This window comes from Rhopalosiphum maidis, chromosome 1 (assembly GCF_003676215.2).
Source record: "Rhopalosiphum maidis isolate BTI-1 chromosome 1, ASM367621v3, whole genome shotgun sequence".
Lineage (NCBI taxonomy): Eukaryota > Metazoa > Arthropoda > Insecta > Hemiptera > Aphididae > Rhopalosiphum > Rhopalosiphum maidis.
Genome location: NC_040877.1, coordinates 88,903,329 through 89,025,224, shown reverse-complemented (window position 1 = coordinate 89,025,224; position 121,896 = coordinate 88,903,329). Strand labels below are relative to the sequence as shown.

General features: G+C 28.6%; 1 protein-coding gene across 2 annotated transcripts; it reads left to right on the top strand.

Moving 5' to 3' along the window:
* The first annotated feature begins 4,317 nt into the window (after positions 1-4,317).
* LOC113556923 (histone acetyltransferase KAT7) lies at positions 4,318-94,995 on the top strand. 2 transcript variants are annotated; one of them, XM_026962155.2, is made up of 12 exons: positions 4,318-4,501; positions 5,569-6,277; positions 8,748-9,080; positions 9,149-9,387; positions 9,456-9,728; positions 11,840-12,066; positions 12,261-12,447; positions 39,340-39,433; positions 61,654-61,800; positions 67,841-67,947; positions 80,553-80,695; positions 93,660-94,995. In XM_026962155.2, exons 1-11 carry the CDS (start codon positions 4,484-4,486, stop codon positions 80,673-80,675), a joined length of 2,457 nt encoding a protein of 818 aa, XP_026817956.1. In that variant the 5' UTR covers positions 4,318-4,483; the 3' UTR covers positions 80,676-80,695; positions 93,660-94,995. The 2 variants fall into 2 exon arrangements, with proteins under 2 accessions (XP_026817956.1, XP_026817955.1); XM_026962154.2 differs by having other exon boundaries at positions 80,553-80,691; positions 93,660-94,994.
* The last annotated feature ends 26,901 nt before the right edge of the window (positions 94,996-121,896 follow it).

Below are 121,896 nucleotides of genomic sequence, written 5' to 3'. Positions count from 1 at the left end.
TTATAATATGCGCACAGATAGAAAACAAAAAGTGAACAAACATAGATTAAGTTTAAACCATTTCTTTGTTTTTAGTTATATTTACATAAAAATGATAAGCTTTATTATTGTTCATCTAAAATTGTGAATGTGAAAATATAGTGAATTTTGTTTAAAAAAATGTAAATATTTTTTTACTATTTAATTATTTTATAAGTATATAATTTAAGGCATAACAACTATAATAAGAGCATCATCAATAAATCATTTTCATAAATGTTCTTGATCATCATACATTTAAGCAAATTAAAAAAAAAACACATTTTTAATTTTTTATTTAAATTGTGGCCCGGGTATATCTTATATATACGTAAAATATATTATTAATAATACGTAATAATTGCTGCCTGGGTATAATATTATAGATAGGTATACCTACCTTAATATTTTTTATTAATACGTAACAATGGATGATATTTTGAATCAGTTATTACGGTTAAAAAAGTGTAAATAGAAGTTACTAAAATTATTATATTAATATACATATATATTTTTTTTTTATTAAAATTAAAATGTTTCAGCATATTACATGATATTATTATATAGATTACCTACTAATTAGAAGTTATTAGTTACAATTTTTAATTATAGTTAGTTATTGATTTTCGACTTCGTTTGATTCAGAAACAATGAGATCTGTCTATGTAATATATTTTAACAACCCTTAGATTTAAAGAAAAAACATAGCACATAAAATTTATATAGTCGAATGTATTACGAATATTATTATCTAGAGTATTATTATTAGACTTCAATTTTTATTTAAATGTTTATACGAATCATGGCCATTATAAAATGTAATATTTCACATATGGTAATAGACCTAAAAAAATAAAATTGGTTTTACTGAACGCAAATTTTCTATGTTGTACGTTTGTAAGACTTGGACAAGACATACACATTAATTCCTTAAAATTAAATTTAAATGATTTAATAACATCTGCAAACCTACGGATACAAAAAAAAAATACTTAAAATTTCATAATAATTCATAAAATTCTAGTATGATTGTTAAAAAATTCAATAATTTTAATCGAAAATTTGACTGGTTGCCATTTAGTCAATTTTGATTTTAGAGCTATGGTAAAAAGGATCAAATCGACTTAAAAAAATTGGTCTATCCGAATTTGGTATTCAAAACACCTGTTGCCATTTAAAAAAAATAGTTGTATTGCGCATGCGCACACGTAAAGATCTAAAAATGTAAAAATTATCAAGAAATGTGTATTTATGTATTCCCTATCCCCTCCCGAAAACCACATATTAATCCGAAATTATTTAGTGTTACCTTTAAAAGGAATCACACTGTATATATATATATAAAAAGTGAACCAAATATCACTAGCATAATAATCAATAATTGTTTACATCGAGGTTGTTTGTGAGACGAATAAAATCAAACTACGTTTCGTTCGTGACGCGTTTGTGATTTTAAACATTTATGTAACATCACAGTATAACGTCATACTATGCGACTAGACACTAAAAAAATAAACTTGTAAATTCAGTTGGTGTCGATTGGAAGCTCAATACAAGCGGGCAAAGCTGACATAAGCGATTACGTCAGAGGTACGTGAGATCGGTAGGTTGGATATACGTATATAGTAAAGTTTATTATAAGGGTATTATATAATTTTAATCTATTACGATTCAAACTGTCTTTCTTAACTTTGTCATTATAATCACAGTGCCAGTGATCATTTTTATTCGTTAAATAAACATGATTATGAATAATTATTGCATTTTGATAATGTTTTCTACTATATCGTTTTTTGTTTATGAAGTTAACTATAATTCTTGATTCTTCTGACCTTTTGCAAATTCTGGTCCACCCGTCTCATTCTACTGCTGCTACATTCTTTAGTACCTACATATATATAGTTGTATATTTTTCTAGTCGGATTCAAACAGACTTCGTGGTGTATTCTTACAAGTAGTGTTATTTTCGATAGTCGATACTACTAACTATTGAACTTATTTCACCGCCTCTTCTCTTGCAATAAACTTTGAAAATATTTTAACAATTTTATAAGTCGTTAATTTGTAATAATTGATTTACCTATATAATCAGAAAAAAAACAGTAATTCATTGTGTAAATACGATTTTTAATTTATTTATATCAAATCAAGGTACATATATTGATATAAATAATTTATCAATTATCTTCTAACAAAAAAGCTTGTCTAAAAGACTAATAACGAAAAATTCGCCATATAGGCTAACAATAGATATAATACATTGATAAATAAAACAGTGTACAAAATGGAATAAAAAAATTTGATAGGTAGCACAATGAAATAATGATATGAAAAATTAATCAGGAAAAAAATTTGCCATATGTGCTAAACAGTCGTCTCAACGCACGCAGCAACACAAACGTAAAACGGAGCGTTTAATCCGCTTCCACGTAGATGCGGCGAAACGCCTTCTACGGGACAGCGGATTGACGCTTACATTTGCAACCTCTACGTGCTGATCAGCCAAACTTGCCAGATCACCAACCTCCACATCCAACTCCTCTATCACCACCGGGCACTGGACCATCAGTCCACGTCATCACTTAGAACGACGTCTTCAACAAGGTTCTCCACTCGTTGTACCATTATTTTATGAGCCATATTTATATCAAGTAATAAATGAAGAGATATATAGAGTGGCCGTTCGACATTTCCTTCGTTGAAAAACTGCGCTGTCTCCATGTCCGGTGTTGTATTAACGACTTCTGGCACACTTATACCAAGTTGAAAATGTTATCAATCATATTCACGGATGACGTGTGTGCGTCTGGTCCACTGTCGTCGTTCTCCACACGTAGAATCATTCCGTGAATCAAATCTGTAGCTGGTGCTATGGTATTTGCTAAAACAAATTTCTATGTAAAATCGTATTTTGTAATAATATGTGACGACTTTGTGTATATGTAGTAAGGATGTTGAACGGTCGGACTGTTGGTATGAAAATGGACCTCGTCGCTGAGAATTTTGAACATATTCCATACGACGGTTATTGCGATGTTTTTATTACTAGCCAGCGAGTACCAATCTGATCGGCTAGTATAGGTATAATATTTTAGAACGACGATTTCGATTTGTACTGTACTTTTAGGTGATTTATCACCTATTTATAATCTAAAAACTCATATAACAAATAATTGATTTACAATAATAGTTGATAGGTACATCTAAAATAGGTATTTTATGAAATAAAATAATTCACCGAGATAATCGTTGAAAAAAGCAAAAAAAGCACTTACATTTCAACGTTTTCTAACATGACATACTCTTCCATAGTACTCTGCTATATTTTAATTTTAAAGTCAATCTATAAAAAATAAAAATAAGCAAATGCTTTGGGGATATCCTGAGTATCCTGATATCCCGTTTTTAATTTTTACCTTTTTTATAGCCCGAGTGCGTCCATAGTCTAGTCGAAAAATTATATTAAATCACCCAAGTGCGTTCTCAGTTCACATGTAATATTTTTTATTTAATAATAAAGAAAACGAATCATATGCAAAATGATTTTATACATTAAAAACTGAATGTTTTAAATTAAATTTATGTTGTTCTCCCGAATCTATATTTGCCGATTTTGAATTATCTATTCATCTTGGTGCATTAAAAGTTTGGCCAACTATAACTATTAAAGGATGTCGTTTTCATTTGGGGCAATCACGGTGGCGTCAAATTCAAAATTTGGGGTTGAGTAAGGTTTATCAAAATCAAACAGAGATAGGTTAATTTTTGAAAAATGTATTTGGATTACCTTTATTAAACAAAGAAGACGTGGAGAAATGTTTTGTTGAAGATTTTATGTCTACACTGCCGGAACACCAAAAACTTAATGAATTTATGGATTATATAATAGAAAATTATATAGATTCTTATAGATAAAATTTTCTATATCTAAGTGGGCTGAAATGAGTAGTAGTTCAGAAGGGACAACAACTGAGTAACTCTAAATGAACTGGGATGCACCAAGACTATGTCAAAAATATGAGTAGTATGACCATTTTTTTGGGGGACGCACTCGGGTGTTATTTTATTTTGAACGCACTAGAGGAACATAAAAAAAGGTAATTTTGGGACGCACTCGGGAAACTCCGAATGCTTTAGGTCCCGAGTCCTGATCATAGGTGCATGATAGACATAATAGAAATGTCTATAATTGTAACCCCATACATGGACGTATTGGTGGGACTTTTTGGTTTCAATGTTGGCACTATTGACTACCGAAAATCGAATTGCTGTTATCACGTTTCTAGATAATCTGATCTAGTCCCCCTCTTCATTTGCGATTCCCGGTCCTAAACTGTTTACAAACAGATAAGAACCGAGTTCGGTTGTAATTTTGTTGTTTTCTTCTTTTACGTTGAGTTTTTGTATTTTCCTTAAAAAATTGTTATATTGTAAATTGTGCATAATTTTTAATTAATCCTTCAAAATGACTGTGAAGAAAAAGGTTAGTATATCGTTAGTCTAGTCAACAATAACTAACTTACTTATTGACAATATAATTTGTTATTCATTATTATTTATGTTTCTAAAGCAATAATTTTTTCCCTACATTGTTTTCATAGTAAATGAATCGTATTAGTGAAATCATAAATGTTTATCCTAATCCTTTCTTACTAAAAATGTTTTATGTGTATTTGACTATAATTCAGGTATAAATAGAAATTTTATACTAATTCTTTTAAAAGTAATTTTACAAATTGTTTACGCAATGACACCAAATTATCAAAATTATTTAAATTGTGTGTAGATTATATGTAGATATAAAATCTATTGACAATATAAATTTGCTATAATATGTAGTTATTGAATAATGTATTAAAATAAGCAGGGTTCACTACTCGCAATTTTAGTATGAATTAACAATGTCTTAACTATATAATATATTATTTCATTGTATTAATTATAAAGTACATACCTACATATTGCTGCAAATTCATTATATCTCGATAAAATTAAAATAAAGATAATTTGTTTTTCTTAATGTTGTTTATTTATTAATACTATACTTATATGCTTAATTTACTTGCTAGCCTCTAGAAGAATAATTAAAACTTTGATTCTTGTTGTCGTACATTTTTCAAACTCAATGTTCTGCAGGTTTTTTGTTAGATACAAATTATATTATAGATTGACTATAGAGAAATTAAAATCCAATAATAAACTAAAACAAAGAAATACCTATAGAACTCGCTATAGAATAAACAAAATTTTCTTTTATTAATATATTTTGTGATTAACTTTATTAATTTATTATGTTTAAATGCAATAGTTTACTGAGTAAATACATATTTATATACTTTGTTTGCTAAATGCATGTGTTCGTAAAAACTTAAATGTGCCATACATTGTCGCAAAAACCTACTTCCTACTCACTCACAGTTGTCTGCGCTAAGTAACCATATTTTTCGGCAAACAAAATTATGAATACTAATTTCTCTATAAGTACCTCTATTTTATAGATTTAATATTTTAGATTTTAATTTCATTCCTTGTTTTTGTTATATATTTTAGGAATCTGGCTCTTCAGTAAATAAGTCATCAACACCACCTAAATCTACTACACGTAAAGATTTAGCGTCCAGTACAGATTCTAGTACAAATAGTTCTAGTAGTTCATCATCATCAACATCAGGATCTGATTCCTCAAGTTCATCTGATACGGAAAACTCATCCACTACTGATAATAATTCTTCTGAATCTGAAAAACACAAGAAGTCACCAAAGAAAAAAGCATCCACTTCTTCAGAGCCAAAAGTCTCTGAACTATCTAAAAAACAATCTTCACCTGAAAAATTTAAAAATAAACCAACTACAGCTCCTAAATTAACAGCTGCTATCTATACTGATTCAGATACAGATGCAGAGACAAAAACTAAAAGAAAATTTCCACCAGTAAAACCTAAAGCTACTGCAACAGTTGCTGCAGTTTTAAAATCACAGGACAAAAATAAAAAATCTGATGTTAAACGTAGTCAAGGACCGAGATCTAAAGCTACAGCTATCTCTGATGGAGTTAAAAAACCTGACTCAAAGTCAAAAAGTATTTTCAGCCCAGATAAGATAAACAGTAGTGACAGTGATCCTCCACCTCCAAAACTAACGCCAATGAAAACTGCTACTACACAAAAAACATTAGTTAAACCTAGACCAAAAGCAATGGCAAAATTAAAAAAACATTCACCAACAACTAAAACATCCACGTTAACATCGGCAAGTTCTGGTTAGTATAATCTACTAGATATTATAAAAAAAAGTATTCAGTGGTTGAAGTGGCTCAAAATAAGTAGAGGGATGCTAACACTTTTATACTATTGTTACATTACGCCTATATTATACCTATATCTTATTTTTATAATACAATTTTATATATTCTATATATTTTTGTTTTTAGTTTGGTGTTTTATTTGTTGATATATTTAATTTGTATAAACATATAATTATATTTTTTATTTAAAACGTAAAACATATTTACATAAATATATAATTTATGCACTTACAGTTTATCAAGTAGGTATAAAAACAAATACCAAAACTTAAATATTTATATATACTACTATAGTTTAAGGAACATAAAAAAATGATTTAACTATAACTTGAATATATTATTTAAATTTTTGTATATACTAATAAAGGGGATGTAATATTTTGGACAAAATAAGTGGAAAGATGAAAAATTTAGATTATAATAAGTGGTGGGATGCCATCCCCCCGTATCCCTTCCCACTTCGACCACTGAAAGTATATAAAAAAAGTTTTAAAATTTGTAATAAATGTTCTTGGATACCGATAACTAATAAGCAATCTGACTTAGGTCTATTTTTTAATTATTTATCTTTAAATTCTATTGATTGTAATTTTTAAAAAGTATTTCTGAAAAGTTTGGGTACTATATTTGTTATTTAATGTTTAGTTGTTTTATTTAAACTATTATTTTGAGTTGGTAACTGTTTAAGTCGAAACAGATAATATTAGGCAGTCAGTCCGGTCACAAAATACTTTAAGTCACTTCACTTCTTACCAACTGACTTTTACACACACACACACACACACATACACATATATATTATTATTAATTATGTGAAGCAATAGTCTAAGCAATATTCCTGAGTACATGTTTGCTGAGCAAGACTAGTGAGTTGTTGTGCCGTGAGGTATGTAGTATATGAATACTTGTGTGTTTGTAGATTTCAAGCTAATGACAAAAAGTAAACAATAAATTAGTTACTTAATGCAGTATTATTGGTTAAGGATTGAATTCTCAATATAAAATATACATAATATATAATGTAGCTCCTTTTTGGCCCAATAATGTATAAAAATATATGATAACAAAAAATAATACAATTACAGTAGAATCTCAGTGATCCGGCCGTTCGATAATCCGATAGGTCCAGTAATCCGGCTATATTAACCTATACGTACCAATATGTATTTGTATATAAAGTTACTATCGTAAACAATAAAATGTTAAATAAAACTAAGTAATAACAGATTAAATCCGAATAAACGTGTGAGATATTTTATTTTTATTCAGTTAACATTGAGGTACAATAAGGTTATTCTTTTTTTAATAATTAATAAATAATTTTTTAATTATTCATTAAGTACAAATGCGTTTTTATGTGAACCCTCATTAATGCGCTGTTTTTGTTAATCCAGCAGTAGCATGGTCTGATATTTATCAGATTATCAAGAATCTACTGTATTTAAAATTATGTCAGTGAGCAGATTGGCCAGTCGTTTCAACTATATCTAAATAATATACAAATTCATACAGACAACATTAACTGAAAATTTATATTTTTATAAAATAGAATTGTCATTTAATGTCATAAGGAAAATATAATGCTTAAGACAATGTACAATTATAGATAATAATAACATTACTGAGGCGATTAGCACACAATAGAATAATAATAAAAAATGTGGTGATTCACTCACTCAAGATGTAGGTCGAAGAAATGTAGGGATATTCGTAATAAAAACTAAAAAAAAAGCAATCAGTAAACATGATTATTTTTAGTTTTTTGGTGATTAGTACACACAAAATAATAAAAATTATACAATCAATAATAATGAAATACTAAATACTACTACAAAAAATAATAATTTATAAATTTGAATTTAAGGAAAATTAGAAATGTATGTACTTGTGTGTTAATTATCAAAACAATACTAATTAAATATTCTATTACACAAAACACCAATATTCATTTATATACATATTAATATGCACATTATATTATGTGTATGTATCTGTGTGTGTTGATTGACAATAGTGTGCACTAGTAAGTCAATTAAGATAGTAATTATAATATATGCTGTTCAAATACTAATCATTATGGACTATAGCAGCAGTTTCTAACCAATGGGCCGCAGAAGCTGGTCTATGATCTAAGCCAAGGGTTCGAAAATTTGAATTAACTGTTTTTTTTTTATCTGTTAATTAAATAAGTGGGCCTCAAAATGTTTTCTACAAAATTGGTAGTCTGCAAAACTAGAAAGGTTGGAAACTGCTGGGCTATAGTAACTAAAATTCCTTTATCCCCTTTTAAGATTTTGATTTCTTCTTGTACTTATATTATTACTAGTACTAAACGTAACATTTTCATTTTTATTTTATCCATCATTCTATAGGTAATTATATGTTACAATAAAAACCTATTAATATTTATTTTTTATTTATTTAGAATCTTCAGATACAGATTCATCATTAGATAAAAAGATTAAAAAAACAACTCAAGAACAGCACAAAAAGAAACTTTTAAATAAAACACCACAGCCTACTACAAAAGTTACAAGTGCTAACGAATCTTCATCTAGTGGTAAAGTTTCTAGAGGACGTGGACGGCCTAGAAAATATCCAGTTCCAGAACCAACTAAAAATGGTTCAAATACTAATTCCAATTCAAAAACTGGTCAAGACCAAAAACTTGTTACAACTAGAGGATCTACTAGAGTTAGTCGTATATTGGCTGCTAGCCATAGAACTACAACAGCAACAGATTCTGATTCAGATACTGGTATTCATATACTTATTTTTTTATTTACTAATACTTAGACATTAGAATAATATAATTTGTTATTTTAGGAAGTAAATCAACAAGTACCAGTTGCAAATCGCCTACTAAAAAAGCTCGTGATAAAACTCGTAAGCCACTTAATTGTATTGATAAGAGATTGAATACTGGAGGGCTTGTTGAATTAGAAGAAAGACTTTGTCCAGTTAATGGTTGTGATTCATTAGGTCATTTGAACGGTCTATATGAGCGTCATTTCACTTCAGAAGCCTGTCCAATGTATCACAGATTAACTATTAAACAATGCCAAGTAATATAAATGATGATGTATTATATTTTTATTATAAACCACATATATTTATAACATATTGTTTATAGGATAATTTATCTGAACGACTTAAGAAAAATGAAGAACGTTTAAAAGGTGCATTAAAACCCAATGCAACTGAACAAAAGATGTATCGAGATAAAGTGAAAGAAATGAGATTGATCAAAATTGAGGATAAGAAAAAAAATGAAAGTAGTGATACTTCTCAAAGTGACCAATATGCTGGTAAAGATTTAGAGCCTGATATACTCAACTGCTCTAATATACCAACCTATGATCTTAAGTTATTTCAAGAAGCACAAGCAGTAGCCAGTGAGAAAATTGTTAGTACCTTTCTAAGTATCAATACAAATTACTAATTTATTAGATAATTTAAAAAATTACAAACAAGTAATTTTTTTTCTATAGTTAAAAAAGATAATGCATATTAATAAAAAAAGAGTTTTAATCATATTATTACTTTAAAATAATTAATGTTTTCTGTGAACAGAATTATACTGATTACTTTGACATTGTTTTTATCAGGCTTGGAACTTATAGCAAAATTTGATCAAAAAATAAAAATCTTTTTTTTACATGATTAAGTAGGTACTAGACCTAACTTGTAATTATGCTAAAAATAATATAATTCAAGACTACATTAAATATTGAAACAAAATGATTAGGAAAAGTTTCTAATTAAAAAATCAAAAAAAAATAAATAAATCTTTATATTATAAAAAAATTAAACTTCATTTTCAAGATATTTTGCCTTATTGCTTTTAGATTTTCCAAGGGATTTTCTGAAAAAACTATAAAAAGTAGAAAAACTGTTTAAAAAAGCAAAAATAATCAGAAAAACTGGAAATAAGCATCTATTTCAAAATTGTTGAAAAAAGTAAAAAAAAGCACTTTCAAATTTCATAATTGAACGTGTTGTAACATTACATACATTTTCATAGAACTCTGTTACATTTTAAGTCAATCCATAAAAATAAGCAAATTCTTTAAGTCTCGATCCCTGGTCTTTATAAATGATTAAATATTAAAACAGTACATTAGCATATTCTCTTATGATTATAATTTAAAATCTTTGTTGAATGTAAATTAACTTATGGGGGTGCAAGCAAAATAATATTTCTGTTATGTCTAATAGATAGATTGACAATTTCTTTTCTTACTGAAGAGAAAGATTAATAAACTAGCCTTTGTCTACACTTGTGAAATATAGTAAAAATTTTTCTCAGTACTTCAATAATTATGACTTCTGATTTAAACTAATGAATCATAAAAAAAATAACCTATAAACGTTCTTAAAAATTTTAATATTAAAAAAAGCTTTCAGTTAAACATAGATAATAATTTTCTTAATATTTTTTATGATGGGTTGAGTTATTTACATTTTATAATTTGTCCTCAATTTTTATAAGTACCAAATGAATTTAACTATAATTAATTTGAATCAGACATAGTTTTGCTTTTGGGCCATTTTGAGCTTGTCTATTTAATTATAAAATATAAATTATTTTTTTGAAACACTTATCTCTTGTTATTTATGGTACCAAGTTTTTTGAAATTTAATTTTTTGTTAATAAATGTATTATATTCTAATATTTTTTCAACTGCTATTTGATTATTTTTTGATATTTATAATTATGTGTAAAGTGCTAAGCTATTTATTTTGTATTTTTTAAAACAAATGACAGAATATATTTGTGTATTAGAAATTTCTTTCTTTATACTCTTATTGTTACATTATTTCTTGACAAAAATGACACATTTAAATGTCTTTAGGTGTTATGTACTAATTTTTGTATTTATATTATATATCTATTAATTTTGTTTAACTATTTAATGTCATTGCAAAACATTAAAAAAAAAATATTTAAAATTTTAAAATTTTCACTGTATTAAATATATATTTAATTTCATATTCTGAAGCAGAATATATTTTTAAAGTTTTAAGATACATAAAAATCAAATTTTGAATGATAAATTGATAAGTTATAAGTGTTATAATTTATAAGTATTTAAGGTTTTGATAAGCTGAATAGAATGAAACAAATCATGCTACAAAATAATAGTCCATTAATTTTTCTAATTTAAACCTTTAATACTTATAACTTATTAAATATTTACTATACATTCAAAATTCAATTTTTATTTAAACTTGCCACATGCTAAGAGTATAACTGGTCAGCAGCCAATTTTGCATCTGTTCTACATAATCAAGTTTTGATTGGTTTTCTAAACTCTCATCCACCACTTACTATGGTGAGTGATAGAGGAAGGTTGTTTAGGATGTGCTGCTAGCTGTGCTCTTAATGTGTGGCAAGTATCTCTAAGTAGCTAATCTAAAATTATTATGGTTTGGAATATTATACTGTATATATATATATATATTTATGCGTAGGGATTGTAAATTTTAATATATTTTTCTTTTTATTATATATAGGAAGAAGATTTAAAACAATTACCAAATTTTAAAGGCACAAAGTATTTAGAAATGGGAAAATATGAGATGGAAGTTTGGTATCAAAGTCCATATCCAGAAGAATATACCCAAGTACCAAAATTGTACTTATGTGAATTTTGTTTACACTATATTAAAAGTAAAACAGTACTATTTAGACACAAACTCAAATGTGTTTGGAAACATCCACCTGGTGATGAAGTTTATCGGTAAGCATGAAATTATTTAATAAGTCACACAATTTATTTGTAAGTTTTTAAAACTAGATTACCTGTCCAGTTATTTATTATCAAGTTTGATTTTCTTTATTTTACAATAATTTTTTTTTTTAGTTGTTTTTGTTAATTTTTTTTTATACTTTAACTCATATAATTTTTTTAATTTATGTACTTATATGTTTTAGGAAAGACCGTATTTCTGTTTGGGAAGTAGATGGAAAACGATTCAAAATATTTTGTCAAAATTTGTGTTTACTTGCCAAGTTCTTTCTAGATCATAAAACACTTTATTATGATGTAGAACCATTTTTGTTTTATATAATGACTACTCAGGACGAAGATGGATGTCATATTGTTGGTTATTTCAGTAAGGTAAGTCAATCTCTACACTATTGGATATAATTAATGATAATTAGGTAGTAACAACAATGAATAATCATATTTTATAGCATGTTTTCACTTTTTATCAATTTATATTTTAAAATAGATCTATGTTGATCTCATCATTAAATTAAAACAAAGTAATTTTAGTTTATAAGTTTATTAATAATTGGACTTTAAAACTGCTAATTTAGTTAAAATTAAATTTATACTAATTACTTAATTTATCTTATATTTATACAGGTTTATCTTGTTTATATTACTTAAAAATAATAAAATTAAAAACGTTTGACATTAAGTCCACCATTATTTTATTAGAATTATTATAGAAGTCAAACTTTCAACATATAGCTCAACTTTTCTATCAAAAATTGAATTTAAATGGTTATACTGATTGTTATTTTATAAGAAGAAAAATGAATAACATTTATTATAATGAATTATTTTAATCTAATGCAAACTAACCTAAATAGTGTGCTGTTTTGAAAATAAATCATCTAGGCATGAGTACATGTTATGTTATAGGTTTAGTAGTAGTAGTAGTAGTAGTTGTACTATCAATTGTCGTAGTTTTAACAATTTAAATTATTGTTTTGTAACATGGTCGAGTTGTATTTAAAATTTTGAGCCTTGGAACAACAAAACATTAAACATTTAGAAGTGTACTATTAGCAACTCTATCATTCACCTTTGACTCTAAATATAGGTATAATATATAGATGTATTACTTTATTTATCTTAAAATAAAATTCATAGCACCTTATGTTGGTTTAGGGACTTATACTAGAATTATGTATAATTATCATACATTTTAATTTAATTGTGTATTTTGTATATTAAGTTTTCATTTTGTTTTTATATTTATACACTTATTTTACGTGAAAATTATAACACATAATATATTATTTTGTACTGTAGGTTTTTTTATTGCATTACAATTTTGATTCCTTCTTAAATTAATTTTGGTGTTTGGTTTTATTTTGCTTTGATAATTATTTACATATAAAATATAATACTCGAATATTATAATTTTTTCATTTAATTCTAAGTGTATAACATGATTAAATTTATTGTGATGAATGATCTGTTCAGTCTGTCGAAGTTTTTAAAATTTGTCGTGGGATTTAAAAACTGTGGCCTATTGAGCGTAAAAAAATATTCAATTTGGTGGGGAGGCGGTTTAAAAATAAACATAATATACTCATAATAAAATTATGATGTTTATATAATGTCCCCTACCGGCCACATTTTTCAAAAGAGAGGTCGGGCCATGATCCGACCTCAACATGGATTTCGGCGCCATAGGATCTCTTTAATTATCTAGCTGTTGTGCAATTAGTATGCGCAAAATTGATTCTGTCAACTTTTAAATTGGTTAGTTATTAGAATTTTAATATGATTATAGATATCAAAAGCTATTTGTACAGCTATACTTTACTATGTTTTAAAAAGTTATTGTACAATGGTGGTAATTTTTACCAATAAAGAAATTAGGTTTTTTGCATATTTTTGATACTTAGGTGATGAATTTTCATATTATATTTTTAAAAAAAGGAACAATTTCAATTTTATCAATTTATCATTGTTTAACTGACAAAAAAATTATTTTAGTGTTGAGTAAGACGATGAATGTATTTTTTTACAATGATATGTGTTTTTTATGTGTACACGATAAGTAATCTAATGTTTCGATTTTCCACATTGAAAATATTTTTAATAGGAAATTGGACCAAGTTTGTACTTAAGAAAAGTTAAAACTAATAATTTCTAATATTTTTCAAAGTAATCGGGGAAAAAAATATAAAAATGGACATTTTTATGCAAAACCAGTTTTCGATAAAATAGATTTTTTTTTTTTAATTAAAAAACCAATATTCGTAGATACTTGAAATTTTCACGAAAATGTATATTATTATTTTTTATACATATAATGTTTTTAAGTTATTTTGGCTCTATTTGAAAAATAATTCGCCGCATCGAAATTCTGGAAAATTGAATATGGAATCAACATGAGTTCTTATATTTAAATAAAAATTATAAAAGTACATAGTCATATTTTATTTTCATATGCATTTTAAGTTCAAAATTCTTCAAAAATCCTCAACTTTTTAAGCTAAGATAGTAAGATGTGAAAAATTAATGCTATATTCTTCATAAGTAGTTCTAGGGGACATAAAATCTAAAAAATGTACAAAAAATTATTTATTTTTTTTTATTTTTTTGATATTTATACAAAATAATGTGTTTTAACGACGTTAATTATTTTGTTATAATTCAAAAATATTATTCATGGGGATATGAAACTTTTATGTATATTATTATGAATTTAATTATATACGCAATGAAGTTTTCTAAGTATGTATATTAATTTTAAGATATTATCTATTTACATAATATAAATACTATGACCCATTTATGTTTAATAAATGACGTTAATAGATGTATCAAAAAACATGAAATATATTTAGTAATATACCATCTTTAAATCGTTTTTCGTATGTAATGATATATCATTGAATTACAATTTAACACACCCATTAGAGTGACCTATACTCGACAACTATTATAATGTACAGAAAAACAGTACTCACTTGTCCACCTACTATTTTTAATTTAAAAAATTTAAGTCTTTTTTATGCAATGATTTGAGTTTTTTAAAACTATGTTATAGGTGATATCTTTTTTTGAATTTGATTTAAACAGCGTGTAATCTTATATTATTAGAGTGAATAAAATTAAAAATATACTCTGGAGTTCATAATACGCTTGAAACAATAAACTTAAACTAGAAATAGTAACTATAGCTTTTTATTTAGTTAACTAATCCTCCCAAATTTATAATAATACAATTTTTACAGGGATTTATTACGAATCTGCTACTTCTAAAGTTTATGTATCAGATATGTAACGCATATTGTGTATATATTTAGAAATATCATTAGATTATACATTATACGTAGTTTAATACATCGATAATTTTTAATGACAACCAGCTAGTTGGATTTTCATATATTTAAATCAGGATGATTCAGTATAACTTAATATATTTATGTATTATGAGTATTTCTGGTAAAATGTTTAGTGTTTTTTATGTAAATAAAACCCAAAACTCGTTTAATAATAAATAATAAAGGAAATACATTTTTTTAGAAAACTGAATTTTCAATGGAATTTTCTGATTTTTTCTCTCAACATTTTCAAAGACTATTGTATTTCACCTTATCATAAATTGGTATTTTACTCTTCTACCCCAGTCCCCAGGAAATATTATTCGATAATATGGTGAGTTTTAAATAGTCTGGAAAATACTGAAATGACGGCATTGAATTGAATATGTTGTCAAAAACTGACGATATACAGGGCGTGTTCGATACGTACATTACGGTTACCACCAATCACAAGACGTAATATCGGCACACCCTCATTAAAACTAAAAACTTAACAGTATATTATATATGTATATTGTATGTATAATATAATGTGTACTGCCTGTATTTAGCGAGATATTCCAACCCCTCAGTCCTCAACACCATAGAGTTAAAATTATAATATATAATACATAAAGTGGCCCAGATGAGTAGACGCTCGCAAGTATAGTAAAGGGTTTTCCCTAACCCCTTACACCTACGTCGATCTGCTTGACCCGATAGTGGAGTACGTGTGTCTAGCCATTTTAATGTGCGAATCCCCACTGCCACCAGTCGAAGCGGCGGTTGCGTGTCTGCCCCTCACCCCCATCGATGAGCACTGAACCGCTACCTCACCGCATCAACTACCGCAGAAAATGGGGTTGTCCCAGGTCATGGACCCGTACTGGGTTGCGTTTTTCCGAACGCTAATGAATTTGGGGCATAGTTGCTCAAAATCAGCGGGTCTCCTAAACTCGTTTAATTGTACGTTTCCTATACCATTATGAGTAATATTTATAAATTATATATTATATTTCTACAGTTGCTACCCTCGTAAACGCATAGTAATTAAAGTTTTTTCTTATAATTAATAAATTCACCTTAAGATATGTTCCTATAAATCACTACATTATATTATTTATATTACTTCACACAATTATACGCTAAAGTACAATATTATATGGAAATCAAAACACCGGTAGAACACATACTGTATAGAAATAGAAATATATGATGGTATACATTTTTAGTTTTTTTTTCATACATAGTAGAAATAAGTAATCAATTATAGCTAGGTTTCTATTTACTTAATGTTCGCAAGCGTAACTTAAAACATTAATAATTATAAATAATAGTACTTATACCTACAAAAATATTTCAAGGTACCTAATACTTATGTATATTAAAATATTAATATTTTATTATCAAATATAAAAATAGCTACATAGAAATTATTGCATTATATGTTTTGTAAATTGCACATCAAAATCAAACCTATTTATATTTAAATAATAATAAAAAATGTATTTAAAATGTTATTTCATAAATACTGTCCATATAATAGTTTAGGGATCGTAAAACTACACGATTTACGGAATCTTATCGATTTTAAGTGACTATGCACACAATTAGTTAGCCTTATGAAATACACTGTCAGGTTCGTTCAGTAGTCCCAGACGGCTCTTGTAACTAATTATTATTATTATTCATATATATACTTTGTATTTTTTTGAAATTCGCATAGTACATATATAGTGTTTTATAATGTGTCGTATTATATGATGATCACGTCCGACGACGGACCCAGTGACGTATATTTATGAGGGCAGACGAGAATGGGGTCAGGTTAGGGTCCCTACGACATTTTTGGTTATTATTATTTTCGTGTTTATCAGTAAATTACACAGATGTAGCTCTAGTCCTTAACACACACTAACATGCACACATTCATATTATTATTATATACCTAATTCAGTTTTTGATACTTTTAAAATTTATGTAAACAGTATGGATGTTTGTAATATGATTTTTTAAAGTTACATTTATAAAAAATGTCATCAATCAAAGTATAATTGATGAGAGTATTCCATGTTAAGAATGCTTTAAATAAAAATGTTAACATTAATATTCGGTCTAGAATTGAATTAAATTATTAGGCCTATTTATCTAGCGATACATTTTTAGCCGTATTTATAGTGAACAATTTAAAATTTTAAATGTCTATAAAAAGTTCTAAAATAATTAAAATGTTTTGAAAATACTATGAATAGGAAATGATAATATAAAATTGCTTGGTCAAAAACCAAAATTAAAAACAAGGTTCTCAAAAAATTGTTGTTAATAGAATTTAAAAAAAAAATTAAACGAAGTTGGAAGTTTATGAAATTATTGAAAATTTTTAATAGTTTGCAAATTATTTTGTAATTAAAAATGTATAACATTCATACTTAAAATTTGAAAATTTAATGCAAAGTTTCTTAGTAGTTGTTATCGTTGGAATGAAAAAATAGCAAGTATATGTCATTCTACAAATATTTATTATAAGTGTCCGAAGTTAAAATTTTACGAAATTCACGTGTAAAATAACAATTTATCGTCTAACGATTTTTTTATTTTATTGAAATTTAAAAAAATATATCTGTATCCTATACTTTAAATTTTTACCAAATGTTTTTATTATAATTTTCTATACATATAAAGTATATTATTTTCAATATATTTATTGACGTTTTCGATTTTTGATTTTCTTTTATGCCACAGTGATATTTTCAAAATATTTAGATTATTTGCTGTTATATACAATAATCATAAACCGACTTTTATTATTCTATTGTAAGTTGGTATTGAATCATAAGTAAGGACAATAATATATGATAAACGATATAGGTACAATTATAATAATTAAATATTAATAGGTAATTTAATAAAATCGACAGTTAAAGATTAATTATTTTACCGTATTACTAATAGTAAAATAACTATAACTATTATGGTAATACAAAAATATCATAAGCTTTATCTACATAGTAATATAGACTGATAGATAGTCTTTGCTCAGAATCATTTTTTGTAGATATGTAATGATTTATCATTGAATTTAAATTTAACACATACATTACATCGATACTTACTTGATGTCATAACTAGTAACATTATTCAATTCATATTATAACATTAAAATACATGTTTTATTTTTAAAGTTGTGTGAGTATTATGCAAATATCTATATTAACATTTTAAATAAATAAATGCTAAATACTTATGTGAAATTATATATTCAATTTGTATGATAAGCTGAAGTTTTAATTATATAATTAAATTAATATTTAATATTATTTTTAAGTTTTCTATTAGGTTAGGTTAGGTTAAAATTAAAATGTTAATAATCGAATTACTTAAAATCATTAATATCATATGTATAAAGTCGTTGCTGATTAAAGAATTCATCGTTATAAATGTTCACGCACAAAATGTATATACTTACGGATCGGTATCGAATGAAATATTTTATCATCATTATTTATTGTTTTAACGGTTGTAGATTGTCAATAATGCTTTTTACATACGTGATAAGTACAATATATAATACTTTGTGTTATAAAATTCAAATAAATAATAAATGAAGTTAAAGCAAAATATGAGTTATTAGAAAGAAAAGGTAAAAGTTAATCCGGGTACTTCAGGGTATACTGAATATATAGATGTACTTTGATAAAGTTAGTATATAGGTATCTTATTATTTGAAATGGTACTGTATTATAGCTATTCTCATGCTCGATTAAATCAGAATTTATAAGAAGATAGGACAATTAAACGCATAAGTAGTAACTTTAAGATAGTTCAAAACTAAATAAATTACTATAGATGTTATTAAAAAAATATTTAAATAATAAAATAATAATAAGTATTATTGATGTTAATGCCGATGATATATGAATTTAAGTATGTATATCAATAAATGAAAAATTTAATAAATATTTTTTGAGATTATTATTTTTTTTTATATAGATACAGTCAGTAATTGTTTCTTTAGTTAAGAAGTTCATTATAAATTTCATTCTTTGTTCAATATTGTTTATATCTTATTACTTAGTTTTCTAGAACATAAACAATCACTATAAAAAAAACTTCGCTTTTACAAAATTATATAATATAGTTTTATTTTGATAAATTTTTCATTGTTATTATTATTATTATATAATTAATAATTACGTACAAATTGATAGAAATTTACCTTTTTCCTTTTGAAATAGCGGTAGTCAAAATGTTACATACGAGTACCTGTATTTGCTCTAAATTTATTGTGACCATGTGTGTAGTTTATTTAATGTTTTCTTTTCTTTGTTTTAATGAACGATTAATTATTTTAATGGGAATTCCAGGACGAAACTGCTCTTTTTTGTACTGTGCATTCGGATAAATAATGGTTCTTAAAACATTGTTTTTAAAATTACAAAATATCTCAGTTTTTCACGATTTATAATTTTAAGGAAATACTTTATACAAACAAATACTTTTTATTTATTATAGTTTTGGTAATTTAAGTATATTTTATTAACTCTTCTTTAATTGTTTTTATTTTTAATTTTAATTTCACAGTTTATTTTATTATTATTGATATTATCTGTATTATCTGTATTATCTGTATTATCTGTATTCAACAGTTAATTTTTATAATTATTTTCCTATAGTAATATAATACTCAATAAATTAATAAATTACTTAAATTTTATATGGTATGACATATTATAAACTTAAAAGATTAAAGATTATTTTTACAAAATTGCTAATAAAATAATTTACTGGAAGGTATAGTCATTTTTTTTTATTAATTTACAATTGTGTTAATATAGATAAATGTTCTCGGAAAATTCTGGAGGGAAATCATGATTTTCATCTACATCTATTAATTAAAAAGTGTTAAATTATTAATGCTCCTACGTTTTATTTTCTGTTTGTTGTCCAAGCACAACCAGAAAGTGGTAAAAATTATCTGCAGTAATGTATCAATAATGGGTTCACATAAACTACCTATATTTAGTTACTTTTAGGTTAGGTTAGGTACATGCAATTATTATATTATATTAGTGTTTTTCATATAAAATGATTTTAAGTCCGGCCAGTAATAATGTTGCAATTAAAAAAAATGCATTGTTAATGGCGTATAAGGGGTATGGGTTTTTGTGTAATCGGATGTAAAAAGGGTTCTTAAGCAGCTATGTATGATGCATTAGTTTATAATATGTATTATATGGTTTTGTTTGTAAATTTCAAATTATCATATAGAATTGAAAATAATATTTATGCACTATCGAACATATACAAATAGGAAATTATTAATTACATCAAAAACTAATAATTTAGTGATACCTATAGTAGAATATATTATTTCAAGTATCTTTTATCATGAATAGTTTTACCTACCAAGTAAAAAATTGATATAAATTAAAATCAAGTATATTGATTTCTTACATATATACTATTGATATTTTTATGGAATTATGATTTCAAAAATCTGATGAAATATTTGTTTGATTATTTATACTAAAACCAAATCCTACATTTTCTTCTTCTATAATAATAAATATAATTTGGGTGATGATGTGTTCAAAATGTCAAAGTTGGGTGTACGTAACGCATTTAAAATTCAGTAAGATTAATTATTATTTTTGGTACTCATGCAAGTTTATTTAAACTGTATGAATACAATATGAAAATGTTTATGAAAAATTGCGTGTTTTTGTTGTTATTTTACTTTTGAAATATTTTGGATACTTTGTACGCAAATGAATGTGATGATGGAAAATGGTTTATGTATGGTACCTACGCAACGTGCAATACGTAATTCCCATCTTTCTGCTTTAAAATTCGTATTTATGTTAGATGAAAGCCCCAACGGCTGTGCTTATGTCTGGAAAAGCCCCAGGAGTTATTGCCCGGTCGATACGACCGTCGAGACGTCTGCCTCTTTCCATTGTCGCTTTATATACTGCCGTCGCCCCTTTCGCCCCGTCTTGGCCGTCTGTGATATTATATATTATACCTGAGTCGGTTTCCACCCCACAAATTTATACTGCACCTATATATATATGTGTGTGTGTGTGTGTGTGTGTGTGTGTATTGTATGCCATTATGCCAATATCACTAAATTCAACCATCTAACTTAAATATTCTGTCCTGTAGGCCGTAGCTAAAATAACTTAATAATTTATTCTGCTAATTAATCATAACAACGGTAATAATAATAATATAGATTTTAATCATAGTTAGAACTTTTTAAGGAATACAATCACATTTTTTCATCATAAAAATAAATAATAACCAATGCTTATTGTATCGCTAAAAAAATTCAACCTTTAGAGTTTTAAAATATTATAAATTATGTTCTTTTGTCAATACTAATTTTAATTATTGCGCACTTGCAAACTCTATTCAAATACATGTTTACGTTTTTGTTTACATTTTGTGAATAATTTATGTTTATTGATGAATCAGTGACAATAACAAACTGTTAGTAAGTTAAAGTTATTTAATAAACATTTCCCTCACATTTGTGACTTTAAATATGTTAATTAGAAAGCTAAATTAATTTCGATGATTTCATTTTTTTTTTTTGTTAATGACTTCACTAAATGCTAATTGAATAATGTCGTTTCGGAATTTTTACCTTTAATACGCGTAATCTATACAAATTTTTTATTTATGGAACAATAAGTTATTATACTTCTACCTTTAACATGGGTAAAATACATTAGAAAAAAAAATGTATTTTATATGTTATGAAGTTATTAATTATACTAATGTTTTTATAAGATTAAAATCATTATACATTTTAATTAGGAATCTAAATTTTATATAAAATTACATACTATAATTTGAATAATATTTAATTGTTTACAAATCAATATTTGAGTTAAATAATAGTACTACTATTTTTGTAATTAGTTTATTACATCATGTATACTTATAAAAATATAATATATCTTTTAACTAAAATTATGAAAATACTACTAAGAAATAACAATAATTTATTTATTTTTTAAAATCGGTTGTATATATTATTCATAACTTATAAAGAAGTTACTTAAGTCAAATTAAACACGTAAAATTAAAAAAATTTAAGATATTATTATTTTTTAATTTTCAATACACAATGAAAATTTAAAAATATGTAGACAAATTATATGCTTTTTTTTACCCTTTTACTGTACATTGGTATTGATTTAGTAGTTAATAACAAATAATATTTGTCATAATATTATAAAATTTATGTTTTTGGCAAAATTCATCGTCTACTTTCGATAAATACTGTGACCAACTTAATGATGAGGTATCCTTTAAATTCGTTTTATAGCAGGTGCTTTGTCCGTTTTTTTTTTAAAATTATAATTTTGTAATTTTTTAATAACGAGTTGTATAGGTTAGGTTAGGTTTTTAATTTTTTTATTTAGTTATATATATATTGTATTTAACTACAACTAGATGTAAAAAAAAAATAGTGATTGTCCGACGTATCAGTATTTCTTTCACAAACATTTGGATCGGCAACCCTCCTTCTCCAATTACTGATTGTTAAGTTAAATAAATAAATAAATTCAAACCACGAATTCAGACGGGGGAGAGTTAGACATCTATAATTATTTTCATTGAGGAAACATAATGATAGTTTTTAATTGGATTGACTGGGCATTGTAATGTCATTGAACGAAATGAAGAGTGAAGAGTTTTGTAAATTAGTCACTATAATTGGTCACCATCGGATTCCTAATTCCTATATAACATTATTTCACCTCTTGAATTATACATTTTAACTATGAATCATAGTCTATGATCAGACTTAAAGAATAAAAAACTTTTCTATTTTATATGATGCTATACCGGTTTTTAGCTATAGCCACTTAAGTTTTTTTTTATTATTGAAATGAGGTATAAAATTAAATTAATTGGTTGTTTTAATTAATATTTTCCACTGTATTTATAACAACGCACCAGTCTATTTTAATTATATCAATTCAGATAAACTCACTCAGTATATTGTTCAAAACAATTTAAACAGACGAATTTTTGTGTCTAAATTAATTATATTATAGGATGGTGCAGTATGTAGATTCAAATTATGTCAAATGTCGATTTCTTGAGTTTTTCATTATCTTAAACTATGTTGAAATCTGCCTATTATAATAACCATTACAATAAAATTCGATATCTTAAAGGTTTATATTTCAAAATTCGTATGCTTAAATCAAGATTAGACTTAATAAGAAATTCTTTTTAAAAATCTTAAAAACCTATACAAAAAAAAATCAAATTACAAACAATTTAATTTAACTTACCCAACTTCTTTTTAAATATGATTTTCATACTTTTTTCTTTATTACAGAATCTTGTTTAATTTTTAAGTTATTAATAGTTATTATTAAGATTCGTATTTATTTACAATTTACATTAAATTTTGAGAAGACATGTTAAATTATAATAAAATTTCTTTTTATGTCTAACTTTCAAATAGGTAAAGTATTTTTAATTTTTTTTTTCAAAGATAAAATCACTGAATAAATGAAATTAAAATTAGAAACGTAACTCAGCTTTTGTTTAAATAGATTTCAAAGTATGAATTTTTATATGCAAAATGAAAACCATTTTTTTTATCAATATCAGGTGATTTGTGGACATAACTAACCATGTTTTTAAAAAGTTGCTGAAAAAATAGAATGCATATAGACCATATAGTAAACATATACGATGTATAAGTATATTAAGTATATATTATATTCAATGTTAATAATACATTTATACATTTTTGACATAGTTATTAATTATTAGTAATATTAACTTATTACTTACTTTATGCTTCAAACATAACCATTATCTATTTTTTTCTTAATGTATTTTCTATCTTTTTTTTTATCTTTTTTCCTTATTTTACTGCATTTAAGATGACTTGACAACTATGAACCATAACTCCCTATAATTCTATAATTTATGTTTATACATTTCTAATTTGTCTAGCTGATTAAATTTAGGGCTTATGGTCAAATGCAGATAAAAGATGTATTAAAGACATTATTTATGTATGTTTTATTATTAAATACATAAAATAATGGGTATGCTTTTTAGAGAGTTTAAGAAGATCAGTTTCGAAGATAAAATTAACCATATAAATAAATTGTATCTCACTATAGAAACTTTATGAAGTATGGTTAGACCGTTGTTTTTGACAAGATTTTAATGACAAATATGCGTAAATGTAACTAGAAATTTCAAAAGTGATTTCTTTATGGTTATATCAAATCGTATATACACAGGAGGTGTTTCAGACAGATTTACTAATACAATGAGATGGAGTAATGGAATTTGAAACATAATATAATTATATTAAACATGTGCGTATAACTTAATTTTGTTTGATTATTGTTGGTAATTATCAATATAATGAAAAAAATGTAACTTAAAGTTTATTTGCAATGCTAAAAATGTTGGATAATAGGATTATAAATTTAAAGTTAACAAAAGTTATTTATTGTACATATATACATATATGTATTATATATGTTGTATATTAATTTGGTTTAAAAAAAAATTTGATTACATTTTAATTTGTGTTTTTTACCACATGGCTCACACAAAGCTATTGTGTAACTTTAAAATTTATTTTATAATAATAATTACCTACTAATTAGTATAGTTTTGTTAAACATTTATCCGACATCAATCGCTGACCGTTGTACACGCATTAATGCATGCCATATAGTATCGTTATTGCTATAACCATAGTTAGTCAATTCCATCATTTTTTTTTATTAAACTGTTAAATTCAAAAATATGTATTGGTTTATTTTAATATTTAATCATTGGGAACATATTATTATGCCGTGACTAAGCTTATCGTCGTTGTATGATGTGTTAATTTAATTTTAGGGACATACTACGTATTATCACTATTTTATGAGTAATGACTACCTTTGCACACACACTCACGATATTCAATGATAATATATTGAAATAATATTGTGTGTATATACGCGTTCGTCGTGATGTAATTATGTCGCATAACGCGCCGCTGGCACCATTCTACAATGTGCGGCTGCTGCGAGGACGGGCGTTGCGGGTCAACCGTCTGCAGCGCGATGTAGACGGTGGTTGCAAAAAAAGAAAAAATTTAAAAAAAAAAAATGAAAATAAAAATAAATATAAAAATCGCGTTCCCGTCGGGAGGTGAAAAACACACGTCGGTGTGACGGCGGCGGCAACTACATCGTCGGCGGCGGGTAGTCGGGCTGCGCGGCTGGAGGGGTTGGTGTCGAGACCGGTAATTCTTTTTCCACGTATAGCCCTACCCCACCACCCCGTCCCGTCCACCACTACCGTCTTATTGGTCTTCCACCTAGACATTCTCCTCCGCCTCCTCACCGTCGTCGTCCTCGTCCTCGGCCTTATCCTCCTCTTTCACCGCCGCCGCCGCAGCCGCTGTTCGCCTCGTCGAGTCTCTGATTACAACAGACGTCTAGACTTCAGATTACACACGACGACGACAGTCTACGCGAAGTGGTGCACGGTGGTGATGTGCGTGCGTGCGTCTGTGCGTGCGCGCGAGTCCGGACCTGCCACCGGCACGGCAGTATCGCCGAGCACCTCCCCGACCCTTCCCGTTATCCCGTCCTCTGAAACTCACCCGTTGCGTCGTTGTTGTAATGTATATATATATATATGTATTATAATATATGATATTATATCGTTTTTATTATTACGGACCTAAGGTCTCAGACGATTCGTCCTCGTAGTTGTCTGCAGCACCGTTCCGGGTAAGATGGAAAAAAATGAAAATAATAAAAATAAAAGAAATTTACCTACGTTAGAGAGTATTTTCACGCGCGCGTCAGTGCAGCGTTTAATTCGATACCCGTAGCACTACAACAGTAGGTACGTTTTCATCCGGTCGTTAGTGATGAACGTATATAATATTTTATCATAGATGGGTGGTTATTTGCGGAAGGGGTGAAACAAAATTTGAAGAAAAAATATATTATTATGATAATAATATATGAAGATAAATAAAACGAAGCCCTCCGCGCTCGCTTAGGGTTCGTTCTCTCGAGACGAATACTTATCGATTCTACGCGCGCACACACGCACATACTGCACACACACATACACACACACACACACGCACACATATGATGTATACGGCATACGCACACGCAAATCTACGCTGTCGTCGTCGCTCTGCGCACCCTCTCCGACAACTCGTGCGGCATGCCCCTTTCCTCACCCGCCACCACAGATGCCAACGGCTGTATTTTTTTTCCAACCCGTGTGACGTATATAATATATTCCACTGGATGCGCTGTACATTATACTTGTATTATTATTATTATTATTATAAACGTCGTCTTCTTTTTCATGTTCGCGTATAGGTCAAAACCCTCCACAGTTCCATGCGACACGTATATCATAATACCTATACAATAATATAGTATAAATTATTTGTTGTGTTTACGGTGTACGTTTTGTAGTGCGCCACTGCACCCTCCAGCATATCATACGGAAACAATTTACGATTTTGATTGATACATTTCCCGATATTTTTATTATAGGTTCTTGTTTGTTTTATATCGTACGCGGACTTACACTATGCATTTACGCTTTATGGCAAGAACATAATATTCAACGATAATTTAGCGAGAAATCATTTTTCGCGGGACAATGTAATATTATACAGTAAACGCTAACTCGTATTATTTCACGCAAAATCTTATTTTCCCGATCAATCTTTTGTTGTTATAAGTATAAATATTATTGTGTATAGAATAATAACTACTCCCCTCTCAGCACGGTGGTCACTGCGAACACTGTTATCTGCACCTATTGCTCGATACTTGGATAAAATAGGTACTATATATGTATATGCACACTTACGTCCATCATCGTGATTTGAAATTTTCACTCGACATCCGTATAATAATATACAGAGAGACCAAAGCAGTAAAATAATATAATTATGCCGACGTAGGTCAATTCGCCATGCTATATTGCCATACCATCCAATATTTGTGTTTAGGGTCGATTGCTGTATGTTTACGAAATGCTTGGAATCCTCTCTAATTCGCTCAAATTGCTTTTATCGTACGATATTTTGAATTATACAAACCAGCATAACTAGATAAACATATTCAAACTTGTTTCAACATTAAAGTATTAAAAAAAAATCTACGAAGGGTCTTAAATAATATTCTTATCTTTAAATAGGTCAATTCACTATGCTATTGAAATAAATATTATTCTGAACATAAAATTTGCAACGTTATGTATTACTGTATAATGGCGGCTAGTATGTACTATGTATTATACAATGTACGGGTACAACGTCCTCTTAAAGTACAATTATACAAATACATGTATATTCTATAGTAAATTAATAACTAATAAGTAATTTACAACTATACGCAAATACTGAGTTTAAGCTTTATAAAATTTAAACCCCTCCCCCTCTGTAAATAATTTTAGATTCAGCCCTGATTATCATTAAAATTCACTGTATTTGAATTATAATATTAGGTATCGACATTAGTATCACAATAATATTAAATTGATTGATAATTTCTACTTATGTCTTCTTTTTAATATTATTTTTCCTAAATGTTAATATATATAACCTAACCTGGTACATACTATTATATTATAATAGTAGTATTAAATGCTGTTATCAAATCTACATTTGGTTACTTTCGTTTGGTAGTTTATATTTTAAAGGGGTTTTTGAGGAAAAAAACAGCGACGCAGAGAATAGTTTCACACATTATAACAAAGATAAAATTATCGTATAATTGAATAGTGGTACACGACACCGCTCGGATGAACAAATAACGTCAAATTCTATTTGGGGCAAAACACTTTTATCTTTTGAATATCTATTATAATGTGGACGAGGTTAATAACCTTCAGAAAACCCTTTAAGTATTGTTCAACGTCTTATGATATACTTGCATTTTATGTGCTATGACATTTTATAAATTTATTACTCACTGATTATTAAATTTAGTCACTAAGTATAAATAGATTTTAATACAAAGTCGTGAATATTATATATTTAATAGTAGTTGTTATGAATCATAACTGATTATCATTAATATAGTTTTTTTTTTATTTATTTAAATTGTAAATATGACATATTATCTCCATATATTTTCTTATATAATTGTTTTAATTAAATAATTTAACATCATAAAATTAACATATTGAAAACTTTAAAATGTATTATAATTTTTAAGTTTAGATATAATTGATCAGATTAAAATTTTTTATTATTTTCAAATTAAAGAGCAAAAGTAAAAAAATATATAATATATTATGTTAACTTTTAGGTAAATTCAAAAATAATTATTTAATTTATCATTAAATTAAATACAAATATATAAATAAAACATCGCTAAGAAAAGTTTATTTATCATTAGTCAGTAAAATGTGTTTTTATTCAAAAACAAATATTTGTGTTCATTTATATGTATAGAATTGTAACAATAGTTGCTGCATGTCGAAACTTTTGAATTTATGAGGTTACAATGTATATTAAAAAGTTAAAAGTTGTTTTTAAGGATAATTTAATATAAAGAAGGTTAAAGAAAATTCTTTTTAATCAAATCTTCTATTTTGTTGATATAACTTCAATATAATAATATAATATAATAGTAACTTCCATATCTGATATTTTTACCTAATATTGTGTGATATAATTTGTGTAATATTTGAGTTAGACATCGATTTAAAATTTTTATTTTTTGTTTTAAATTCAGTTATAGATTTTAACCTGATAATAATGGGATTTTTATTTGCAAAAACTTTTTTGTGACACTTGTGTGAAAGTTTCAAATAGCACCTCTCTATATATTAGGAATTCCAAATAGATATTACTTTAATGATTTAGGTTTTCTATAAGATAAACGTATGAAGGTTATAGTTTGTTTTTTATATATAATTTCACTCCTCGGTTTATCATTATCGGGATTATAACATAATTATTATTATTATTATATTATATTTGTATACAAGTTAAAATACTTGAATTTACGTATGTGTATATTATAAAGCTATTATATACTGCTGGCTACATCACGTACTGGACATTTTATAAAAACATTATTGCACTTGTTTAATTACTCAATTTTATATTTACTTTATTAATTTATAATCATAAATATAGATAATTCATTACCTTTTTGTTTTATTTCATCATCTGAATTGTACTATTTTTATAAAAGACAATTTAAATTTTTTAGGTGGTACTCATTGCTCACATGTGACTTCTATTTTTAAATAATTTTCAAACGGATAATATAATAGGTTTTAAGTCGATAACTGTTCTAATTATCCATAACAATTTTCAGAAAAAGTATATAAAAAACCTAACGTAACTAAAAGATTCGACTTTATAAAAAATTATCATAATATGAGTATTTGGAATTGTATATTATGTATATATATATATATATATATATAAAAACATAAAAATCGACCGATGTAACGAGTCAACTATACACAGTCTTGCATTTAAAATAATCACCTTTTATGCAACATCACTAATGTACAGACATATATATATCTATATATATGCATACGCGATATTATAGTAATTTTTTCTAGACACAGACGCAAACGGGGGCGGTAGTGGAAGGGTGTGGCGTGTAATGAATGGGAGGGTGGGCGGGGGTATCGTGTCGCACTGTCGGTCAGTGACCCTGTCGGTGGCGGTGGTGGTGGCGACGGCCTCCAGTCAAAATTGCCAAGGGAACGGCTGCTGTGCGATGGTGGCGGGGTCGGGGCCGGGCCGGAGCCAGACGCAAGGCCATACGTATGAACCGTGCAGATTCCTCTTCACTCCCACCCTCTTCCCACCCCATGGTTCACTCTCGACGATCTCGTTTTAACGCGTTCACACTGGTCATGGTAACGCGTGTGTGTGTGTGTGTGCAATATAATTATAATAATATTGCGAATATGATAATAATGGGTATCTATACATATATTTGTGCAAAAAGAATATCTGTATTGGTGTATTTAATAATAATATATAATATGCTGCATACATGTACATTATATAAAATAATATCAATAATATCTACTTATGTGTATTTGTATACATATACTTTCGGTTTCGGGATCGTCGTTGTAGTTATATAAACCGTAAATATTATAGAAAAGTGAATTGAAAGTGAGACCTGAAAACATAGATCGACTACAGTCTAAAGACATCGGTATTATATAAATATTTAGTAAGAAAAATATGTGAATATATATAAAATAATATACCTATCTGATAGTAGTTAAAATGCGTTTAAAATAGGTTTAAAAAACTTCAAATTTCGATGGCTATATGACATTGCATAATATTGTGTATTATTATAAACATATCACATTTATAATATACAATTAAGTATTTTTTCCTTCAATTATTAAGGTACTTTTTGCGTTATAGGTCATATATTACAAACTGTTTTCTTCAAGGTCAACAACTCCAGACCCCAGACAGTTTAGTGATTATTTTCGCAGTAAATCCACCAACAAAAAAAAATTAACATTTATGATTTAATATTATTTAAATACGGGTTTACTTATTAACTGATAAGTTTAAAGTCCTTCCACCCCCTCTCCCCGCATACATCTACGACGTCAATTGACGACATACACACCACGGCCAATTTTTTTTTTCTGTGAGCCTAACCTAACTTAACATTTTATTATTTATCCAATTATTATATTTTGTATACACAAGGGTTGTAGATATACATTACGTTTAAAACCATCACTGATAATTGATTTGTTTTATTTTCGATTTTTATTTAGGGATCTAAAAATGTATAGGTACATGTTGGTAAATATTTTTTTTAAATTGTTACTTTTAAATTATTTAAAAAATTTACGTGATCAATTTTGTTATATTTTCAATAAGTGCTGTAATTAATGTTATATGTGCCAAATAATTTTAAGTAGTTTTTAAAATATATAAATATATTTCAAGATTGTAAAAGCCAAATGTTTTTCTTTAAGGTCTTATATATATATATAGATATTAGCTCACTTTAATAACATACCAATGTGTTAACGTATTATATAATGCTAAATTAAAACAAATTTATGCATTTGAAAAATATTCAGAAAAGTTGGCACATTATAGCGCAGTAGGTATTTCATCTTACCTATTTATATCAGTCAAATTCGTAAATAACAATTAACTCAATGATAAGACAAAGTTCCTAAAATTAACTTTTATATTTTCATAGAAGAGCTAAAAAAACCTCCAATACAGTCAATCTATGATACTTTTTTATATCAAAATTTATAATTTTCACTAAAACTGATTTTTTTCCAAACATCTTCCTGAACACATAGATAGAATCTGTTATTAGTTTTTCATTTATTTAAATAATAACTAAGTAGGTACTCATCATTATGTTAATCGACGTGTATTAAGAACTAAATTTTTTTACATTAAAATCATATTTTAGTGTAGAAATAGATTGTCTAATTTTTGTTGCCGAAAAACTACAGTTTTAAAAAATTCAGGATAGATTTAAAATACGCAAAGTCGTTATATGTTTAGTATGACATACGCGTCATATAGACATTCCGTAACATTCCGTGCAGATGAGTATGCTTCCTAGTTGTGTCGGAACTCGGATGCCGGGACTACCACGAGACAGGCACATACCATGTCTAATATTTCCGCTTCGGGAGCTGCTGTACTGTCTAGCGAGTTTCAATCGACGTATCTCACACAATTTTAAAATCAAATATCATTTAATTGTTATAGTAATTATATTATGTGTTGTCTGGGACTATATTATAAATAATTATTAATAATAATGAAAATTTATCACAGGATTAGTATTATCACACGTGAAGTATATTAATAGGTATTAATTAATATACAAGTAAATATAGTTTAATAAGTATTAATTGATTATAGTTCTTTATAAACTTTATAGATAATTGAAAATGACCGAACTTACAAATAATTAATTTGAGTCAACTTGGGTAAAAAATTTTGAATTTTATTTAACTTCACGAACAATTTGTTTATTGATTTGAGATACTATTTTGATGTCTAAAACATAAAAAGCAGGCTTGCAGACTGAATTAAACGATTAAACGATTTAATTATTCTATTCAGTGAGAGTGCAAAATGTACAATTAGCACATAATTGCCAATGTACATAACGTAACACGATGTGTTATTAACATAATGTTTAATATTTTATGTTTGTTTTGGTGTATTGAACAAATAAGTATTATATTTATTTTTTGCGCAATGTTAAAAAAAAAAAATGATTATTACAATTGTTTAATAAAATTGACAATCACGATAGTTTAAAACGTATAGGTTGTGATTGAAAATATTTGTCGTCAGAAGTTATTAATACCAATATTTAGATTGTAAAAGTTTTCTCTAATAAATACACATATGGCACACGTGCTAAAATGTTTAAACTTTCAGTCAAAAGATTCCTGCAATATTGGTACACCAATAAGAAATAATAATAAAAAGAAGAATGGGTCTACAATTTTAAAACTATTTTAACTTTGCTGAAAATTACTTTTATGGATTAACTACTTACGTTCTTGTTTATTTATTTTTAAATGGACTTTGTTATTTTATTTCGTCTACTTATCACTTATTTTGGAATATAATTTACCATACAATTCTTATATTATAGAAATATAATTTTTTATTGTGTATTTTCAATTTTAAAAATACATAATTAGTTTAAACATTTTTGGATAATCAATACCTAGTTTTTATTAATTTATAGTTTTCTATTTATCAAAGTTTATTTAATATTAATAATTATGTTATATTATATTATGCAATTTGTGCAGTTACACTGAAATATTCAACTTCTACTCTCACTTTATTTTGGAGATCTACTTTTTGTTCACTGGTGATTTAGTATAGTTGATAGGATATCGCATACCTAACTCGCATTGTTAGTATTCGCATTTTAAAATCCCTTTAAGCCCGTCTCATTATCGTCCCCTTTTTTGTATTATGTTTCGTACTACGTCATTATATGACCATACAAATTATTTCCATGGGCTATTGTTATGTCTTTATACGTTTTAGCTACCATGAGGTCTTTCGTAATAGCTTGAATAATAGTTCCTATAATATTATATATATATTAGTTATTATTATTCCATTTTTATTCAAATTTCTGTTTATTTGTATTCATCTGATGATCAAATTATTCAGTTATATTAAATTAATCAAAGAATATCAGCATAGTATATATTGTATAGTATATTATTAGCTTATAAGTAATTATTATAATATTTGTTACGTATTAAAATAAATATATTCAATTTAACGGGATGTTTTGGAATTTTTGTATTTTTAATATTATAATGTTGTGTTAAAGTTGGTTCATTATGTGTACCTATATAATATAATAGATTTTTATGATTATATGTCATAACTCATAATAATGCTGTATAATTCATTTTTATCACTGTTAATAATAACTGGACAAATTGTTTTCAATCGCCTTATTATTATATTAATGGAGTAATAACATATTATAGTATTAATAACATACTATTCTAATTTATTATATAATATGTGGTCTTAAAATGTCGGAAAATATACTTAAAATGTTTACCTAACTTACTACTTCGGGGCTTAGTTTTAATAAAATAACTGAAGATTCTTCAGTTCCCAATTTTTTTTCAATTTCCTAGTCTAATGATCATTCATTAGTGACTTACACTCTTTTTACATCACCTCACCATTTAATTATGGCTTTAAAATTGTTTCCTTACATATAATATTATTATTATAAGCAGTTATTAACCATAACCATAAATTTCATAGATTATGATACTATTTTCAAATCTATTAGTGCTAAGCACTCCCAAGTCTCCTATTCAAATTAAGACCGATATTTGCAAACATTACAATACAATTTATTGTGTCTTCAATAGTATAGCAAAAATTTTTATTTGACAAAATAAAAAGTACCTAACATAATGATTTGACCATGAAACTCTTTTGTATTGATAGTTATAGATACTATATTATAATAGTGTGCTTTGTGTATAAATCACTTTCTAATTTTTTTATGTTCATAAATTGGTCATTGTCCATATCTTCATGTAATAGATCATCGATGGTATTAAAAGAAAAAAATTGTCTATTTTATAAGTATGTTAGTATTATTATTATTAAAAAAAAAAAAATTATAAAAGTACTCTTAAAATATGTAAGTATGTGCCAATATAATTTAATTAAAAAGTCTGCCAATGTTAATAAAATTGTTATGATTCAACTAGGGTTTTATGTAAATATTTTTAACGTTTCTGTACAGAAATACGTAAATAATGTATTTTATTCTGACGGAGTAATTTTGACTAGTGTTGACTGATATTTAAATCAATATAGTATATTGTATAAAATGTATAAAATATTTGTTTCTATCTTTTAAAAATAAATATATTTAATATTTGCATGTTTATCATTATAAGAACTTTGGCAATAATAAGGGTTTTTTACATTTTGTAGTATTAACTAGTTATATCAAAACGTAATTCAAGCATTTTAAACATGCACAATGCCACAATGCACCTATATAATATTTTATGTTTATTCTGCGATATATTTTTACAGATATTATTTGTTCAAGTAGATTTTAGATTTTCTATGGTTTCTTTTTAAATTTCATAAAAATGAAAGTCGAATAGAAAATAATAATATGATGATTGATTTAAATACTAAATTTTAGTTATGGATAGCATATATATTTATATATTACCATTATTAAGTTTGTAAACATTTATGTTGTTTTGGTTAAACTTTTAATTTTGTTCAATACTTTTCGTTATTTATACTATTTAGTGGTAGGTATGCTTTTTGTGTCAACCATTGAGATCTTCATTAAAATATGTTACTATAATAATTTCGTATAAAAATCTTGACTTACATACACTTCATTCTTTATATTTGTGTCAATATTTATGCAATTTAATTTGTTATCCAATAATAATGTACAAATTTTAAAATTCCTTATGCATATTTATTTAATTCATTTTTTTTTAAATGTTGATATTCGTTTTCATAAATACTACCTTGTTGATAGTAATATTTTTTTTATATCACTTATTTTATTATTATGCGATATTGGTTTGTTGGTATGTATAAAGTATTACTAAAGTGCGTGCATTAATAATTTACTTAAAGTCTTACTAAAAATGTAAGCAACTTATATTGTGTAATTATTTTAACAACATTACCCGATTTCAGTAACCAATATTATCTATTCAAAGTAAAATATTCTAGTGAAATTATCATAATTACATTTTGTTTTGAATGTATTTTTTTTTTATTCACTTATTTTTGAAATAGTTATAGTTTTTAATATAACTATAACATTGTATATATACGCGTCTATACTCTTATAAACCTAAAATAATGATACGCCTTATATAGTAAATTGATAATACAATCAACAAATGTAATATTTAATAGAATATTATATTTAAAAATGCTAAGTAGTTATTATAAACTATGGAAAATATGGTTTTTTTATAAGTACGAATATACTATATAACTATATAAGTACTAGATAAATAAAATAAATGTGCAAATGTTATAATTTGTATTTAGTGTATTCGCAATGTATTCTATTGAACTTTGGTATATATTCTATATTATACTATAAATAGTATAAATACTGTTTATAGATTGTAGGATTATATCTTATTTAAGTAGTATACATATGTGGCTATGTACATATAATAATAATAATACATTTTTTGCTTTAGTGTTAAATAATAAATAAAAATTTTATTTTAAAAATTATATTATTATTATAGTCAACAAGTCTACATCTAACTATACTATTTTATCTATCTCAGATAATATATTATTGTTAAGAATATAATATTTATTGACTAGTTATTTAGTCATAATAGATATTTAATAAGAGTAAAATTTTTGAATTGCGTACGAATTTATTTTCATTTATCATAATTCAGTATTGAGTAATATTTAAGCAACAATTTTAGTCGAACTTAAAATTAGATGAAATAAATTAAGTTTCTAAAATTAACATTCATTTGGCATTCGTTTGCATAAACAAATAACTTTTCTTGAGTTGTATTTGTTTATGAGTCTACATTAACGGAGTATTGAAATGTATAAAAACTTCACGTGTTTTTATATTATTACTATTCCAATAAACGAATTAGGTATTAAAATATATAAAAGGTAATATTTCTATAAAGACAAATAATTATTAATATTTTATATACAATTTTAAAATCAATTTTAAAATTGGTATCTGCTCTAGATATATTTTATTATACTTTTATAATTATTTATTTATAATTTATACAATCACATCAAATAAAATTTCCTCTAAATATATACCACTGACTTTTGAAGCTCGTAGGTATATATGAATTGTCAAGTTCTATTTAATGAGTGAGTGCGAAGGCGTGGATAATGATAATATTGCGTCTGCGAAATGTTGAGTGGTATCCGATGGTATAATAATGGTAGCTATAGTGTTTTTGTTAAATGTAGAGTCCTTTAAAATCTTTTTGGGTTATTACGTATAAAATATAATTTACAAAAATCACTAAAGAATGATCAGGTTCAAAAGAAATAATTATATGTTTATATATACTACAAAAATAAATCTAAATGTTTTAATTTTTAAAACTATCATTGTACATAACAATTTTATATCTATAAAAAAAAAAATAGTTTATTAATATTATTAATTTATTCAATTTATAGTGTTTTTTATTAATTAAAAAAATTATCATTTTTATTTCTTATTAAATATTTAATATAATTATGTGTCTATTTTAATTAAACGTGCAACTTAATATTATATAGGTACTCTTACATTATCATATAGGTACTTATATGAAGAATTTAATTAGACAATTTATAAAACCAAAGTAACTACGAGATATATAAGTATTTTAACAATAAAAAATATTTTAAATTTTTTTAGTATAGTAGTTTTGTATTGGTGTTTTAGGTAAAAGTTATCTTTAATGATGAGTTATCTTTATTTGTTTACTCCACTATTGGATTTCAAATCCCAACTTGTATAGCCTCTTAATCGTATGAGTATAAAGTACGTGTTTTAAGTATTAAGTAAGTTTAGTATTAGCCTTTTTCCGTCAAAAAATCAAAATTTTCGTAGTTGTGTACCTATTTGCGGTTGGTAGGTATTTGGTAACTTATGGTTTTTGTTAAACCAAGTGAAAATTATAATGATAAAACCACAAAGAAATCGTACTATAATTAATTATTTTTAACTATTATAAACCAATAAATATATTTGTTTGTAATAATTTAGAATATTTTCTATTGAATATTTCAAATTCTATAATTATTATTGTGTTACCATAAATGGGTATTGAGGTTATTATGACATATTTACGATGTTCGCGAATTGTACTATTTCGCAACAATCTACAAATTCTATTTCGTTATCATAAATCCACAATCGTTTGGGCTCAATGATCTTTAAAATTATAATTTCTCCTATTTCCTTTTGTTCGGTTCTTAGAAAATTTTAAAATAAAAATAGAATTCGGTTCATTGTAACATTAAAAAATTGAATATATTTTTTTAGAAATCGCGTACAGATTATTATTTATTTTAAGCCATAAAACGGCGTGTATCACCTTATGTCCTACATGCATTAAAATATCGTTCATGTATTATAATGTTACGGTGATTTAGATCATTGATTGTATTTTGCGAACAGCATCCGATCAGGTCGTTTAAGGATTAAATCCTATTTGGATATATATTATATTACCATATATTATGTAAATAATGTAGTAATATATTATATTAAATGATTCCTACAGTGGTTGATAATAATTGTTTATTTGCTGAGAGATCGATTATTAATTTCTATCCCTCGTACCGTTTTTGATCCTGGTCAGAAATTATCAACTCAAAGCGTAAATAAATACATTTATTTTATTCAATATATTATTTTTTTATTATCAGTTAAGACTTCTGCACTATTTTAGTTATTACCCTATTTTTAAATTAAATAAATATTATAAGTGAAACAAAATAATATTATTTACTATTGTTATATTGAGTTTATACTATGAAAAAATAAATTTATTGCTTTCATTATAAGTGTATATTGGAGTAACGCTGGGTTAATAAAGATTTTTCGTGTATTTTGAGAATTTGATCATAATGTGATTGATCATAAAGTTTTCCTTGTATGTGTCGTTTATTAGGACCAATTCTTTGGTGATGAGAATGGATTTAGTTAAATGTGTATGTACTATTTCTACCTAGATGATTTTTACATCTTTTCATTTTAAAATAAAGAAAAAATTTTATTTTGTATATAATACAAGGTCTTAAATTACTTATTTTTTTTTAATTTAGTAAGTACTTAATTTCAAACTGGCTGCCATACTTCTTTGGGTTTGAAGGAGATAATATTATTTGGAAATATGAAAGTAAAACCACATGAATGTATAATTCGTTTATTAGTAGTTCATATCAGATTTTGGATGTGTTGTATTAGTTCATTTTTTGGGTAGGCATTTGTGATCCTTTTATAATCCTCTAAATGTCATTATTGACAATAGAATAATCGGGGTTCGAAAATGATGCAATTTTTAAAGCTTATACATTTATTATAATCGGTATTGTATAAGTATTTATAATAAAGGTATTAATTTATGCGCAGCGTAGATTTTATTCTTGTAGAAACAAATTGTATTAATATTAATATTAGGTAAAATACTTTGGTTATTATTATTTTACGTCGCAAATAACTTTAAGTTGTTAGTAAATATATTGATTATTTCTGTTCCTTACCCAAATGTGCTTCAATAACATACCTATGAATGTATTTAGACACGTAGTATAATAGTATTAAATAGTGTGAATAACAATATTTAAAAAGTGGAACTTATTTTTTCTTTACAGGAAAAGAATTCGTTTTTGAATTTCAACGTGAGCTGTATATTAACGTTACCCCCGTACCAAAGGCAAGGATACGGCAGACTTCTCATCGATTTCAGTAAGTGGAATATTTATTTATTTTTTTTATTTTTTTCCTGACAAAATATTTTCGTCATTTGTATTCACTACGCAAAAATAAGTCCCGTGTTTTTTCCGTATTTTACGCGCTACCTATATGTATATATAAGTACACACATACACATCCACACACCGTCGTCAACAGGGATGTAATACTGTCATTTCTTCACTGCCAACAATTTGAACATAACCAATATCTTATTACGTATATGCGCTTCGAATTGATGTCACGTCCCGCAACAGATATAAACGAATAGATAAATAGTACGAACGCGAATACTAGTTTCGAATTGATTTTATTCCTTGAAATATGAAACGCACCCTACCGATCGGAAATGTAAGTAAATCGTGTTGTTTCGAATTTTAGTGGTTTCGTAAACATTTCGTGCATTTATTATTTCCAACATTGACGTGTAACGTATATTGGATTGATCGTGCATCATCATGTTGTATATTATAATGTAAATCCCTATCTTTTTGATTTCTTTCGATCTACGCACACACACACACACACACACACACACACATTTATTTATATATATATAATAGTTTAATACATATTATATTCGCAGTACGTTGGCGCAGCGTTATTTGCACATATTTTGCTGAGTATTCGTCAGTTTTATTATGACTGTTTTCTATTTTCAAAAACGGTTTAATGAATACTTGTATTTTATTTGAACTAAATGATTCGTTAACGATTTTAGATTTGTTTGGGATTTGAAATAAAAAAAAATGTATTTATAATATATAATATAGTAATTAATTTTAATAACTACCTATGTATTTAATTATGATATTTGTGTAGATAAGTATAAAATATTTTTTAAATTCGATTTTCTTATTCAATTGACCAGGAGGTGTACAGTATACCTTATAGTTATTATATTATATAGTTTCCGATTACTGATATTACATAGAATTTATGTTTCATTTGCAATCGCTTTTATCTATCAGGGGTTATCAATAATATAGAAAGTGTTTGAGTTATGATTGACTTTTGAACTAACGTTTCATCTAAAGGTTTTAAATTTTAATCTATAATATGTAATGTATTCCTTGTGTTATATAGATAAAATATAATAATTCTTGAAGATGTGTAAATTACTTGAATATCACTTAGTAATTATATATAATAATAAACATAAATCTTCAATTGTTCCTCCACTCATATATTTCTTTGTTTATTCTATCGAAGTGTATTATTTTAGTTTTTATACATAAGACGTGTCAAAATATTTTTGGTTTAGTTTAATGAAATTTATTTGTAGAAATAATGTAAAATATATGTTAAACAGGACTATAACATTCTGTATTGTAACCTCTAAGGTTCTAACGATTTCACCCTTCGTTCTTCTATTGCCATCATGCGCATTATGTAATACATTTTCTATTCGACCCAAGTATTATTCTTAATGTAAGGGAACCCAAAACAATAAGAAAAGGTAAAAGCACGTCCGATGAGGTTTAATTCATATACAGTCAATGGAATTGTTTTATTAAATATTATCTTTGGGACTAAGCCAACCGCTTTAAAATGATAGTATGTATAGGAAGGGATGAAAATCCCATAGTAACTGAAATCGGATAAGTTATACGCATAAGAATAATTTGAATGAATTTTAATGTACTAATAACATTTTCATTGTGTAGCTCTATTTTAAATTATTATTACAATATTACTTTTGAATGAATAGGATATCGTTTTGAAGTTCGGCTTAGGATCAATGAAATATAAAATATACGATTATGTCATTTAATGTGGACAAACATTTTTGATTTGTGTGTGTGTGTGTGTGATAGTGTTTATACATGCTCTGGTATATGAGATCTATATTATAATATACTAGCTTTATAAAAATTAACATAATTGATACATTATAGTCGTTTAAAACGTATTCTGTATAATGCATTCGGATTTAGTAATATAATATGTGTGTTTCAGTGTTTCACACAGTTGTAGTATTTATATTTTACTGTTATAATATACATAATACCTAACGCGCCTGTCATCTTAAATTTGTTCTAAATTATCACGAAGTTCTACTAAATATTAGGTTTAACGATTTTTGATTACTGGCCGCCTGCATATATATAGGTACGTTTGCCAAATTAGTTTCTTTTCAGCAGTTGCTTAATGTATACCAGGTCATTAATAAATTAAAATGTATTATATTATCATTTTATTTAAATATATGTTAAATTGTACTCAGTTTAACTATAGGTTTCTTGTCTAGGATTATTTACATTAAGTCCTTTCAAGTCCTCAATTTTATATTAATCTATAATTGATACACTGCACTAGAGATGGACAACGTTTAAATAGTTACGATACCACGTAACATTAATGTATACATTAACTTTTAATCTTTTAATAATATTCTAGTACACGATTATTATTTTATATTATTAAATACATTTAAAATATATAATGTATTTTTTAGGGTAAGAAAATTTAAGAATATTTATTTGATACTGTAATTTATACAAAATACAAATAATACTTATTTTTGAAGTTAATATCACTCTATTTTCTGATTTGAATTTATTGATTTTTATTGAATAATAAATATTTTTTTAATTTTATAACGATATGAAAATTATTAACTATCATTATTTTTGAAAATATTCTGTGCATTTGTTAATTTATATATGGCTATGGAATTTGAGATTGGATAATTTGAAGTATTTAGTGCTGAGTTAGGAATTGTTTGCATTTTGAAACCATAGTATAGGATGTGATTACTTACTTACTTACAGAGGAAATTTAGTGGTGGGTAATCGCTTGGACTAAAATATTTAACAGTGTGGAAATATTGTAGTATTACTGTCTAGAAGTTCCTGAAAGTTAGACACCGTGTGTCATGGTTGATGTAATTAATTATTTATACAAAAGTATTATATTTATCTACAACAGTTATTTCCGATAGTAGTATTTTACGAAGTTTATGAAGATTTAGATGAAATATTTATAAATTAAGTTTAAGTTATTTCATAGCATTTTGATTAGTTTTGATAAGCATCTCCATGCTATTAAGAGTAAAGTCGTTAGTTATTGGAGATCTGCTATCTGCAATCATTCGTGTTTGTTGATAAGCTAAATATGATGTACCATTTGTGTAGATATAAATGAATTTAATTGTTTTGAAATGGTTTAATACAAGTCTGATGGACTCAATAAAACATCGAAGGATCTTCATAAATGTCCATGTAGAACGCCTGTGTATATAATATATATATTGGGTCTGGGCAATAATAAGAATATGTCCTCATTGCGCACATGTTTCTATTTATTGAAGTGTTGAATGGTCTTCTGATAATATCAAACAGAAAAGCTGAGATTTACAATGGAATGCAATACAAAAAAAAGTGGTTTTGGTAGTAATTTTAGCTTATATAATTTAGAGTAACCCAACATAAGCGAAATTTTCTGATTGCAGTCAGTGTTTATTTTGATGTTTTATAAATATATAATGTACACTTTATAAGTGTATCAATTTTCATTTTGCCCAGTACTTAAAAATCTAAGTTTTTACATTAATATAATCATAGTGTGGAGGAGGATTAAGAATCAGCATATTTCTGTATTTATGGTTATATATTATACGTATAGAATGATAGAATATAAAATATACATTGTTCAATTTTATTTGTATTTAATTGTTTAATTTTAGTAATTTGTAGAAATAAACGTGTTTGTTGTTAAATTATCTAAAATGTAAGTTAAATATTTAATTATAATGTTCAATTCGATAACAATTTTTTTTTAAATTACCTTAAACATCAACATTAATGCGTTTTACGTACATATGTACCATAGTACATAGTAGTTTTATAATATCACATGTCACCATATCTAATAAAAGTTATTAGTATGATTTATTTTAATGATAGGTATAAAACTCTATAGTTATGTTTTAATTCTTACAATTTTGAAATAATTATTTATTCAATTTAATCATATTTTAATTTGATAAAAATATAAATGCATCTTATTAAAATTCGTATTATTTTCGGGAATTTGATATTCACGACGCAGAATTTCTGATTTATTTTTATTCATATATACCATTAGAAATATTATACTTGAAAAGTTATTATTATGAACTTTACTTTTATATATATTTTGCGCGTACTTTGAAACCAAGACCCATTAAATGGAATCCGGTAAGATGTCGGACAAATTAATTCACTTAGAATATGTAAATCAATTAGCAAAAATAAATTGACTCGTAAAAAATTGTTATGTAAAAAGAAAAACTAATTAAGTAAATGAAAACGGTGCTAATAGAAAAAAATCAAGGGCGGTTAGGGGTTTGGCGAAGATATTTAAAAAAAAAAATAATAATAATAAAACATTATTAAATAATAATAACAGGGCAAAATTGTTGGCTTCTAAAAATAAAAATAATGGTATTGATATATAGTGGGGAACGTGAGGATGATATCCCCTAGCCGCGGCGGCGGTGTCGATCGTGTCCCGGACAATGCGTGCGTGGGTGGGTGCGTAGTACGTATGTCTGCGCGAGACTGATCCGACGTTCCGCGAAAGGGTTGTTGAAGAGTAGTAGCATCGGCGCGGGGGGATGGTGCGGTGTATAGGCCTCTGCGCGTACATATAACGGTGGTCGGGGACGCCACCCGCGGCCGGTAGGCACGAGTGTGTATAGACGCGGTGGTATTACATAGCCGTCCGTCTGATATATAACGTCACCCGGCCTCACCGCGACGACCGAGCGGCCACCCCGGAAATGAACGGCGCGACGCGAACGCGCAATGCAGCAAAGCCACCGCCGTCGTACGCATACACACGCACCGTAAATACGGCCTACGCGGTCGATACGGCTAGACGGATATATCCACACGCCGCTGCCGCCGCGACACCACTCTACACTTCCTTCCGATGCCACAAACACCGCTCGCCCCCGCCCCCCTCCTCGTCCCCCCTAACACTCTCTCTCTCTCTCCCACCCTCTCTCACTCACTCACACACGCACACACAGCTTTTCACTTCCTCTATTGCAACCACCACCACGCTACTCTCTTCCCGGCGCCATCATTGGTTCACCAAACACCACTCCGCCCGGCGCCTATCGCCGTTCACCCCTCTCGCGATAAGTTTATATATGCGCGTATGTATTGGTATATAATATATATCATATTGAATATTGCATCGCCCGCTGCATCGCCTCCGCCGAGTGCAACGGTGAAGTGGGCAGCCGCCGTGCAGACCGATGAAACGCGGTATGGTGGAACATGATGGTGAAGTGCAGGGCGTCATCGACTGCAGTGGCGGCGGTTGCAGGGTGCATGGCATATAGTGCATCAGCGCCAAGCGACGGCGGCGAACTCTGTTAGGCGTGCAATCCTTGTTGTGGATGGGGGGGATGGCTGACGGAAGGGTGGGAGTTTAAAACGCACAGATATTCTGCAGTGTGCGTGCGTGAGCGCTTGCAACTCCCGCGGCCCGCGCCAGTCTAGCCGGACACTCACTGCTTCTGCCACTGACGGGCCGTACGGCCGATGCTTTGCCTGCAGTAGGGGTAGGACGTATATGTATATAGTAGTAAAAAAAAAATGTGAAAAAAATATTCATCCGATTCAAACGAACGCTCACCCCCCACCCCTGGCCATTATACCCGCAACGGCGGCGGCCCGTCTGGTCCCGTCGCCGCTGTCGTGTCTGTCCGCACGACGACGACCTCTCCTGGCCCACGTTTGTTTAATTAACCCAAACGCCGCGGCGTTTGCTGGCGAGTCGGTTTCCCCGTTGGTGGAATATTCGCTTTTTGACACCATCCGTAGGTCCACGGAGCGGACGTCATCCCGCTGCAGCACTGGTTGCCGCAGTGAAATGCAATTATTCTGTCTGTACATATAGTATATTATATTATGCATAACGCATGTAGTCGACATAGTATGTCCCGAATTTTAGTGCACCGAAAACGTTCGAAAAACACGTATTTAATACATTCATTTTTTTTCAACAAGTTATGTTGCATATAAAGTTTTCTATTGTCGAAGTAATATGTCAAGAATAATAAATTAGACACTATTATCATCGTCATGAAGCCAACTGGAAAAAACATATAATGTCAATTATTTGTTATGTATCCTTGCTGCAACAATAACATAATTATACGATTTTAATCATAAATAAATAAATTAAATATTTATTAATAACTTGTTTAAAAAATCAGATTTAAAACTACGTAAATTTACCAAAAATAAATTTGTGTAAATATTCTTTAAAAGCAATCATACAAATTCTCATTCATCGAATAACATCGTGTAGTGTTCTGTGTTTTATATAGATAGTTTCAATCATTGTAGTTCGACAAAGGTGTGAACTTTATTCATCACAATTCGTCCTTTATAGTAATTATTACCACTAAACATGTACCTGATACCTGATATACACACGTCGAAAAAGTTTTCCGATAGTGTTTTCAAACTCGCTGCACCCCACCCCCACTTCGTTATTATCACAGTCCCTCTTCACAATGGTTGGCGGTGTACATATATTGTATATCATATTATTTGTACACACCAACCGCTCATTTTCTCATTTGTTTGCAGACCGCGTACACACTCGAATAACGATTTTATATTTTTGACACTAATACACACACCGTATTATTATGCTACATGTATAATAGTGTTTGTTATAATATAATATAATATTATTTATATTTTATGTATAATTATATATATATGCTTACTTAATCTTTTGAAACTTTAAATATATCGTGTCAAAACATTTCTTGATAAACATTTTAAATCAAATATCTTTTTGTTTCTAACTTAATGAATTCGTTGACTTTTTCGACTTGAGTTCAACTTAATATAATACGACTTAAATGCGTATTCTTATTCTCTTTTCTAATAATACTGATAACACAATTTATGTTTGTTGAAATTGGCATAAGTTTTATTGGAAAAATATTAAGTTATATTTAATCTAAAGAAATAATATTATATTTTTATCATAAATTTGAAATTTTACCAATATAATGCAGTATATAAAAAAATACCATTTTAGTATTTGTATTTTAACATAATAAAAGAGAAATAATATGATTATTAACTACAATTAGCAATGTTCTAAGAAAATGTTCTTCTTTGAACTTAAAATCAAAATATCAAATTAAATAATAAAAATTACGAGTTTTATTTGAATAAATTGGTTTTTTTTTGGATATTTACTCGTATTCTTGTTCATTTACTGCCTCTGTAAAAATCATAATAAAGTAATTATATAGTTTTATGACTTATTAAATCCCTGGAAAAAATAAAATCTGTATTTAATTTAAGAAACAATTATTTTGTATTATTACTAAATTCTAATTATGTAATATTTATTTAATGAATCTTTGTTACATAATTTGTTTAAAAAAATGTTATTTTTTAAACATAATAAGAGAATACTTTATACTTGTATCATATAATGTATGCATAATACTTGAATGTGTGAAGTTCCGAACTTTATGTTCTTAAGTATAGTTTTTTTCGTATATTAATGGTAACATGTACGATTATAATTTATATATATTTGTATTATTTCGAAATATACAAATTATTAATTTGTCTACCTACAAGACCTGCTAATTACAATTGAGTAATTTTTTCCAACACATATTTACTTTCAGTAAAATTCAAATTAATCTTTATTTGTTATAAGTTAGATAATATATTCATATATATTATATATTTATATGTTTATAGGTATGTTGTCTGTATATTCAAATTGGATATAACAATAGTAAATGCATGATTAATTTCTACCAAGTTCGTATATATACTTTTAATACTTTATTTTTCTATCATAATTTTCAAATTGACTTAAATCACATCTTTTAGGAAAAATAAAATTTAATTTACCGATAAAATATGTTTACAGTACTGTCTACAATTTTTAAATCAACGACTTCTCGTCGTTGATCACATAATATAATGTATAATCCATTTAAAACAAATCGCGGACTACTGAAAACATTACTCGTTCATTTTACTTTTAATGCCTACAGGATACTTTGTTAGAATAATTTAATGTACATTTCTTTCATTCTTTTCAATAATGTAATTTGATGGTTGTTGGTATTTCCTGCAGTTCTATTCAATCTGAACAATAATCTACGTAATCCACTATATAGCTTGAAACTTTTTATACATTTAAGGAGGAAATTGTAGGTGTCTTTGCAGTTTGCTCATATCCTTCTTACCGTTTTCTCGCCAAAACAAGTCTACATATCGTATGAGAACTTTTCATTTTTTTTACTTTCCTGCACTCAAGAGTAGTGTATATGCACTTTCAATAATTATTTTATCCTTTAGTATATAGAAACGCGGTGAGTATAATTATAACTTTACAAATTTTACTTTGTAACATTTTATTTTCTTCTTATTTCCATTTAATAAATATCTTATACAACCATTACGCTCATTTGTTTACTCCGAGTACCTACCTATATAATATCTTAAGCCGCTCATCAATTTGTATACGTTTCTCCTTTCAATCTTATTTCACTTGTATATACGCATCAAATATTATCATTCTTGTATACATCTTTCAATGTTTTAGGCTTACCTGTCGAAATGCTTGTAGTTTGTATATATTCATTTTGAAAAAAAGATTTTGCTCTCATTTTCCACACCTATTATAGTTATTACTTACTCAGAATCCAGAAAAGGGTTAATATGTATACACCTTAAAGACTCTAGTCTGTAGTATACTATTATACGCAATAGTATATGATAATATTATTTTATTATTAGATACATAATCAATTAAATACTCATTCCTATTCGTCCGAAATTTTTTTTAGTATATATTATAAAGACTGTCAACCTAATACAATAATACTATACTATCTATAAAAAAAAAAAATAGTCGCATTTTATGACAAAAAAGGTACTGTCGACCTGGTACTCTAACACTATCTATCCCCACAACGCCAGGTGCTTCTTTATTCGAGCTATGAAATAAATGTAAATTGTGAATGTAAAACTTTTAAATTGTTTCTGGAATTCAGTAAAATGACATTTTTAAAGCAATGCGACAAACTAAAGTTTTCAAAGTGATAAAGTGGCATTACAACGTACTCGGTTTAAATGATTGAACGTATATTATATGCTTCTTTAATATACGAGTATATACAGTATACCGTTATCATGAAGTATGTGTAAACTGTTGTAGTTAGTTATTTAGTATCTATTTACGCGTTATTTTTTAAAATTAAGTTTCATTAGTTTTACAAAATTATATTTATTTAAAGTGGTGTTTTCGAATAAAATCAAGTTCTATGACCTGATAGATTTTTTATAATTAAAACATCATTTATTTATTTTTGTAATAAAATCAAGAGATATATAATCATGAATATTATTTTTATGTTTAATTTGTATTTAATTATAAATTAAATATAATAATAACATTATATTTTGGTGTTATAATTATTGGTTTTTCTGTAATTAGTTGAGTTTTGATCTTGCCGATTGCAAAGTAATCAGTGATTAACACTACTACAGGTACTATTAAAGAACCTATAACATACATTTAACGTAGAAGTATAAGTATAATTAATAACACAAGGAATATGAGGTATATGAGATTCGTAATTAAATTAAATTATACTAACCAATTTTTTAACTAATCTACAACTTTTTGTATTATTACGAGTATAAGTTAAGAACAGATTACTTGTTCATAATAAGTAATACATTTTTTTTATTCGTTTGATACACAGATACCTTTTTGTATAATTTAAAAAAAATATTTTGAAAAAAAAACGTGATGTATCAACATTAAAACAAATATACGAGTAAGTACCTAAACTTACAGTATGATATATTAAAATATAGGCAATTATAATTAATATAAAATTACGAATGTAAATACAATTTGATTAATATGGCAGTGCGTAATGTGATTAGCAAGTAATTAAATTGAACTGAATTTCGTATCCAGGCTCTTAAGAGTAATTCAATAGTTGTCCAATTTTTTCGTTGAATACAGCTGCATTGCGTCAAACGTTCGTTATTCTAAGGTTATTTGTAGTTTTTTATTAAAACTTTCTGTTTTATTATTTGTACGATAAATATAGGAATAGTATAGTTTTTTAAACGGTTTAAACATTTCTTAAAATTATTTTTATTAACAAATAGCTTCATAATTTCTTTTCGTAATACTTTTTTTTTCAAATCATACCTAACTCGAATTTCGAAAATTTTGAGTTTAAAATACATGTTGATAGATTGAATTACTTGAAAAAAATCGATTAATTTGAAAATTATATTCAAAATAGGGTTTATCATTACAAAAGAAGTTATGTTCCACAATGCACATTTGTAAACATGAGTTAAAAAAGTTAAGTCATAGAAATGTATGATCCATTAGTCTATAGTTTAACGTCCCGTAACAAACAGAATTGAAAAATATTTACAGGGTAGTGATAAAGTGTACCCTGTTTTCACGGACACACGGTATATATATATATATATTTATATGTCTGTATGTTCTTCTATATAGAAACCAGATATGCATACCAATCACGTGATGTACGATATATTTTTATCAAAATAATCATCATAATCGTATGCTATATTCTTCTGCCGTAAGATTGAAATATTTTCCATGTGTATTTTGTCAACGGTTTTGAAACGATGCAAATTTATGATGATTCAAAATTTGTCGTTTACTATACACGAATATATTATGTAGGCATAATATGCATATTGGTATCAATCAATACACACCGTGATACTTTTTCATAACTAGATGTGAGTGATGCAGTTGCATATACTTTTCGCGCATATACTTTTAAACAAGTGTTTAATCCTATACGTGTGCTATAATCCGGATTCGTTCAAGTGATATACATGATCATTTAAGGGGTCTTATTTTGAATTGTGTGAATTTTAAATTAAAGATTTTAAGTACGCGTAGAAATTTAGTAGAAAACTATAGTTTTATTTTCACTGGTCACATCCGTTTCGGTAGATATATACATTAATGTAACATACGCGCGTTTTTATAATTATTATTATTTATTGTATCCATTTCAGGTGAAAATCGTGCAAGACGATTTTATTTTGTTTTTTTTTATAAGCAATGTGAAACAGTTTTGATTGTATTCAATAATGAATTAAACATTGCACATATAGTATGCGGTATCCAACAAAGATTTACTATGTTTTTATAGTAGCAGAGGAATTGAAAGCTTTTGGATTATACCGCCAAAAGTTGCCTAATCAAATCTATTCACTCTGATTCATTTAGTTGTAGCTTCTGTTTACTTTAAACATGAAAGTTTTTTCGTTTTTATTTACAAGTATTTTAACTCAATGTTGATTTTTACGTATATAAGATTTATTAGTTAATTATATAATTTTTAACTTTACAGTATATATACTTAGATACACAAGTGTTTAATATAAAATGTAAGATGAATTTAATAATATATTATTTTATGTCTCCTTGCGTAATTTGTGATTCATGTATACAAATGTATTATCAGTTTTTGTTATTATAAATTTCAGTTACTTAATTCTTTATCAGACATTTGCAGAGTGTGTTTCTAGTATAACTCGAAAGTACTTAATAGCAAATAATTTTATATGAATTTTTTTTTATTTATTTAATATGTCTATAATCTTTAAATAAATAGTAGATAAAACCTATACAGGTCAAGAAACTGTAAAACAAAGGAATTGATATTGATTATACCATGACTTATTTTTCCGATTTCGCTATAAGGTAATTGCTAAACACGTTTTGTTCTTAAAATATTCCATTTAATATATTATTTCAGTATGTTCACATGCACACTTATAAAATGTAAATTAAAGTGCTCATAAGTCGTGCGATATCGGAGCGTTACACTGATTTTTATAAACAATACTAGCTTGCGATATTGATACGAATAGAAACAATTTTATTGCTTTTATAATAAACTAAATTACTACTTGTACACGTTAAATTTCGTGTTTATTAGAATATCTGTATCCATGCGTTTTTTTTTTTCATGGTTACTGACTATTATTATTTTATTATCTACTTATAATACATTATAGGTAGTTATCTAAAGTTTATCGTAAATCATAGTTGTATGCTATCAAACTGAAAATTATTTTATCGTCCTTATGTGTTCTTGTTATCGTTGCAGTTACGTAAGCAAATATAACACATACCAATCATTAATCTGATCATTACAATTAAAAATATACTATTCTTGGCTATAAATTACGGGTTATATATCGTTAGTATATTTATTCCGTTTTTCTAGTAGATAACTGAAGCTTATACCGAGTTAATAATTGTGTACTGTGTTCGAATTTTAAATTAAAAATAAAAATATTTATGGATTGTTATAAATTATCAATTAATGTAAAAAAAATCGTATGATATATTTTTCACCAAAAAGTGTTTTAGATAATATTTCAGTGCTAACATAAATCTATAGTTTTTATACATAAATATATTTATCAGAAACTGAGTGAAATGCAAATTGTACGAGTTACTTTATCGGAACGGTTAACTAAAAATAATTCCAATAAATTAAACGACCTTCGTTGTACAATTTGTTATAGTGTATAAATTAATTATTGTTGTACTAGTTTTATGTTTATTGTGGGAAAATAAATATTTACTCTTAAGACTTTACCAATAGAAACCAAAATATAAATATTATGTTTAAAATTTATTATAAATTACCATCAAAATAATATAAGTACAAAAAATTAGAACCATAGAGTATTTTTCTTCATAAGATTGTTAACATTTTCAAACAAATAACTAAGTTAATTGTATGTATACTATTTATATATGTCATATCATAATTAAATGTGCATAATGTATTACGAATGGAGGTTAGACATATTTAAATACAATTTTACTGTAAAATTTTCAAAAAATTTTATTACTTTATTCAGTCATTCCTTATTTCTATTTACATTACTTATTCTATGAAATAATAATTAAACTATATTTATAGTTTAATTTAATTAATTAATAACTAGACGAAACAACAACGATGCTAATAACTTCAAATACTTTAGTTTAATGTCGAAGTATAAAATCTGCTAATCTAAGCAATATTATCCGGCCTGCAATATGCATATAAATGCATAGTAACAAAATACCATATATTTTTAAAAGTATGCTTCATATAATCTCGAGTAATTACAAATTTAAAAAGAATAAAACCTACATTATTTTTAATCAATGTTCAAAATTTTTCAAATTTGTTTATATAATAATATTATTAAACTTCATTTAAAATACCTTTTTTATAACATATTGGTAACTTTTACCTCTACCGGTAACATCTAGGCAGATTTCAAAAACCTATAAACCTATACATTTCATAAAGTGTCTACTAAACTTTAAACAATTTTACCTTGCCACATTAGGTTTTGAATGGAACGAAAGAAATTCAATGGTTTTCCAATACTGTTTTTTTGTGTTTTTATTCGAATACTTCTTATAAATGAGGGATAGTGCTAAAAAATTCAGGGGACTTTTTATATCGATCGAAAATCAAGTCTACTTGGTACTTTGAAGTGTTTGTTTCCTGATTTTTTTGGTATTTTATGTAAGAGCAAGGAAAAGCAACTGACAAGTGTCATAAAATGTTAGACAGGTATGACAGTGGTGTAAACCAACCACTTATTCATTTCGTCTTTTAAATGCGATACTTCATTGTTTCTATAATACATAAAATACATTTAATTCTTCCTAATAAAACTCGTCATTGGATCAATCGTTGCTGATCACATCATGTCTATGACTATTTTTCGCAAAGAACAACTGAACGAGATTAATATCGAATATCTACTCAGTCGCTTTATCTCTTATTCGGATCTTTGGTCTTGGTGTTATAATTACAAGCACAACATATGTATACATATTTAATAACTCAAAGACTGTATAATTCACAGTCGTTTTACATTTTAAAACACTAAATGGTATTTCTAAATTGTACATACAGAAAAAACAACATGTATGTTATTGTATTGTACTCGCTTACTTACGGACATGTATACTACTAGTTGCTTAATTTTTTTAGTTACGTTTTTGTAGGATTGTACTGATTGTAGTAGTTTTTAAATTTTAAAAATAGTTTTTTGGATGATGTTAAGACAGTGGTAATTATGATAAATCTTTTGATGTGAACTTTTTATTAAAAACCATTGAATGATGATACTTTGTATGTCTGAATATATAAATTAATTTTGTAGCTTACATAATATAATAAACTTCTGTAATAAATTAAAATATTTCAGAATATAAAATTATGATAATTTTTTTTTCTTGCACACAATTATTACAGGTGGAATTTAAAATATATTTCGATTTAAGTATACGCATTAAAGTAAATTATTAATTCAGACATTCAGTATTATAAAAGTCAATAAAGACAAGGAAATATTAGTTAAAAAAAAAATTTACTGTCTGTAAAATATACTAATAATTATAATAATTAGTATTATATTATTTCTTATTAAATAATACAAAAAATTGATTAATGACCTACTACTGAAATGAATAATAATTATCTATACGTATTACATTTTTATTTTAAATTCTTAAATGTTTAAACGTATTTGAAATGTTTACACATAAAGTTTTAAATAATTCCATTGTTATGATAATGGACTGTCCATCGTTTTAATAATACGTTGATAAATATGACAATATTTGGTATTCTTAATTTTATTATTTTATTAAAAGAAAGAAAGAAATTTTTTCTAGATAAAAAATGTATTCGTTTTAATATTTATCAAATATTTTAACAATAATAAAATAATTTCTGACAACAACTTAAAAATAGTTTGTGTTATTTTTTTGTTTTTAGACATATGGATTTATAGCTTAATAAATATTTATAAAAATATAAACACTATTAAATTTATTTACATCTATTATAATCGATATAGTATTGGGTATTGCGTATTGATTTTGTGTTACTGAATTTATCTTATCGCATACCCATCTCGTACAAGATGAGCTGCCTAGTATTATCATTTTCCTGTCATGGTTTGGTTTACGTTAAAGTGGGAATACACGTGGTTTTCCACACTTATATCAATTATATTAATGTATGAATAACGATTGTGGTAAAGTAATATAACGTGATAATAATATAAATGCAGATTTCTGCGATTCATGTCCTTTAACCTCATCCTCCTATGGCAAAGAAATCATGTAGGCATAAAACGCACTAGTCTTGCGACTACCGGATGGCGGAAAACCGATCTGTTTCATACCTATAACCCTACCCGCAGGTCGTGTATCTGTATATACGTAACCAAAACTGTTTATTTTGACCCACTGCGCAACAGCACAGCAGTGCTCAATCAGAAAGCACTTTTTTTTTAAATTTAATAAACATAATGTAAGATGCACGCGAGTATAATCTTATATGAATTACAATGTTGTACATAGTGTCATATACCCGCTTTTTATTGTTATTTTTTTTTTATCGACGTTCGTCATATTTATTATATTATATTTCAGTCATCCGCGAATGTATAAAGAACACACACACGCACAAACACCCTCCCATGACTCGTGTGCAGCGTGTGTTTGCTATAGAGTTTTTGGTTGTATTATTATACAAACTATGCGAATTTTCTGCAGCCCAGGTGTGCATTGTCTGTGTAAATAGACTCTTCTAGGATCTGATAATATCCGTGCGATATTATTGCACGTATCTCGGATGACGAACGCCCGCATGTACGTACGCGGATATTATTATATTGCATATAATGGTGCACATTGCGACGACTACGGCGTCTTCGCACATTATGATAAATATATAAGACGTAATATAGCTGCTTGTGACACATAGTTATGTGACTAGACATACTCTTTTTCATAGGAGATTACTTATTTTTATGCATTTTTCTAGTATCCTTAACAATGGCGTTAATTACGCGAAATTGCACTTATTTTGTGAAAATATTGTATATTTTAATACATGTTAATGCTTTTTTATAATTTAATCGCTTATATTTTATGGTTCGACCTAATGCATATTAATACAAAAATACATGTATATAAGGTTATTAAAGTTAAATAATATGTAGGGAAAATATTAAAAAATGTTCTTATTTAAAGTTTTATTTTTTCAATAAACATACATTAGGATAATTATTACATTTTCAATGTGTTAATATAGTTTTAAACATAGTTTCAAAGTATTTTAATCAAAAAGAAACACACATAAAAGTTGACGTAATAATAAAATTATAATTTCAAATATTTAGTTTTCATAATCATAATAGGAGAAGTTGAAATTTAATCAGATAAAAAAAAAGTTTATATAGGTAGACGGAGATAATCTGTGGGCAAAATTTATAGAATAATAGAATCACATTGGCCAATTATCTCAGGAGAGGGTTTTTTTTATGATAGAGTTACAAAGTTTTAAAATGTTCTTTTCAGACTTAATATCTAATCATCATATACATAGTCCATACGATTCGAAATCCGTAATGTTGTTTTATATTAAACTCCATGATTGCGTTTCCGCGTGCGTAGACACTAGACGCGTACCTATATACATATAGTGTATCATGTAGTATTGTATTATTATCTAGCATCTAGATACAAAAAGTACACACTATAATATGTTACCTATGCGTTTCGTATCGATTTGATTTATTTTTTGTTTGATATTCGTCTAGAGAGAAGGAATAATACAATAAAAATATAAAAAACGCAAATTCCTGTTCCCGGCTGGGGTGGAGGTATTCAAGATGTTTTCGGATTCAAAGGATTAGATTATTTATGTCTTCTGTTTTATTGGTAACAATTTCACAGTAAACATATACGTATAAAAAAAAGGATCGTATCTTTTAGCAAAATAAATCATTAATAAAGAATTAATAATTGAATAAAAATCTAGTAAGTAGGAGGTAACCTGGCTAATATAGGTAATACAATTAAACAAATACGTGATAGTTATTCAAAAATTATGCTAAAATAAGCTAAAAAATATAAATATATAGGAGAAAAAATCAAAATGAAGTTTATTTAATTACAATCAAAATTATATGAAACAATTTTATAAATAGTGATTCACATTCACCGACCATGCTCACCTCAATTTTTTCTTTATTTATACATTTACTCAAATTTCGATTTTCAGAATTTATAATTTATAAATATAATTAAATACCATATTTTCAAATTTTTGAGATTATTGAAATTAATTAAAAAGTATTCTGTGTTGATACGAATTTCGATTTTATTTTTTAGAATAATAACACACCATTTTACCAACAATTATTTGATGGATAAATCTTTTGAAAATGTTTATGTAAGTACCTAATGTACCTGGCTAATATATATATATATATATATATATATCTGCCTGATTAAAAATTCGAACCAACTTTTAACATAGTCAGTTTGATATAAACGTAAGGAATATTTAAAGAGAACCTTAAACATAAATCTCGATTACGACTGTATCATATTTATACCCGTATACCCGTTAATGTGTTTCACAGACGAAATCACGCGTTTTGTGGGTTTCTGCAACAAACTTTACGCGTTCGAATTTTTATGTTCATAGAACTATGTATATATATATATATTTACTATTCCGTAAACGACGAGCGGAAAAAACTACTTTTAAAGGCTTAACTCTAACGTTACTTAATGACACACGTGCGTTCGATCTATATGTACAAAAACTCACTTGCGGTTAATACTCGCGAACCTCTATAGTATATAATATAATATATATGTATACCTAAGACGTGCGTATAAACTATACCACCGCTCATCACTCGCGTCGTCATGTTTTTTCGACGAGTGTAGTTCGATAAAAATTTCATTATAAATCCGTCGAACCACTTTCCCTCGCGAATAAAACACGCGGGTTGTATGCTATATACGTATGTATAACAACGTATGTAATATATGTACATAAAACGCACGTTTGCATCGAGTGTTTGATGCACTATTGGAAAATTCCTCGTGGATACTATTTTGTGATGGGATTATTTTTTTGTTTTCATTACTATTACTATTATTGTTGTTGTTTGTATATTTTTATTGTTCGACGGTAGTGCGGGAAAATCGCGTCGGCTCCCCCAAATGTCATCCAGTGACAGGTGCCCGGCCTCGTTTGGAAACGGCTAATGTATAATACACTACGCACAGTAATAATAAACACGCGTATTACGTATGTAGGAGGTGCTGTAGATGCTATGCATAATGTATATTTTTACATGTAGTACGATATTGTCGTGTCGTTGTGTAGGCATATGCATATAACATGTTTGTGTATAAAACGGAAATTAATTACTCGAGCGTATACTAATGTCTATTCTATTATATTCTATGCGCCTTTTTAAACATCATCGACGTTCGTGATATTCTATTACTGGCATTGCTTTCTTGTAAATGCGTGTTGCTACACGTGGGTACCTACATATTACAGTAATAATACGTTTTCATATTAATAAAGGTATAATTTTATGAAACACAAATTTGATTGTACGTATATATATTCGACTGGTTTTCATTATTTTTGCTAGAATGACATTACATATACCTATATTGATAAGCACTTACAATTTCCATATATTTTCGTATGTCGTCAGTGGATCGTTGGTAGATATATTGATTCTTCTGTACTTAACCATAATGCACACCTACAAATTATATATTGATGTTACAAAACAAGAACGACGTTTATAAATTCCGATCGCTAATATCTGTATGACGTATGTTACATTATAATTTGTATGAGACAATATACCTAAGTAAGGAAGTCGGATATTCAAGATTACGAGCATGAATATTCTGCCCATTTCGCAAAGTTTGACATCTCGGGGACTCCTGCAGCGCGTATACTCCTTGTCGTGGTCAAAATCTGTCGTATTATAATAATATGTCATACACAAACACACACACACACAATGTATATACTATACATATATATATAATATCCCTGCATCTTGTTCGTAGTTTACTCTATTACGCCCCGTCAGCGGTTGTTTACGAGAGTGACGTTGATACCGCTGTGATCGATCCCCCACCCGCACCCACGCAACAGACACCACCGTTGTTTTGTCATTGTATTGTCCAAAAGGAGTATCCCGCAGCGATGTCCTGGATTATAGGGGCGGGCGATGCGAATTCTATGGTAAATATTACCAAAATAACTAAAAGAAACATCGCTACGAATAAACTCGCGGGTGTATTAGATTTCAACACCTGCCGCATCAAACCTCCTGCACGTTCTCTCCAGGCATTTTATTAGATTATTTTATTTATTAAGTCTTATAGTCTTGTGAGACTATTAATATTGTGCGTCAGTTACATAATAATGTGTGTATATATATATGTATTTATATCCATTGCTTTAGTTGAATAAAAAATGTATGATAATTCAATAAACGAATGATCAAAGAACCTAATGTCTATTTTTATACATTATTGTGAAAGCCTATATTAAACATATATTATTTAAAATGTTTATATCATTAATCTAATTGATAGGTATACACATACATATAAAAATGCTTCTAAAGTATCATTGATACTAAAATGGATTATAAATTAAACTTGGATTTGATATCTGTGTAGATAACTGTGTGTAGTATAGGTATATTGTATTAAAATTCCTTAAAAAAAAAAGTCCTAATCGGTAGCAAAAACATTAACATGAATCGAAAAAACTGATTTTTAGACTGATTGTTATTTATTTATAGATGTAATTTATATTTTTGAAATTTTTTAATTTCATTTTTTGTTTTGTATTAAAATTTGCTTGCATATTTAGTATAATATAATGTTAATAAATAATTTTCTTTAAACCTATGTGTTATGTTCGAATTTTAATAAATAAAATTTTTTTAGTGAATAATAAAAATTTTCTTTAGGCCTTTAAAATTTTTATGTCTTACAAATTGAGTTGTAACAATATTTTTTAAAAGCTCAAAACTAAAACAAAAAGTAGTTATTACTTAGCTGCATCAATGGTTTCAAACTTTCTAATTTACGCACGTTGATATCGCGTTATTTTTTAAAAATATATTCATAATACGCATACAATTATTTTTATAAGCATTAATAATATTGCGAATATAGAATTATTTATAGCTTTATTTAAGCAGTAGCAGCACCTATAACTCTGCTATGAATCGCATTTCAAGCCATTGCTTTCAAACTCACAATAATAATAAAAATGATAATACAAACATTGACTTGCGCCAAGATGAGTGAGGAGAGATGAGTGCTCAACATCCAGACTTTTTATCCTTTTTGTAGATTTTATTTTATTTTTATTATATTCACTGCAAAATGTTTCGCTTCACATTTTTCGCTAAGTGCATTTTAATAAACGTCAGGGGGGAGATTAATGAACGTATCGATCGGTTTTCTGCATTTTTTTTTTTAAACCCCTTCATCTGCTGAATGGTGAATCTAGCGTTTTTACGATAACGCGCATGTAGATTGCAAGCACTATGGAAATCTCATTTGTGTGGGCAAAATGTCGTTTGAATAATAATATTTTAGACATTAATTATTATAAAATATTTTAATTATTGGCCTTATTTTATATATAAATGTATTGTTAATATTATTAACTAATTAAATCTGATGTTAATTGAATAACGTTAATAATAAAGAAAAAAACCTTGATTATCCATTAGCTAAAAAGTTCACACGTTTTATAGTTACTAACTAACATTAGTTTTAAATGTTTTAATCACTTTATACACCTTACATTAATGTTTTTTTTGCACTACCCAAAAATTATAATTGCATTTTTGTTAAAAAATCAATTCAATTGCATATTTTAGTACATAATTGTATATTTATGAGTTAGCAAATATTAAATTTGTTTACAGTGGTTTTAAGAACAATAGTTATGTTATTGCTAAACAATTAACGAGACAGCACAACATATTGTATTGATACAATACTATGTTAATAGGCAATTGGGATATTAATCGAATAGTTAGTTATATAATATAATACATATAAAACATGATTATTTCTGAAATCGATGCTTACAGAATTGTATTGTCTCTTGTGTTTTCCAGGAAAAAAAACCAGGCGAAAAATCAAATTGAATTAATTTGTTTTTATTAGTATCAATTTATTTCCATCACATAATCACTTCGTATTTATAATTTATATCGATGAAATCTTTGTTAGAAATTGCGCAAATTCTACAGCAAACCACTTAGGCGTGTACGTATGTATATTTTGTATAGAGTTGTTGAAATGGTTAATTCGTTTTATATGGTTATTATTAGTATTGAATTAATGCTAAATGGAAACTGTCTAGGAGTGGTACAGTATTGATCGAAGAAATGCAATATGTTTGCACCAACGTGGGTCGAATGTAATGAAGTCACCATTGACCCTCGTAAATTAAGTTATCTTCCTAAATGCCGTGTTGTATACGTATATAATAGTATTTTGTGGTAAACTCCCATCTCTGATAATAATATAGTACCTATAATATTATAATAATATGTTGGCATGGTTCAAGTAATAGTTATGGAAAGTTATGGTTACAAGTTATAAAAATCCAAATAAAATATTCATTTAATGATATTGATTAAACGTGATCACGCATATCATAGTATATAATTATTGCTGTCGTCGGTGTGATACATTTTAATAATGTTATTATTTTTAAATTGTAATAAACGTAGTAAAATTATACAACAGACGACAATTCTCTTCCACAGAGTACACAAATATATAAATATATAATATTTACCCCACGTAATCACTTAACCCAATCTATTAAATAATATAAATGAATATAATGGCTATAATTTTAAAATCATCATAAGTTCCCGTATCTTTCAAACCTATTATTATCATGAATTTATTATCATTAAATTAGGTTAAATAACTCAAAACCTTCCCTTTCAAATTTTGATCTAGAATACCAAAATGTATATAAAAAAAGTCATCTGCTCAATAATTTATGAAGTTTTCACACAAATTAGCACTGTATAAATGATTAGTTCTTAGTTTTTCAAAAGTATAAAAAAACAAAAAAAAAAAATGTTTTATAAATTACAATAATAAATTCAGCAATAATTGTCTGAAACCATATCTCTTTATTTCATTACAATTTTAAATATTATTGATAATATTCATTATGTTCATAACGAGTGTTATTAAACATTAGATCGTTTTTTGTGTTTGCACAGGTTACCTGCTGACCAGAGTAGAAGGCAAAGTCGGTTCGCCCGAAAAACCGTTGTCAGATTTGGGTCTGATATCATACAGGAGCTACTGGAAAGACGTGTTGCTGCAGTACTTGTGCGATTTGGGCGGAAAACAGCTATCCATAAAAGGTAAATATTATTTTTATTATTTATTATATAGTCGTTTACGCCGATCTCGAAATCCGCGTTATGTGTAATTAGTTATTATACTAAACCGTTATAATAAATTGTCATCGTCGTCGTCATCACCCCTGCGGCCCTGCGCCTATATTATAATATATTTATACTGTCATCTCCTCTCTCCTGACGGATTTTATCGATGATCCCGTTTACGTGTATGTCTGTGTGTCAGTGTGTGTGTGTGTGTGTGTGTGTGTGCTGGCACGTGCGCTCATGCAAAACGACGCAATGCCCTCGTCATAGGTATATACATACTCACACACATACATATAATATATGTATAGTATGTACGTATGTGCGCGTTTTATAACCCTTTTCGTCCCAGACCCCCCCATGCACCGCCATCCGTCGACGACGATATTATTATCACCGGGGTGTAAAACTCATCGGAGAGTATACACGTACCACCTACCCTATATATAAGCGCGCACACAATACTTACTCTCCTGGTATATTATACGAAGAACCGCGTGTACGCACTGTGCATTTCGGCTCGTCGTAAAAACCTGCGCACGCGGTATATAATAATAAGTTTTATACTGCGTCGTAAAACGCGATTATTACAGTGGCGAATAAACCCTCCCCCCAAATCCGCCACCCCATTCGCATTCCGTCTTGTATGTATATATATATATATATATTGAGAAAGAGATCACTGACCCCTGCGTGTATTATATTTTATTGTGTACGTGCATTGGACATAACCTGCGACAATGTACAACTGTATACGGCGGTGCGATGCGGACGGACAGGACGTGCGTGACACGGCGTCGACGGTCGGAAGAAAACCGGGCCACAGACTTACGAGATTTATTATTATTATTCCGTGTATACACTTTATGTATTCGAACTTGTCGGCGAATCAACCGAGGGATTTTATTATTATTATTATTTTTTCACCCTCGAGAGTGGATGAAAATCGTACACCCCACCGATATTGCCAGATCGTATACAAATGTAAAATACATGCTTATTATTATAAATGTTTCAAGTAGGAAAAACGATTCGTTTAAAATAGTTGAATTAAATGTAATACTAAATTTGGTTAATTCCAAAGTATATAGTATTATATGGTGTATATATGCGTGCGCTTTGATGAATTATTGTACTTCAAAGCAGGTCACTCGAAACGTAGGTATGAACCAGACAGAAAATACCTAGACGAAAATGTGAAGCTGAATTACTCTTATTTAGCTTGATTACTTTTCTGTGTTCTATATTATATCTTACAGTACAATTTGAAATACCGTTATTTATATGAAAAAAACAAAATGCATTATTTAATCAGTAAGTGACGCGCTATTTTCCAATACCTCTGATACCGGAATACTATTCAAAAATGCGTATAATGTGTGTTTGTTTTTGTATACTACACTACAATATCAATGTATAGTGTTATGTACCTACACCGTTAGTGTTGTGTCCTATAAATAATCATTATTTTGCAATTAACAATTCTTTACTAGTGTACTATTTATTAAGACACAATGCTTGGCAAAGATTGTTTGTGACAAGTTTAAATTAAGCACGCTAATTTAGAGAAAACTCACATTACACATTACGCATGTATATTGTATACGTATACTTCCAATGAGCCACCCGTGAAATACAATTATTATTAAATGAATAAAACATATAGTATTGTCGGTATTACGTTTTAAACTATCAAAGTTTCTTGATTATTTTACAAGTATAAAGCAATTACCTTACTGTCAACGTAAGTTTTATTCTTTGAACATATTGTCTTAGAATTGTACGAATTCTATTAAAGTATAAATGTATTACGTGAAAGGTTTGTAAATTATAAAAGCATAGTTATGTCTTGTTTTTTCTATAACTCCGATGTACACTTTGGTGAAATAAAAAACCACTACTGTTAAAACGAATATGATATATTTATTGTTATTGTATACATGTGGAGAAAAAACATATATAATATTAACCAAATTATCTTAGAATATTTATCGCATTTGGCAATGTCTCAATAAATGCTAAAACGCACTAGATACCCCGTGAATATATACAAATTATGGTAGACCTGCCGTAAATATATTTTTATATTCTTTTGAAAATTTCATTTTTTTCACCCTAATTTATCAATATGAATAATAATGCGATATTTTTACTATATCATTGAGAAAACAAGTATTAAATATTTTGGATTTATTTTAAAATTTAACCAACCAATAGTCCTTAGTTGTGTATTGGCTTTAATGACGATTTCAAAATGTCGGCTTCACTATGCAGTTTGTCTCACGTTCACCCCAAACATCTCTCTCCAGTCTAAACGAGCTTTAAAATTTCAACTTTAAGTATAAAACTTTACAAAACATCTCCCCAAAAACATGTACGTTGAGACCCGTGTTAACATTACAGATGTGATCAACTTTTTGGATTATTTCCAGAGGGGATTTTTCTTTAACCACGTATTTCGTGACCTCGATGATTACATGTTGAAAATACGACGTGAATTTTGCCCAAATAATATAAATATATATTATATACATTTAAAAAAAAAAAACCATAAAACCAGAGAATTCATAGTACATAGTAATGGATGTGTTCAATTTTAAACTAAAAAAAAAATCATTATTTCCGATACAACTAAAATGTTTTAGAAATATTTTAATAAAACAAATTAATAGATTGATTTTTTTAAACCATTATTTATTAACATACAAAATTCCAAACTTCAGATTATTATTACAAAAGTTTATTAAAAAAATAATTATTTTTATTTATATTGTTTTAATAGCAAAGTTGTATTTTAAAACAGATAAAAGTTATTTTTATACTTTTTGACTTGAGTTCTTCATATTTTAATTTTGAAATTTTGATATATATATATATATTGTATTGTTTATTCGTTTAATCAAGCCGGTATTTTCTTTATGTAAGTACTTACGTATTTTTTTTTCATTCAATTTGTAAAACAATATTTTCTTATTTTAATTTCGTAATTAATATATTTCATTAGAATTCTCAAGAAACGACATTATAAGTTTTTAGAAATATAAAAATGCATTTAATTATCATTTTCTATAGATTTAAATATTTTTATAAATAATATAATACATAATACGTCATAATGTAACTTATAATATTGTATGTACCTATATATCAAATGAATATATTTCATTATAGTGTACTAATTTAATGAGCTCTTTTACTATAAAATATTTCCATCGTTAAAATTTGTAATCCCTTTAGACTCGTAATAAAAACATGTATAAGCTTAAGAATGATGTATTATACTATTATTAACCACGATATTTGCGTATATTATTATTATTTTTTTTTAATTACTCCGAGGCTAATAAATACAAAAAATAAAAACCAACCTTGCCACGATAGTTTTAATGATAACGGCCGTGCAATTGAGACCCTTAAGATTACACACAGGCGGTTTTCGTTCATTTGTCAACGTTTGCAATCGACCAAGACTTTTTTTTAAATATACTCACGCTATTGTTTCCGCTTTGCATTATACAACACAACGTAGTGCATATGTATATGTTGCATAGCTTAATTATTTATTTGGTTTGTCTGATGTACAAGTATCTTTGAACGCATGATATTGTATACAGAAGTCCCGTACACCATTGTAAATCAATGCGAATTTACTACAATATATTAGTAAGCAAATTCTACTCAACGGCATAAGTTTTAAAAATGTTTAAACAAGTATTATTAAGGCAATTAAGTTGTTAATTTTTTTCAAGATAGCCATAGTTTTAATCAAATTTTAAAATAATTTAAATAGAATGATTAATGACTTAATTAAAGCAAATTAAGTTTTTGATTTTATTAGAATTATAGTTGTTTAGTAACATGCAAATCGCATGCTTAATCAATCTCAATTGAAATGTGGATTATTTTTAAAAGTGCGTTCATCGGTAAAAATAAATTTAAAGAAATATATATAAATATTTATCCAAACATTGAATTGATACTTATTGTATGTAACGCCCAATCACAAAATTGTAAATTCCTTTCTTCGTCATAACTTGCATGATACTGTTAAAATTTGGTTTTATATGTCTTTATTTTATTTCGTTAATGTTCTATGAACAAATTATTATAGTATAATCCATGCACCAAAAAGTATGGATAATTTTAAAGATACAACTACATTTCCAAGAATGTTAATGATGTGATCAAAATTTGTTGTGCTCTTTGATTTACCTGACCTATTTTGATTATTTACATACATAAAATTTAAAATTAAGTTTTTAATAAAATTAGAAAATCAATGAAATCCCTCACTTCTATACGGTACTTTATCATATAATATGCTATACCTACGCAATATCTAACCGATTTGGTTGATTTTCATTCAATGAATTTGATATAATTTTTTAAAAATATGAATAAAAATCTTGAAAATTTAAAAAACTAAATTTCTCTAAATAATTATTTTTTAATTTTGCTGTAAAAAATGCATTTAAACACATTGATTTTCAATGGAAATACTAAGTATGATGCGATATTTTCAGAACATACTGTACACCTTTTATATACCAATCTTAAAACAATTAATGAGTAAATTATACCTGTAATTCAATTTAAATATAAATATATTGTTATTAAGTAGATCAGTACCAATAACAATAATACCTACAATTTTGTGATTATTTTTGATTTTATTTTACATTAAATTTTAATGTTATTCGGTATTTAAAATAGTTTATTTTATTATACTTAGTTTTATTTCATTGACCGTCATGATGCACATCATCAATGCACTGGTACTTGCACGTTGTAGATATATCGTTATAATGTCCAATTTAGTTTATCCAAACCATTTACTTGTCATGTAAGTCATATCCATCATTTCTTCAGTGAGATAAGTGATCATCTATTTTTTTCTTTATTTTTACTCCCTATAGTTCCTAGTTACATGGTATGCTCATAAACTATTGTGAATCTTGCTACTTTCAAATAGTAAGTTTGCGCACTTGAAAACTACTGACAGTAAATACTTCTTACATTCTTGCTACTTCCTAAATTTCGCATTTACTTCTAGAATTCTCAAAATGTGAATTTTATACATTCAATTTTATCGTTTATAGGCCTATACATTTTTTTATTAGACTTTCGAACAAATAGCTTATGAGTGGTAACGTTAAAAAACTTACTAATATTGTTGATCAGTGTCCATGTTGTCCACACGAGATTGTTTTGACTGAACCGGTCTAATTGTATACATAAAAAATAGACTATTTTAGAAGCACGTTAAGGATCTTAAACTAAACCTATTTATTCCTTCCTTCATACATATGACGTTACTTCAATCCAGGAAATCCAAATTCAGTTTATTTTCTCTGAAGTATATCTATTTATATCCACTATATAATATTGCTTACAATTTGTTTTGTATACGTATATATAATAATATGTATTTTCCTCATTATCAATTAATTATGTAATGCCTTGAACATAATGTCGTTATTTAGTATACCTTTTAAACTGTAGATTGCAGACCATCAAACGCCGTTTAATTTAAATTAAATACATTTGAGGGTCGTCCTATCGTACACAGCTATTATACACAAACTGCTGGTATATACAAGACTCTATTTAACGTTGAAATTGTATTCGAATATTTATATCGTATTATTGTAAATGTTTGTGATCCTGTCTAGCGTGTTAGTGCCGAACGTACATATAATTTATTGATACAGAACATATATTATTATTAGGTACGCTCTATATCAAATTGCAGGCAATTTCAACCGTGGTGTATCATAACACCGTCGCGCTCAATGCTATCCCGCGAGTGGCCGTGTCTGTGCTGCGATGTGAATCGTGTATAATATAATATATTTATGTATATTATTGGTTTAAGACTTGGGATCATTGTAGGTTTACAGTATATAATAATATAGAATACATACTGTGTATGCCCGGTCATATATAAATTGACAGAATCACGTGGGAAATATATTGTAAACAATCGGTTAACGTAATTTAAAATTTTGAATTCCAGACATGAGTCAAGAACTGGCCATCAACTCCTATGATATAGTGAGCACGCTCCAAGCCCTCGGCATGATGAAATATTGGAAGGGAAAGCACATCATACTCAAAAAACAGGTAATACGCGCGTTTTATTTGATTCTGACGGGTCGGCTAATACAAAATTCATGCCTAACCCCCTAACGTCCTTTCCAAAAGATCTACGACTTCCAATATATTATTTTTAGTATAAATTGTATGTTGTGTGTGCATGTACACGCGTCGTAATACAAGCCTTTTAAATCGGAACTATAGAACGGCGATACGGCATATTATATAATAATGTACCTACCTACTACCATATACGTATTCAGTGTTTCGGTACCTTAAAAACTGCTACTAGATTTCCGGTCGGAATATAATACGCTCTTTCATACATAAGTAAGTATTTTGATTTCGAAAAAATACGATATAATATGATAACGAATTTTTACTTGTCGTGTTGTCGAAATGTATGTTTTTTATGTCACTCGGAATCTATACCGTCCATTTTTGGAAATACTTCAATAGAATCCAAAATAAATAAAAAAATATACATAGTACACCTATCGTACACTGCTAACCAATTAAATAAGTAAGTACTTCCAAGTAATGGATGCATTTCTAAGCAATTAATTTTGACTGTACCAATTACAGTATTGATAACCAATTTATCGACTCATAATCGTTAAATGTATACTATACTCATAACCAGACATCCGCATATATTATGCAAGTATACCATATACTTAATTATTGTATTCTACGCATTGATAATTTTTTTTCAAATTAAGTTTATAAAAATTGTATTTTCGAAATATATACATTTTATCGAAAAAGTTGCTGTATAGTAGTAAAAGAATCACTCTATATATAATTGTCGTAAATATACCGTCGATGTACTTACTTTCAATTTTAGAAAATTATTTTCAAAACGTGGTTTTCTGAAAACCCGTATTATTAAATACTTACATAAATATACAAACGGATTAGTGTAAAAATGGACTTAGTTCTAACTCTAGACTAAATCACATTCCTAAAACGGTTCTAGATAAATACCTATAAAAGAAAAACCCCTTTTTATAATAATAATAAGAAAATAATATTTTCCTTATACTTATTATCACATTTAAAGATCTATGTTTCGTTATGAAACAAACATTCCAACCAAAGTTTTCTTTTCAAGCAATAATTATAATTTTTCAATAATTGATATTTAACAGTCTTGTAAAATAATAATTACCTACTTAAAATTTTCAAAACTATATTTTTGTTCTTTTGCTTTTACTGCCAAATTTGATCGTAAATTATTTTTCGTCCACGACATCCGTAGTTATTGCATTTAATAGTTCGTAGTAATCTGTCGAGATTGAAGATAAATATTATGCTTATTGTGTTAATGTATTGTAATATAAACGTTATTTTACTGTTTTTGTTATTGGTAAAACGTTTTGCCGCTAAAATATACAATTATAATTGTGTGTATCTATACATAGTATCATAAAACATAATATCTCGTGACTAATTTGCCAATTTGAGTAGCTCAATTCTTACAAATCATATTATTTTTAATTATATTTTGTTTCTGCAGTGATTCGTTTTAAATTGAGCTTACATTTGGAGCTTGAATTACAATAAATAATGTTCAAATGTCTATAAGTGCAAAATGGTTAATTTGTTTCTATGTTATAAGTTTTTTATTATTGATTTTTTCTTCTCGTTGAACTTATAAACTTATAATCGGTGTTTGAATAATCTAAAGATCAAAATATAATATAATCTAATCGATAATATATAAAAACGAATTTACATAACCAGTTTTTCTGTCGGTAGTTTTTAGAGGATTTACAATATATATTTATGTTTATTTTTTTGGTGACGGGTGTAATTCAGTAGACAATAAACGTGTCTCGTGTATTATGTACACGCACAATTATGTTTTATTGTGCGGTCAAGGAAGATTACAGTTAACAGTTTGAAAGTGTATTACGACTATGCGGTTTCCACTGATTATTATTAAAATAATTATTCATTATCATCTCGATAAAATAATAGTAAATAATATTAAAAATAACAATGATGAAACTAAAAGTATTTTATAAATATAACATAATAGAAGTCGTGGACTGTTGTATATTGGTCGCCCGTACCTCCCCTAAAATAACACGTAATTAACTTAAGCGACAGACTCGTAGTTGACTTCCATTCTTATATTATATGTTAGATAGTTGCTGTTATATAATAGTTACATTGGGACTCGCTTTTTGGCGTGGGTAAAACTTGTGTACGCGCGTGTGTAGGTGTAGAATGGCTCATATATGTGTGTGCGCGCGCATACAGCGGAAGTCCCTTTTTACACACGCGCTGATACCCAAATAGCAGGGCCGTCGACAAATCATTATTGTACTTAATGTGCTCATCTTCGACGCTATAATACGATATATAGTGTAAAACACACATTGAGTTTGTAATATTTGTCCATCTAATAAACAGCCGAAATAATTGTACGTTATTGTTTGTGATAGATAACCGAAGGGGAAAAAATGGAAACATTTCCAACTAAAAACTTTTTAGAGTATTGACTCACTTCTTATAAAATAAATATTGATCACAGATAAAAAATATTATATTACTTTATTGTAAACTAATTTAGTCTTTGTCTTGCTAAGAATCTAAAAAATGTATTTTCAACAAGTATACAGAATATTTGTGTACAATATACATTAGATTAAGTTTTCCTGATATATATTTTAACTGAAAACGTTACTGATAAAAATTAAAAAAAAAAAACATATTTTAATTCTAAATATGTAAATATTTAGTCGATTGCTTTTTTTTTTGGTTCACCTGAACTCTGAATTATTTTCTAGACATTTTTCTTGATCACTTACTTATTAATATTACTAGAAGTTCAATTCTTGTGAAAAAATATTAATCTTGGTTCCACAATACAGTTTCTTTTTAATTTAACTAAACCCAAATCTAGTTTTTCTGAACGTACAAATCTACGTATGAAAATTCTCATTCAAATGCATAATTCAAAATGGATATATAAGTAATTTACAGTATTTACCTTTTCCAAAACTCTAACAATGATCAAAGGTAAAAATTACGAGGCATTCAAAATTAAGTGGAAATGATTGAACTTTTTATTCTATTTATCGAATGTGTGTTGTTGAATGTTTCGTTAACTGTTTTGGCACACATAATAAAAGTAACCACGGTGTATTATTTTTAAAAACTTCAATTTGTTCAATTTTGTAGCTTGTTCGATGACGATAAAAAAAAACTATCTATGATCGTGATATAATTCAATTTTCACATACTCGTATCAGTGACGATTTGATCAAATTTTTTTTATTCTATTCGTATATATATTTTATATTGTTTTTTCAGTTTCAAAAACGTCACATTTCTTCGAGTGAAATATAGGTTTTCAATCATATGAATGTGTTTATTTGCCACTACTATATTACGTGTCGACTTTTAGTATAAATGTCAAACCATAATCTAAACTAAATATAATTATTCTGTCTAGATACGTACTATCCCAGTGCCGTAATGTTTGGTTAACTTTGAATGTTACTCCATCAATTACAAATAAAATAGTATTGGTGCATACTATAAAGGACATTTTAATACAATAATTGATATACATACATATTGATATAGGTACACGTAATTTTAAGTTAAAAATAAAGTAATCAATATAACTTTGTATTAAGTTTTTGGTCTTGCAAGTATTAACAGGACCTCACTACTATAAACATATATTATACGATGACAATTTACAGGTACTGAGGAGATTCCCGATTTCCATTAAATATACCTATATCGTTGTATCATATAAAAAACAAATTAATAACTTTTACCCTCATTATATATTATGTATGTAGTATCATGTGTATTAAATTAATACATTATTTTAAGAATGCATTTAATGTAGATAAATTTATATACTACTTAAGTAAATAGTTTTATAAATTATTTACACTTATTACAAAATAAATTATAAAAACCAAAATGCCAAAAAGCTGCCAATTGAACTAATAAATTATACAGGTTTTTTTCAAATTTTAAAAATAGATAGAAAATGTAGTGGATCAATCCATGTGCTTTAAGTGTTTATATTTTAAACAAAAATGTCGACAAATTTTAACTATTGAAAATCGATTTTATGGTGAAAATTTCATGTATTTGTAAGTAGGTATTCATAAATAATAATTATTTGCATTTGTACTCTTATTACTATTTTTTACGGGGTATTTAAATACTTTTCGAAGTAAGTTTCTACATCTATATTTGTATTAATTTTAAATAATTAAATAAAAGATGAAAGTGTCGTCAATGGTTGATTTCTTCAATTAAATTTTTCAAGTTACTATTATTATTTTTTTAGTTTTAATTTATAGCTCATACTTATATTGTACCTACTGATACAGTTTATTATTATTATTATAATTATTAAAGGAAAATACTTGAATTATTTTAAAACACTGGTAGCAATGTACTTAAGTTACAGTCCTAATTATTACCATTGCTCGAGCGTGGTACTTATGTTTTGATAATGTCTGGTGATACGTAAAATCAAAAAATGTATAAATAGTTTCAGTTGCAGATACAGTTGCAATTAATGTTGTATGCCTTACAGCTGATGATTGAGAAAATCTAATGTCTATTGACTCAGTTTTGAACAGCTTTCGGTAGTTGATTAAATGTAAATCAATTGGCTGTTGACTTACAGTTTCTGTGAAACATGACTTAGTGTTTGTCCTTCTTATCGCCCAAAATGAATTTATCAACTTACGCAGACTTCGGATTGCTTGAACGGCTAAAGACCCGGGTTACACGTGCCGGTAAAGACGACGGGTAGTCATCGTCATCGTTCGACTGTTGAGTATTTTTAATTCCCCCGCAATACGAAACACCAGTTTATTTATTTTATAATCCAATTTTGTTTTGTCAATAACGAAATATCGATTATTATTTTTATTATTATTATTATTATTATTATTCGTTAAGCGAATGATGGTTTGTTATTATAATCATGCACGACGTCATAACGTGAATTCATATAATAATCTTTTGTGCACAATATTACAAGTTTTTTCACTTCTTCAAAATCCCAATATTTTTGGTTTTGCTACTGCGAACGAGACTATTGTTTTATTAATTGATTGTGGATATTAGTAGAATCGTTAATCATCGATGTTCAAATGCCAGAAATATTAAAAGAATGTAATTTAAAGTTATTAAATACTTGATGTAAACTATTAATGGTTTACATAAAGCCTCAACAATATTATATGGCAGTATAAAATACAGTATGTTTGTGACTCGACCGAGTAATAGGGTTCTAATGACGTTTACTCCTTTATTAAAACTTTTATAGACTGTTCAAAGAAACAATTTATTAAGAGTTTAACTTACGGAGTTTGTTGTTTCATCAAAGGATTCGATACAATATTTTATACATGTTATGAGTTTTTTTCAATTGGACCTTTAAAGTCGAATCCATTAACTTCGGTTCGATTTGTATTGTTTAATAACATTTAGTTCGTTTAATGTGTATTTTGTTTGGAAAAATTCGTACCATTAATGTACACAAAAAAGTTAAGACTGTAGCTGTTTAATATCCATTCATAAACCAATACATAATAAATAATGATGTGTATTGTATATAACATTAATATACGATGTAGAATAAAAGATTTTCCAACACAAATGTGATATACAGACACGTTTAATATTAGTCAAGTTAAAGCCAATCGAAAGTTTCTGATAAAATAAAATAATTATAACTTAGTAGTGGTTCTCAGTTTTTTATGAGTATTTTTCTAAATTTTTAAATTTTCATTTATTTATACTAAATATAGCAAATCAACAATCAAATATGTTAGTTAATCTTTTTACAAATACATAAGTATAAAATTATAAATAACATAATAGATTGATCAGAAATTCTTATAATTTACAATTTACTATGAAAATTACATACTTAATAACTTCTTTGATGTTGAAGAATTTCCACGTGATCTTAAATATTGGGGTGAATATTAATTGAAAATGCGCATTGCATGTTATCATCTAAAAACAAATGCGATTTCTATACTTTGATTAAATAATTATTGTTCTTTCTATAAACGGTCCAAGTATTATTTAATTGGAAATGTAGCTTTTTTAAATGAAGATATTTTTTCACCAATATCAATTTCCGATTCTTCTTTGCATTTCAATATAAATGATTAAACTTATTTAATCGTCCAAAAATATTATTTTAAAAAGCAAATTTTGCTACCCACGTTGAATTTATGACTTCGTTAGTCAGTGAGTGGTATTTTTTATATTGTAGATAGCTAGGAAAGGCGGGTATTTATAGTTATTTGTTTTTCAAATTACCCATCAAATGATTAATAACGAGTAATAACTAATGTAAACATTGTATTGAATAGATTATGAACGTAATAGGTATTACGTGAAAAAATGTACATATTTAAAACATGTTTAGTCTTTTATATTTTTTCAATTGAATTTAATTACCAACTTTATTTGATCTTAATTACGGCTTGTACGGTATTTCTTCATACGTGGTAAGTTCGAAAAACCTTTATGGCTATTTAAATCGGATTTCGACTATATTATAACTATATGTACTTTAATGATAAATTTAACTTAACCGACAGAACCCAATTCAAATCTCCAAAACTATGATTAAATTTGATTAGTAAAGCGATCGAAATTAACTATGAGTTATAATTAAACCTAGATTAGTTAAATTTTGGGTCAACTGGCTATTGGTAAAATGGCCTTTAATGTTATTCCCGTGTTCCGTCCACTCATTGTATACCACTCAGTATCCATTATGGATAGGTACTTGTCTATTATATTCCAGTCGAGGGACGCTAGATTGTTTATGTTATATAATAAATTTGGTACGAGAGGGGATATGAGTTGGTCTATTATAGTATATAGGACATAATATAGATATATATTATATGAATCGTAGTCAATGCTGCTAACCAAACTGTAAATTGTTCACTCAATATTTTTTTTTATCTTCAATAATATCATCTATTATATTAATTAATACATAATATACTGTATATCACGTAAAATGTATGAAGCAAATATAATTTATTTAATCGTAAACGCTATTTTTTCAATATGAAATATAAATATAAATTTAAGAACAAAAGATATTCAAAATTATATGTTGAATATAATATTGTAGTTATAGATGTTCTCGCACATACGCATATGTATAATACATATAAATGAACAATTACTATGCGGTATTTTATTGACTACCGTGTTTGCAATAAGTAATTGAACTACTTAATAATTTTTTATATACATTTTAATAGTAAACGCCACACTTCTATATCTAACTATACTGATTTATTTGATTTATTAAATAAGAACAACCGTACAGGTACTTTTTTTGATGATCGGGAGTTAATTTAGAATTTAAAATATTTTTAAATCACATTAAATAATTGTGCTCATATAATAAAACTGTGTTAAGTCATTATTGGCGTCAAAGAACAAAATTTGCAAGCTGCTCTCTCCCCTTCCACATCAGTGGGATTATTAAGGGTAATCCCTCCGGATCAGAAAATATGGCTCTATAATATATTAAATTTTATTCAAAACAATAATTTTTATAATTATTTCACCCCAATCCTTTTTTTTCAACCTCCCTAAAAATCCTCTTATTTCTACTCATAAATTGATAGATTAAAATAAATTAATATCGAATACTTCATCATAAACGTTAAAACGTTATTATTATCAATAAATTGAATAGCAAAAACTAAAATATATATTATTATTAAATCACGGTATCTCTGTAAGTAACTGCGATAAGAATCTAGATCCGTGCCTTGTTGCCATGAATACCTAGTACTGATTATTGCTGTAAACTGCGCGTAATTTTAGCCAACTTGAGTTTTTTTTTATTTATTATATAATTATTATTAATTAATAATATACATGGGCGCCCTTTTATTTCACTTAGCTGAAGCACCGCATAGCACATGCTTCCCTCTCTTATTAACTAGGTAATGGTACGTACAAATGTGTACACGCGTTAACTTAGCAGTTGACTTGTAAAATCCTGTATACATTTGTAGAAAAGCTCAATAATTAGTGTACGTTATATATCTTTTGTTATTGAAATACATAGCCTTTACATATACCCGTTTGATTATTAAAAAACAAATAACATCATGCACAATACGATGTGAACTATGGTAGTAATATAATTACTACAATTTTATTATTTCGTGATTGATCTTATGTTAATCCGGCATATGCTAGAGAACTGTCGTATAGTACTATCGTAAACTGTGGTTAGGTGAGGGGGGGGGGCAAAAATAAAACTCGTCCGTCGCGGTGAGGTAAAAAAAAAAAAAATAAATAAATTACGTCGTCAGCCGTTGTTAAGGGAAAGCAGAGTACCGCGCACGGGGGTGTGTCCGGTTAAGACGGATAGTTATAGATAGACATACGGATAGCAATATCATTGTACCACAACGACGACGTCGAGACCGTAAATAAGGATTTATACTTTTATCTTACGCGCGTCCGGAAATTGCAGTCTACACATTATCCGCATCAGATTCAGTTGCGCTATTGTTTAAGATATATTCTGTGCCGTGATAATATATTATTATTATTTTCACATATGTTATAACGCTCAACTATTACGCCAAAAATGTGTCGTGCCGATACCACGTTAAGTCTAAAACTGCAAAATCGCTTATCAAATTCTCAATATAAATATTATATATACTCGTAACATTAAAAAGATTGTTACGTCAATCGCCCGCTAAAACAAAACACTATTTACTACAGACATATATCGAATATTTTTGTATCTTTCTTTTCTGTTTTGTAGAATCAATACGCCCCGTAGTGCGATTAGAACTATTTTGTTTCTGACCCGTGTGCAGTATTATTTTTTTGCATTTGCTTTTTATTTACACTGTTGGTATATAAGAGCGTGTCGGACGTGGGACGACATGACGTAAAACGGTTTCCTTAAGGGTCCGAATATAATTTTTGGCCAACACTGACGTTTTTTTCCCGTCATTTTCCGTAGAGCCATCAACGCGTTTTAATGCGAGACACAAAATATTATTTTACGGTTAACGGTTTTATAAGTATAATCTTGTTTATTTTTTTTCCCGTGTTTTCGAAATTCGATTACTCGCATATCTTATCGTGTTTACTGTTTATATTTCGGATACTGTTGTAGTGGCGGATCGAGTTCCTCTTCTCTAGCGTACCTTTCATATATATGTATATTATATATGTGTGTGTGTGTGTAATATGTATATTGATATATTATATAGGTGTATAATAATTTGCATTAAACGAACATGTGTTAAAATGTATGGACTACTGTGTTAAGCGTCATAAAAAATATATTTATATTATTAAACGCAACCGTTTTAGTATTAAGTTACTGACACTTTATGTAATAATATAAAATTCCATCGATGAAAATCGATATCGTAACTCCTCGCAAGAAATACTATAGTATGCTACATAATATTATAATATATAGTGTATTTTAAAAATACTTAAAATATTTTCTAAGGTTAATAACTTAAGTATTATGCACAATAATAAGGTATTTCTTATTTTAAAAACTTCTTAAATTGCACAAGCAGTAAAATATGTGGAATTACTCTGAACCATAATCTATACCATTAGCTACACAAGTACATTATATTTTATACCTGCGTATAAAACTATCCTGAACATTTCTTTTGTACATAGTCTTTTTTATTTTCAATACATTTTTGTTTGTACATTAATTCCAGTATTTCATAATTAATAGGTCGTATTCTTTAATTTGACATTATCCTAATACATTATTTTTATAGCAGTGTGATATTGAATTTATATTTTAGTTGCAATAATAAAACATCTAGCCCAGGCATATGACTATAACTTTTTCATTCTTTAGTGTTTAATTAATAATACCTAATTGGAAAATATATAAAGTGCCATCATCCAAACTTTACATTATTTCTATAATACTTGATAATTAATTTATTATTCATACAAGATTTTGGCAACCGATTCCTAGCTAGTTCCGAAAAATTGAATTAATTTGGAAACACATCGTTTTTATTTTGTATTTATTTATCTGTACTTAACAATTTAGTTATAAAATTATCATTTATTTTTTCTAAGATAGAAACGTTGTAAAGAAATTTTTATACCTAATTAATTTAATTTTAGCTATAGTGCGTTATGAAAAACAATTCTGTTATTTAATATTAATATATACGTTCGAATTTATTTATTTTAACGAGAATTATAATTACTCTTGTGTTTTAGCAATTTTCCGTTTCGTTATCATTTTTTTCAAAACTCTTAATTAAGTTACATCATCCTTGTCGAAGCACGTTAATTTTAAAAATAATACATTAAACACAAAAACCGTTCATTAATTAAAAATAATATTATTACGTAATTACATACCTAATTATAAATTGTTTGTACGGTGAAGTGAATCTAGCCAAGGAGATTGAAAATTGTCAATAAAATATCATATTATTTTAATGATTTAAATTACTTTTTCTTTATTTGTAATATATCAGATGCATTTAAAAAAACAATAAGTTCAAAAATCGCTGGCATTCTTTGCTTTTATGAATGAATCCGTTTTTTCTTATTTTTATTACTATTAACGAATTAAAAAACTGTCTAATTGTTGACAATTTCTTGTGACTATGTTTTCGCTATATTTTCGTGTACCTAACAACATCGCGTGCAGCACATAGCGTGTTATAATTTCGTTGATCACTAACAAAAAAAATAATAATAATAATAATAATAATAATATTTATGTGTATTGCAATTTACGTTGTTTGAGTTTTTTTTCCTCTGCTTTCCAAATTAGACGGGTAATTTGTAATTTTATGTAACACAATTAATGCCCCGGCATAAAAATATAATTTCCTTCCTTCTTACAAAACGTTAACAAACAATTTAGTAAAATAAAAAGATATAATATTGACGATTTTACCCTAAGGCTATATTTTAAAAACGTGACCATTAATATGTTCTGTTAAATGAGTTATTTAATAACAGTTACCTACATATTTTATATTAGCTAATAATAAAAAATGCGTTTCCTATTTAGGTACATGTGGTCGTTGACGATTTTTTATCCAAACGAATTGTGCGGCTGTACAGCAAAATAGACTTTTTTTATCAAGTGTGCTTAATATGAAAGGATTGAAATGCATGAACAATTTACGCTAAAAACTTTTGAACTAGCTAAAGTATGTAGCGATTGGCAATTGGGTAACTGGTTTAAATGTAATGTATTAATACATACTGTAAAACCAATAACTCAGCTGCCCCCACATTTCACTGAAAATTTAAAATTCGATTGAATTAAAATAAAAAAATATATTCTATTTATACTTTTCTACATCCTACACCTTTATTTATATACGTTTTCTATCTCATTTAAAGTAATAATTATATACCAATCGATCCTGTGTGTATAAATAAATATTATTTATTGGCATTTATTACATTGCACACGTATAAAATACACTTAGTCGTTATTTTTTAAATTTTAGTTTAATAATGCAAAGTTAAATTACATGATACGTATTTAAATTCGGATAATTAAACGTTGTACAACGTAACCTCTCCATTACCTAATAATGTGCTTATTACCAAATGCAAGACACTTTAATCTGTATAGTTATCAATCAAAAGCCCGAGTGGTTGAGTTTATTTTTGATTAACTTGTTATTACCATTTACGTATGTAGGTATGTTGCAACGATACTGCAGCAATAATATTATATTATACGCGTATCGAATCAACTGTCATTATAATAATAATATGTACCTATACACAGTATAATTCTAGTTAATTATTATCACATCATCTATATTATACTAAATCGGCTATAATGGGCTGTTAATATGAACACACACAGTAAGTACGATTGTTATCGTTTGCCATTGCTTCGCCTGACGAGATTAAATTTGTAATGTGATTATTACTGACAATTCAAATTTATATAAAACGAACCGACGATGTGTGATCATATGCTGTTAAACATAACATTGTGTATTGCGGTTGTGTTATCGTGTCGCACATTACTGTGAATTATTATAATATATTAGATTAAAAGAAGAACGCAATTGGGTTAGACGACTTTCGCATCCAATAGGGACTGATGATGTTAATTTTCCATCAAAAACATAGTATTATAGCTCGTGATTGGAATTTATTATTTATTCAACGTTACTATGATTGCGTTGAAAATGAATACGGAACGAGATGTTCAAAAACCGTACTCGTCCTGACATTTCTATTCTATCTGGACGATTTTTTTTTTGTCATCAATATTTTTAAGCGTAACCGACAATTCTCTCTGTTATGTCACTGAATTCGTTTGAATGTATATTTAAACGTTCACTTTATAGACAATAAGACGGCTAACACGTCGTATCAAATGCATTATTTATTGATAACTATATATTATACAATATGATTTATCATTCGTATTACTTGTACTCGATTTGTGTATAATACAACTATTCAATTAAAATATATATTGCACTACTTTACACGCATGTGTTGTCCGGATATTAACTCATCATCCTTTTATACGACCTAAATTATATATAATATTTTAAAATGTTTAAATCTGTTCACAGGATGTGATTGACGAGTATTTGGAAAGGTCAAAACGTCGAGGATCAGACTACAAAGAGATCGACGCGAAATGTCTGCGATGGCGGCCCCGTACAGCAGCTCCTACCCCGGCCGGGCCCACGTGAAATGTACCTGTTCGCAGTGAGTGGGTGTAAAATATTATTAGTATCATGATGCGTCGCTAAAAATACCATTTATTTATTATTATTTAATGTTTCCATTGTATAACCTAGGTATTGTTTAAAATATATTTATGTTAAAAATAAAAATAATAATTATTTTAAGATTCACCAAATATTTCTTCGTTACCTTCGATGAATGACAATATATAAATGGAAAATACAATTTAATAACTATATACAACAAAATATATTTTACCAGACTCTAACATTGTCTTTACTACGAAAATATTAATCAATATAAGCAGTAGGTATAGACATTTTATAAATTAAATCAAAACGTCAGTATAAAGTTGTTCGATGAGTTTGGACTTTTGGAGTAGTAAGTAATAACACGACGATGCTGTTCTCGGAAATTTATAATACTACATGCCTACGCTTTCACTTGTATATAAAATTAATTAATTAGCGATTTCCACGAGTACCGTTTTTCTCGTCATTATTATACAAACATAGATATTATTATAACATTGCTTCGATGTTCACCTCACATCAAAAAAAAAAAAATAAATTAAATTAATAAACAAAGTCACTAAGTTCTATCATGATGTATGTTAAAAAAAATGCCTGCACAGAAAAATGATCTTACTTATATATACGTCGGATTATTAAATTTCATATTATACTACCTATAGGTTCTCTCTATAGTCTAATATAGTCGGTACTTTATTGTGTTGACAAGAAAAATAAATTCGAGAAAAATGAGTTTGTAATTGAAATATAATATTCAACGTTTATCTAAATACAATATGTCGCGTTTACGTTTATGTTGATAGTTTTATCGTTTACGTACGAGTATAACAAAAAATAAAAACAAACAATTGTTTAGTGTGGTATTGTAAAGTCACGTTTTATTAAACTTAATAACGACAAACTACCTAACTTGATTTATATATTTTATTCGTTTTAATGGATGCGTCTAGCTGCAGTTGTTATTTGACTCTGCTGTGATGTATTGTCACAATACATTTGACCGCGTGTTTGTATAAGTATCTATTTTATAGTTGTAATTTTTTTTTCACGTAACATCTTTTATGATGTAAATGCATTAATATTTGGCAGCGTTAGTGTGAAGTTATTTATCAAACTTATTTCGGTTGTATTCGTCTTTAAAATCAGGGCACATTTTGGCTAAACGTTGAATAGTTCAAGCGTGGTTAATTATTTAGTTTTTTCTTCCAACACTTAACCGTGCCAAATGTTGACAGATAAATCCCCAAAGTACACGATACAAGAAAACTTCAGCTGATTTAACATTATGCTCGATTTACTCTTTTTTTTAATCAATCGGAAAACCCTATAATCCTCTTTGTCGCATAAATAATAATAACGCGTACCTATACCTATAATTTTAATTATAAAACCACTATTCTACCCTAAATTCGTCCTCTGACTTGCACCACTTATTAACACTACGCATATTATATGGAAAAGCAATTATTTTGTAAAAACAGAAACATAATATTAAAGTGTAGAAAAGGTACTCGTGCGATATAACCGTGTATCGAATATAATGAAAACCTAACCTAACGTGAACCGTTATTATAAATTATGTTATTACATAACATAGCTGTTTTTTTTTTTTAATACCATAAAGTTATTATCATTAGGTATTATAAATTATAATGTAGAAATGCGTTGTTTGCGATCTGACCATCACCGTTGGAGGTGTACAGATAAATTTATAAAATCATCTCCAAATGAAACATAATTTATGTTATTACGTATACAATATACTCTATATATTATAAATTGTATGAAAATAATACACGAGAATGGGTATTGTGTTATGATCGACCATTATTGAAATACTAAAGGTTGCAGTCCGATCATTATATTATATGCCCGCGATTTCAATGTATTATATATAAATATATATATACATGCGTCGTGCCTCCCGTTTTCTACCGTATTCGCGATTTGCACATTATAGGCCACCGCGTTTTCCCGCACTTCCGGAATGGCTTTTAATATGGTAAAATGGACAGAATATTTAATTGTGTCTCTTCTTATATTGTCATCGATTACAATGTGAAATCAAACGTGTTCGTTATTATAGTTTTAAACTAAAATTGTTTATGCACAACCAGCAACCAAAATATTTCTATATCTATAAAATAACTAAAATATATCCCTTAAAAATGAAAAATATACACCAAAAAAAAAATATTTCAGATTTTGAAAAACCGAACCGTTCTTTACAGTGATTGAGTAGCTAAAAAATAAAATATGTGAAAATAAAAATAAAAATAGATAAATCTTATAAAATATTTTTATTTCTGTATATTATAACGAACAGATAATCGGTATATTATATACATATGTATATTAAAAAAATAAATACGAATTATCCGTTCATCAAATAAAAATAAAATATGTAAACTTTTTTAGAAAAATGTATTATAATGTGACTGAAATGTCGATAATATAATACTCTGTATTTAGTTAAAAACCCAAACATAGATACATAAATATGCAGATTATATAATGATTATATTATATACGTGACTAAAAAAAAATAAAAAATATGACAAATTGTGCATAACGAAATATTTTTCGAATATTTCGATTGAATAGAATGAGTTACTGCAGTATATTGCATATTTATATAATATACTGCGTGGCCTACAGTCGGAATTGATGTACATTATTATAATCTACGTGACTACGCGGAAATGCGCATCGACTTCCGAGCCACTCTACGCACATAATAATATGTGCATGCATAATTGTGTACAAACTGCATCACTACGTCATCCCTCGAGGTTGGTCGGGGAGTTTGCGTTTGCCGCTGCATAATATTATACCGTGCAGGCGGTCGGGCGTTTTCGCGTTCGCGTTTTGACACTTGAGATTATAATTGCCGCGCGTGAATTGTGACGCGCGCAGAGGTCGTATTATTATTATTTTCAAATTACACATAGCGCAACTCGAGTGCAATCGGTGAGGTAGAGGGCGGCACTACTCGCGTTACGGCGGTGGTTGCCTTTTGATTTTCAAGTCACATTTCACGTTTCGGGACATCGGTCGAGGGGGACCGGAAACGTCGTAGCGCGAGGTAGGTCCGCCGAACCGGAAAAGGCGTCGCGAAACATCAAAAAACTGCGACAGCGCTCGTTCCTATTCTTATAGGTTCGATCACCCGCTCACTTTATCGGGTGGAGCTCGGCGATTACTAACCGTTAACCGACACGCATAGTATTTTATTGTAAACGATGCGAGGAATGATAATGGTTTTACAGCGCAGTTTTGAAAGGAAAATTGTTTTTTCCATTTTTATGATTTTTCGCTGTTAGCTAGCATTCTTTTGGGTATAAAATGATTGCTCACGTACGTCTCGTGTGCACCTTTGAATAAATCGGAAATCGTATCTAAATGGTACCTGTTTTGAAAAGATCTGTTTTCGATAAACTTGGTACTTGGTAGGTACTAGTAATTTCCCCGATCATTTGAGGAAAAACTACCGTCGGTTGATAGTCGAGATCAAAAACGGGGTTCATTCTACGTATCGAAATCAAAATATCGAGTTCACAACAAACGCGCACATATACACGCATACATTTATATTATTACATTAGGAGAAGTACATTTATATATTTATTTATTTAACGAGTAAATAAGTTTGCATACACGCGTTTCTCTTTGTATGTAAATTAAATCTGATACTGTCTATTTCAACGATGCACGTTATAAATAATAATAATTATGTACTACAGGACTTACGAAGAATATAAAATAAGACCTAACCTTACCCATAGGATATATATCTACAGATATATGTAAATCATTATTACCATTTGATCATATATGATATAATAAAAATAAAAATACAAACATTTTTTCGTTACACTTATCAAAGCTGAAACTGTTCTTGCCCCGTGACCCCAGATGAAAATAATTGATAACACCGCTGTTATCTTCGCCTGCATTCATTGGCTCGATAAGTTAACATATTAAACATATCATATGCATGCCACTGATACATGTTTTTTGGTCATAATTTACAGATGAATTATCGGCGCTTACGATCGTTCGATGATGTACTCTATTCAATGTAATTACATACAGTTTTAATACAACAATTAACCGTGTATTAAGTATATATTTATTCAATAAATTTGTACTACTCTTCCGAAGTTTAATTTAAAATTAATTTAAGATTTTCAAAGTAAGCCATCGTCTTAACAATTTAAGAGACATGGGTGATTTCGTTTGAAAACAAAAGTTCGTATAGCCTTAGGATTAAAAATAAAGGTTTTTTGAGAATACTATATAATTTAAAAAATCAGTATTTAAATAAATATATATGTAGGGAATGAGTATGCTAGATAAATTACCTTATATTATACACGTAAAAATACGCATTTCTAGATTCAGTCACAGGCACACAATATGGTATGGCTTACAAAAATATAACTGAAATAAATATTATTGTAACAGATGATCTCTGAAAAATAATGAAAAAAATTATATTAATCATTCGGGCGGAGTTGAATGTGATATATATGTATATATTATATACAAATCAAATTATCCGTCGTTTGAATACTTTTTTTAATCAGCAAACCGTTTTTTGTGTTTTGGGTGTATCCGCGCGCGTTTTCCGTTCTGTCGTGCGTCTCGTGTTTGGCTGCAAACGACATCAGAAAAAAGTTCCGTGTATCCACCACGACCGCCATAATTAAAATCCCGTAGTTTCCGGCACAGATATTCATAACCGTCCGCGTGTGCACACGCCCGGTGAACTGTAATTTGTAAACTCTTGGCCGCCGCCGATCATCTCGAAATGCATATTTTAATAACCGCGCACGCCTGCCGCGGCCGTCGATGCAGATTATTTGGCCTGCATCAGTGTTTATAAGAAATCCTTAAATCGTTCTCAACCCTGTGGTCTATCGCCGATCGTGCATGAAATAGTATTAAATAATATAATAACACTTAAACGACCACAAAGACGATAAGACGATACCGTGCACCGCACACACTGGTTATTATTTATTCAGTCATTATACAAGCGTTTCTGGTGTTCCGAATATCAAAATTCTCGAGATAAATTGATACACGTGGGACAGAACACATTCAACTATAACTTATAAGTACCAGCGAACACTGAAAAATTTTAACCAATGGGTATCTACGAGAGACACAGTTGTTCTTATTCGTATCTGCAGATAGACACTCTTTTCATTTACATATCTACATAACTAACGATTCAAGGATTCACCGCGGTTAAACATAATGTGAACATAGAAGTGGCACTTATTTTCCGCTGACTGCAGTCTTGGCCGATATAGATGACCTAACAACATCAATATTCAATATCTTATTGGCCAGGAGTTTTCAACCTCCGGCTCACATTGTTTATATCTGAAGCCTGCAACGAACAAATTTTTAGCATAGCGTGTTTATTACAAATATGGCAATGAGATTAAAAAATAATAATAATAGGTCGCCCGTCGTCTAAAAAATTCGAAGACCTTTAGTCTAAGAAAGAAAATTTATAATGAACGTATTAAAATAGGTTTTTAAAACATTATAATATAGTTTGATAATTAGTTATAATTTGCCTGCAAGTAATAAAAAATTGCAAAATATTGTAACTAAATCAATATGCTTGGTTGTTTAAATCTAATTTCCATAAGACAAATTGTCGGTTTTGGAAAAAAAATCTGTTTTTTCGAATGTACTGCAGAAAAATTAAGGACTGTGTCGAGAGCTGTTAAATGTACCAAACGTGTGACTTTTCATCGTATCACCTCTCATTAAAATTCCCTAATAATTTATTCGGTCTTATAATGTAGTAACACTCGAAGTAGCGAAACGTTATTATAATATTGCTAACTCGAGGGCGTTCGCTATATGTCAAACGTCGCCGTCGTTTATACCGCAAGTGTCGTCCCATTGATTTACCTAATACAAATTATAATAACGTATGTACATTATACATACAATCGAAACTCTCGTTAATCTTACGTTGTTCGCACGGATACAGTCGGATTAAAAGTGTAATAATTAACGCGAATACACGACTCGAGTGTCGGCGTTTTCAGGTGAGCGAGCAAGCGTGTAGTATTTTTATTGCGTCGTCGTCGCCGTCGTCGGTAAGCCATAATAATAAACGTATATACTCGTATAATAACGATTTTTGTCTCACATTTTCCGCATATAGTACTGTATACACAGCGCCAGCAAAAGTCCTGTTATATAATATATATATATAAGAGACATTTATTTGCTCTTTCGACCTAAGCTCGTATCTAAGACACGTTTACCAGCGAAGCACATTCATTTCGTCGACCGAGTGTAGTCATGCGTATAAACATTTAAACATTATTATTTATTTAGACATTTAGACATATAAACGTATATTAGACTGTAAAATATTAATTTATATATATATATATAAGTATTTGTGTATATATAATATATACAATATACATTTTCATGTAGCTGATTGCTATGCGTGTATATCATATACCATAGCTCCTTTCAGTCGTGTCCTTTGATTAAGGGGAGAGCCGTCGGGCATTAAACATTTGATTAGCTCGTCGCTGAAGCAATGCGCGCAAGATGAGTCTCTGCGATTGATATCATCGTCGCTGCAATCGCGTGCACGTGCACATATATATATATACCTATACAGACGGCACTGCCGTGCAATGGTTATATAGGTATACTATTTTATTATTATAATAGTATTGGTGGTAGTTGTACGTTCTATGTATGTGCGCATAATATATTATACCCACCTAGGCGGTTACGGTTTTTAATACGGATTGTTCGTCATATTATATTTCTTTATTCAAATTATCATCGGTCCGTTACTGTTCGGTTAGTTAGTCGATCCAAATCCTTTTATTATACATCGTATTGTATGGGTACGTACACGCCGCCACAGTCTGCACGGAAATTGATTACACTCGTTTGATGTGCGTATATATTTGATCGAATTTATCAAAAACTATGAAACGCGTTTACCTGTATTACACGAGGTGATTCACCAAGCATGATTACTGCCATTTTTTTTTTTCATTTAATAATGCACTTATTAGTTAGAGCGATAGTTAACATTTTCAAATTAAGTATTTACGACCATATCTTAAAATTATTGATATTTTTTACCACTTGAGAAATGTTATATGTGGGCCAGTGACAATCGGCTAATCTCATAAATTAATTGATCGATTTCAATGAAAGTTATTCCAAAATAGAATTCTTGGAATTTTGAGGGTACTTTAAGCCTCAACCCGTATCATATACATCGCTATAAATTGGTCGCTTGTGAATTTTGTTTTGGTTCACAACAATTGAACAATCATTTTTTTTGTTAATATATGAGTTACAGTTGGTTACAGAGTTAAAATGTAAAAATAAAATTGTACAGATTAGCCAGCGTGCGTTGTTGATATGAGATTTTAAAAATAAATAAATTTAATTTTATGTTTGTTATCCAAATCTACAACAAAGGCAACGTATTTATTATTGTATATACTATGTATATATATATATATATATATATATATATAGATATAGATATAAAAACCCATTCGGCCGACGTTGACGAAAACTTCAGAGATATATTACTTAGAGGAGAGTTTAGAGAGTAAATTTGAATTACGTTAAAAAATATATTACGTGCCATGTTCATCTCGATCGGATTAGTTCACATAGCGAGGTACAAGTACGATACCGAATTTGACCGTGATCTGAGATACATTAAACCCGAGATACACCAATATAGCGTCGTGCCTTATGTTTGTTCATTTTTTCTAGGGTAAAGTCGGGTTTCGGGTAAACAGCTAGTATTACATAATATGTATACGTTATGACGTCATCATAAATGTGTACTTAGTTTATAAACGGTTGATACTTGAAAAACAATGAACTTTACTGTTAGTTTATGGTGATATATGTTTACAGGAGTTTTATTATTTTTAATTCGTGATTACTATACTATTATTATAATATTAAGATATAGTCGTAAATACTCGTTTTGTGTTTTAAATAATTAAAACGTAAATTGTAGGCATATCATTTTTTATGAAAACTTATGTACTTATAATTTGTGTTCGGAAAATATACAAATAAGAACATATTTTTAAACATCCTGGAATCGTTTCGTTTAATTTCAATCTCTTTTTCAGTTTATATATTTCACTATTTCAGTCAATCCTGGTAATTTTTATCATTATACTGAAGCATACATAATTATATGTTTTCTTTACCTATAATATTAAACCAATAAATGTATAAACGATAAGTACACTGCAGTAGTATTTGAAACCGTATTTGAACTTTTATATAAACAAAATCATGTAAAATAAATTTAATTAATTTCAAATAAATATATAACATTTTCTTCGCCTACCTACCGGATTTTATGGGTCAAGTATTTTATATTTTAAACTGATCTTCAATGTTAAACATATTATCTATTATTAAAGAAAATCTAATTGTGTTAAATCTCGAGTAGTTGAACTACCCCAAAAGAAAATCTTCATTAAATACGAGCCTTAAATAAATAGTATTCCTTTGACTGACGATGTTCTTAATTTATAAATAATTAATTAATTTATAAATATTTAATGCATATTTTCATTAAAATTAATATTTAATTCTTTGCCTCGTTTAAAATAATTATATAGAGATGGATAAGCCCTTATCGTTTGTAGTATAATAATTATCATTGAGTATAATGTACAGCTTCAGCTAAAAACCTACAGAGATATTATTATAGATGGCCACTCGATATAGGTATATTAATTTATAAATCGTATGAATATTAATGACAGTCGTCGTTAATTTGTTTAAACATACATATATTGTATTATGCGTAACTGTTTAAGAATAACATAATATGCTGTATTGCGAATATAATAAACGTACATAATGCAATAACAGTTGAGTATATAATATACTACAGGTCAACGTTTGCTATATGATTGCTGTTTGATGATTAATTATATTTGAATATTAAATTTTTTGTTTCGAATCTCCTGAAATATATAACTATAAATGTTTATTAATCCATACTTTCTTATTTTGATCGGTTAAAATGTCGAATAAAACGAATTAAAACATTCTCCTTAACGTCAAAACCACTTGTTATAGGCTCGGTTCACCGTATAGTTTTCTATTCGTTTCGTCCTTCTGTTTCAATCTGAAGTCTACAGACACTCACCGTCGTTTACTCGTATTATATAACATAATAGTATCTCTTTAATAAAGCCGGTAGTTGAATAGTTATAAAAATGACAGATTAAAACTCAAAATATATCGAACTATATCTAATGATCCTTGTAAATTCATATAATAGTTCAATGAATTTAACTATTTATGATCATCGTAGATATACCATATTATGTATGAGCATTTATTTATTAATGCACAAGTTGGCATTAGTATAGAAATAATTGGTTGTTAGGAGATAATATTATATTGACTTACGGTTAATGGTAGAGGAACGGGAGCTATTGCAATAGCCAAACTAGAAAATTAAATCGACACTTGTCCCGAAAGCAAATATAATAGGTATATTGCAGGATTGGCGTCGATGTTGTTAACGAACACAATATGATATTGTATAGTGCTCGTTTACGAAATATCAACACCTAATCTACAGACATTTACTATCATAATAAACCTAACGCTGTGACTCCCGTGCAATAAATATGATTTTTTTTTCCAATGACAAGATTTTTAAATACTTTTGTATTCCAGCTACAACTATAAATATAGTTGATAATTACTAATTACACAAGCGTCTACAACTCGGGGTCAAGCTGTTGCCCCCTCAGACTTTTTTTCTATATACGTTAAAGATAGAAAAATAAGTCTAAATAAAAATATTGTTTTCAAAACTATTTTTTTATATCCAGCAGTTCACGTTGCTCTAACTTTTCCTCGACTCTTTCCGTAACTCCGTGCTCTACAAAAATAATTTTTCATACTCTACGTAAACTAAAATCTCGGACAAAAAATAATATTGGTGGTATAGTCATATAGTAAAAATGATTTAAAAATGTAGTATGTTAAACATCATAAGTCCGAGCTAATAGCAGCAATTATAAACGAATTTGAACTTCTATCTCGTTCAATAACACTGTTAGCCATTAAAGTTTTTTTTTTTTTTAAATAAAAATATCAATTTACTGTACATTAAAAAAATTGTTTTTGTCAAGTTCGTATTAAATACTATAATATTATGTCATAGTATTTAAAGTTTTAATTTGTTAACTATTCAAGTTTTTAACAAGACTGTTATTTTAATTTATTATTACAGTTTAATACTTACATTAATGGGACATAAGTATATTTGAATAATAAATGAGCCAAGAAAACTTCAAATCATTTTAGTTGTTTTTCTGTTAGTTCATCATTATGAATAAATTTATTTAAAAAAAACTATTATATTAAAAGTCTATAAATATTATGCATAACGAAACTTGGTTGAACACCCTCACTCCCCTAAAAAAAATTTCTGTAGACACTTTTAGATATTTTTTGTACTACCTATAAATTTATTTATCCGAATCGAGAATTCAACGATAATATTATAACAATATGTAAATCAAAACTAACTCTGCGCATACTAATTACTAAATTGGTTGTTGACGATTTTGTAAAATATATAACTAATCCAAATATGTCGATGGATTATAAATTTGTGTATAAATTAACTTTTATTTCGTAAAATAAATTACAACAACAATATGCTGTAGATTAAATTGAAACGGACGTTTAAACAGAAGTTGTATTTCAAAAATAAAACAACGAAAAACGACAATCTTGACATAATTTCGTACAACGTCTACACCGCGCTTTCATTTGCGAGATCGCGGCAATTGTATTGTGCTATTATATATTAATATATTATAAATTATAATATTATTACAATGATTAAAAATATTATATTATGTATGATGTATGAGCAGACTGCGTATTCAAATAATTATGAACACATTGTCATAACATAATATCGTAGCGGTGATCGTGACCAAGCACATATTTTTTATTCTTTAACGTGTATCCGGCCGAAACAGAGGTCATGTCAATCAACACCGTATCCTTTATTCGAATAATTTAAGAGCAAACGGCTAACTTAAAGTCGTCTCGGTATTTTATTCTATTCGAGTTTTTAATTCGCATATATTGGCGTAAGTAAGCTAGCATAACGAAGACGTTAGTTTCAGACGGTCGTATACATATTTATGTATGCGTGTGTAATATCATGCGCATAAATATTTACTGCAGTGTGAGTAATGGGAGAGAGTTTCGTAACTTGGAACCGTCTCCCTTTTATATAAATAAATAAAAAAAAAAAAAAAGATCGACTAAAATTCTGTTAGGATAGGTTTTTTATTTTCAAGAAAGTCGTACGAAAGTTCTCGTTCCGTTTTTATTTAGATGACGTTTAAAAATGATTAGCTTCAAATGTATTTTGTATTGTTATTTGTCCGAATCCAATTTAAAACCACTATATATTGACTACCCAATGTATATGTATACTCCATACGTACACCATTGACTGTATTGATCGAAAACAATATGGTACGCCATTTAATATCCGAGAGACCACAAAAGGAATCTTAGTAATTGTTAAACACTTCTTACACACGCGGTTAGTTTAAAACCACCGCTTCGTCAGTTTTTATCTGATAATTTTCCCCGGTAACTATTGCTACAGTTAGTACTACACATATTTTATTATTATTATTATTATTATTATTATTTTGAAAATATGTACCTTTATATTTATCTATTTTGATTTGTATTCGGCTTTTATATTTCGATCAGCCCGTGTTGGTTGGACTAGGTCGCTGATAATTGTTTTAATTAGTGCCAATTATCTTCTTTTTTTAAAAATATTTTCATTGCATGTCTACAAAATATGTTCAGCTAATTACTCAAAAGTAAAATACCAAATTGCAAAATGGCAGGCGCTAGGTCAAGGCTCCTACAAATTTATAACACACGAACGAAACGAAACCGTTTTGCATAATATGGTACAATAGTTAGATATAGTTTATTGAGGTTATTTTGATATTTAGTTTATTTAAAAATATTACAAACACCGTGTACCGACGCCTAAGTGATGTTTTTTTTTTTTATTTAAAAGACCTAAAGTCGTTTTTTTTTAACCTAGATTAAAAATATTCTACTTACGGAGGACCTATACATACATTCACATTGTTAGCAGGTAGCTACAATTTATCAACTAGTTTACAGTGGTGCGCACTGAGTTTTTTCGTTGTGCTGATATTAGATGAAAGAGGCATATTGTATAAATACATTTTCATAGAGGAAGACATTTTGGATGATGGGTTGTGTGACCCTTTGAACTTTTTCGTGTAATATGTATCATTGCAAATAAATAATGTATACCTGTTGTAAGAAAGTTATTCAATCACAAACTCCGTCGTATATGGTACCTAACTGACATTTCGCTGTCCTCACGTGTTATAGATACTAATAGTATACTTAGCTATCGGTTTTAACTAAAACATATTTCGCGGTAAAAAGAAAAAAAACAATAAATGATTATGTATCAATATGTCTTGATTTATATTTGAATACTTAAGTTGGTCGTCACCGTTTGTCTGTAAGTAAATGGGGTTTTTATTATTTAAATCTGCTCAAGTTTTCTAAGGGTAAAATATAATGATGATTAAAATCGATAATATATATATTATTTTAAGTATATTACCGTGTAGTCTTTATGTTAATCATTTGATTTAAGATTTTTAAAAAATAAGCTAACGAACGCCTTTATTTAAAAAAAATCCGCAAAGAACCTATAACACTTCTATAAACTTATCAAATGTCAAAATGTTCGCGTGATGTTATCCAGCTGTATATACTAATAATAATTTCCGTGTACATTTATATGAGTGTGACTGCAACGTTAAAGTAATTTTTTTATTTTTTCAGAAAATTACGCTTAGACACTCGCCGCGTTCCAGTATTGTTTCCGGAAACAAGATGTTCCGGTATGGCGAGACAATCGGTTCGGAGAGGCAATTAAGTTTTCCAGGCGGAAAAATCAATTTTTACTCCTCTAATTTAATTATTATTATTATTGTTATTATTTTACCTATATACGAAGAAAGATTCAGCGGCACAATGAATAGTTAAGCCGATATCGTCATTATTGGCATCGATCCCAATAAGCTCGTCCGCTCAGCCCGAGGCTGTTAACGTGCGATAAAATAGCACGAGTTTTTCACAATTACAAAATGTGATAACGACCGGGCAAGGAAAAGGACGGACGTCGTACCGATGGGTCGGGCCGTGTTTGGAACGACAACGACGATGTGGACTAAACGAGAGCGCATTTATTTTATAATAATAATAATATACTTCGTTCTCGGCACGACGTTCCCCCTTTCTGCTCGCCATCGGAAAGTGCTCCGTATATATAATCCCATGTTATGTTTCTCCCTGGTCTCATTAATCGATTTCGGTTTTTTTTTTTTTATATTATTTTTACTTTTTTTCATCGCCCTGATAATAATAAAACTTAAGGTATTTCGTGTTTTTTTCCCCCGTTTTTAAATCGTATACGGTAGCAACATAATATTACACGACGCTCCTATTATAAACGTGTCGATTTACATATTATAATATTATACGCCAACTCTTACCCCGTTTCACTCATACCCACACAATACTATAATAACAATAATATAAATATAGCTGGTGCGTCCACCCTTGCGCTATGTTTTCGCTAAGCCCTTAAAACTGGTACGATTACAGACACACACATAGTACAATATATAATATATATGAATGTATAATGATACCTACCACGCGATATTATTGTAACCGTGTCCATCTATACGTTTCGACCGCAGCCCTAGTAAGTATTATGATCGCCTCCCCCTCCCCCATCCCATATTCGCCACTGCCGTATCCTGAATATATGAGTACCGGTGAACGCTGTGTAAAGAAATACTATGTTTAAATCGTTTGGTCAAAGCTCAGAAGTGTATTTTTTTCCGTTAATATCATTTACTAATTACTATTATTACAATAATCATCTCTCTCTTATTTTTTTTTCTTGTTATTTACCTACATTTAGGACATTAGCGATAAGTAAATGGGTTTTTTTTATGATTATCATTTTTATTATTCAAATCTGTTTATGTTTCTTAAGGGTCAAATATAATGATAATTAAAATCGAAAAAATGTATATATTATTATTATAAGTATATTTTATAAGAAATTGTTCACGCTTGTCAAATACTTTGGCGTAAAACGATAAATTATTCCTCGAACATAATTTTATTCCATTTCGTTTTTAAAAATAAAAGCTAACAAACAAAATGTATAGACATTACTGTAAAAAAAAAAAAAATATTCATACAATTATGTTTATTTCGCAACATCTACCTGTTTTATTATTATTTTACTTATGTAAATATTTTGTTTGTTAATTTTTACTTGTATATAATAAATATATGTATTTTTTTTTTTTAAATATTATGACCTACAATAACAATTGTTACGAATAAATCTATATTTTTTAAAATCAAATCGTGTATTATATTTTCAGATAACCATCATCGCCAACCCGCTTAACAAACAGTGGTTGAATATCATAATGTTCAACGCGTCGTTTTATTTCGCGTCACGTAATTACGATGACGTCCCAGCAGCACTTACGTATTAAATTATTATACTCACTTAAAATTGATGTAGCACAAATCTGTAGTACATCAATTGGTGTTATTGTGTTATAATTAGCACTGCCGCGGCCCGACGGGGAGAATATTACGAGACGACACCTCGATAAGTAGTTGGTGGGCGGAGGAGAGGGTGGGGAGTCTAATACTTAGAAAGTTAAGGATCTAATATTATATTCAGTGCCACATAGTGTGTTGTTTCTATTCAAAAGCATAGCATTTGGACTGAAGTTTCGGTCGTCTGATGGAACGCGAAACTCTCGGAAGCCGCCCGGCTACGTCCCGCAAGTATGTATAGACAGTAAACTTTTGAATTGTCCGGAAAATAATAATTATTATTATTTATAATACTACGGGCGAAACATAATATATTATTATTATTATTATTGTATCGTACGATAGTAGTTTCATAGTAGAAGTTTCATCGAAGGTATATATTGCGTGCGCGAGTCTTCTACCCACCGCGACGGCTGCCTCCGAATCGATACACCTACTTAATATATATTGCAGCAGTGCTGCAAAGACGCGCGCCTCCGACCAAGTCACGGCGGTGGTCCAGTGGTGTCCAAAATGTTTTTCACGTGTCTTTTGTACGTGTGTATAATACCGTAAGATATTTCGTGTGTTGGCAACTGCCGAGGTTCATCGGTGGCGGTCGGTCGTCGGCAATTTGCAAACCGGTGCGCGTTTTGGCACACCAACATGCGCACTTCCAGGACTTCGGCTTTGGGGCCTCGATCACCTGTACATATAATATTATACACACACGCGCCTATAGCGATTTTCACTCGCGGTATGGTTTCTTCTCGTCACACCGTCGTGGAAAACGCGATAATAATATTATATATAGCTACCGTATAGACGGTGGTCGAAAGAGGGCGATGGTCAGTCAGAGGAGGACGGTGCAGGCAGCGGTTGTTTCGCGTGATGGTCTGACAAATCAGTGGCGACGCGCGACAAAATGAACACGTGTCGAAAGGTCGACGACAAAATATTTTAATCGTGATCGATTAAATCACGATATTACGTTAATAACACCAAGTTTATTTCATTGAAACGATAACAAAGCTATACATTTTTTTTACGAATATTCACTGAGATATTCGTAGTTCGATATTTGTTTTACAATACACCGATTTTAGACTTAAAACTTTCGCTTTTGTTGAGTGAAAATCTCTACAAGGGACACGTCATAGGAATGTTCCATTAAAATATTTTAACTTGGGTACAAATAATAAATTTTATGATACGTGGAAAATAATATAACAATAACGATAAATTTGAATATATATAATTATATAATATATTCAACTTTGTCCGAGAAAAAATGAACAATTTTAAAATACTGTACTTGTTATTATTGTTAGTAAAGTAGTTTATAAGCGTGGTACGTAATTATTAAAAATCTTTTTAAAAAGTTTGTTCAAAGCCACCAATCTGACGTGGTTCAAACTACTTTTTAAATATTTGCGACATCTTTAAGTACAATTTCTAAAATTATCGTCATTATCAGTCCAGCAGTTTTTGATTTAATGTACTACAACTTCATACACACACAATGTCTATTATATATATATATATATATATATATATATATAGATAGATAGATAGATAAGATACATTGAACTACCCGTTTATAGTGTAATAAAATATTGTGTTTGCGTTACTGCGCGGACAGATTATGTAAAACTGTGGTCATCATAATAACGTAATGAGTATTGGTACTAGTCTTTGGATAAAAATTTTAATAAGCAAAAGCGTTGTCGAGATTTTTAAAGTGGTATATCTGACTAGGGCAAGTAATTATTGTACTGTCCATAAATTCTAAAATAAGACGATGGGGCAAAGCCCTACAAATCCATCCATATTACAACATATTCCCTCTTTTAATCTAGATTACATGCATAAAAATAATATGTCTTGGCTCAATTTTGCTTTTAAATTAATACATTGGTTAAGTAATACATAATATAAAGGATGGGGACCGATAGGAGTACTATTCATTATACAATTTATAGTAAAATATAGTCAAACAAACAGCATATTAAAAAGTTAACCTTAAAAATAATACATATAATTCAATAGCTTTCATTGTAAATATGTAATATTCTATTACTCGTATATACTTCATATTCTAAGGCATAATATTTTTGAAGTATTTCGATACATAAAAATCAAAATTCCGAAGAGTTATTTATGAGTATTATAACCATTTAAGGTTTAGATAAGTGGAGTAGTAGACCAACATTTTGAGGGATGTCCCTGTACGTCTCTTCGCTCATCAAAACTTCCAAATATCTATAACTCATAACCTAAGTATTAAAATACTCTGAAAACAATTAGGTTTTTTAATATGAGATTAAAAATCCTTAAAAAAAAGTAAAAATCAAAAATTAATAACAATAAAAAATATAATTTATTTAAAAAAATATTGTTCTATTATACTAATATTTTTAAAAACGTGAATAATGAGTGTTCAAATATAAAAAATGACCCTGTATGTATAAGACTTTGTGCCGACTGACAGAGAATCGATGTAAAAACTATATCAAGTAGACACTCGGAATATTGACAGTACCTACCTTCATTTCATAATATTTTAAGTATCTACTACAATGGTTTTACAAAATTTGCTTTTAAAAAGGAGACTCTCACTGGAATTTATTGGCTCACGGAAAACGATTATTATATTATTCATCTAAGATTGCCATTGAATACGAAAACTTACAGTAATTAAATTTCAAAATACATTTAAACTAATTTGCCTATAGAAACCCGTTGTTTAATTTTTAATCATCTTCTTTTTTGCTATTATTTCAAGCTTTGTCGTCGACCAAAATTCCCAAAATTCATATTTATGATAAATAAGCCGCACACGTATTGATTGTCTATACTACCGACAAAAGATATACGAAATCTTAACTAAATGTAAACCGCACAAATAGCTACAATATATAATGGAGAAACAGAAAATTTATAATTTATTAATTATTATTATTTTGGGGGTTAAAGGCTTCGACATCATAAGTTAACTGAAAATTTACATAGTAGTTTAATTTCTGTGCTTGTTACAACGTTTATGTATTTCCAAAAATGTGTCTAAAGCTGGTGTATTTTGGATATGATTATGTGACATGTTTAATGCGGTAAGTCGATTGCCGCGGTATTCGTAGTACGCAAAGTCTTCTTAGGTTTTTACTTTTTTAGGTATTGGTGTGTTCAACGGGAGTGCCCAATACACGTACTAGTTATAATTATACGTCTTCGTGTCTGGAATACGGCGGAGTGGATTTCCACGGGGTGATTGATGTTTTAATGTTATTAATTATTATACATAGTGAAACTGTGTAAATTTCCACACCACCTTAGATATGATATCGAATAACAGTATCCAGTAACTATATTACCAGATATGTTATTAATAAAATCATGAGGTATTACACATGAGGCGCGTTTTTTTTTCTGTGGTTTCCCGACGTAGGCCTAATCCACATATATTAAGTAAGAATAATTAAAAAAACATACATACTAAACAATAACTAAAATTAAAAAAAATGAATAAACTTTATACTAATATAACGATCTGGTTTAATTTTTCTTAGCTTCTATTTCACGAAACATACCATTACTCAACATTGCATGTTGATATTATATCTAAATTGATTCTTGTCCGAATTAAATTATAAAGATGTGAATAATAAGTACAAAATTGTGGCGTCTACTCTAATTTCAAAAAACAAAAAACAAACTAAAAATATATCTTAAATTATAAATCGAATTATCTTGCTTTCATTTTTTCCATTTTAATGTGCGCGGCGTACGCGGATATTCGAAACCGTGTGTTGCAAACAATGAGTTGACACATTTTCACGTATTCGGTACGCTCTTGAACAATGCAAATTGTAATATACATTAGAATAAATAACACTTATCGAACTAGCTATTAAACAAATTAAAAAAAAAAAAAAATAAAATAACATTATAAGAAATAAAAAAAATATATAACTAATTATGTCTGATACAAATGCAAACGAATTTAAATTATAAATGAAACGAATCGAAGAACTCGGGAGTTGCAGTTTATTAATAAAATAATATAATAAACAAACTTTACTAAGGAAACCAGATAGTGAACATACTATTATTATAATTAATATTATAATTGTTCATTTTATTATTATTATTTACATAATAGTTTTTTTGTGCCAGATATTATTTTTTTATTTTATTTCCGTTTTTAATTTGGGATACCTGTAATATTGTATTTTTTTCATTAAAAAATATTATTGAGGTAGTTGCATGTAGGAATATTTTAACAATAAACCTACAGTGTACAAAAAATAACTTTTTATGATAATAATAACAATAGGTGCCTTTTTCAATTTACATAAACATATTTTTGTTTTAATAATGATAAATAATAGTTCTCTAAAATCATTATGTAGTACTTTTATTGTCTGGAAATTGATTCTATTAATACAGTTACTTTAGTGAGGATATTTTTTTGATTTAAAATTAGGTATTTAAAAAAAAAATGGTCTAATGTATAGTAGGTTTCGAATGTACACACCTATCTGACAATATTTTTATTATCAAATCAAATTTAAACAAAATGTTTACTTTTAGGAGTTAGATTTTAACTTTTATAATAATAATATATTAATATCGTATATCTTTAAATTAATCAATCCGTTACGTTTATTTTATTCTGCTTAATAAACAACATTGTCCTTTGGCCATAGTATTTTTCATAGTTGTGGAGTTCGAGATATTCAAATATATTATAGACATTTCCAGGGCGTGGACCATTGGACGGGCTTGAGATTTTCGGTGCGAGCAATGGTTCGTTCTTGGCACCACACTAGCTGGCTGGAAGTTTCAATGACAGTGATTAAAATTAATGGCTTTTGAAAAGGCGGAGAGCATCACATATTACGCATATTGTAGATATTATATTACTTATTACCTACGTCGATAATATGTTACTTATTGTATTATATATTGCTATATTACATATAATCTATTCTAGTAGATACTGTTCGTATAGTATACTAACGACATGACAAATTCCAATGTCAGTACTCCAACTCAAAAATAAATCATCTGTTCAGAAATATTTAGGAGCGTTGCTGCAAATCGTAAACGATTCAAATACAATATAGGTATGTTAATTATTAATAATCTCATAACAATAATAACAAATGTTTTACTAATACTTATTATAGTAGCGCATTATTTTGAATAATAATTTCAATTTTCTTGTACTAATATTTATGTATATTTTTTAAATATATTAACATCGCACTAATACAATCCGCGCTCTTTAATTCATTTACGTAAATAAATTATAACGCGTGCTCAATTTACCGAGAGCAAATCATCACGCGCATAAAATATTCTGTTCAAGCGGTTTTTTTTTCTTTTCTAAATAGTGTTGGCGAACTGATATGCCGGCGGTCGTAATTTCCGTCAAAAATTTGATTTTCTTCTCCGCCAAATCTATTTCCACCTATACATTATTGAGATGGATTTTAAGAACTTCCTAATCCACCTACAACAGTCAGTGCTATCGATCATCGATAATATGTATGACGGGATTCGGGATAAACCATTTGATATTAAAGATTATGTCAATAAGACATACACAATTTTAACGTAGTGATTCCTTTTTATTATGGATAAATATAAATCGATGTAATCTATATCGTGTATTATATACGTGTAATGCGTGTATTTATTAACTGTGAATGTTGTGACAAAAACGACGACACTACAAGTATACGACAACATGTGAATTTTCCAGGCCCGAGTAAATCGATAGGTAATCGACAACTGCGTGAAGGAGGGCGTAGCCAGGGGAGGGGTTCAAATTTTTTCTAGAAATAAGATTGAATAGTTTCATTATTTCATTTCATATTTTATTACATAATAAAACATATTTATACACTACCCCCCCCCCAAAAAAAAAAATAAATATATTTCTGGCTACGGTCTTGCGCGTGAATAATATACCTATTTATTAGATATACTAGAATTTATATATTTTTTTATAATAGAAATCATAGCGAGTAAATGTGATAAAATAATTGATGGGTTCAAAATGTTTTCCTACAAATCAGTCCGAAAAAATATTTCACGTTATCGCTGTTTCATCAAGACTTGTACCGCAACTATTTATGTTAATGACGACAATGTTTTAATCAGTAAAACAGGTATGCCAAAAAACTGTATTTATCTTGATCTTATTTTATCTTTAGTATTTTAAAATTAATTATTAACTTTAGAACAAAAATGCAATGAGCCCAGTGGAAATATTAATAAGCAATAAGTGACGACTGTTTGTAAGCGAAAAGTAGTAAATTATGTTTGTAAAATACCTCAAACAATAATTTTTAATGAAATTCAAAACGATATACCAAACTTTACGGTCAATGATGTTTCGACTATTCTTGGATAAATCTAAATGGTTCTTAAACTTTATTTTAGACAGGTAAGTAGAAATAAATTTAGCGGAAAAGAACATCAAACCTTTTTCGTTTTGGCGGAAAAAAAATTAAGTTATTTGATGAAAACCAGTGACGCTCGGGTTAAAATACCCAAGATCAAATATCTAGTGTTAAATTAACAAAAATGGGTGGGACAAAATACCCAAATTAAATAAAAAAAACTTGTAAATAGTGTGTTCAAACCGAGTACATTAATAATAATAAGTTATTGTGCAAGGACATTTAAAAAAAATTAATATGAATAACTTTTTTATGAAAAATATGAATTTGTTCAGGTACATTTTTAATAAAACCATTTTTATTATTTTTATAATAATTTATATCATTGTTATCGACAATCATACTCAGATATAATATAATCATTATGGAAAAAAAATATCAAAAATATTGTTGTTTTTTAAATAGGCTATATTACTTTTTTTATTTTGATATTCTTTCTTGTACATTGGTTATTTTAATTTTTAATCCTGGATTTTTTACCAAAATCCGGTATAAATAGCACGTAACTTATTTCCTCACTCAAATAATATTCATTCTGATTATCGTGTTACTTGTCAAGTAGTACGTGAAAATCTAAAATATTTATTGACGGTACCACAGTTTAAAAATATCGAATACAGCTGGTGACGCGGTTATATGAAATGGCAGTTCAGCCACCGCCAGAATAATTCTAATCGTTCTAAATTACCTCAGTGTTTTCTGCACATTTTTCGTCAATAATTTAATTTCAGTAAAATTGAAATTATTTTTTTTTTTCATAAAAATAAGTCAAATTGGATTGAAACCGTTAACCAGCTTCGCTGAAAGGTCCCCGAGACGTATTCTTTAATAGTGTAAAGCTCGCACTGCTTTCAATGCGATTTATGTTTTATAATAAACGAGTTTTTTTTTTTTTTTTATCAAAATGTTCCGGTTAAACCAATTACACAATAGTCTTAATGAAAACCCGACCGAGTTCGAAACACTGGTCTACTCTGCAGCGCGCGAACAAATTTTATTAATACATATTTATTTTATGTATCTCCGGGTCTTATTATAGCACTTTCCGAGTAGAGTAACCAGCAGCTTTCCAACCTGCAACTATCACGCTGTGTTTCTGCTTAAGTGCGCTCTCTGTCATTAAAGCCATCACCGCGCTGTCAAGTCTATGTACCGACGTGCCCATTATGAGTGAATAGTCGCCATTTCTGTTTCGGAAAATCGATTTCGTCCTCGCCGCGACGGCGAGACGACTGAGGTAGGTGATGTAAAAACCCCCGCAGAGTGTAAAATATAATTCGACTAGGGACGACGATGGTGAATAATAAATAAGTCGAGTATTTTTCACTTGCCATTTTCGGTACACAACAAACGGCTTAACCTAATAATAAGATTATTATTCAAATTGTAAATCGATCGCCGGAAAACGTTATACCTGCGCGACATTATAATATAATATATTATACTCGCGGTGGCAAATAAATATTGGCAGATCGGCCGCCCCGTGACTACGGTGACCGACGTCATTAAAAACATAATATTTTGGATAATAACACGTTCGGTAGGCATTGAGGTAGGTACATTGCCGAACGTTTCGCGCCGCATACACACACACACTATACAGATATTTATTGTGCATTCGCGTCAATATTTTTGTTTACCGTTGCGACGGGAAAACAGCAAAAAATCTGTTTGGTGAGCAAAACTATTTCAATACAAAGCGAGATACGTAATGACCGCCATCTCCGTGTTCATCGCATCCATCGTGCATTAGGCTGATTTTCCGTATTTTTATAAAAAAAATAATAATAATAAACGAGTGAAACAATTTTGGCTCTAAAAAATACCTTAAAAATTATAATTTTATTGATATTTGAGAGATAACACACGGTGTTGCCTGTTAAACGAAGTGTGTATGACGATCGTGCATTCGTGCGAGTTTATAATAATTACACTGTGTAATACATATTATTTTCTCATGCTTATCGCTGACAATATTTTTCGTCGACACTCGACGCTCTTTCCACGAAAACTGTTGTTATTATAACTTAGGTTTCGATGTAAAACTATTAAAATATTGATAATGCAATAATTATAATATTAATACGTCTTATGCATACGTTTACATACGTTTATATACGTTCAATCGAACTCAGATAACTACGGAATTGAAACGGCACAAACATCGTACCGTTTGAAGTCTGTGACACGATGTTCAAAATTGTACGGGGGTTTTTAGAATTCACTAAAAAATCATAAAATTCTCTTAAGGCAATAACAGTCCCGGGAGAATACTCCGTGTAGTCACCAAACTTTGTCTGATAGGTTCGTAAAATGTCCTTATATTTATGCAAATTAATAACAAATGATTTCCAAAAAGTAGATCATAATTATTTATACATTTAATACGACTGAAACGATAATATTTGATGACGGAGTACACCTCCATCGGGAACATTCTTCACTCTTTTATTTTCGTGCTATTATTTATTTATTTTATCATTTAGCTTTTTTGACCGATGGCTTAATAAAACAAATTTTAAATAATAAATTCGTCATAGGTACTATTATTATTATTATTATTATTATTTTGTCACCTGATAAAATAATAATCACACTCGCTCGGACGTGATGATCGCGTATTCGCATCGCACCGTCACACGTTATTTTCCAATCCCAAATAGCGTATATTATTATTTGTGTTCGTATATATTCGCGCACGCGTCATTGCAGTCAATTTATAGCAAATTTAAGGGCCGACTTGCGACGCGTTTCCGGTCGAACGGTTTCGACTCGTATGCGAACCGAGATTTAATCATAACGTCTACAAATGGATTAAAATTTCGAATCCTTTTCTCTCGACGACGCAGTCCACAGCGTTGGTCGCCGACGCGTTTGCCCCGTCGAATCGCCGGCGATCGGCTTTTGCGTACACATTGCATAATAGAGCATTATTTTTTCGTCGCCCCGTACAATGCGGTCGACCGTAAACGACTGTTGGCAGAGGTTTTATCTCCACGACCATGCGCGACTGGTCATCGTCGTCTTATACGTGCGGATGTTTGAATACAATGCGTTCCGGCCTCTACAGCTATACTATTATTATATTCCACGAGCTGCACACGCTTACTGTGTGTGATGTGTGCGGATTAGGTCTATCGCGTCCCCGCGCCAGCCGATCGATTTGTACTTGTTTCGAGTCGGCGACCGTTAACATTTTCAGACGTGTACATGTCCTACGAGTTTTCCACAAAGATTTCGATTTCCGCGCCCGGTCATTACTTAGAGTACAATTTGTTTGACACGATAATCGTACATCAGCCGTACATATTATAATTATATCATGTTTCACGCGCGACGAAAGGGGCGATTTATAATATTATTATAAACATTTTATAAATATACAATATAGTCTTCGTACATAAATACAAATTATGTGTGATAAAAATGGCGGAGATCTTATAAGAGCCATCTCTGGCATTTTTGCTACGCGAAATTTGGAAGACCGTGTTTTTATACCTACGTCATAATATATACACTTACACGCGAAGTATTAGGTATATCGATTCGCCAATATTAAACGAGTACCATTGCGGAGACGCCGTGTGAGGTTAAATAATAATTATCTTAAGTACTGCAGTACGCAAAGCCTGACGTCATACGATACGAGTTATTATTTATATCAAAAACGTAAATTGAACGATAACAAAGTTAGTATAATAGTGAGTGTAGAAGTGTATTTTAAAACTCAGATTTTTATAAAGGACCGTAGTAATTTAGCGTTGAAACTTAAAAGCCAAAACTACCGTACAGATTCCTCGTTTTAGATTCAGTAATTCTAATTTATCTGAGAACAACCGTTAAATTACGAACATCATACAAACGACTGAAACAACATTATTTTAATAATGAAATATAAAAATATATATATATATATATATTATATGGAAAATCGCGTTCTGCAGTGCGCGAATGCGAAATATTAAGGATATAGCACTATCTTTAATTTATACATGCAATTATACTCTCAGCCGTTTCATATCCGTGAAATATAATGAAAAACACAACGAATTAGAATGTTTTGAATCCTAAACCACTCAACCTATGGTAGTTTTGGTTTTTGACGCTAAATAATAGTTTTTAGTAAAAACGTACCCGTGTTTATGCACATATTATTAATAAATTCGACGTATTTTTATTGTGTGGAAGCAATCTGGCGGAAATCGTTATTGCGGTAATAGTCGAAATCGAATTGAAATCAATGTATTTGAGTTTTAGTAATTGCCTTATTTGTACAATATGACTATTATATCGCTGTGAACAATCGTGAATTAGTTCTCTAAAATATGTATTTAATTTTTTTTTTTTTTTTATGGATTGCAGATGTATCACGCACATTGTTTACAGTGCATCATAGAGCAGTCATTGTGTTTTGCAGGTTATATTAGTGCGGTACACTAAGTTTTGGAAATTGTTTACCCCACGTACAATAAAACATCGTAACTTACACCTACTATAGTAAACGTGACGCGAATTGTGCAACGGGTATTTATGGGAAAAAAATATATTTGTTTGCATTTTGAGAATTTGAAGAACCTATTTATTTTGAATTGATTTTAGCATTGACACTACAAACTACACTTAACCCAAGTTTATTTGTTTTTATTTTACGGTTTCTCATCTCCATCACGAATGTACATTTTTGAGCGGTTTACCCCAAACACCATCCGCCCCACAGAGAAGAATTCTAGATATGCCTACAGCCATATCATTTGTAATTGTTTGCGCAGGACATTTTGCATGGAAACGCAATTTTCAAAACCAAAACACGTGCCGGTGCCCACGGGTGAAAAAAAGACCACTCGACCGAACGCCTCCGAAGGGCAAAGAGCGATAGAACTCAAAACTCCTCAGCGTTATAATACATCCGTTGTCGTGAAAACCGCGTGACCCTACTCGTACATTCGTACCTCGTTCGTCGTTTTTTACACTCAGATTTCCATTACGATCTACTTATGTATGTTTCACTCGTTTTACAGTATCATTTCGATATGTATATCTTATTTATTTAAAATCTCAAACACGATCCCTGCGCCGCTAACAAGTCAATAGGGTGCAGGTCTAAGTTGTCGTAAACAATAATAATTTAGACGACAAATACGTACGATGCAAAGCGTTATAAACCGTATGCAGAGTTGAGAAATGTATGTCATGAGCATGTACACACTTCAAATGTCTACACGCTTCATCATAAATACCTAGTTTTTTAAATTGCACGTAAAAAAAATAATAATAGGTTTTTCATAAGGTCCCCGAGACAGTTTAAAGAGAATATATAACTAACTTGTAAACGCACAGTTCTTACTATTGATATCCAAAAAAAGTGGGAATAATAAATAAAAATAATAGTTTCGCCTTCGGTAAAAATGTCGAATTCAAGTTTAAATAATAGCGAATTAGTTTATATAATATTATATACTTGTTATAATCTATTTGTTAATCTAAATCAATATTTTCGTGAAAAAATAATTTACCTAAGACAATACATTTAAAGATTTATAATAAGTATTATGGTATAATCGATCAGTCGGTGACAATGTCAAGTCGTGTCAATCGTTGTATAATCGTGCATTATTATCACACACATTCACTGTATATTGGGCCATTGATGTACACTGCTTATGTAAATATATATATAATTATGTAAACTTAAATTATTATATCACATCTCGTACATATAACGGGTGTACACAGTGATGTCCCGAACAGACAATTATATTGTTTTTATTATTAATTTATCAACAGACGTATTATTCATTTCATTTCATAATAGACAATAACGGCGCAGACGTCTGGACGATAACAATATTGTTCGTCCATATCGCACAATATTACACAATAATAATAATAATAATATACACACACTCGGGCCTTTGTTGTCGGCCGCCACAAAAGGTGAATCGAGTACAATATCCGTTGACCTGTAGGTACTTCCGTTATAGACAGATATATTGTTACGCACAATCGTCATCCGATGATTTCCTTCATCTCGTCGCAAATGCCGTGTAGACAAACGAATCGTCGTCACTGGCGACATAGCGATTTGCGGTTTTTCGCGCGCACTTGCAGCTTCGTCGCCGATTTGTATTATGCGTTTTTACGAACAGCCGTGGACGAGTTTACTTCTTCTTCTTCTTCTTCTCCTTCTTATTTTCTCCTTTATATTTTCCTTTTATTTTATTGTACCCCCGGAGGGAGAAAAATAATAAAGTCCATCGAAAAGGGACCGTTTGCGGGACGACTACGCGAAAGAATTCTTATTGTTATAAATTTCAATAGAACTTTATGTATGCGAAAACAAATAATGTATTATACATATATATAATTTTTTATTTATTTTAAAAAAGCAGTGAAACGGCTGTGATAAAAAAAAATTAATTATTTTCATTCGGCCGAGTGATCACGTGAAATTTATCGCTTAGTCGTTGAATCTAAAAGAGGATTATCGCTAAGTTCAAAAGAAAATAATACGCGAATCCATCAGTGTCGGTGAGAGTTTTTGATTGACTGTAATGTCTCATATAATACCTGCATTGTAAACTGTTATCGTATTTAATTTTGTTTTCATAAATTCACACCCAAAACATACAAACACGCATAATATTATTGTGAATTTACGCTGACGGCTACGAATAAAGTTTTTACTTTTACGCTGACGACTTACAGTTCTGTTTTATTTTCTCAAAATGTACTGTACAAAAATGTGTGTTAGTATATTATTTGTATAACGTGTGTATTAATAAGTTGTTTTAAATCATCAAAAACAATTTGTGAAAAAGTTTACAATTTGATATCTAGAGGTATAGCTGCAATAAATCTCGAATGTCATAAATATATTGTAGCCCTTTATAAATTATTACTCTCAGCTCGTACACGATTTTCCAGAAAAATATTTGAAATCGTAATAAACAAATTAATAAATAATTATCCGAATCCGTCTTAAATGATGTGTTCATAACTAAAAAGTGACGTCGACGTAATATTTAAATACAAGATAAAAGAAATTAATCTAAATGAAAATACTTAAATTTAATTATACTGCACGACTACATCAAAAAAACAACGAACCAACCAACTAAAAAAAGGGTTTATATTAATAATGAGATGCGCTCGAAGAGAAAAACGGCAAAGTAAATATAAACAAAATTTAATTAATACCACATTAGGACCTTAGGGGCTTATATGAGACCATACGCAAAAGGTGCATTAACTTACGGTAAACACATATTTACAGTTAACAAACGCACAACAAAATGTGATTTTTTTTTTCATTTTGCTACTTAAAAAGTACACCAGTAGATGTAACATAATACAATAACTACTTCACGTTAAGTGATTAGTAAATAATTACTTGATGTTCATTTTGCGGTGCTGTGTTTTTTTTTAATGCAGTCATTTTGCGGTGCATTTAGACCAAAATATTTATTAGCGGTCATCTCGTTGTGGCGCATATAGTCACTCGAGTAACTATCGTTACCCACAACAAGTTAAGGGCGCCTATCGAGGGTTGGTCAATGGAGTCAGCGAGGGCGACTAAAATATATTTTCAAATTAATATAAACCTATACAAACATTATGTATACATCTTAATTACTATAATGACATTGCATACTGGTTTCTACACGAGTCGCAAGTTATTACATGTATATATTTATCGTGTATATAATAACCAGCAAACAATTTTTACTTTTTTGCAGGGCGGGGAGAGGCGATACGTCTGTGCTGTCCCACTATAATGCTAAAGTAGCGATTTAATCTGCCCCGAGAACCGTCGCCGATATTACTTGGAAACTCAGCTTCAAACCGGTTTTTAAACTTCGCAAATCGATAATATTTAGTAATCGCGAATTTTTACGAGCCCAATTTTCGCCCCTTTGTATTATTCGAAGGCCAACCGTACACGCGTTCGTTTGATTTTTGACCGATCCGTTTTCGCGGTCGTCGCCCCGTCGAATATCATCCATCGGCGACGACGGCAGTCTACCGTTACGACCTTGGGGCGGCACCGTCTCATTATCACATCGGAGCACAGACATCATTGTCAGTGTACCGTTATAATATGTCTATGGTACGATGGCCACGTGATTCCGTTTTCAGTGCACTAGTAAACAACGGTTAAATAATTTATAGAGATCTCCGACATCGACAAATTACAAGCCTACATATACATGTTATTATACTCATGGGTGTCAACAGTGGTGAGATGTCTTCGTAAATGTCCTCTGATACCTATTCTATATTGTTTGATTTATTGATTTTCGCGAATTTGTCGTCCGACTGCAGCGTTACTATAACAGTAAAAATGCACAGCTCATAATAACGACCAGTGAATAAATATTACTCAATACATATTTTTGGTTAGGTCAAGACGACCGGGTATTCTCTAGAGAACCTCTCGATATAACGTACCAAAAAATTGTGTACATTTATTTTTGACTAAAGTATATCGGTACGGTTAGGACTTAATACACCGAATAGGTAAGGGGATATTAAATATGTATATACCGAAAACGCTCGTTCACGATTCGAGATTAGTTTTAAAAGCTACGCATTTGGGGGGTTTTTCTAGTGGGGTGGCTAATAAATATACATATATATATATATATATATTGGTATTACGGTGTGTGTGTGTGTGTGTGTGTGTGTGATGGTGGTTGCCGACTTAGCCGAGGACGGTGAAAACCCGACGAAAGGCACAAAATATAAGAGTAAGACTACGGATACCGCCGTACACGCATTACGACTATATATTGTATAGCTTTTGTCGACAGTGTGTGAGAGAGAGAGAGAGAACTGTCCACGCGGGTATTTAAACGTCGTACATTATTATTATAATATAATCATATAAACAATAAGCTATAGTATAATATATGAACTTCGAAAATTGAGATATTTTAAGCCTCTGTTGTGCGTACTCATCGTTGACGAATATAACTAAGTCGACCCGACGTTTGGGTGATTATACGTGTGAATATTATGGGACATTGTATTCGACAAATCCCCGTGCAAACTTTCAACAGATTTATTGTGCACACACAGGAGGACGTGTTCACGCGCAGTGTTTGGACGATGTATATAAATACATAGATATATTGTGTATATATATTTCACAGTTCGTAGAATGTTTTCCACGTATATAATGACATATGTACCAACTATATAGAGGTATTATATGTTATAATTTAATTCCTCGTCGTGGAAAATAACCCGCGAACACGACCAAACGCCGTTCGTTAATACCAATACGATATGTATACGTTTGTTTTTTTTCATATCATTATATACAGTAGTGGGCTTTTACCAATTATTTTGAAAACACATTACATATTATTATTGGTTTGAATAAAATACTAAAAGTGTTACTGAGCGTGTCTATATATGTATCCTTTTGAGAATAGTCACGAAATACGATTTCGACGGCTATGCCATTTTATATATGTACGATGCAGTTTTATTTTATTCTGGTAAAATTAATTTTAATTAAAAATAAACGAGATGCTTCGAAAAACTTTTGCGTCAAAACCACGAGAACCCGTTCTGAGACGCGCCATGATGTGGTCCGATCCCATTCGCCCGCCGCACACCGCCCGATTCAAATTAGAAAACTTTATAGTAATGCATAATTATATCAACTTGTACAAGACTTTGGTAAATACTACCGTAATTATTAAAACGTATTTTCCGCGACCATAAGACATTCGATAATTTATTATTATCCCTCTTCTAATTGACAATATTGTTTTTGGTGCACCCCAGAAATATTTGAATATAGCAGTTAGCGTAATATCATCAAGTATTTTATAAAAACAATTTGTTCAAAACAATACATAATAAATATTATATTATTTAGTTATACCGTTATAAACATTAACAAAATAGTATTAATCGGGACGGGACAAAAACGTAGACAATTAATATTGTACACATATCGTAAATCATGTTATTAAATGTGTCCGGTGTGTCCGTGCATTCTAAAATATTTGCAGCATTCTAGAAATAATTGACAAATTTAAAATTTTATTATACCAATATTATCGATTAACATTAGTAATAATAATAATATATGACGATTCGAAACATATCGTCCAGTCGTCGTCATTCTTAACAACATACTACACAATACGTGGAAAGGTTTAAAGGGAAAAACGCGACTCTAAAAATAAATATATATATATATATATTTAAATAATTACAATACGAAAAACATATTGTATGAATAAATTATAAACGTTGGATGAAAAAATACTACGAAAAATATTTAATATCAACACCCCGCGCTTCTTTTCCGAAAGTGATAACCATCCCAACACAATAATCGTTGAAACAATGCAGAATATATTACGTTTTCGACGAAAACTGGTGATATCAGTTAGGTATAGTTTACACACGCATCTCAAGTGATGGAGTAAGTACTCCAATTTTTTTTTATTTGAATAATGACTCATTAAAATGACTTACTGTGTCTGTTCTGCGCATTTACTTAACCTAATACCAATACAGTCTAGTATACTGTTATATTCTTGTTTTCTCGATTTCTGTCTAAACTTCAAAACTTACCAAACTATTTTAATCATTAATGAAAATTAAAATATTATCTCTGTATAAACTGGTTATCTCTACAAAGTTTTAAAAAAGAATTAAAACTTTTAAGGAACATGAAATTACATTTCGGCGTAATTGAGCTGTAATACTCAGAATTGAAATAGTAATAAAAATTTATACAAATAAATAGACAATCTAAAAACAGAACACGAAACGTAAATATACAAGTTAAAAACAATAAGAAGTACAATATCATGAACGTGAAAATAAACATTTATTTTTAACCATTGTTATAAATTGAAAAAATAACACTATATATATATAATTATTTTGGAGTAAGAGGCATCAATTAAACAAGCCTGTTCAATTATTCAGTGCTGTCCTGAAATTTTGAAGGACCCTTAGCAAATCGAAAGTCGAAATAGCGGGGCATCCGAGACTGTAAATAGGACGTGCGATGAACTAACTCCAAGTGCAGTAAGTACGCTAATTATAATGACTGTCTTGTGTCAAAATCACTACAAAACAAGATAAAAACATTAATAACTTTACAAATAATTGTTATCATTGCACCCCGCGGACAAATAAAACACAAGATGCAAAGATTAACGTGTCCAAATAAACAAACTAAAAAATAATGATAATTAAAATTCGAGATTATTTACGGTTTTTCAGAAACAAATATCATTTATCCAAAAGGTCAAAAAGTACACCAAATCACTCAAATAGCAAAATTTTAATTGGTACTTTTGATAGAAAATATTTATAATAACAATGGCTTAGATCATTTTTTTTACTTTAGACACAACGGTGTAGACGGAAAAATCGTTCTGACAGTTTTAGATTCCAAAAATAAAAACATCTTCGGGACGGTAGATATTGTAGAAACGTATTGGCGCGTCCATCGAACTAACGTCGATATATTATTATTTTACGTAAACACAGATGTGTAGTTATTATAATAAAAGTATACTGAAATTATATTACACGTCACTGTATTTATAATTAATATTATATTCTCTCATTCTCTCCGTACCACCGCCGTCGGCCTGCACTCGCCGCCGAGAGCGATTTTGACTGACATTGATTACATATGTTCGACGGCGGTCGGATAGTATTAACTACGCCTCGTACGCAAAACATTATACGAAGTGATGTTAGAATTTATATTAACACATACAAGCAATTCGCGATCGCGAGTTTGACGAATGTCGGAACAGAGTAGGTAGATACATTTGATGTAGCGTGACGTTAAATCCATCGAACGAGTCGTATTAAAATGTAAAGTAAAATGTTGTTATATTATACTTCTTGTACGTCGTTCGTAAAATACACACACAACCACGTCCGATTTAAATAGTCTCACAACGCTAAAACGGTTTCACAACCGAACGGCTCGACGACCGCGATTTTCATCTAGCTGAGTATCCGACAGAGGAAATTTCCTAACTATTTAAACTATCCCCTTGCGAGAAACAGTAAATTTTCGGTTGGTCCGCAGTCTTGAGATGATGTCAGCGAATTATTTTCTTTTAATCTTTTCAACCCATATGCATTATGGCAACTTTGCGTTCAGCAGAACCATAATATAAAACCTTTATTGTAAACTTTAGTATTGGTCGATATTATTATTGGTGACAGAGGTGGAATGGAACCCAATCGACCCACTGTTTTGAAAAAAAAATCAACCCTTAACGTACAATTTACCGTTTAAATTTTTAGTTTAAAAATTTATCATTTTAGTAAAAGATTTTTACACTTTTTATTGCGTAATTTGAGTTTAAGAGTTATTTAAGTTCTCTTAAATTGCATTATATATTTATTTTAAGATGTACATTTTTCTTTTTACCAATGTTTCTAAAACTAATTTATGACAAGAGTTTTCAAATTAATATCTTATAATTAAATAATACGAAGATAAAAATATAATTTATAAAAAAAAGTAATAAGGTAGTTGTAGCAATCTTATGATATATGTATTATTATTATTTTATTTTTTTTTTTTTTTTGAATCATTGGTTAAAGTCTGCAAATTTATACTAATTTTTTTAAATAAACATTTTCCACTCGCTTTGTTTCTTTTTCCATCGTGTACCTATTAAATTAATAAATTAATACATTGGCAAGGTATTAAAAATATTCAGGATCGAAGAAAAATACTAGATTTTATTTTTATTCTACACAATATTATTTACTGTATGGTGACCTATATGATTCGTAGAACCATTAATTTTATTAATAATAAATTATAAATTAATACAAATTTATAATAGACTAAATTTAGACTTTTATCCATAGTCAAAGAATATAGTTCTTTATAATATTTTATACTTAGATAAATAGTAATATTACTCAATAATTTATATTTAATTTTCAATAATACACACTCTATTGTCAATGTAGCAACATTATAAAAATAGTCCATCATAGGCGTAGGTTGATAAATAATTTTTATTTTTTGAAGTGGGGGAAAGGGGCTATAGGGCCGTGATAGGTTTTTAGTGTGTACATATAATACATGTCTTAGTTATTCATGGTTATGTACAGACTATTCAAATTGCACAATTTCACCCAAACAACGAATTACCCATCGATAGACAAACACGTCAACACATTATTATTATGTAAATAAGATGCCTAAAATTCTAGGGTGGACCAGCGGTTGTTCCTACGAATGAACATCATAAAAATAGTATCGCGTTCAATTTTTTAAATAATATTACACATACCTAAAGTAATAATATGTAAATTCACTAATTATAACGACTAACAACAACTTTGACCTGAACAGATGTACACGTTATGTAATACGCAAAGAAACAAACTTATATAAAATTCAATCTAATATACTCATGTATAGTAAAAAGTAATTTGATCTGTTTATAGTAAGAATTTCATTTCAACAATACAATATTACACGTTGGGTTATTTTGTACCAACACGGTGATATATATATATATATGAAACCGATTCGCTGTGCACGTGCACAGTAGCACAACGGCTCAGACCTACCCTTATTGGCAAATGGACAATTTTAAAGTGAGATCCGGCTAATATGAGTAAGTATCTTGGCAATGTAATACCGTAAAAATCCAACATACAAACACGGACAATGTCCTTAACTTTTTGGTTTGACAATAAGTCAATAATTCACTCCGATATTAAAAAAGCTTGCAACGCGAAATTAGTTATGCCGAACACAAATTTGTCATGTCGCGCGTGAGTTAGAGAGAGAAAACACATAGAGCACTGACACCTGTTAAGACGGTATTTCATGACCACCGTGACACCGTGCGATCAGTGTTCGGAATTGCATTAATTCTCAAAACAAGAGTAAAATGATTTCCCTAGACATTAATCATGTTGCGAACTCTAAATTTTAGTACCAAACAAGCCATAATATTAAAATAATGAATCTCCAATTGCTTATAATAATACATAATATTGTGGTATACGCATAAATCATATAATATAATATTTATCAATAAAATCCGTGTGAATATATTTGATAAAAATACCAAATACAGGGAAAAACACACAAAAACATTTCATATTTATTAAGCTCAATATATTCATATTATTAGTATGCATGTAACATCATAAACCGCAGTGACATCCGGCACGTTTAAACAAAATACACGATTCCGAAGACTGCACGAAAATGGCATGATGTGGTGTGTCCTATCTATCTAGTATCACGCCATTTTCCGCAGCACCTAAGTACATTGTACACGTATTTTTTATGACTTTACGAGTTCATTTTATTATTTTTTTAACGAGCAGAATTTAATAGATACAACATTTAAGCGTGTAACGAGGGAACAGTCATGCTTAAAAAATCGCTCTGCGCACACAATGCATTTAATAGAGTACTACCTATTATTTAAAAAAATGACGTATTTACAGTAAGAGCAATAACATCTATCATTATCATAAAAATAACCCTACTAAAGGTATAATAATACCCAACATTTTTAATATTGTACAGTAAAGTCCCGTTACAACGAACTCCAGTGGACCGAATTTTTTATTTGTCATAACGGAAATTTCGTTGTAACAAAAATTCAAATAAGCTCTTTATAAGCCTTGCTTTTCGGCAAAGGACTTCTATGACTTTCGTTATAAAGGGATTTTTCGTTGTATTGGTATTCGTTGTAACGGGAATTTACCGTACTAGTATGCGTAGTCTTACATACCGCATACGTCAATTGTATTTACTACACCTCCATGTACACGCGAAAATAATATAATAATTTGACAACAATTATTAGATTGTCATATTTAACGAACAGAGAGCTACATCAAACGTAATTGCATATTAAATTTGTAATCCACTAAATCACTTATTATTACATGATCAACTATTTTGAGACGTACTTAAGAATTTTCGAGCGTAGGTAGGTACTAGTTTTTTTTAACCATCACCATCCCATCAGTAAACAAGGGTGTTTTGGAGGATATACTCGGGTGTATATTATAATGCCATTTACCCATTCGCTATTTTACTAAATTAGCATAAACAATAAACCTTTTAAAAATAGTCAGTAATGATACGTTAATTTTAAAAATTTTATATTTTTCTATTCGTGCCCGTGAAACAAGCAGTTATGATAAATTAATATTTGACAACAGTCACTTTTTTCCGTGTCACTTATCGCTTGTCGTCAAGTATAAAATTAGCTAGTGATAGAATAAGATAAAAAAAAAAGTATTTATTTGTTAGTATCTATAAATTGCAAACTCGCAGTGATATTATTAAGTGATTTCGTTATGGTGAATAATATTATTAAGGAGACAAAAAAAAAAAAAAAAGGAAAAATACATTGTCATGATTGTTTTTAGTGTTGTAATTTAATTCTATGCTAAAAATATAATATAAAAATGCTCGCAAGGCTTGGACATTTTTTTTTTTTTTTGCTTTTTTTCAAGCATGGAGTTTTGCAACGTACAAACCCTCGATTTCAGCAGTGAAATGTGTTCCATACATGTTATGTACGATTGAACAGAAAAAAAACCGATTCGACAAAGAAAAATAAACAGTCGTCGTTATATTTAATAAACGTCAAACGCGTTGATTTCATAATAAACGGATAATAGCAATAAAATGGTGCAGAAGTGTATTCAGCAACTAAAATTATTTACACGCGGGTTGTCAAGTCGGTAATTACAATATTGTTCGTCCGTTCAACTACACTCGTCACGCCGTTTACCGTAATTCACGCCGAGCCATCACATATTTTGTCCCGACCGCATTACGACGGCGCATCGTTCGAAATCGGTTTCACGATAAATTTCAGGGATCGCGAGTTGTACATGACCCGGCGCCCAGCGCATTTACAATCGTCGGAATACTATAATCTTAAAAAGTTGAAAACAATTACAAGGGCGGATACAGATTGGTGGCAATTGCCCCCCCCCCCCCGTTCACAAAATAAGTATCATATTTCCCAACAAAGTTTTTTTTTTAAATAAATTATGACCTTTTTTTAGTTGATAACTAACAAATTGCCTCCCCCCCCCGTTTAGGATCACTGTATTCGCCCATGAAAACAAATGATATATAATATAGAAACAACTCGTTGTTAAAAACCCATAAATATATTATATATATATATTATAATATTCGATAACAACATAACGCGCCTAATGGAAATAAGTCATTAAAACGGTTATCAAAAAACGATGATAATAATAATAATAATAATACATTAATCACGCAGTTATACATTTCCCACAAATGTGTCATAAGTGCGTTCACCTTTGCTGTGTGTAGTTTGATTTGATATATCGATACCGATGATTGTAATACACATCGTTGGCGTCAGAGCCGCGCTTACCGTTGGATCATATCAAACGTAATGAAAAAAATATATAATATATTACGTAAGGAGGTGTTTGTTTTTAATCGCCATCACAAGGCTATTAGTCCGTCTTATTCGCGTAAGCATTTTCGTGTACAACGCGACAGTGATGTGGCTATGGAGATGTGGAATTTACCGGTAAAAAAACGTTCGATTCGTCGTTTACCGACAGAACATTTACCTGTTACTCGTGAAATTAATTAGGTAGGTACGCTTTATTTCTCAAAATCTTAAAAACTTTTTTGAGGTTCGTATGATATTATTGTACTCGAGTAAATAATAACGCTTCGAAAATCCCGCCTTTTTTCCTGCACACTTTCCGACGTTGTATATAATAATCAGCGTTCTTGCGGCACGCGTACCTACGCTGCAGAAAATTTATTTCACGTTCACAGCACAAAATCGTATTCAATTTAATACAATCTTATATTATACTGGCTACTCAAACTTTGATTGTAAAAGTTTTGTGGAGAATTGGAGAAACTCTCTCAGCTTGCGTTTCCGAGAACGCGTTATTATCATTATTATTATTATTATTTATTCGCAAACATCGAGCAGTGCTTTGTTTACTCGTGTTGAGATGATGATGATGACGAAAGAAAATCGATCGTCTTGCAAACAAATACACGCGCGCGCACACACACACACATACATAATACACAGTATTACACACATATATAAACGTATACAAAATGTGCTCTTTTTTTAACTTATCATACGTATTTCCAATCAATATGTGTTTTGAAAATAATATTTTAATTTATTTTCATAAAACACCATTTTACAATTTTGTATACCAATAATTTATTGTAAATTATATTTTTATTTATTTACACAGAGAAACACGTGCTCCAGACAAATAGAGGCCTTTTTTATGGAAACGGTGGTATTTTTACTATATTTTTACTGGAAAATCTTTGAATACAGCAAGTAATTTCAAACAATGAAAATTTTTTTCGTAAATTTAGAATTTTTAATAATTAACATTAAAAGAAAAATTGATATTCTTCAGTTTTAACCATTTAAATATCAAATATGAACAACGTTATTATGTTCGCAGACGAGTTTGGTATTATTAAAACACAAGTCACTGATATCATAGTAAATAAAAAACATTTTTTATAAAATGTAGAAATGACGAAAACAAAATATTAAATTTGTTTTCAAAACTTCAAAAAAATATTTAACCCTTTAAATAACGCAATAATTTTAACGACCACGAGTGTCCGCTATTTAGAGGTTTTACTATACGTGATTTATTTACAATCTATATCTATGGTTTATGATTATTATTTATAAATATTGTACGTATAAAAGTTGATTAATTTAAACATGTGTCTTCTAGGAACATAATATTATAATGCTAAATTATTAATCTCGACAGTCAACAGTGGCTGCTGTATGGCATAATATTATAATATATAAATGTTGACATAGTTATTGGATCTGTGTATATTATAATATTAAATTTCGATTATATTATTATGTACACATATACGTCATTATTTTTATAATACTGTTAACGCGGCGTGTTCATTCTCCAAGCCGTTATCAATATAATAATTGTATTTATCTTAGTAGCAGGTATACACTATACCTATACAAACACGAAAGAAAACTTTTGCTAAACAAAATATATTAAAATGGCACACAAATTACAATTTTATGAACACATATTTTTTAATGCTTGACTTTAATAACTAATATATAGCGACAAAAACTAACAAAACCTATTAAACTATGATAATTTGTGGTCATTTCTTTCGGTGTTCAAATAATCAAATTAAACATTAGAGATTGTTTATCAACAGTTTTATTCCATATTTTTCATTTTTAATACACAAAGGGTACCGTCGACGATGACGGAACACCAGACGTTACACTATGAACTTATTATACAGACTAAATATTTTTACTATAATTCATACGATAAACTAAATTCTCTGGATAATACCATTTATTTACCATAAACATAATTTATTTTCTGTTTAGAGGTACCTACACAATACACGATCAGAAATAAATAATATATCGTTGTATGTGGTTGTGCTGTTTTTCGGTAAGGACTTACCTGTAGGAGTAATTTAATATATTTAATTTTTACTATAACTATGCGTTTATTTTCAATCAGAGAACATGAAAAGCATTTCGGAACCTCCGGGATCTACATTTTTGTATACCTATATAATTACTATTCATTAATTTAAAAAGAGAATTTTAATATTTAACATAATTGATAAAAAAAAAAGACATTGAATTCAGAACACCTATAGGATTTGCAAAAATGATTAACCCATATGGTCAGTGTTATGGATTTGATGGTATAAAGAAATTATCTTTAAGTGTTCAAAGAAATGTCTGTATGTGGTATGAAACCGGGATCACATTTGTATGTAAACAGTGTAACACTAGCATAACCTGAAGTATTTACACGTTAACGCGTAAGTACAGAGTGAATTTATAATTTATCACCTTCAGACTCTCGCGTGTGGAGTGCATAAGTCAAAATATAGGTGCGTCAGGGTACTCTGTAGTCTACCGCAGCACCATATTGCAATATTATTTTCATGAAGTACGAATTTACTTTCTTACACACCCTCAGACGTAGTACAATTTTTTTTTTTCAGAAAAACCTTTTATAATATTATATTAAAGATAAACTGATGTAAAATAATTTTGTCGAGCTAAATTCGAGTGTTTCAGAATATGTTTTTTATTTCTTGGCAAGTATTCTATTATTCGTCGAGGATTTGGTTCAAAAGATGCCCAGAGCAGGTCAACGTCTTTAGGTGGCTATCTGTTATAATTGTTTTCAGTAAAATCTCAAATGGTATTTATGCAAAACTAATATAATTTATTATATTCACATTATTTTATCTATATAGCGAAAATTAAAAAAACAACAATAATAACATGATTGTAAAATATGTTTATTTATTTTATTTGTTGTTGTAATCGAACTTGGAAATGCTGTGCATAACTTATGTGGTCATATTGTAAAATAATTCTAATTGCGTAGAAATACTGTCGAACGACAGCATTATAATTCTAGACATTGGTTTCGTATTTTTGAGCTATCACAACTTTATTTTATTTAGATCTTAAGTATTCGATAAATTGCATGTATTAAATAATTTTTTCAGCCGGAACTTTGCGGCGATCCGCTTCGGTTCGATAAGTTTTATGCCAGTCACCCGGATAAATGAAAATTGTTTATTATTTATCAACACTGTCTCAGGTTTTTTTTATTATTATTATTATTATTATATCTATAAAAAGTTTCTCAAAAATAATAACAAAAAGGTTGTCTTCGTAGACTTGCTAACGATCCTTTTCAATCGATTTACGCTCTGACAATTTTTTCCCTTACAATACATTATTATATGAGATGATATATACGTATAACACAATATATATATATATATATATGAATTTATAATACGAAAAAATGCTACGCGTGTCTACATGGTAGACGCCTAAAAATCGAACGATCTCCAGAATTAACGATTCGTGTGAGCTTTTGGTAGTTTGTGT

Excerpts from the sequence above, each read along its gene's own strand:
- LOC113556923 (XM_026962155.2), top strand. Across the intron at positions 12,067-12,260 it reads CCTGGTGATGAAGTTTATCG|GAAAGACCGTATTTCTGTTT; the intron begins GTAAGCATGAAA and ends TATATGTTTTAG. Across the intron at positions 39,434-61,653 it reads CAGACTTCTCATCGATTTCA|GTTACCTGCTGACCAGAGTA; the intron begins GTAAGTGGAATA and ends GTGTTTGCACAG.